This window comes from Sphaerodactylus townsendi, linkage group LG05 (assembly GCF_021028975.2).
Source record: "Sphaerodactylus townsendi isolate TG3544 linkage group LG05, MPM_Stown_v2.3, whole genome shotgun sequence".
Classification (NCBI taxonomy): Eukaryota; Metazoa; Chordata; class Lepidosauria; order Squamata; family Sphaerodactylidae; genus Sphaerodactylus; species Sphaerodactylus townsendi.
Window position 1 is genome coordinate 20,544,164 of NC_059429.1, and position 142,015 is coordinate 20,686,178.

Below are 142,015 nucleotides of genomic sequence, written 5' to 3' on the forward strand. Positions count from 1 at the left end.
TCATTGGTCTTTAAAAGATCAATTACTTAAGCTGCGTCTATACTTTTTAATTGGGTGAACACATAAACCCATGAATCTGCCTGAAATCGCATCAGACCCAATTAATAAAAAAAAAGACTGGCAGCAGGACTCCAGGGTCTTGGGCAGAGATCTTTCACCTGAACCTTTTAACTTCACATGACAGGTATCCAACCTGTCACCTTCTGCATGCCAAGCAGATGCTCTATCATTGAGCCACAGCCCCTCCCCACTGCTTTTAATGTTTCACACTTTGCTTTTCACCGATCTCATTTTATGTCGATCCTACTTGGTGTATCCGTTGTGGTGGTGATGGTGGTCATCCACTCTGAGAGGCCTGATTACACTTTTGACAGGACATTGTTTTAAATTATTCTATCCTTGTAGTATCTCTCCACCCCCCTTTGTAGCTTTTAGTATAAATGGATCTGCCTAATGGATTTTGAACTTCACCACATCTGATGAAGGTGAACTCAGACCCTCGAATGTGCATGCTATGCTGCTAGTGTTTAAAATGCCTTCTGTTTTATTTAGTCCAAAATTATCCTATTTCACATTCAGGGAGGAAAGGGGAGAGGTTTGAGGCCGATTCTGCACATGCAGAATAATGCCCTTTCAATCAACTTTCACAATTGTTTGAAAGTGGATTTTGCTATTCTGCACAGCTGCAAAGTGCACTGAAAGTGCATTATTCTGCATATATGAAAGGGGGCTCAGAGATCTTACTGAAAAAGGAACCAAAGAGGTTTGCAACAACTCTGAGAGCATTTCTATACTGGAGATAATGTGGATACTATGAGATAACCCTGCAACAGAACCTCCATAGGGAAGCACAGTCAAACTTATTGCAAATTCGTGTGAGGAGCCTGAAAGAGTTTATATTTGACCTTACCACACGGTTAACATCGCATTGCAGAGGGTGGAAGAGGGGGGCGCTGACCGATTAATAGCAAACCTCCATTGCAGTCTACTGTTAACAGGCACAATGTGTTTGGCGGGAAAATAGCCTGAAAGAGAAAACGACCCACGAGAGCTCTGCAAGGTAGGTCTCTGGTTTGCTCCTATTGCTAACGAGAGGCATTCGGGACCCTGACGTACTGTCCCGAAGCCGCTTTACCCTTTATTATTTTTAACACGGCCCACCAAACAACACCGGTATTCAAAGGACGTTTGTTCCGCCAGGCGCTTTTTCTACCTCTTTGGTGGAGTCCCCACTTCCGGTTTTTGCCGGAAGTCTCTCTCCAAGTCCGGTCCCCTGCGAAAGGCTCCCCGCTGCGCATACTCCACTCGCACGCTGGCTGGGTCGGGACCAGAATGGCGGCCGGAGCGGGAGATTTCGGGTCGGGGGCCCGGCTGGATCCGGGAGCACTAATGGAGCAGGTCAAGGTGCAGATTGCCGTGGCCAACGCGCAGGAGCTGCTGCAGGTGCGAGGAAGGGGGAAGGCCTCTGTTCACTGCCCGCCGGTCGAGCCTCCTGAATCAGGAGTAGTTTACCTATTGGGTGTCAGAAAGGGACTGTCTACCTAGCTGGGGTGGGTCACAGCTGGTTGGACCTTACGTCAAATTCACGGTTCATTAGTGGGTTTTTAACATTGAGGGGTGAATGATACATAATGTTTATCTATCCCTGAAAGCCAGATTGGGGGGCGAGGGGACTCAAACGAGATAAATCGTGGGGGAAATTGCTATGGCATTCCAGGTCTCTGGGGAGGAGTATTTTTTCCGTCTTTTACAGGAAAAGAAGCAGAGAGAGTTGGCCACTGACAGGTGTTAGGTACGATGCCAAGTTATCCATATGCAAGAAGCCCTTCAGAACTTGCTTTTGGACTTTCCTTCGAAACCACTGTAGCATACTCATCCAGAAAGTACAAAGTTAGGGTTCAAAACCTCCACATTGCTGCAGACACTCAGTCCCTCTCAGCCTAGCCTACTTCACAGGGTTGTTGTGGGGTGGGGATAAAATGGAGGAGAGGAGAAGAATGCATGCTGCTCTGAGGAAGGAAGGACAAGACTACTAAATAAATCAGGTCTCTTGGACATCCCTTGAGAACAGAATACTGGGCAAGATGGCCCTGCCTGGGTCTGATCCAGCAGCTCAACTTCCAAGGTTTTGTGAAAGCAAGGTCTGGCGTGTTAAAAGAGTGGTGTTGCCTGCCCGGCTTTCTGGTCCTCCCACAAACATCTACCTGGCTGGGCTGGGCCTCAGCTGGACCTTTGGCCTGCTTCAGCTAGACAATTCTGTTCTTAAAAGGAATGTCATGGAGAGGGAAGAGGCCTGCTCCATCTGCCTCATAATGGGCAGAGATGGCTCCTTCCAGGGTAAGATAAGGTGTTGTGTTGCCCTCCTGGGTGCAGCCTGGGGGAGTGGCAGTACACCTATCTAGGAGTAAGTGCCTCAGTTCCACTTATGGGACGAATACTGAGAGGGGTCTGTGTTTTGTAACAGCGATTCTCAGGCCCCTTCCACGCATGCAGAATAATGTGCTTTCAATCCACTTTCAATGCACTTTGCAGCTGGATTTTACTGTGCAGAATAGCAAATTCCACTTTCAAACAGTTGTGAAAGTGGACTGAAAGTGCGGAAGGGGCCTTAGGGATCCGTGCCAACTCTTATCACCATTCAGCATCCTAAAGAGGACAAACTTTTTGGGAGGGGAATCAAGCAACACTTTTAGAACCAGAGCTTTAACATGGCACGACAAACAAGTTGTTAGAACAGGCCTGCCTTTCAGAGTAGCATCTTTTAGGGTAGCCTTTTGATGCTGACATTGGAGTAGCTAGTGACACAGCCAGCTCCATACCTGGAGTCCGCTACTGTCTACACAGCAAGTGGGCAAGAAAGCAGCGATGCTGATTTAGCAGACCTTCAAAAGATCAAATATATCAAAATCAGCTTCCTCTTCACATGTTGGACTCCTTCCTTGAGCTTGTCTGGGCTGCACAGAGGCTCTTGCTGTGGTTGTTCTCCGGAACGATGAATTCACTTCATAAAGCAGCCACCAAAATGTAGCAATTTTGTCTCTGGGTCTTCTGTCTCCTTTGCCCCAGTCTTTCCCTTTTCTCCTTGCAGAGGATGACGGACAAGTGTTTCCGAAAATGTATTGGGAAACCTGGAAGTTCACTTGACAACTCTGAGCAGGTGAGCCCTTGTAAAAACAGCCCTGTGGTGTTGACTTCGTTGCTTTGCCTGCTGCTTTCTGCTCAGTGAGGTGTTCTGTCCTCTGTCTGGCATGAGGCTTTTTACTTCCTCAAATGGGCCCTAGCTCAGTGCTGAAGGATTTTGCAGAAAGTCCCAGGTTCAATTCCTGACATCTCTAGTAAGGAATCTCAGGGCAAAGGTGTTGGGAAAGGTCTGTTTTCTGCCTGTGACTCTGGAGAACTCTCTCCAGTTAGAGAGATGGTATCGGACTGGATGGACCAATGGCTTGCCTAGGTAACAGGTATGAATGTTCACAGCTACTCCAATAGCTGAGGTTAAGGCTGTAAGGAACTTTGTTTTCCTCCCCTTTCCCCCACCCTTGGGCCCTCTCCTTGCTGTTCCTTAGCACATCCCTATATTTTGTGACTTGACCTTGCTTCTGTTCACAGAAATGTATTGCTATGTGCATGGACCGGTATATGGACGCTTGGAACACCGTCTCACGGGCATACAACTCTCGATTGCAGAGGGAGCGAGCCAACATGTGAGGGGCGATTGTGAGGTTACAGAGCCCCCAGCCTGGACTGATCGTGGGGTTTCTATGCTCAGGGAAAGGGTATTGGTCGGAAACCTGAACCGTGCGGTTAACTAGGATGGAAGTGGACAGGACTCTGGCTCTGAAGATGGGGCTACCTATGTATGGCGAGAATTAAATGGAAGTTTGGTGTCATCTTTCTTCTCTTGTCTTAGTTTTCCCTGCTGGAGCAGCAGTGGTGTAGTGGTTAAAAGCAGGTGCAGTCTAATCTGGAGGAACCAAGTTTGATTCCCTGCTCTGCCGCTTGAGCTATGGAGGCTTGTCTGGGGAATTCAGATTAGTCTGTGCACTCCAGCACACGCCAGCTGGGTGACCTTGGGCTAGTCACAGCTTCTCGGAGCTCTCTCAGCCCCACCCACCTCACAGGGTGTTTGTTGTGAGGGGGGAAGGGCAAGGAGATTGTCAGCTGCTTTGAGTCTCCTTACAAGACAGAAAGGGGGGGATATAAATCCAAATTCTTCTTCTTCAAAGTGCTGTTTTGCACCAGAGTCCAGGTTGCTGTGGGCCTCCAATAAATTTAGAGGGAAGATGGCTAGTTGTAGCACCCAGAGGGTTCCACAAAGCAACCTTCGTAAGCTCAAGACACACACTGGGGCAGCTAAGGGCTGGGAAGGGAAAAAAGAAATAATTCCTAGCTATTAACATTCTTTTTGCCAGGGCTGCTTTTTTAGATGCTCTGGCATTCCTTGCAAGAGGGTAGATTCTCTGTAGTCCCAAATCATCTTTTAGGGCAGAGGTGCAGTGAAAATCACCTATACCTCTGACATAACTTGGATCCTATAAATACGATTTAAGGCCTGTTCCCTCTTTGGGGGTGGGGAGGAAAATAACCCTCTTTTTCCATTCTGCTGGAAGGACAGAACTTTGTCTGTGACGCCTTGGAAGGACTTTGCCACATTTGTTAATCTTTCACGAATGCCTACCAAGGTGTAGACGATAACACTGACTAATGCCTCAGAACTCCCAAGTGGCTGCGATCAGATAACATTTAAATTCAATGTAACATGGACCCGTTTCTCTCTGAAATGGTCTTCTAGGGGCAGGGTCTAGACCAGGGGTCTGCAACCTGCGGCTCTCCAGATGTTCATGGACTACAATTCCCATCAGCCCCTGCCAACGTGGCCAATTTGTAGTCCATGAACATCTGGAGAGCCGCAGGTTGCAGACCCCTGGTCTAGACATGCAAGATCGAATGCTCTTCCATACAGAAATCTCCCTGCACATAGAAACACGCAGGAGACAGGATCCTTTCCCCTTTCATACTAGTTTCTATACATGGGCTTTCTTTTTTTATATATATAGAAAAGCATTCCGGGATAAAATGCCTTCATGTGCAGAGTAAAATAGTACAGGACAGGTGTGGGTCTATCACTCCAGGGAGGACTTTGTGTGATGATTTCAAGTCAGGGTTTCAAGCAACTTATTCTGGTGGGGAAAATTGTAAAAGAAGAACGTGGTGTGTGTGTGTTTTGAAATCCCGTCTTTCCTAAAAACCATGAATTCGAGAAACTTGGATTTTTCTTTTAATGAAACATGAGTTTTGCAAGATGGCAAATTCCGTGGCGGACGATGACTCTCTTACACAGCAAGGCTGGCACATAATCCCCTCCCACCCCCACCCCGCATACAACTCCACAGGCAGCAATTTCACGTGTCTTCCTCTGATAGGAAAAGATTTTGCAGCCCAAAAGTGTCCTCCCTCCCACTGGCTCCCCGTGGTAGAGTTGCGAGGCCTGAGGCTATCTCAAATGCAGCCCTCTGTTCAAGGAGTACTGCCCCAAAGAGCTGTAAGTGACCAGAGCACGAGTTACAGCAGGAAGCAAAATAAGCCAACTTGGGGGAAAAGTCTTTCCCTGACCCCATCTGGATTAGGGCACAGGCCCTTCTAGCATAAGATGGCAAGCACTCGGAGATCTCACCTGACCCTGCCACCTCGCACGGTGTTGAATTGAGACAGGAGGCCCTCTTTTATTGAAAGTATTTTCTAAATCTGCTCCGTTGTCAAATGCAGGGGGAGTTCTCTCCGCGGCTACCGATCAGTCACCGACGGCCCGTGCAACACAATTCCTGTGGCTCCAGCACAGGTTTGTTGTGTCCCGGGACATCCCATCTTTTCTCCCTGAGAGGCACAGAGGCTTACATCTTGAGATTCTGCCCAATCCAACCCCGCACCGCAGTCACTTTTGTGTAAACGCCCGGGAAGAAAGGCCTTGCGCAGCCGTAGCCCCAGCTGGTGACGCCTGCCAGGAACCACCTCCCTGAAGGCTCTCTGCAGGCTAAGGGCCCGCCCGCGTCGCCCTGCGAAACAGAGAAGCAAATTTAGAGCGCTGGACGGACTCCGCTGTGTTGACCTCAGGGTGAAACTCTGGTCCAGCTGAGTTGTTCTCTTAGCTGAACAACGTTTCCTTGCCTTAGCTGAATCTGAATCTAGAGAAGCCCAATTAACACAGACTAGAACAAGCCAGCTGTAAGAGCTGTGCCTGCAGCATTAGTTTAGTGCTTGACTGCATTCTTCCGTGAGGAGAGATGGCTGGCGGCTGGCAGCAGCTGGCACTGGGACGGCCGCCTGGCTACGAAGAAGAGGCGAGAGTGTTTGTCGGACTCACCGAGCAGCTGTCGACTGTGCCCTGCAGGAAGCCGGCGCACATCATCCTGCCGCTGATCTGGATGGGGTAGAACTTCTTGCAGTCTTGCTCTCTGATCAGGCTCACCGCTGCCTTTTGCAAGTGCTTGGACATCAGGCCTAGGCAGGAGAGGTGGGACAGTGCTTGTAAAAACAGAGGAAGTTGTTCGCTTTGCCAAACAAAAGCCGACGTGACAGGACGGCTAAGAGGGCAGGCTGCAATCTTGGAGGTCCCCAATTGAAAGACTGCATCCACAAGAAATTTAGCTTCAATTGATCTGCCCTATTAGTCAGAGAGCACGCCTGCCTACCTTAGAAGGCTGTTTGTAAGAATTTCTTTTTACCGTCAAGTCACAGTAGAGTTTTCTAGGCAAGAGATGCTCAGAGCTCGTTTGCCATCACCTGCCACCATGCCATGACTCTGGTCTCCCAACAAAATACTTGTCAGGATTGAGGCTGAGAGTATTTGACTGGGCCAGGGTCACCCAGCAAGTTTTCTTGGCAGAGTGGGGATTTGAACCTTGGATTTCCAGATCCTTGTCTTTCATCTTAACCCGGGGGATTGTATCTAGTTGGTTGAGATGCGTTCCTAACTCAATGTAATTGCTACAAGATATATGTAACCAGTCTGCTATATGTTATCACAGCCGTTCTGGGACATTCTTTCTTTGATCTTTGCTTTATGGCTTCACATGCCAAGTAGATAACTAGGCATTCCCCTGACACTCATGGGAAATGGGATTGTTTCCGTTGTCCTGTGGGGGCAGGATGCCAGGTGGCTCTCTCTCTCTATCACCAACCTTGGGGCACCTTAGCTCCAAACTAACTCTTTCTCACATCTCCTGGGAAAATGGGATTAACATCGGCATAAAGGGGGTAGCAAAAGTTAGGTTTGCCAAAACTGGCTTTGCCAAGTTGGGTGCTATGATGCCTATCAATAAACGCTCCTGATCAATAATACAGAGTCCGTTTGTTGCTTCAAGGTTCGAGACCTAACACACCACCCTGGATCTCTTGTAAAGATTACTAGAAGATCATGGAAGCGAAGTGTTTGGAAAAGTGAAAAGTGTCACAGCGGGATGCATCCCACCATCCTCTGAGGAGCATGACTTAACTGTAGTGGTTCGTCCTTCAATAGAAGAGCCACTTAAGTTGGGGGAAGGCTTGGAAAATGTTGATTCCTTAGGCTGGGATTTTACTGTTAGGTTTTAATGTTAAGTCTGTTTTCTGTTATCGATATGGTGATTTTAATCTTACTGTAAACTGCCCTGAGCCGGGCCTTGACCAGGAATGAGTGGGGTATAAGTACAATAAAATAAATGCATAAGTAAAATTGCTGAGCAGAGTGGGAGTATAGGTTTAGGAACCACCCTTTATAAAATATTGCTGCTAGACCAGTGACGGCGAACCTTTTTGAGACCGAGGGCCCAAACGGCAACCCAAAACCCACTTATTTATCGCAAAGTGCCAACACGGCAATTTAACCTGAATACTGAGGTTTTAGTTTAGAAAAAATGGTTGGCTCTGAGGCGCGCGTTACTCAAGAGTAAGCTTGGTGGTAGTCGGTGGCTTTGTTTTGAAGCAACCATGCAACTCTTCCAACGGGTGAATCACGACCCTAGGAGGGTTTAATCAGAAGCAAGCCACATCGCCAGCAACCGAGCTTACTCCCAGGTAAAGGATCACGCTTTAGTTCTTTGCATGAAAATCAGTGGCATTTAACAGCGCTTAACAGGGTTACCTATATTGCTTCCCCAAAACTAGGTCTTAGGTTTAATGCTAATAATCGAGCCCAGCGGCCCAGTGTGAGGGGGGCAATTTCCCCCCCACATGATGAACTGTGTTGTGCGTGCCCACAGAGAGGGCTCTGAGTGCCACCTCTGGCACCCATGCTAAACTGTGAACTTTCCCCAAAGAGGTTCAGCCTTTGTGAAAGTTTTATCAAAAAACTCCAACCCCTAAACACTTGGTTGCCAAGTCTTCCCAAGTGGTGCCTCCCTCCGCCCCATGTAAATTCCTTAATTTGGGATGCCTAAAACTGGCGTCTTTTTCAGTGGTTTGTTTTTTAGCCTTTCCTGCGTGTTAAATAGATTCGCTTCTTGGCAGTGAATTTGCTCATGATCCCCAGGTTCTTACCTCCCTCCTTAGTGGAACCCCATCCGGTGATAAAGCACCGTGCCCCTTCGCTGAAGACGTGGGAATTGTCCGGCATGCAGATGGGCCTTATGGTGCTGGTGTAACTCAGGGGGAAAGCCAGCTCCAGGAGAGCCACATCGTAGTCCAGCGTGTAGACGTTGTAAAACGGGTGTCTGTGAATGTGGTAGATTTTCTGCACTCTCCCGTCAAATCCGCTCAAGAAGGTGGTTCCCAGGATAGCAAGCCACATCTTGGGATCGCTGTAACTGTAAGAGAGGGCCTCCTTTAACACAGAAAGGGCTGAAAACAGATGGTGCTGCTTCATGGGGGGGGGGGGCAGTGATGGGATCCAAAAATTTTAGTAACAGGTTCCCATGGTGGTGGGATTCAAACAGTGGCGTAGTGCCAATGGGGCTGGGCGGGGTACGACGGGGGCGTGGCCAGGCATTCCGGGGGCGTGGCATTAATAATTTCTCAGTTACTGTAATAAACTCTAACTGTAAAAAAAAAGTTCCTAATTTCCAGCTGGTATCTTTCTGTCCATAATTTAAACTCATTATAGCAAGTCCTATCGTCTACTGCCAACAGAAACAACTACTTCTCCTCTAATTGACTGCCTGTCAAATACTTAATACTTTCAAATACTTAATTTTGTTTCTAGAAATCAAAAGAAATATACTTTCCTTAAACAAGGAACTTTACCATATTTCTAAAACATGTTTTTAAAACAGGCCAACAGGGAGAATTATCCCGTTTTCTACCTTCGCTAACCAGCCACATAGGAAACAACAGGACTTTATGATTTTTGGACCTAATGGAATTTCTAATGGAAAAGCAGACCCAATTAGTAACCCCCTCTTGGCACACACAAATAATTAGTAACCCACTCTCGGGAACTGGTGAGAACCTGCTGGATCCCACCTCGGGGGGGGGGGGGGATATAGCAGAAATTTAATTCTTGGCCTAACTGCCAGCCCCCTGTGTACTATGAACAGGAGAAGAAGAGTTCGGATTTATTGGCCATGCTGGCAGGGGCTGATGGGAATTGTAGTCCATGAACATCCAGAGTGCCATAGGTTGGGGAGATGTTTTCCATGAACATCCATGAACATCCATGAATTGTAGTCCATGAACATCCAGAGTGCCTAGATGTTTTGGGGAGAAGAAAGGGAGGATTCCCCAGGTTGCACCGACCAACAGGAGTTGTGCATTCCTAACTGGGGTGTGTGTGTGTGTGTAAGTTTTGTGTGCCTGGAAAGAAGGAGGCGTTCCACCTGGCTAAGGCCACAGAGAGCACATTCCAGCCACAGCTATCAGCTCCCCAGCCCAGCCCCAACTCACATGTCAAAGCAATGAGCCGCTGAAAGTAGCCACCGCTCGCCGATCACGACAGCCCCGCACTTGTGCTCCTTCCGCCGCAGCCACAGGCTCACCTGCCACGGCCACTCCCCACGGGCTGCTCCACTGCCCCCCACTATCTTGTTGAAAGCCATCTTGGAGATCAAGCCGCAAGCTGCAAGGGAGAGGTCTTGCTGGGAGGCTTTGTCACACACAGGACTGATACACAGGTAATGGGGCAGGAGGACGGGGAGGGACAGAACCCAGCTTTTCATTTAAATTCTGGCTTTTTAATGCTATTACCAAATTCTATCTCTGCAGAAAAGAAGCTTCTTGAAGGGCACAGTTGATAAGGGCAGGGGGTTGGTTGCACCCCCCCACCCACAGCTTTCATGTACCTTATATACTCGTGTATAAGTCTACATTTTCAGCACATTTTTTGTGCTGAAAAAGCCCCCCCTAGACTTATATGCAAGTGAGGGTCCCACTTAATTCTTGTGTGGCGTTCCCCCTCTCCCGTTTTCGCTCTCTTCTGCCTTCTTCTCTGCCTCCTCCCTTTCAGCCACTTTCTCTGCCTCTACTTTTCTCTCCTCTGCCTTCTTTTCTGCCTCCCCCCTTTCAGCTGCTTTCTCAGCCTCCTTCTCTGCTTCGCTCTCCTCTGCCGCCTTCTCTGCCTTCCCCCTTTCAGCCACTTTCTCTGCCTCTGCCTTCTTCTTGGCGGCGGTCGGCCCCTGGCTCTTGACGGGTGACAGCCAGTCGACCTGGGTGAGCTGGACAAGCTGCGGGATGGAGAGGTCGGTGGCAGAGACCTTGGGATTGGTGAGATGGGGGTCAATGGCAGAGACCCCCAAATAGCGCCTGACTGTATCTATTTTTATTTTTGAAATTTACCAGTAGCTGCTGCATTTCCCACCCTAGACTTATACTCGAGTCAGTAAGTTTTCCCAGTTTTTTGTGGTAAAATTAGGTGCCTCGACTTATATTTGGGTCGACATATACAGGAGTATATAGGGTACATACTTTTAATGGATTGGTACAATGTGAAAACCAAAGGGCCTGGCTGGATCAGTAGGGCCCGCCTATCCACCTTCAGCATCCTATTTCTGGCAGCAGCGTAGCAAGAAGCTTATTAACAAGATATGAAAGCAACAGCCTTCCTCTACTGTTAGGTAAACTGTCTCTGAACGTGGAGGTTCCATTGAGCAGTTGTGGTTAACAGTCCTCTTTCACAACCAGTGTAGAGATAGGGCCTTGGATCCTGCAGATGCAGATCTGTTCGATCAGTGGTGGAGCTTACAATTTCTAGCACAAAAGCCTTTCCCAATTCAAAAGAGTCGGAAATGCAGAAAAGCACTACTGCTAACAGAACCAGACCTGTAGGATCCAACCCCCATGGCTAGGGAGGGTGTTTGATGGCTTAGCAAAGAGACCAACAATTATAAATATTGCCCTATTAGATCCCTCCGTTCATTGGAGGGCAATTTACTGGAGATCTCTGGCCCGAAGGATCTCCGTCTGGCTTCTGTAAGGTCCAGGGTTTTTTCAACTCCGGCCCCTACCTGGTGGAATAAGCTCCCCAGTGAGATCAGGGCCCTGCAGGACTTGAATGAGTTCTATCACTGGCCTCCCCCAGGTGCTGTAAGGGGGGGGGGATTTTCCACTATCTATGGTTGGTTTACTGTTTTAATTACTATATTGTTGGTATTTTATTATTGTACTGGATTCTGTGTTGTTGCCGCCCAGATTAGATTAGATTAGATAGATAGATGGATAGATGGATACCCCGTTTCCCCGAAAATAAGACATCCCCTGAAAATAAGACGTAGTAGAGGTTTTGCTGAAGTGCTAAATATAAAGCATCCCCCGAAAGTAAGACATAGCAAAGTTTTTGTCTAGAAGCACGCCCGTCAACCAGAGCATGCAGCTGTGGAGCAGAAAAATAAGACATCCCCTGAAAATAAGACATAGTGCATCTTTGGGAGCAAAAATTAATATAAGACACTGTCTTATTTTCGGGGAAACACAGTAGATGGATAGATGGATAGTTGATAGATGATAGATGGAAGATAGATGATAGATGGAAGATAGATGATAGATGGAAGATAGATGGAAGATAGATAGATAGATGGAAGGTAGATAGATGATGGAAGGTAGATAGATGATGGATGGATAGATGAATAGGGCTTACACACGGGCTGTTGGTCAGACCAGAGGCTCTAGGAACTGATCTGAGGCCAGAGAAAAAAGCCAGTGGGAACGATAGGGGAATGATAGGGTGGCAGGGGCGGGGGGGGGGCTTACTGCAGTTCCACTCATCCCGGCCGTTGCTGCAGTCCACGATGTCGTCACACTCAGGGTTCAGTTTCCCAATGCAGACTTTGCTGGAGCATTTGAAAGTGGTTGGCGTGCACGGCACAGCTGAGGGAGCAGTTTGCAAAGCGAGTTAACGCGAGCAACAAATCGTCACCTTCTTCTTACCAAAGAACAAGATTCGTAAACTGCTGGTCACTGCTGATTATTGGGACCTCTTGGGATACGAAGCGGCCCTGAACTTCCCACACATGACTGAGACCGGGGGGAGGGGGGGATGTCCTCATTCCCAAACCTAAGTCTTGGACTAGAGTAGCTTTAAGCCACAGCAAAAGCTCTGGGGAGAGTCATCATCCTAATGCTCTGAGAGGTCAGAAAAGATTTTTCAGAACTACATCTTGTCTCTCATCTCTGCAGGGCAGTTGCTCTCTGCATGTGGCACTCTGCAAGGCAGCTGCTCTCTGCATGTGGCATTCCGGATAGTCTTATGTGGAAGGGATCAAGGATGTGGGATCCTGCCCAATGGCAGCTGGTGGGTTTCCAGATTCATTTTGCACCACAAATGTGCAAACCCCTCTATTAGCGAGGATAAGAGGCACACATTCCATGCAGAAACACTCACCCATGCAGGACTAACATGCCACTAAGAGTCTTTGCTTGTACCCTCACCTGGAAACTGTGTCATCTTTGCCGGGCTAGTTAATGGTGTAGATATGGTGCCAGTATTGGTGCTTGGATCTGGGGTTGTCTGGCCAGTCATTTGGGTAGTGCCGGGCAAGCTTGAAGTGGTGGCAGCCACGGTCTTGGCAGTGGACGTGAGGGTGGTGCTGGGCCGGATTGAGATGGTGTCCAGGATCCAGCCTTTGAGCTTGGTGATCCGGGCGTACACCCCTGGCTTCCTGGGCTGTGCGCAGCCAGCCCCCCAGCTCACCACCCCTGCCAAGTAGAACACACCAGGCGTCTCCTCGCATGTCAGGGGTCCGCCAGAGTCACCCTGGAGAGAAGGAAGCATTCAGAAACTGTGCTTGGGGCTGCTTCACAGGATCCTTGTTACATTCACCTGTTGGGAACTAGAATCGCTCAGCTTATGGGATGTGAAACGAGCACTAGTGCAGAGCCTTCTAAGAATTCCATGGGCAGCTTATTAGGCTGAGAATTTATTTTTGATGTTGCATGAAGCACTTATGTCAGTGATGGCGAACCTTTTTGAGACCGAGTGCCCAAATTGCAACCCAAAACCCACTTGTTTATCGCAAAGTGCCAACACGGCAATTTAACCTGAATAGTGAGGTTTTAGTTTAGAAAAAACGGTGGGGCTCCGAGGCATGCGTTCCCCCCGGCCCCCGCCCCCCCCGCCCTCCTCCCCCCCCCCCCCCCTCCCCCCCCCACCCCCCCCCCCACAACCCCCCCCACCCCCAGCCCGCCCCCCCCCCCCACCCCCCCCGCCCCCCCCCCCCCCCCCCCCCCCCCCCGCCCCCGCCGCACCCCCCCCCCCCCCCCCCCCCCCCCCGCCGCTCTAAAACAAGAGCCCCACCGCCCCCCCCCCCCCACCCCCCCCCCCCCCCACCCCCCCCCCCCCCCACCCCCCCCCCCCCCCACCCCCCCCCCCCCCCACCCCCCCCCCCCCCCACCCCCCCCCCCCCCCACCCCCCCCCCCCCCCACCCCCCCCCCCCCCCACCCCCCCCCCCCCCCACCCCCCCCCCCCCCCACCCCCCCCCCCCCCCACCCCCCCCCCCCCCCACCCCCCCCCCCCCCCACCCCCCCCCCCCCCCACCCCCCCCCCCCCCCACCCCCCCCCCCCCCCACCCCCCCCCCCCCCCACCCCCCCCCCCCCCCACCCCCCCCCCCCCCCACCCCCCCCCCCCCCCACCCCCCCCCCCCCCCACCCCCCCCCCCCCCCACCCCCCCCCCCCCCCACCCCCCCCCCCCCCCACCCCCCCCCCCCCCCACCCCCCCCCCCCCCCACCCCCCCCCCCCCCCACCCCCCCCCCCCCCCACCCCCCCCCCCCCCCACCCCCCCCCCCCCCCACCCCCCCCCCCCCCCACCCCCCCCCCCCCCCACCCCCCCCCCCCCCCACCCCCCCCCCCCCCCACCCCCCCCCCCCCCCACCCCCCCCCCCCCCCACCCCCCCCCCCCCCCACCCCCCCCCCCCCCCACCCCCCCCCCCCCCCACCCCCCCCCCCCCCCACCCCCCCCCCCCCCCACCCCCCCCCCCCCCCACCCCCCCCCCCCCCCACCCCCCCCCCCCCCCACCCCCCCCCCCCCCCACCCCCCCCCCCCCCCACCCCCCCCCCCCCCCACCCCCCCCCCCCCCCACCCCCCCCCCCCCCCACCCCCCCCCCCCCCCACCCCCCCCCCCCCCCACCCCCCCCCCCCCCCACCCCCCCCCCCCCCCACCCCCCCCCCCCCCCACCCCCCCCCCCCCCCACCCCCCCCCCCCCCCACCCCCCCCCCCCCCCACCCCCCCCCCCCCCCACCCCCCCCCCCCCCCACCCCCCCCCCCCCCCACCCCCCCCCCCCCCCACCCCCCCCCCCCCCCACCCCCCCCCCCCCCCACCCCCCCCCCCCCCCACCCCCCCCCCCCCCCACCCCCCCCCCCCCCCACCCCCCCCCCCCCCCACCCCCCCCCCCCCCCACCCCCCCCCCCCCCCACCCCCCCCCCCCCCCACCCCCCCCCCCCCCCACCCCCCCCCCCCCCCACCCCCCCCCCCCCCCACCCCCCCCCCCCCCCACCCCCCCCCCCCCCCACCCCCCCCCCCCCCCACCCCCCCCCCCCCCCACCCCCCCCCCCCCCCACCCCCCCCCCCCCCCACCCCCCCCCCCCCCCACCCCCCCCCCCCCCCACCCCCCCCCCCCCCCACCCCCCCCCCCCCCCACCCCCCCCCCCCCCCACCCCCCCCCCCCCCCACCCCCCCCCCCCCCCACCCCCCCCCCCCCCCACCCCCCCCCCCCCCCACCCCCCCCCCCCCCCACCCCCCCCCCCCCCCACCCCCCCCCCCCCCCACCCCCCCCCCCCCCCACCCCCCCCCCCCCCCACCCCCCCCCCCCCCCACCCCCCCCCCCCCCCACCCCCCCCCCCCCCCACCCCCCCCCCCCCCCACCCCCCCCCCCCCCCACCCCCCCCCCCCCCCACCCCCCCCCCCCCCCACCCCCCCCCCCCCCCACCCCCCCCCCCCCCCACCCCCCCCCCCCCCCACCCCCCCCCCCCCCCACCCCCCCCCCCCCCCACCCCCCCCCCCCCCCACCCCCCCCCCCCCCCACCCCCCCCCCCCCCCACCCCCCCCCCCCCCCACCCCCCCCCCCCCCCACCCCCCCCCCCCCCCACCCCCCCCCCCCCCCACCCCCCCCCCCCCCCACCCCCCCCCCCCCCCACCCCCCCCCCCCCCCACCCCCCCCCCCCCCCACCCCCCCCCCCCCCCACCCCCCCCCCCCCCCACCCCCCCCCCCCCCCACCCCCCCCCCCCCCCACCCCCCCCCCCCCCCACCCCCCCCCCCCCCCACCCCCCCCCCCCCCCACCCCCCCCCCCCCCCACCCCCCCCCCCCCCCACCCCCCCCCCCCCCCACCCCCCCCCCCCCCCACCCCCCCCCCCCCCCACCCCCCCCCCCCCCCACCCCCCCCCCCCCCCACCCCCCCCCCCCCCCACCCCCCCCCCCCCCCACCCCCCCCCCCCCCCACCCCCCCCCCCCCCCACCCCCCCCCCCCCCCACCCCCCCCCCCCCCCACCCCCCCCCCCCCCCACCCCCCCCCCCCCCCACCCCCCCCCCCCCCCACCCCCCCCCCCCCCCACCCCCCCCCCCCCCCACCCCCCCCCCCCCCCACCCCCCCCCCCCCCCACCCCCCCCCCCCCCCACCCCCCCCCCCCCCCACCCCCCCCCCCCCCCACCCCCCCCCCCCCCCACCCCCCCCCCCCCCCACCCCCCCCCCCCCCCACCCCCCCCCCCCCCCACCCCCCCCCCCCCCCACCCCCCCCCCCCCCCACCCCCCCCCCCCCCCACCCCCCCCCCCCCCCACCCCCCCCCCCCCCCACCCCCCCCCCCCCCCACCCCCCCCTCCCCCCCCACCCCCCCCCCCCCCCACCCCCCCCCCCCCCCACCCCCCCCCCCCCCCACACTCAAGCCCCCCCCCCCCCCCCCCCCCCCCCCCCCACCCCCCCCCCCCCCCCCCCCCCCCCCCCCCCACCCCCCCCCCCCCCCACCCCCCCCCCCCCCAACGCCCCCTCCCCCACACGCCCCCTCCCCCCCAAAAGCCCCCCCCCCCAAAAACCCCCCCCCCCCCCCCCCAGCCCCCCCCCCCCCCCCCTTCCCCTCCCCCCCCCCCCCCCCTTTCCTCCCCCCCCCCCCCCCCCCCCCCCCTCCACCCCCCCCCCCGTGCAACGCTTCAAATGAATGACTCATGACCCTAGGAGGGTTTACTCAGTAGCAAGCCCCATTGCCAGCAACCGAGCTTACTCCCAGGCCAGCCTAGATGTGTGTGTGGGGGGGGGGTGATTTTCCGCCCCTCCACATGACAGACTCTGTGTACGTGTGCCCACAGAAAGGGCTCTGAGTGCCACTTCTGGCACCCATGCCATAGGTTCGCCACCGCTGCTTTAGGTGCACTAAAAATGCCCTTTTATCAAAGTAGCAGTCCTAGTTCACAGAGGACAGGTTTTTAACAGAAGTGGCGCTTAAAATACCTTTTTCAATGCAACCAGAGAATCAGGACTTGGGGGCTGGGGGCAGAACTGGTCAGACACTAGGACCACAGCGGAGCCTTCCTCTGCAACCAAGGTCCAGGAAGTCGCTGCGGATTGATTCCACTTTGCAGTTCTTTCTTTTGTTGAGACAGAGTATAGTCCATATTGATACAGCAAGAAAAAGGGTTAGAAAATCTTGCTAAGTTTTCCAGATTGAGGTTCTTGATGCTCCTCATACCCCTCAAATACTCGTAGTCTCTTTTGCGGTGTGAAGGAGGGAACACCAGCCATTACCTCCAAAATTAATTCTGCGAAGAATTTAACCTTTTGGAAATCATCGCCACAGGATGTAGCAAAGGGCCACTGTATTACCACTGTCTTTATTACTTGGCAATGGCGGGGTGGGGGGAAGTCCCCCACCCTTTTCCTCCAACCTGAACAGACCTTCTTTGCCCCACTGGGAAGACTTAATATGTAGCCACCAGTATTTGTAAGTTCCCCTGTCACCCCTCCAGGGCCATTTTAGGTTGCAAAAATAGTGTGGGGAAGTTGAATCCACTTCTTCCTCAGTCTGGATCTGGCCCCTCATGTACTCAAGAATTAATTTAAAGAATAAATGGGCGCTTCAAACCAAAATGTTTGGTTTTGATATCCTGGACCTGGGGGCTGACCTGGGAACTCCATAACAAATCAACCATACCTGTCTCCTCTGCCTTCATTAACCATGAAGAATGTGGCTTTAATTAGCACAAGAGTGGCTAACACGGGCCCTAATTGAGGGTCTTTCCCCACTTACCTTAAGCCCCGCGCTACTTGAGGGGTCCCCCGGCACTCCCCATGAGAGGGGCGGCGACAGCGCAGCTACCCCGACGCTGCTGCTGTCACGCCCCCTCAGCGCGCGGCATCCCTGGCGCTCTTGCAAAGGGCACCTTTTGATGACCCCGCGCAGAACGCGGGGTCGTGGGGATGCCCGGGCACGCGCCAGGGATGCCACGCGCTGGGAATTGCACGCAGTGACGGCGGCTGAGGGAAAAGTGGGGAAAGGCCCCGAAACACTTTCTCTCAGCAGCATATTTCAAATGCGTCTACTTTCTCTCTGCCAGCTTTCTTCATTGTCCAGTTTTTACATCTATACATAGCAATAGGGAATACTATGGCATTAATTCACTTGACCTTGGTTGCCAATAACACATCTCTTAAGAATCTTTTCTAGCTGCTTAGGGCGGGATCATGCTGAGTGGGGAAACCCCCCGAGAGTGAGATTTGTTGGAGTTGCTGGTGTGGACTGAGGCCTGCTGGTCATTGTCCCTTTCCGCACAATATTCCTAAAACATTTGTAAAACATTTTCGGTCCTCCCCTTTTGTTCGCACTCAGCCCCTTCTAATGATTTCTGGCTGCCCTTTTCTGTTTGTTTTCCCCCAGTGTGAGGAGAAATCAGTGTTTCACGCTTCACAGCCTCACGCTGCAGTTCCCCGAGTCTTCGGTAGTTGATGCTGTGAAGATTAAGCTCCCTCAAAATATCAAAAAGGCTCTGAAATGCTCCAGAAACAGAGCAACGGGCTTCTGCAGACCAGGAGTTAAACTCGCAAAACGGTGTCTTAGACAGCACACAAATGAAGCCTTTTAAAAAATGTTTCAGTCCAAAGAACCTCTAGAAAAGGGGATGCTGTGCCACCCCAAAATGCTTTTTTTTCAGTCTTGAAAATGTTTTATTTGTGCTGTGCAGAAATAACCACTTTCTCTTCCCCTGCCCCCACCCCCCAGTGGTGAAACCAGAGCTCCTGCAGAAGGCCACGGTGGAGCTTCTAGACCAGACCCTTTGTGCTAGTTTGTACATCAACGCTCTCACCGACAGGATGCTTTGTGCTGGCTACTTGGAGGGAAAAATTGACTCCTGCCAGGTATTATTGGGGTTGTGTGGGCCCTTCCTACCATTCACAGGGAGCTGAGGACACAGAGAGCTGAGAGCCAGCATGGTGTAGTGGTAAAGAGCAGGTGCACTCTAATCTGGAGAACCGTGTTTGATTCCCCGCTCTGCCACTTGAACTGTGGAGGCTTATCTGGTGAACCAGATTAGCTTGTGCACTCCAACACATGCCAACTGGGTGACCTTGGGCTAGTCACAGCTCTTTGGAGCTCTCTCAGCCCCATTCACCTCACAGGGTGTTTGTTGAAGGGAAAGGAGATTGTAAACCTCTTTGAATCTCCTTACAGGAGAGAAAGGGGGATTATAAATCCAAACTCTTCTTCTTCATCATCCTCTAATGAATCAAAATGTCTCCAGAGGTCTTCCTCTTCCCCACCTCTTTTGTAGGGAGATTCTGGGGGTCCGTTGGTCTGCAAAGAACACTCTGGACGCTTCTTTTTAGCGGGCATTGTGAGCTGGGGGATCGGCTGTGCGGAGGCCAAACGCCCAGGGGTCTATTCCCGGGTAACCAAACTCCGGGACTGGATCCAACACACCATCGCCACGTTCACGCCCCCCACGACCGTCCCGACCACTGTTTACACGATGCTGCACAATGCTTCCCTTCCCGAGGGGTCCAGTACCGTGAGCGAGCAACACTCCATCTCCAGCACTGCCCCAGGGGCCACAGCCACAAGCAGTCCGGTGACGGCGCCACGCCCCCAAGGTACAAGCCGCTGTATCGAGCAAAGCGTTTAGATTGGCCCGTTTCTGGGACCTGGATTGACGCCTGGGTTTTGTCGCCGTGCAGAGTGTGGCCGGAGACCAGCCTTTTCCAAGCCCGTCAAAATTGTGGGCGGACTGGATGCAACCCGAGGGGAAGTGCCTTGGCAGATCAGCCTGAAGGAGGGGCTGCGGCACTTCTGCGGGGCCACCGTCATCGGAGACCGCTGGCTGCTCTCGGCCGCACACTGCTTTAACCAGTAAGTACCGCCTGTCGGAGTCACTGTGGGTAAAAGGATCAGGAAGCAGGGGATATGAAAGTCCTCTGCCTGAGACCCAGGAGAACTGCTGCCAGTCGTAGTGGTGGCGAACCTTTGGCACTCCAGATGTTATGGGCTACAATTCCCATCAGCCCCTTCCAGCATGGCCAATTGGCCATGCTAGCAGGGGCTGATGGGAATTGTAGTCCATAACATCTGGAGTGCCAAAGGTGCGCCACCACCGGCTCAGTAGGCAATACTGACCTTGATAGACAACGTGTCTGACTCAGCGTAGGGCGGTTTCATTGGTTCACTGGCAGCCTCCACTGAATCGCCAGGGCACAGCCCTTGTTTGTGAGGATTGCCTCCTGGGAAAATCCTGCATCCGGCCACAATGGCCCTTGTCCTGTTGGTAGAAGCCTTCCTCCAAAGCTTCTTCACGTGGATTGAAGCACCAGAGTGGAGGAGAGGGTAGTACCCAAGCGTGGTGAGTGGTTAAGAGCAGGTTCACTCCTAATCTGGAGAACCGGGTTTGATTGCCCGCTCTTCCACTTGAGCTGTGGAGGTTTATCTGGGGAGCCATATCATCTTGTGCACTCCAACACAAGCCAACTGGGTGACCTTGGGCTAGTCACAGTTCTTTGGAGCTCTCTCAACCCTACCCACTTCTCAGGGTGTTTGTTGTGAGGGGGGGAAGGGAAAGGATATTGTAAGCTTCTTTGAGTCTTCTTATAGGACACCTCTTGCCTGAGATCCAAATTCTTCTTCTTCTTCAAGCGCGTCCCCTCAAGAACCACACCCCAAACTGGGTGACATTTGCGTGGCTTGTGCAAACTCTGCCTTCGAGTGGCCTTATTCCCACTAATGGAAAATGTGTGCTTGTGGTTTTTATGTCCACGTGCTGGTAGCACCAAGCCAGAGTACATCATCGCCTATGCGGGCGCCACTTTGCTGTCGGCGGCGGAGAGCAGTTCCGTGAAGGTCAGCGTCAAGCGGGTGGTGCTCCATCCGTCCTACAACCCTCTGCTGCTGGATTTCGACGTGGCCGTCCTGGAGCTGGCAAGGCCCCTCCTCTTCGGCAAATACATCCAGCCCATCTGTCTCCCGCTCACCATCCACAAGTTTCCCGTGGGCAAGAGGTGCTCCATCTCCGGCTGGGGCAGCGTCCGTGAAGGCAACAGTAGGTGACTGCTGGTTACCCCACCGGGTCCCCACCGGAACCATTCAAGTAGGGGTGGGTCAGAATTGTTGCTGTAGGTGGGAGACTGGGCTGGGTTGCACCTCTGAAGGGTGGGCGTATCTAGGGAAAATGTAGCCCAGTTTAAGGGAGGGGAAGGAGTGGGGGGTGGCATGCAAGGGAAGGGAGGGAAGGGGACCTGGTATCTAGACCTGGCCCACCCACCCTAGTGGAGGGAGGGGAGAGAGGGGTGGCATGCAAGGGAGGGGAGGGAGGGGTGGCATGCAAGGGAAGGGAGGGAGGGTGGCATGCAAGGGAAGGGTAGGAAGGGGCCCCGGTATCTGGACCTGGCCCACCCACCCTAGTGGAGGGAGGGGAGGGAGGGGTGGCATGCAAGGGAGGGGAGGGAGGGGGTGGCATGCAAGGGAAGGGAGGGAAGTGGGCCCGGCACCTGGACCTGGCCCACCCACCCTAGTGGAGGGAGGGGGAGGGGAGTACACTTGCAACCCAGCCCAATCTCCCTTCCCTCCCTTTTCTGCCCCCTGCCCCCTGCATGGGTTGCCTCCCTCCTGCACCACAACCAAACAACTTTTTTTGCACCAGGTCATAAAGTCAATGTATGGACCAGGGGAGGAGGAGGGGTGTGGGGGTGATTTTCCATCCCCCCCCCCGTGACTAAATGGCTGCAGCCCCGGGACATTTGACCCCATATGTCCCCCTGAGCGGTACACCCCTGGTATTCCCTATTGGGTTTGTTTTTAAGTCTCTAGTCCTCTTTTGAAGAGATAATGAGGTGGAATTGTACCCAGACGCTCAGTTAGAACCTTCCAGTGTTCTGGCTGGTGAGCCTAAAGGGCACCAGGATAACATAGACATGCTTAAGGGGTTGCTATGAATCCAGCGCAGTTCTTCCGAAGGCATCTGTGTAGTACAACATTCTTCGATTCCCCCTTCCTATATCAGACAGAGTGCCCTAGTCTAGATAGCCCAGCCTAGCTGAGCTCATCCAATCTCAGAAGCTAAGCAGGGTCGATCCAGGCAAGTATTTGGATGGCAGAACACCAGGGCCACAACACAGAGACCTCTGAACATCTCTTGCCTTGAAGCCCCCACCAGGGGTCGCCAGAACACAGCTGTGACTTGAAGGCAAGAAAAATGTCAGCCAAAAGTGTCCCGCCTCCCCTGCCCCACTCCAAATCATGCCCCTGGGGTCCCCAAACCACCAGGAAAAAATTCAAGGGCATTTGGGGTTGTCACAAGAGAGGGTAGCAAAGATGGTCTCATAAGAACATAAGAACTAGCCTGCTGGATCAGACCAGAGTCCATCTAGTCCAGCACTCTGCTACTCGCAGTGGCCCACCAGGTGCCTTTGGGAGCTCACGTGCAGGATGTGAAACGGCACGGTTAATGGCCTGTCGCCGCTGCTGCTGCTGCTGCCGCAACGCCACAGCCGCTTTACCGCTGCCAGCCAAGCACCTGAGCCTGTTTCAGGCCTTTGCAATCTCAGATCAAGGAGGGTCAAGATTGGTAACCATAGATCGACTTCTCCTCCATAAATCTGTCCAAGCCCTTTAAAAACCGGGATAGCTTTAAAAGAGGCTTGGACAGATTTATGGAGGAGAAGTCGATTTATGGCTACCAATCTGGATCCTCTTTGCTCTGAGATTGCAAATGCCTTTAACAGACCAGGTGCTGGGAGCAACAGAAATGCTAGAAGGCCATTGCTTTCACATCCTGCATGTGAGCTCCCAAAGGCACCTGGTGGGCCACTGCGAGTAGCAGAGAGCTGGACTAGATGGACTCTGGTCTGATCCAGCGGGCTTGTTCTTATGTTCTTATGTTCTTAAAGCTATCCAGGTTAGTGGCCATCACCACCTCCTGTGGCAGCATATTCCAAACACCAATCACACGTTGTGTGAAGAAGTGTCTCACTCTATGGACAGATGTCCATGTCTCACAGAACCACTGGGCAGGATCTAACTCCTTTTGGTTGCAATTTCTTATCAAATGTAATGTATTTTATTAATAATATCATTTAAGTAGCCTGCTTTATATTAAGATGCCTGCGCCGAAGTTCTTTTCCTCCTTGCCTAACTTTCCCCTTTAATTCCGACAAAAGTAACTGGATTTCAGATAGGAGGACGTTATGAATAGGAACATAAAGGTTGCGTTGCAGATCAAAGTTAAGCCTCTCATAAACCAGGCAACGATTTTAGGAAGCTATTTCTCTAAAGAGCCAGCATGGTGTAGTAGTGGTTAAGAGCAGGCCTACTTTAATCTGGCGAACTGGATTTGATTCCCTGTTCTGTCACTTGAGCTGTGGAGGCTTATCTGATGAACCAGATTAGCTTGTGCACTCCAACACATGCCAGCCGGGTGACCTTGGGTTAGTCACAGTTCTTCGGAGCTCTCTCAGCCTCACCCACCTCACAGGGTGTTTGTTGGGTGGGGGAGGCAGGGAAAGGAGATTGTAAGCCCCTTTGAGTCTCCTTGCAAGAGAGAAAGGGGGGGATATAAATCCAAACTCTACTCCTCCTCCTCTTCTTCTAAAACCGTTTGAATGAAAACACCTACAGGATTTGTGTCTTTGTAAGATGAAAGGTCTGGGGTGGGGTGGCGTGCGTGCCCCCCTTTTCCCCTGCAGGTGTATGCATTTTGCCCCCCCTCTGTGGCCTGCAGCCACCAAGCCCGTGAACCTGCAGAGAGCCTCCGTAAACATCATCGACCAGAAGATTTGCAACATTCTGTACAACTTCTCTCTTACGGAGCAGATGATTTGTGCCGGGTTCCTGGAAGGAAGGGTGGATTCCTGCCAGGTAAGAAAGCAACCTCATCCTTTCCTGGATCATTGGGAGCCCCCTTCAGGGTTGAGGGGGGGAGGCGTTAAAGCCACAACCACTGGGCAAAAGGACTTGGCTTGTTTTTATTTTACTGACTTCATTTATACTCTACCTTTCTCGCTGAGACTCAAGGCGGATTGCAAATTATCAGTCCGGACAGTAAAGACAATGCAGGAAGACTAGGATCACGGAACTGGAAAACGAGGCAAACAAAAAAACTGTCTCGGGCAATAAAATCTGTCTGAAGGTGTGGCATACTATAATGCAGGAAGTGGATTATAAAGGCAGAAACAAATTGGTAGTACATTAAATGCTGCAGTAGACTACAATCCTATTCCTTTTGATTCCCCACTCCTTCACCTGAGTGGCAGAGGCTTATCTGGTGAACCAGATGTGTTTCCGCACTCCTGCATTCCTACTGGATGACCTTGGGGTAGTCATAGTTCTCTGGGAACTCTCTCAGCCCCACCTGCCTCACAAGGTGTCTGTTGTGGGGAGAGGAAGGGAAAGGAGCTTGTAAGCCACCTTGAGTCTCCTTACAGGAGAGAAAGGTGGGATATAAATCCAAACTCTTCTTATTCTTTTTGGGAAAAAAGACCTTAAGAGCTGTTGTTCCATTACACTACCAGTCCAATCCAGCAACTAAAATTAAGGGGGGGTGCATAAGAACATAAGAACAAGCCAGCTGGATCAGATCAGAGTCCATCTAGTCCAGCTCTCTGCTACTCGCAGTGTCCCACCAGGTGCCTTTGGGAGCTCACATGCAGGATGTGAAAGCAATGGCCTTCTGCAGCTGTTGCTCCCGATCACCTGGTCTGTTAAGGCATTTGTAATCTCAGATCAAAAAGGATCAAGATTGGTAGCCATAAATCGACTTCTCCTCCATAAATCTGTCCAAGCCCCTTTTAAAGCTATCCAGGTTAGTGGCCATCACCACCTCCTGTGGCAGCATATTTCAAACACCAATCACACGTTGCGTGAAGAAATGTTTCCTTTTATTAGTCCTAATTCTTCCCCCCAGCATTTTCAATGAATGCCCCCTGGTTCTAGTATTGTGAGAAAGAGAGAAAAATCTCTCTCTGTCAACATTTTCTACCCCGTGCATAATTTTATAGACTTCAATCATATCCCCCCTCAGACGTCTCCTCTCCAAACTAAAGAGTCCCAAATGCTGCAGCCTCTCCTCATAGGGAAGGTGCTCCAGTCCCTCAATCATCCTTGTTGCATGTTCTGCCTCCTCTCTTATCTCTACAATGTCCAAGTGCCCATCTTTAAAGACTCATTAAACACACCTCTTTATTCTCCCTGTGCTTGTAAACGAACGTTCAGAAAAATACTCTGGGAGTTTTATTTGGAATGCATTGCAGTTAACAGAACTGCAACAAAGAGCACATAAGTCAGTGGTGGCGAACCTATGGCACGGGTGCCAGAGGTGGCACTCGAAGCCCTCTCTGTGGGCACGCACAAACAAGAGTGCCTGGGCTGCTGGGCTCGATTATTAGCATTAAACCGAAGACCCAGTTTTGGGGAAGCAGTGTAGGTAACCCTGTTAAGCGCTGTTAAACTCCACTGATTTTCATGTGAAGAACTAAAGCATGATCCTTTACCTGGGAGTAAGCTCAGTTGCTGGCAATGGGGCTCGCTTCTGAGAAAACCCTCCTAGGATCATGATTCACCCATTGGAAGAGTTGCACAGTTGCTTCGAAGCAAAGCCACCGACTACCACCAAGCCTACTCCTGAGTAACGCATGCCTCGGAGCCCCACCGTTTTTCCTCCCCCCCACCCCCCCCCCCTTCCCCCCCCCCACCCCCCCACCTCCCACAACACACTCCCCCCCACCCCCACCCCCCCACCCCCCCACCCCCCCCCCCCCTCCCCCTCCTCTCTCCTCCCCCCCCTCCTCCCCCCCCCCCCCTCCCCCCTTCTCCTCCCCCCCCCCCCCCCCCCCCCCCCCCCCCCCCCCCCCCCCCCCTACCCCCCCCCCCCCACCCCCCCCCCCCCCCACCCCCCCCCCCCCCCACCCCCCCCCCCCCCCACCCCCCCCCCCCCCCCCCCCCCCCCCCCCCCACCCCCCCCCCCCCCCACCCCCCCCCCCCCCCACCCCCCCCCCCCCCCACCCCCCCCCCCCCCCACCCCCCCCCCCCCCCACCCCCCCCCCCCCCCACCCCCCCCCCCCCCCACCCCCCCCCCCCCCCACCCCCCCCCCCCCCCACCCCCCCCCCCCCCCACCCCCCCCCCCCCCCACCCCCCCCCCCCCCCACCCCCCCCCCCCCCCACCCCCCCCCCCCCCCACCCCCCCCCCCCCCCACCCCCCCCCCCCCCCACCCCCCCCCCCCCCCACCCCCCCCCCCCCCCACCCCCCCCCCCCCCCACCCCCCCCCCCCCCCACCCCCCCCCCCCCCCACCCCCCCCCCCCCCCACCCCCCCCCCCCCCCACCCCCCCCCCCCCCCACCCCCCCCCCCCCCCACCCCCCCCCCCCCCCACCCCCCCCCCCCCCCACCCCCCCCCCCCCCCACCCCCCCCCCCCCCCACCCCCCCCCCCCCCCACCCCCCCCCCCCCCCACCCCCCCCCCCCCCCACCCCCCCCCCCCCCCACCCCCCCCCCCCCCCACCCCCCCCCCCCCCCACCCCCCCCCCCCCCCACCCCCCCCCCCCCCCACCCCCCCCCCCCCCCACCCCCCCCCCCCCCCACCCCCCCCCCCCCCCACCCCCCCCCCCCCCCACCCCCCCCCCCCCCCACCCCCCCCCCCCCCCACCCCCCCCCCCCCCCACCCCCCCCCCCCCCCACCCCCCCCCCCCCCCACCCCCCCCCCCCCCCACCCCCCCCCCCCCCCACCCCCCCCCCCCCCCACCCCCCCCCCCCCCCACCCCCCCCCCCCCCCACCCCCCCCCCCCCCCACCCCCCCCCCCCCCCACCCCCCCCCCCCCCCACCCCCCCCCCCCCCCACCCCCCCCCCCCCCCACCCCCCCCCCCCCCCACCCCCCCCCCCCCCCACCCCCCCCCCCCCCCACCCCCCCCCCCCCCCACCCCCCCCCCCCCCCACCCCCCCCCCCCCCCACCCCCCCCCCCCCCCACCCCCCCCCCCCCCCACCCCCCCCCCCCCCCACCCCCCCCCCCCCCCACCCCCCCCCCCCCCCACCCCCCCCCCCCCCCACCCCCCCCCCCCCCCACCCCCCCCCCCCCCCACCCCCCCCCCCCCCCACCCCCCCCCCCCCCCACCCCCCCCCCCCCCCACCCCCCCCCCCCCCCACCCCCCCCCCCCCCCACCCCCCCCCCCCCCCACCCCCCCCCCCCCCCACCCCCCCCCCCCCCCACCCCCCCCCCCCCCCACCCCCCCCCCCCCCCACCCCCCCCCCCCCCCACCCCCCCCCCCCCCCACCCCCCCCCCCCCCCACCCCCCCCCCCCCCCACCCCCCCCCCCCCCCACCCCCCCCCCCCCCCACCCCCCCCCCCCCCCACCCCCCCCCCCCCCCACCCCCCCCCCCCCCCACCCCCCCCCCCCCCCACCCCCCCCCCCCCCCACCCCCCCCCCCCCCCACCCCCCCCCCCCCCCACCCCCCCCCCCCCCCACCCCCCCCCCCCCCCACCCCCCCCCCCCCCCACCCCCCCCCCCCCCCACCCCCCCCCCCCCCCACCCCCCCCCCCCCCCACCCCCCCCCCCCCCCACCCCCCCCCCCCCCCACCCCCCCCCCCCCCCACCCCCCCCCCCCCCCACCCCCCCCCCCCCCCACCCCCCCCCCCCCCCACCCCCCCCCCCCCCCACCCCCCCCCCCCCCCACCCCCCCCCCCCCCCACCCCCCCCCCCCCCCACCCCCCCCCCCCCCCACCCCCCCCCCCCCCCACCCCCCCCCCCCCCCACCCCCCCCCCCCCCCACCCCCCCCCCCCCCCACCCCCCCCCCCCCCCACCCCCCCCCCCCCCCACCCCCCCCCCCCCCCACCCCCCCCCCCCCCCACCCCCCCCCCCCCCCACCCCCCCCCCCCCCCACCCCCCCCCCCCCCCACCCCCCCCCCCCCCCACCCCCCCCCCCCCCCACCCCCCCCCCCCCCCACCCCCCCCCCCCCCCACCCCCCCCCCCCCCCACCCCCCCCCCCCCCCACCCCCCCCCCCCCCCACCCCCCCCCCCCCCCACCCCCCCCCCCCCCCACCCCCCCCCCCCCCCACCCCCCCCCCCCCCCACCCCCCCCCCCCCCCACCCCCCCCCCCCCCCACCCCCCCCCCCCCCCACCCCCCCCCCCCCCCACCCCCCCCCCCCCCCACCCCCCCCCCCCCCCACCCCCCCCCCCCCCCACCCCCCCCCCCCCCCACCCCCCCCCCCCCCCACCCCCCCCCCCCCCCACCCCCCCCCCCCCCCACCCCCCCCCCCCCCCACCCCCCCCCCCCCCCACCCCCCCCCCCCCCCACCCCCCCCCCCCCCCACCCCCCCCCCCCCCCACCCCCCCCCCCCCCCACCCCCCCCCCCCCCCACCCCCCCCCCCCCCCACCCCCCCCCCCCCCCACCCCCCCCCCCCCCCACCCCCCCCCCCCCCCACCCCCCCCCCCCCCCACCCCCCCCCCCCCCCACCCCCCCCCCCCCCCACCCCCCCCCCCCCCCACCCCCCCCCCCCCCCACCCCCCCCCCCCCCCACCCCCCCCCCCCCCCACCCCCCCCCCCCCCCACCCCCCCCCCCCCCCACCCCCCCCCCCCCCCACCCCCCCCCCCCCCCACCCCCCCCCCCCCCCACCCCCCCCCCCCCCCACCCCCCCCCCCCCCCACCCCCCCCCCCCCCCACCCCCCCCCCCCACATGGACTACAATTCCCATCAGCCCCAGCCAGTATGGCCAATTGGCTGATGGGATTTGTGGTCCATGAACATCTGGAGAGCCGCAGGTTGCAGACCCCTGGACTAGCCCAAGGTCACCCCACAGGGTTCTTGTGGAGGAGTGGGGAATCAGACCTGGTTCTCTAGATAAGAGTCCACCTGCTCTTAACCACTATGCCGCTTTGGCTCACGGCCATGGCCCTCAGTTTGCAAGAGCAAGGCTGTTAATGATAGGACGTTTTGGAGGACATTGAATGGAAGGTGACTTGGCAACTCTTAACACACACAGTCTCCCAAGGTTCTTGGGAGTCTGTCTCAGATGATTACCAAGAGTTCAATAGTCATAGTGTCTGTCTCAGATGATTACCAAGCACTGGCGTAATGCCCATTGGGCAAGGTGGACAGCTGCCCAGGGCATCACCTTGTGGGGGCATCAAAATGCTGGGTTCATTTTTGGGTATTTTAGTGGTTTTCCATTTTTGGCCTGAAGGGGGCGCAGTTTTTAGGCTAGCGGCACCAAAATTTTAGCATATCATCAGGAAACTGTCCTTATGCTACCCCCCCAAGTTTGGTGAGGTTTGGTTCAGGGAGTCCAAAGTTATGGACTCCCAAAGGGGGTGCCCCTATCCCCCATTGTTTCCAATGGGAGATAATAGGAGATGGGGGCTACAATTTTGAGGGTCCATAACTTTGGCCCCCCTGAACCAAACTGCACCAAACCTGGGGGGTATCATTAGGGAAGTCTCCTGATGAGACCCTGAAATTTTTTGAGGACTGTGTCTTCTGGGTGAAATGTGCCCCCCAGCCTTCCGCAACCCCATTGACAGCAAATGCAGAAAACTCAATGCAGAACAAAGATTCTTGGGCAAATTTTGGGATGTTCTTGCAGGGAGGGCATTCTTGGACGTATCAGCACCAAAATTTCAGGGTATCATCTGGAGACTGTCATGATGGCATCCCCAAGGTTTGGTGCAGTTTGGTTCAGGGGGTCCAAAGTTATGGATGCACCCCCTGCAGGCACCAATGTCCTGGTGCAAAAAAAAATTTGGTCGTGGTGGAGTGGCCCCCATGCGGGGTGGCATCCAACTCAGGTTTTGCCCAGGGCTACAGTTTGCCCAGGGCTGCCTCGTTACACCCCTGTTACCAAGAGTTCAATAGTCAGAAATAGTCAAAGAGCTGAAAATAGCCAAGAATATAAAGTAAAGTTTCCCCTTCAGTCATGTCCGACCCTGGGGTACCACTGCAAGCAGTGATTTCATAGGCAAGCCGTTTCTGTGGGGTAGTTTGTCATTGCTTTCCCCAGCTATTCTCTACCCCCTAGCTATGTGCTAGGTACTCATTTACCGACCAAGGAAGGGATGGATGGCTGAGTTGGCCATTAGCCAGCTGCCAGGATATCTGACCCACAGGGGGCTCGAACTCCTGACCATGTGAGTGGCAGTGCAAGCACTTAACCACTATGCCATGCGGCTCCTGCCAAGAATATAGATTAAAGCAAATAGCTGAAAATAGCCAAGAATATAGATTAAAGCAGGATACTGTCAGGAGCTCCAGCAAATTGCTGTCTCTGCCCTCCAGCCGTGGCTCAAACTGAGAAGGACGGAGGCAAAAATCGAGAGGCAAAGGACCAAGCATTGAGTGTGGGACATCCAGTTTAGCACCCCAAGAAGGACATCACCTGGTCTTACTCGTTAAAGCAGTGAGCCGCAGATACCAGCCACCTCGCTGTCAGAATGGTCGCCCCGCAGAAGTGTTCGCCGCTCTCCCGCAGACTGACCTGCCAGGGGAATTCCCCCCGTAAGGCCTCCGAGCCCCCAACAATCCGGTTGGCCACCTGCAGGGCCGGTCTAATGCCACAGTCTGAAAGAGAGTTGTTGGGGGAGGGGGGATGAAAGGTGTGCTGGGAACACTGCTCGCCCCAGAAATAAAAGGACCTTGCTGTGAAAATCTGGGATCCATTCACGAACACTCAGATCCAACATTTTCTCTTATTGGAGGTCTCAAAGGGGTCAGCTGCAAGCTTTTAAATCCCCAAGGTTCCCAACTTTGATGTTTGAGTGTTGCCATCTTGGGACTGCCAATAACTCAACTTCTTGCCAAACTAGGCAAGAAGGAACACACCCCTACATCATATAAAAGAAACTCCAAAATTTAGACACGGAGTTTCCTGTCATTTGAAATTTGAGATAGAACAAGGATTGTTTCTTTGACATCCTATCCTCGCTTGTCCCCAATACATATTTATTTCAGCCATGTAAGCTACTCAGGATTGGCTCGTTGCTTGCTCTTCAGCAACCAGATCAAACTGATGAAATTGCCCTAGGCAGAGTCAGATGCTTTATTTCGTTGCCTCTAGCTCACTTGTATTATCTTCGTACAAGTAGTGGTCTCTGGAGTCTCAGGCACTGAGAGACCTTCCCCAACCTAGCTTCCTCAAATCATCTAACTGAAGCAGAGGGGTGTGTGTGTGGGGGTGCCCGAGGCAAAACCTGCTCCAGGTGCCCCCTCCACTCCCCCTGTGCCCCATTTACCTGGTTGGGTCGCTGTTGGGCATCCCTTGGCCCCACCCTGCAAGGCTCCCCTTCCCTCCCCTTCCTGCCAGGCTCCCCTTCCCTCCCTCCCCTCCCTTGCATGCTACCCCTCCCTCCCCTGTCTCCCTCCACTAGGGTGGGGGGCCATGTCCAGATGCCAACCCCCTTCCCTTCCCTCCCTTGCATGCCACCCCTCCCTCCCTCCACTAGGGTGGGGGGCCATGTCCAGATGCCAGCCCCCTTCCCTTCCCTCCCTTGCATGCCACCCCTCCCTCCCTCCACTAGGGTGGGGAGCCATGTCCAGATGCCGGGGCCCCTCTCCTTCCCTCCCCTCCCTTGCATGCCACCCCTCCCTCTCCTCTCCCTCCCTCCCCTAGGGTGGGTGGGCCAGGTCCAGATGCCAGGCTCCCTCCTTTGCATGCCACCCCTCCCTCCCCTCTCTCTCCCTCCCCTAGGGTGGGCCAGGTCCAGAAGCCAGGCTCCCTCCCCTCCTTGGAATGCCACCCCTCCCTCCCCTCTCTCTCCCTCCGCTAGGGTGCGTGGGTCAGGTCCAGATGCTGGGGCCCCTCCCCTTCTCTCCCCTCCCTTGCATGCCACCCCTCCCTCCACTAGCCGGTGAAGGAGCAGCCGATGAATGAGCAGCCTGGTGGGGCCAAGGGGAGGGATGTCACCAGCTGGCATGCGCCTGGGGACATGTGACCCCACATGTCCCCTTGAGCCCTCCACCTTTAAACTGAAGATGCCAGGGATCAAACCTGGGACCTTCTGCACACAAAGCAGGTGGTCCACTGTTGAGTTGCAGCCCCCCTCCAAAAATCCTGTTCCTTCTGAACTTGTGATACTATACAAAACAACACACATGTCCACCACTCTGACTCCTCACCAGAGCTCCAAAACCCCAGAAGCCTAATGAAACAAACAAAAAAAAAACGCACCACATTCAGCCTCATCGGAACCGTCCCCACAGTCCTTGTGGTTGTCGCATTCCACATTTTGCATGGCCACACACTGGCCATCGTGGCAGGCAAAAGCGTTCCCGGCACAGCTGCCTAGAAGCACAGAAATGGCAAACATGACCCGCAATGTTCTCGGCCTTCCCATCCTCTATCAATAAACAAGTCAAACTGTTCATTACGTTAGAGCCAGAGTGGTGCCGAGGTTAGATTATTAGACTAGGATCTGAAAAACCCGGGTTCTCGCTTGTCCAGGGAAGTTTACTGCGTGATCTTGAGCCAGTCGCTCTGTCAGCCTAATCCACTTCACCGAGTTGCTGTGAAGACGAAAAGGCAGAAGAGGAGAATGATGTTGTCTGATTGGGTTCGCATTGATGGAAAAGGTGGGGTGTAAATGGAGTAGAGTTTTGAGGCTAGGACCTTGTGGGAGCTCTTCAGATAAATTATGGGACTGGCATAATCCCATCAGCCCCTGCCATTTTGGCCATGCTGGCAGGGGCTGAGGGATTTGTAGTCCATGAACATCTGGAGAGCCACAGGTTGCAAACCCTTGGAGTAGGATCCAGGAGGACTTTTGATTAGACATGCATCACAAGTTTCACTTTCCATGTGTGTGGAGGCCCCATTCAGATCAGCACTGGGGCATGAAGCTACAGTTCCCCCTCCCCCCCACGCCCTGCCCTGAGGCATGATTGTTCTGACCTAGAAGAGCCCCAGACTAGTTCTTGCTCTAGCAGCGAAAACTTAAGTGTAGCTATCAGTACACAAACATTTTCCAATATGACATCTAGATATCTTTTCAGGTTGGGAAAACAGCGTGGGAGAGGGAGAAGGAGAAGAATTGGTTTTTATACCACACTTTCCTCCACCGTAAGGAGTCTCAAAGAGCCTTACAAACTCCTTTCCCCTTCCTCTCCCCACCAACAAGACACCTGAGGCATGGCTGAGAGATGGCCTAGTAGGCATTGGCTGAGAGAGTTCTGAGATAAATGTGACTAGCCCAAGGTTACCCAGCAGCCTTTGTGCACAGGCGTGGGAACACAAAACCAAGTTCACCAGACTGGAATCTGCTGCTGATGCGGGGGTGGGGGTGGGGTCAAACTCGGTTCTTCAGACTAGAGTCCACCGCTCTTCACCAGGAGACCACGGTGAAGTCCCCTGTCTTCATGATCCCAGTCAGACATCTATGGGCCTAGGAACTCACAAGTCTTCCTGATGAACGAGGGAGGATGTGAGAATAAAGTAAAATGCATAGTGGTGGGATCCAAAAATTTTAGTAACAGGTTCCCTCGCCAGCCCCCCCTCAGCAAAGGGGGCAGAGGCGTACCTAGGCAAACCTGAGCCCTGGGCAAAACCTGAGTTTGGTGCCACCCCCATGGGCGGCCACCCTCCCCCACCATGACCAAACAATGATTTTCCCACCAGGTCATTTCTAAATCATTATAGAAAATGCCCCAACTCACAAATCAGAACATAGCAATAGTCCATGCCACTCAGCAGAAATCAAAAATTTTGACAACATTCTCAAAATGCTTTTAAAATGTTTTTTACCGTGAAAAGTGCTTTAGAAAATAACAATAACTCAGAAAACTTAATCTTACAATAACAATAAGTCTTTAGAAATAACTTAATAACTTAGAAAACACCTGTATTAAACATTTGACAAACATATCAGAAACCTGCTACATCAGGGGCACCTCCCTAGCCTTTGCCACTCAAATGTGTGAATGAGGTCCTCAGAGTTTGCCTTCTCAGTCTCTTCTCTTTCCACACTTAGCACAGCAAGATCACTGAGTCTTTCTTGCCCCATGCGGGAAAGAGGAATAGTAACTTAAATGCTGAAAAGTTCAACTTCTAACCCCCGCCCTTCCTCTGCTGCATTTCATTCCTGCAGTACATCTCGGATGTCATCAGTGATCCTGCAAACAGCCCTTGCTACAACTCGGATGCAAAAGTGATTGGGCAGGGAGGTTGCTTTAGTAACCCCTTCTCGGCACTCAGAAAAAAATAGTAACCACTTCTAGGGAAGTGGTGGGAACCGGCTGGATCCCACCTCTGGTTAGGTCCAGTGTGTTGGGGGGCTGGCATTTCCATCTTAAAAAGAAGACTCAGTTGGCGGGTTTCAATTATGTTTAGTGTGTGTGCAGGAGCATAGCAATATGCTACAAAGCAAAGTTGTGAAATTCTGGCAGTGCTGAAATGAGCCACTCACTAAACCTTTTCTTTAAAAGCCTATAAAAGCCAGCAGGGGTTAAATGATTTTTTACCAAGTTAGATAGAACTCGTAAGTTTTATCAACATATTGGAATTTATAGAATTTATGCGTAGTTTTCAATTTATAGATTTTATTATATAGATTATGTTTTTATTATATTTATTATTGGATTTATATTATGTATATGTTTTGCTGGAAACCACCCCAAGCCCAAAAGGGGAGGGGGTATAGAAATTTAATCAAATAAATACTCAAAATTCCAGAGGAACGGTCGCTCATTTTGGTTGCAACAGAAACAACAAATGTCTTTTTTTTGGCACTTTAGAGACCAAAAGAGTCTTTGAAAGCTTGTACCAAATAAATCTGTTGGTCTTTAAAATGTCACAAAATTCAAGATATATAAAAGTTGAAAAATCAGGTTGTCTGGAGAAAGAATCTGGCAATGCGTTAAAAGCCCCAATCCACAGGAAATTAGTGAAATGCTGCATACCTGATTTTAGAACAATCCCAGCAGGAGAGATACTGCGTGGTCCTGCAAGAGACAAAGAGGAGGGCAGGCATGAGATCAGCAACATAGAACCTGAGCATTTTCTTGCTTCAGGGACAAGTCCAGAGCCAGAAAGCTCTAGAACAGTGGTTCTCAACCTTCCTAATGCCACGACCCTTTAATACAGTTCCTCATGTTGTGGTGACCCCCAACCCTAACATTTATCCATTTTGCAGATGGAGAACACTGATGCAGAGAGTCTTAGGTGACCCCTGTGAAAGGGCCGTTTGACCCCCAAAGGGGTTGCGACCCACAGGTTGAGAACCACTGCTCTAGAAGATCAGTGGGAGCTTAGTGAAGACTCTCTAGACCAGGGGTAGGGAACCTTTAACACTCAAAGAGCCATTTGGACCCGTTTTCCACGGGAAAAGAAAACACTTGGAACCGCAAATAATTTTTGACATTTAAAATAAAGATAACACTATATATATCGGGGGTTTTTTACCTTTTACTCCGCTCATTCTGAGAAGCACATGGATGCGCCCACCCTGCTGCCTGCAGGGCGGGCAAGGATGAAGCCGGTGGCTCGGCCTTGCCGGCCGCCAGGAAAGCACCCACCCCGCTCCAACGGGGCGGGCGAGAGGGGAAGCCCGCAGCGTGGCCCAGCCGACCATGGGCAGTTGGTGCGCCCGCCCTGCTGCCTGCAGGGCGGGCAAGGATAGGGCCGGCAGCTTAGCTCGTGGAGCCACAGTGCAAAGGCAGAAGAGCTGCATGCGGCTCTAGAGCCTCAGGTTACCTACCCCTGCTCTAGACCAGAGGTCCTCAAAAACTTTTTAAACAGGAGGCCAGTTCACTGTCCCTCAGACCGTTGGAGGGCCGGACTATAGTTAAAAAACCCCCTATGAACAAATTCCTATCCCCACACTTCCCCCCGCTCCCTCCCGCAAGCAAAGGGCCGCAGGCGGTGCCGGTGTGCTGCTCCAGGCCGCTTCCAAGCTGGTCTTCTCACTCACATCCCCGCTCGCCTTAGCCAGCGACTCGCGCCAGCCTTCCTCGCTGAGTCTGCTGCACTCGCACGGGTGTAGCCCTGCCTCCCGCCCACCTGTTGGCCTCACCACTCCCCCAGGGAACACCTGCCCCATCCTGAACTGGCCAGGGGCTTTCTGCTGCCTGCCCCTTCCTGTTATTCCCAGGAAAGTACCAAATTTCTCTCCGCATAGTAACAGCTGCCCCTAGTAAACCTGAGAGTACATCCTAAATGTTTCTGCACATCAAGCGCATCTATGTTGCTGCTTGGAAGCTCTGCCTAGTTGCCGCTCCTGCATTGCTCACATTAGTTAACTTGGGGATGATCTATCACACCTTTGCAATTTTGAGCTATCCTGGTCCAGGGATGTTAAGCTCACCTGCTGCCTCTCCCCTTTACCACTCTTTAGATAGCAAGACGGATCAGGTGTGGTTTGTTTACAGAGATCAAGCATTCAAAATATAAGAAAATTCAATAAACAGTTTAAAAAGTACAACGGTCTAATCAAGCATCAGGCTGACAAGGATACTAGGAAAAGGTAAAAATACACATTCCTCTCATACTAAACACTGTGCAATCTCCTTTCTGGCCGAATTCCCACTGAAAATGTAATCTAGATACAACCAAGTTTCAAAAGAATCGGCACCTTTTCATCCAGGCTCCAACATCCTCACTGCAGCATGTTTCTAGTGAAGACATCTAGCCCTGCCCCTTGTGTGGGGGGGTGCCTGCTGTCAGGGGTGCAATTGTTAAGCTAGCAGCACCAAAATTTAAGAGTATCTTTAGGAGACCCTCCTGATGATACCACCCAGGTTTGGTGAAGTTTGGTTCATGGGGGCCAAAGTTATGGACCCTCAAATGTGTAGCCCCCATCTCCTATTAGCTCCCAATGGAGTGTTTTTTTTAAAAAAGGTGCATATACAAGCAGGTCCAGGAAATTCCTGTGATAAGGGGGCGGGAGGAGTGCCAGAAACAGGACTGATCTGTGTTCCACAGTTCGGCTGTGAGGAGATCTCGAGGGAACCTGGATATTTCAGGTGACTATCCCAGGATTAATCGCCAGTGAGGAAATCACCTCTGTTGGAATAAGCTATTTCTGCATGCCTGGACAATGGGGGGTGCTATGTATCTCTAAGCTGTTCTATTGTTTGCTCTCCATGTCTAGGCTCCGCCCACCAACTCCTCCTTCTTCACCTCCTTCTTCTTTCTTCTTCTCCTTTGTACCGAGAACAATGGAATGGCTACCTGCTCCTGTTGGGGCTTTCCCACAGAAGCAAATCACACTCGCACATACGTGATGGCATGTTACCGTGTTTCCCCGAATATAAGACAGTATCTTATATTAATTTTTGCTCCCAAAGATGTGCTATGTCTTATTTTCAGGGGATGTCTTATTTTTCTGTGTTCTGTTTGTCGGGCGTGCTTCCAAACAAAAACTTTGCTATGTCTTACTTTCGGGGGATGCCTTATATTTCGCACTTCAGCAAAACCTCTACTATGTCTTATTTTTAGGGGATGTCTTATATTCGGGGAAACAGGGTAGAATGCCCACTTGTGATAGAGAAAGTTATCTCTTTAGTTTAAGTTTCCATCTATCTACTTTTTACCTGGATCAAGGCTTGGATCTGTGGTTACTTGAAACAAATGTAAGTCTTCCTTTTTTGCATATATTTCTTTGGAAGAGCTTCTTTTACTGCACTCACACACAGGGTTGGGTTGATCCATATTCAACCAAATCCCAACACTTTCGCCCCCCACTTTATATGCTGCATGCCACACCTGTCAGGATAGCTGAAGAAATGATACCATAGGAAGCCAGAGGAACCCCCTGCTTGTCTAGGGTGGCTGCCAGTCCTCGCCTGAGCACCTCTTCTTCTAAGCCTGGGCTGACCAGCTCCTTGGAGAACCAGAGGCGAAAGTGGACAATCACGCTGGAATTACCTTTCCTGTAAGTGGAAAAAGAATTTCTTCAAAGCTAGGAACTTCTGGGAAGGAGGAACGACATCACGCTATGTTCCTGTGCATGTGTGGGAAGGAAATAATGGTCTTCCAAACTGGTAAACAACTACAGAGTAAGAGAGTGTTATGGCTCAGTCTGATCAGGCTGGGGACTCTGGGAGGAAGACTCAGGTGGAGAGGAGGGGATAGTTTTGGTTCCAGTTTCTCAGGTGTTGTCTGTAAACGAAGAGCCTGAGCAGTCAGTAGTTCCAGAGGATCAGGTCCAGAGGCTCAGGCAAAGCACTCAGGCTGGGATCCACAGCCAGGTCCAAGCTCTGAGATTCCCCAGCCAGGGGACTCTTCAGCCTCTTGACACTAAACCAGAGGGGACCCTGCCAGCTCCATCATCCCCCGCCCTCGTTTCCAGAGCCCCAGGAGCAACGCAGGAGGAGACTGCGTGCTAGTTCACACCAAAGGAGATGCAGCAGCAGGTTAGCAACTATGGGACGAGCTGGATTGGATGCAAAGTCTTTGCAGGAGCCAGACTAAAGTAACCCAGCTGCAAGAGGTTATTGCACTAGTGAATGGGAGGCTGGCTATAAAAGAGAGGTTGCAGTGGAGCTAGCCTGTGGCAGCAACGTTGTGGTTCAGTTTGTAGGCCACTGTTTCTAGACTTGTCTTGGTTCTAGGCTCTGTGTACGCATTAAACAAATGAACCCGCTAAGACCTGTGTCTAGTCTATCTCTGGTTCCTGAGCACTAGCGTAACGTCCATTGGGCAGGATGGGCGGCTGCCCAGGGCATGAGACCGTTTAGTCACGTGGGGGGCATGCGAGGGATGTAGTCACGTGCAGAGGTGGGATGCAGCCGGCTCCCGAGAGGTGGTTACTCATTTTTTTTCAGTGCCGTGAAGGTTGTTAAGGGATAGCTCGGCCCCTCCCCTTTTCCTCACTCTCACTGGCCGCTCGCATCCCTGCCTCCCCTGCCAGGCAAACAGACTTGCAGCCAGCAGCACCTTCAGAGTTCAGGCTGTGAAGGAAGTAGCTGCAACAAAAGGAGGGGGTGGGGCGGCCAGTCAGCAGTCGACTCTCAGCAGTCGACTTTCAGCCTTCCACCCTCCCTTCACAGCACAGAGACTCCCTGGAGCCAGGAGGCGAGGCCAGCTGCATTCAACACGTCCGTCTGAGTCTGGAAAGAAGCGATTAAAAAAAAGGGAAGAGACAAGGCAATTCAGCTTCAAGACTCCAGTGGGTCAGAGGCAGCCAGGGACCTTTCCTCAGCTAAAGCTTGCTCTCCCTGGATGCAAGAACTCTCTTTCCTTCTTCCCTCTTCTGTCTGCAAAACGGGCTTTGCATTTTAAGCAGGACGAAAAGGAGGAGCAGCAGGTCTGAACTCAGTGGTTGGCAAACACAGGGCAGGCATTCTCCCAGTGACCTGCACACACTAGCTCCTGCAAGTTTCCTGAAAATTGCAGCATTAGTCTTCTTGAAAAGATCCTCCCTTCCTGCTTTGTTTATCAGATAGACTCTGTCTTTGAGTCAGAAAGGATTAATGACATCAACCCTCTGATTTTGCAGGATCCATCATCCTTGGGATTCTGGGTTCCATTCAATTCCCACTGGCTCTACAACCTGTACACAATCATTGAATTGCTTACCTTGTACTAAAACAAATTTTTAAAAAATATCCATTTCATTTATTAATTGTAGCATCCCCTTGAGTTCCCAAAAAATGGAAAGGAGGTTAAGAAACATTTTAAAATGTAACAAGTAAAATTAATAAAGAGCTTCCCTTTGGACATTCTAAAACTTTATGTTGCCATTCATTTTCCATTGGCTATCTGTTTACAGGAAGGAGAGGCCTACACCTCTGATTGGGTGGGGACTCTGCTGCCAGAGCCTTGCCAATGGCTTAGGGCAAGGGGTGGGATGCTGGGCATTTTGCTTTTGTTCAGAGCCCTTGCAGCCCCTAGGGTGGGCGGAGCTGCCAGGCATGAGTTCTGGCAGGTTGGAGTCCAGCATCTTTGACTGGATGGTGTTTTGGGGAGTCTGGAGGATGGTGGGAGGGGGGGCTGCATGATTTCTCCCGCTCCTGGAGACTTAGAGCCCTTTCATGGTTTCTGGTGGTGAGGAAAATATCAGTTCATTTGCGGGACTTTCGTACCCTTATTTCTGTTAATGTAATGTACCACTTTAATTGTTGTCCTTGCAGTGGGTATATTCACAAGGCGATGGCCTCACCTAAACATTCCCCTACTTCTGGTTGTGGCGGGTTTTCCAGACTGCGTGGCCTTTGGTCTGGTAGATCTTGTTCCTAATCGCCACCAGCATCTGTGGCTGGCATCTTCAGAGTGTATCCCAGGAGAAACTGGTTGTTGTGGGTTTTCTGGGCTGTGGCCGGTCTGGCAGATCTTGTTCACTGCTCGCATCTGTGGCTGGCATCTTCAGAGGCAGTATCACAGAGAAACTGGTTGTAGGCTCTTCCAGGCCGTGTACGCGGGTCTGCAGATCTGAAGAATTTGCTCTATAATTGTTATGGAAAGTGAATAGCCCAACACTGCCACCCTTTATGTATCAGCTCAGTCGCGCTCGCCGCGTCGCCGCCATCATTGTTTGTTTGTTGGTGTTATTGAACAATTGTAAACAGCTTTTGGTTTTCCTCTCTGTTTTACAACATAAGAATAGCTCGTTGGATAGATCATCCATCTAGTTCAGCATATCAAGTAGTGGGAAAGCCCACCAGTGCCTTTGGGAGTTCGCCATGCAGGAGGTGAAAGCAATGGCCTTCCGCGGGCAAAAGCGTTCTACACCTGAAATTAAGTTAAGGCATTTGCAATTCGACAAGGAGATCAAAGACAGGAAGTTATAAACCCACTCTCCTCCATGCCCTGTTCCGGCCTAAAGTTATTCACAGGGTTATCATCATTCTTTCCGTGGTATACATTTTAAACACAGCCACCACACGCTGTATTTATTATAGCCTTTTATTAGTCCTGGTGTTCTTTCAGCATTAATGAATGCTCCCTAGTTCTAGTATTGTATGTTATATAAAAATTTCTCCGTCAACATTTTCACCCTACGCATAAATTTTATAGACTTCATCATATCCTTCAGCCGCCTCTCCAAAATAAAAGAGTTCCGAACGCTGCAGTTCTCGATAAGGAAAGGCCGCCTTTCCGCACTTTTCTGTCTTTTCGATATTCTTTTGAGGGTGAACAGAACAGTAGCCTGGCGCGTTCGTTCACGGCGTTTTTTTAAGTAAGCATGACACTCTTTAAGTTTTATTATCAACTCTTTTCTCAATTATTCGCGATAGAGTTTGCCTGTGCCAAACATGTATTGTTGATATCTGCTGAACTATCAACTGGCGACGCTTCAGTCCCTCTTCTGGTTCAGACTGATAAAATATGTATGTGAAGTTTGATGCTGTTCTATGCGCAGTCACTTCGCATTTCTCCTTTGCCACGGAATTGCATTTCGTTATTTTGCCTGACTACCTCACTGTCCGCTTTGGCTGGCATCTCTCAGGGAAACTCACCACCTCTGTTATGCTTCCATCATGCCCAAACTTGGCCACCACACTACCACCTCTACTTCCAGGTGTCATTTATGAATAGTTGAAAGAGCACTGAAGTCCAACGATTCTGAGACACTCACTCCCTATCTCTTCACACAGAGAACTTCCATTTATACCCACCCCTTTGTTTCCTGTTCCTCAACCAGTTTTTTAATCCATAGGAGTGATTTCCTCTTATTCCTTCATTGCTGAGTTTTCTAACAGTCTCTCATGAGGAACTTTGTCAAAGCCTTTTGGAAATCCAAGTAGACAATGTCCACTATTCCCCATTATCCACATGCCTGCTCATACCCTCAAAGCACTCTAGTAAGTTTGTAAGACAGGACTTGCTCTCTGCAGTGCTGATTTTCCCCTCAGCAGGTCTTGCTTTTCTACATGTTTAATACAATTTTATCTGTAATGATAGATTCTACTTCACTTACTTCACAGGAACAGATGTCAAACTTGACTGGCCTGTACTCTGGGTCCCTCCCCTAGCCCTTTTCTTAAAGATTGGTGACATCGGCCATCTTCCAGTCTTATTTATTTTATTTATTTATTGTTTAAATTTACATCCCCAAGGGCTTGGCCCTCAGGGATGGAGGCTGATTTCAGGATGCTGTATTAAAGTGAGAAGATCAGCAATTTCATGCTTGAGCTCTTAAGAACTCTTTGATGAATGCAATCTGGGCCAGGGATTTGCAGTATTTAGTTTATCGTACGCTGCCAGAACTTCTTCCTTGTCTACTCACTATCTTCGCTTAGTTCCCTCGGATTCCCTCCCACAGCTTGGTTCAGGTGCAGGAATTTTCCTCACTCCTTCTTGGGTGAAGACAGATGCAAAGAATTTGTTCAGCTCTGCAATCTCCTGTCATCTTTTAGCACACCTTTTATTCCTTTGTCATCTAACGGCCTACTGCTTCCTAGCTGGCTTCCTGCTTGATGTACTTAGTTGAACTGTTTGTTACTGGTCTTGATGTTCGCAGCCATGCCTCATAATTTTTTTTTTTGTCTCCCTTACAGCTAACTCTTGCTTCTCTTTTGCCACCATTTGTGTTCTCCTCTCTGGTATTCTTCATCAGTTAAGTTGGACTTCCATTTCTTAAAAGACATCTTTTTTCCCCACAATTTCCTCAACCTCCCTTGTTAACCATGGTGGCTTTCTTTGACTGTGCGCTGCCTTTCCAAACCTAAGGAACACATTCCAGCTTTGAGCCTTTGAAGACTGTATTTTTAAATAACCTCCAAGCATCTTGGATAGTTTCTTGATTCTTTTGATTTTCCCCTTTTCAGCTTCCTCAAGCACTATCCTCATCTTTTAGAGAAATTTCCTTCTGAAGGCAAATAACTACATTATTAGTAGTTGTCACTTGTTCACATGCAGATACTGAATTCGATGCATTGTGGTCGCTGTTCCCTATCGCTCAACAACACTGACTTCCCGCATCAGGTCCTGGGTACCACATCAATTAGATCTAGGGATCACCTCTCCCCTGGGTTGGTTCCATGCAACCATCTGCTCTAAAGTCACAGACACATTTAGCATATCAAGGAATGTTCTCTCCTTACTACACCTGAGGATGCATTTTCCTGTTTATATGGGGATAGTTAAACGCCCCATTACCACTCACATATATATTTTGCTTTTATTGGCCTCTCTGATTTCTTTTTTCCATCTCAGAATCCTCTTGTGTACCCCTACGGGGACTTATATAATATATTCCTAATGTTAAACCATGCTTCCTACCCCTGATATTGATATCCACAGTGCTTCTGTAGAGAAACCAGCCCCCCCGTATTGTCTATTTTGTATGCACACTATGCTCTCTTTGGATGTAGAGGGCCACCCCACCCCAATAATGCCTGTCCTATCCTTCCCAGAGCCTGTAACCTGGGATAACAGCATCCCACTGGTTCTCCTCATTCCACCACATGTCTCTCGTGATGCCCACTTCATATCAATGTCCTCCTTCAAAACTCTGTACTCCAGCTCCCCCCCATTTTAGGTCGGCTTCTACTATTAGCATAGAGACACTTTGTATTCTGTTCCCTGTCCCTAACCTGGGATTTATGTGTTTTTTCCCCTGGCCTTTTGTGGTGACATCTATCACTTCATCACATTGCTATGCTCCTGCTTGTATGTGGCTGGATTTCTATTAGAAAAACCTCTCTCTGTCTGCATCCCCATAGATACTGTATTCTGAACCTAAGTCACCTCTGCTCCTGTCGGCTTTCCCCAGGAATTTAAAAAGCTGTTCTTGCCACCTTTAATGTTGAGCTACCAGCAGCCTGGTTCCTCTTTGGTTAAGATGAAGTCTCATTCCTTTGTACAGGCCTGCCTTGTCCCTAAAAGGTTCCCCAGTTCCCATTGCAAATCTGAAACCCTCTGCCTTACACCACCTTCCTCATCCACAATATTGAGACCCTTCTGTATCTCCTGCTCTAGCTCTCATCTGCTGGAACAGGTGCAGTATCGAGAATGCCACCTTGGGGGGTCCTGGATTTTAACCTGTTTCCTAGCAGCCTAAATTTAGCTTCCAGAACCTCCCCCGGGCTGCATTTCCTTAAATGTCATTGATGCCTATGTGGGACTACAACTGAAGTTGACTCCCCAGCACTGTCTAACAGCCTATCTAGACTAAGCGCGGATATCCAACTCCGCACCAGGCAGGCAAGTCACCATGTCATCATGCCTCACAACCCAACTCTCTATATTCCTCCTAATGATCAAATCACCCACTACAAGGAGCCCCCCCACCTCGAGGGAAATCCTCAATGCAGAGGATATCTGACTACCAGCTAAGGAAGGTCCCATCTAAGGGAGCTTCTTCCACCACCTCAGACTGGCACCCTTCCAACTTCACAGAACTCTATTCCAAAGACTAAGTTATTGTTGTTGTATTTCTGTTATTTTCTTAAAGCACTTTCACAGTAAAAATTTTTTTTTTAAAGCATTTTTTTGCTGTAGTTGCATGGCCCATTGCTGTGCCTTTTCAGATTTTGTGGAGTTAGCACATTCTATAATGTGATGTGATTTTAGAAATGACCTGGTGCAAAAAAAAAAAATTGGTCGTGGTGGGGTGGCCGCCAGTATACAACCTGTGGTTTTGCCCAGGGCTACGAAGTTTGGTTCTTCAAGCACTTCCAGCCTCCTGAGGGCCTGTCTATGACAGAGAAGTCCAGGTTTGGCTAAGGCACAGATGATGCCGACATCAAATACTTTACACTAGTTTAAGGGCTCCTTAACTGTCGTAGGGTGATTCCACGGCGGGGTTGTTCTCTGCAATCAAGATATTATAGCTGTATGTGGAATTATAGCGAAGGATCCACACATCTGAGGATATTGCATTTTTGAAGTCGTTGACCTTTTCCCATCTGCAGGGGATTCAGTTGTGGCGGGATCACGGAACTGTTTCCTATTCTGTTTACTGATGTCTGCAGAAGTATTTCTCTGCATTTTTTTCTACTTTAAGCTGATTTGCACAAATAAGTCATGACCCAAAGAATATCACCTAGTGGTTGAGATGCCACTGTGACAATTTCATTTTTGTTAAGAAAAAAAAAAGGAGACGACAGCAAACAATCCAAAGTTTGATATTTGGAACGACATTCTTCCACATGTCAAAACCCATGCAGTCCCAAGAACTCGGAAAAATAGTAGTTCAGGACATCCGTGCACCACAGTGATTCTATTCCACATAAAAGCAAACAAAAACAAAAAACCCTCAACAAATCAGCTTACTTTTACTGTTGTGTAGAAAGTGTAACAAAACTCTGGAACTCTCTCTCCAGGGAGAATTTTTTGTCACCCTCTATTGGTGTCTTTTACCAGCCGGCGAAGACCTTTTCGTTTTAACTGGCATACTCCCAATAATAGTACTGGCTCAGATTAGGGAGACCCCATCGTTCTACGGGCCACCATGCTGGTAGGGCTGGATGGGAATTGTGAAGTTCCTGAACATCTGGAGAGCCAGAGGTCTCACCTCCTTCTACAGCAATGTTTTTATGAGGTTTTTAAAATTGATTTTTTTTTAAAGTTGACTGTATTTTAATTGTTTGAATGATTTGATGTTCTTATATTTGCTGCCTTGTAGACTCTGATTAGGTGGACAGGGCAGCATAAAAATGTTTTAAATCAAATGAATAACTAAAGAAGGATTCCACAAATTAATCAAATGAAAAAATCAAATGAATAACTACGTAAGGATTCCACAAATTCATTTACTCTCTACAACTTTGCCAGATGTAATTTATTAAGTATTACTATGACATAATTTCTCATTTCCCAGCCAACTTCAGCACATTGGTTATTCAGTCTTGAAGGAAGGAACGATCCAGTCTTGAAGGAAGGAACGGTCAGAGGCTGTGGCTGTATTTGGACTATGGCTTACATTTCCCATTATTTATAAGAATTTCTATTCCAATTGTTCATGACAAAGACAGGCATTATTAATGCAAATGAATCTTCTGGCCAAAGTACTTCTTTGCAGTCATATTATGCACCCTAACTAAAGTACCTACCTAATAGATGGTTTAAGCTTGTTGTGTTAGAATGCCCTGACTCCATTTGATATGAAGGCCTCAGGAGACTCATCCAATTTGACCCATAGCCATGGGGGGACAGGGCCCCAGTGTGACCTACCTGTACTGCAAGATGGAACATCTCAAACAACTTCCTTCCAGCGTTGAGTTCTGAAAGCTGCTTTTAAACTAAAAGATAAAAAAGAAGGTTCAAATAATGAACTCCTAGACCGGAAGAAGAAGAAGAAGAGTTTGGATTTATATTCCATCTTTCTCTCCTGTAAGGAGACTCAAGGTGGCTTACAAGCTCCTTTCTCTTCCTCTCCCCACAACAGACACCTTGTGAGGTAAGTGGAGCTGAGAGAGTTCCAAAGAACTGTGACTAGCCCAAGGAATGTAAGAGTGGAGAAACACATTTGTTTCACCAGATAAGAAGAAGAAGAGTTTGGATTTATATCCCCCCTTTCTCTCCTGCAGGAGACGCAAGGGGGCTTACAAACTCCTTGCCCTTCCCCCTTCACAATAAACACCCTGTGAGGTGGGTGGGGCTGAGAGAGCTGCGAAAAGCTGTGACTAGCCCAAGGTCACCCAGCTGGCATGTGTGGGAGTGCACAGGCTAATCTGAATTCCCCAGATAAGCCTCCACAGCTCAAGCAGCAGAGGGGGGAATCAAACCCGGTTCCTCCAGATTAGAATGCACCTGCTCTTAACCACTACGCCACTCCTCCACCACTCTGGTGGAGGAGTGGGGAATCAAACCCGGTTCTCCAGATTAGAATCCACCTGCTCTTAACCACTACCCCACGCTGCAAGCATCAGAGGGAACCTTTTGAGAAGACCAGAAAAGGAAAGATTCCTCACACATATTTCAGAGTCATCCCCAAACATGCCATTTTAGGAGAAAAAAGGCATGAAACTTCTCTTCTAGAGGGACCAACGTACCAGCCACTCCAAGATGGGGGTCAACGTGCGGTGATATTCTGAGTTCTCACACTGCAAGCTGCTGTCGTAACGGATCCCTCGCAGCTCCACCAGATGCTCAGAGAGGAACTCTTGCTTGGAATGGAAGGCTGTGAAGAGAGAAAAGCGGGAAGGAGAGCCACGCTCCTGACTGAGGGGCAACAGACAGGTCATCCAAACCATCATCAACATTTGGAGGCCAATGAGACAGCACACGTGCAAATTCTCCATGGGCTTCAAGACATTAAAATATGCCTCTGATAAGAGATCCCACAAAAGCACAAAATCAAAGAAGAGGTTGGATTTATATCCTGCTTTTCTCAACCGTAAGGAGTCTCAAAGCGGCCAATAAACTCCTTTCCTTCCTGCATCAACAGCCTCAAACCTTAAACCGGAAAACTATACTTAAGTATTTCTATCCCTCTTTTTCATGTCGTACCAATATGGACTATACTCTGTTGCAACAACAGAAAGAACCGCAATGTGGAATCAAGCCTCAGCCATTTCTTTGACTTCCTCTCCCCTCAGCAGACACCTTATGAGGCTGGCGGGGCAGAGAAAGACTGGCCCAAGGTCACCCAGCGGGCTTCTTGTGGAGGAGTGGGGGAACAAACCTGGTTCACCAGATTAGAGTCCGCTGCTTATGGGGAGAAGTGATTAATCAAACCCGGTTCTCCAGATCAGAGTCCACCACTCTTAACCATTGCTTTGCTGCAGAAAGGAGAACCTGTCTTCCATCCACTCCTCGCCATTGACGCTGCAGATTTTGTCCAGGGTTAGTCTTAGCCAATGACCTTTCCTTTATAAAAATGCTGAATGAACACTTGGGTTTCTATCTTGTTTTACTAATACAGTGGGACAGTGGTGGGATTCAAATAATGTAACAACTGGTTTACAAGCACCCTTTTAACAACCGGTTCTGCCGAAGTGGTGCGAACCGGCTGAATCCCACCACCGCAGTGGGAGTGGTCAACTATCCCAAAATTATAGACCCTTGAGCAATCCCTTACTCACTCATGGTCAAAATTCCCCTCCTGTAAATCAGAGCTGTGCTTCTGAAGCGGATTGTTGTTAAATGAAGCCCAAAGCAGGTTATGGCCTCTACCCAAGATGAAATAAAACCACTGGGATGGAAAGGAAGGTGCAGACTGGTGCCCTGTCTACACAAGCCCCCTGAAAACATTTTGCAAACATTGTCAAAGTATTTTCACTCCCCCCTCTCCATTTGTCCACACTCATCCCTTTAAAAATGCTTCCAGGCCAGCATTTTGTGGTGATTCCGTTTTTTTTAAGAGCTGTGAATTTGAAACTTCAAAGTCTCATGCTGCAATTCTTTAGGGGTTGTGTCTATGTAACTGCATAGATACAACACACTCAAAATAAAATTAAAAAACCCTGATGTAAATACAGCGCACAGAAAGCCAGCACAAGCTCAGAAAATGGTGCTAATGTGGAAGTCCTGGGACTGCAGAGCTGTGCGGAAAACATTTTACAGAGATCCACGCAAGTGAAAACGTTTCCACAAAAGAATGACTTTTGGGAAACTATTTTTAAAAAAGAAACACTTGGGAACATCATGCAAATAAAACATTTTCAGGCAGGAAATAAAACGTTTTTGGGGTAAAAACCATGCGGCGCTCCATGGAGGAAACATTTGATTTCCTTCCTGAAAATGTTTTATTTGTGTTGTGCGGAAAGGGGCCATCTCTGCTCCCTGTACCTAGCAAGGTCAGAGGCCTCCAACCAATTCTCCATTTGTAGCCAAGGCAGAGATGCTACTTGTGACAAATTCCAAAACTTAGATGCTTTCAGGCAGATGGAATGCAGAGCCTAAAGCAGTGATGGTGAACCTTTTCGAGAACGAGTGCCCAAACTGCAACCCAAAACCCACTTATTTATCGCAAAGTGCCAACATGGCAATTTAACCTGAATACTGAGGTTTTAGTATAGAAAAAACAGTTGGCTCCAAGGCATGCAATACTCAGGAGTAAGTTTGGTGGTAGCTGGTGGCTTTGCTTTGAAGCAACTGTGCAACGCTTCGAACAGGTGAATCACGACCCTAGGAGGGTTTACTCAGAAACAAGCCCCATTGCCAGCAACCGAGCTTACTCCCAGGTAAAGGATCACACTTTCCAGTCTCTGGAACCAGCAGAGGAGAAGCAGTGGTGGAGAAGACTGGGCCAGAAGAGCAGAGTCAGCTCTGGTGTTCATTTTGAAGGGCTTTTCTCATAGCCACATCTTTTAAAACAGTGTACTTTAACAGGGGTTTGCAGGGGTTATCTCTTTTTCTCCTTAAGGCTACTAGGAGCTGAGACTGCTGGAAGGTGGGGCTTAACAGGGGTTATCAGAGGTTCCTCTTTGTCCTGGGCTGCTCAGAGGTGGGGCTCCTGAGGTGAGTCACTCTTTAGTTCAGTCTCTGAAACCAGAGTCCAGAGTTCAGTCTCTGGAACCAGCAGAGGAGAAGCAGTGGTGGAGAAGACTGGGCCAGAAGAGCAGAGTCAGCTCTGGTGTTCATTTTGAAGGGCTTTTCTCATAGCCACATCTTTTAAAACAGTGTACTTTAACAGGGGTTTGCAGGGGTTATCTCTTTTTCTCCTTAAGGCTACTAGGAGCTGAGACTTCTGGAAGGTGGGGCTTAACAGGAGTTAACAGAGGTTCCTCTTTGTCCTGGGCTGCTCAGAGGTGGGGCTCCTGAGGTGAGTCACTCTTTAGTTCAGTCTCTGAAACCAATTTCATTTTTCCCCCTGTTTTTCTTTTTTTTAATTAAAAAGGGCATTTCTTGAGGGATAGTACGTACAGATAGCTCCAAGTTTCAGATTTGTCAGGAACTGGGGAACCTTTTGGGACAAGGCAGGCCTGTACAAAAGGGACGGGCTTCATCTGAACCAAAGAGGAACCAGGCTGCTGGCGCTCAACATTAAAAAGGTGGCAGAACAGCTTTTAAACTGAGCCCTGGGGGAAAGCCGACAGGAGCTGAGGTGACTTCGGTTCGGAATACAGTATCTATGGGGATGCAGACAGAGAGGGAGGTTTTTCTAAATCAACCACATGCAAGCGAGGAACATAGCAATGTGCATGTGATAAGGGATAGTGTCTTACAAAAAAGACTTGAGGCAGCCACACAAATCCGGTGGGTCAAGGACACAAAGACAGGGTATACAGGTGTCTCTCATGCTAATAGCAGAAGCCTTCAACCTAAAATGGGGGAGCTTGGAGTATTGTGAGTTTTGAAGGAGTACCTTTGATATAGTGGGCAATATGAGATTATTGGTGGAATGAGGAGAACTTCAGGTGGGATGCTGTTATACCAGGCTGGGCAGGCTCTATAGGAAGGATAGGACAGGGCTTATTGGGGGTGGAGTTGCCCTTTACATCAAAGAGATATAGTGTCACATAAAATAGACAATGAAAAGGGGAGCTGGTTCCCCTACAGAATCACTACGTGGACATCAATACCAGGTGTGAAGGACAGCTTAATATTAGGAATATATTATCGTCCCCCTGACCAAAGTGCACAAGAGGATCTCTTGAGATAGAAAAAAGAAATTAGAGAGGCCAACAAAAAACAAAATGTAGTGGTAATGGGTGATTTTAACTATCCCCATATAAAATCCTCGGAAAACGCATGTTCAGGTCATAGTAAGGAGAGAGCATTCCTGGATATGCTAAATGACTGTGGCTTAGAGCAGATGGTTGTGGAACCAACTAGGGGAGAGGTCATCCTAGATCTAATTCTATGTGGGACCCAGGACCTGGTATGGGAAGTCAGTGTTGTTGAGCTTCATAGGGAACAGCTACCACAATGCTGTCAGATTCAGTATCTCTGCATATGAACAAGTGACAACTACTAATGTAGTTACATTCACTTCAGAAAGGGTAGAAATTCTCAAAGATGAGGGGAGAAAGTGCGCAGGAAGCTGAAAGGGAAAATCAAGAGAGTCCAAAATGTCCAGGATGCTTTGAGGTTATTTTCAAAACATGAAATAATAAAAGCTCAGCTGGAATGTGTGTTCCACAGGTTAGGAAAGGCAGCGCTCAGTCCAAAAAGAAAGCCACCTTCATGGTTAACAAGAGAGGCTGGAGGGAAATTATCAGAAAAAAAGAAAAATCGTTCCTTTGTGAAAAATGGAAGTCTGAATTATGGATTCATTGATGGCGAATATGAGAGGGAACACAAATGGTGGCAAAAGAGAAGCAAGCGGGCTATAAGGGAGTGGATTATGAGGAACTTATGGCTCAAAACATCAAAACTGCAGTCAAATGAAAGTTCTTCAAGTACATCAAAAGCAGGAAGCCAGCAAGGGAAGCGGTAGCCCAAGTAGGGGATGACAAAGCAAACAAAAGGTGTGCTAAAAGATGACAGGGAGATTTGCAGAGAAGCTGAATGAATTCTTTGACCTTTGTCTTCACCCAAGAGGAGGTGGAGGAAAATTCCTGCACCTTTGAACCAAGCTTCTTAGGGAAGAGGCGATTCTGAGGAACTAGCGATGATAGTGGTATGTATGAAGAAGTTCCCGGCAGCCATTGATAAACTAAATGCTAACAAATCCTCTTACCCAGATCGCATTCCAATTCAAGAGTTCTTAAAGAGCCTCAAGCTAATGAAATTGCTGATCTTCTCACTTTAATATGCAACTTATCCCTGAAATCGAAGCTCCATCCCCTGAAGACTGGAAGATGGCCAATGTCACACCAATCTTTTAAGAAAGGATCTAGGGGGGACCCGGGAAATTACAGGCCAGTCAGTTTGACATCATCTGGTTCCTGGCAAATTAGTAGAATCTATCATTAAAGGATAAAATTATTAAACATGTAGAAGTGCCAGCACCTGCTTGAGAAGAAGCCAGTATGGCTTTTGCAGAGGCAAATCCCTGTCTTACAAACTTACTAGAGTTCTCGTAAACAGCAATGTGGACATGTCCAGCGACATTGTCTGCTTGGATTTCCACTGACGTTTTGACAAAGTTCCTCACCAGAGACTATTGGGAAAACTCAGCAATGAAGGAATAAGAGGGGAAGTCCTCCTCATGGATTAAAAACCGGTTGGAGAAACAGCCAAAGAGTGGGTGTAAATGGGAAATTCTCACAATGGAGAGATGTGGGCGAGTGGTGTCCCTTAAGCGATCCGCTTTGGGACCAGTGCTCTTTAACCTATTCATAAAATGACCTGGAAGTAGGGGTGGGTAGCGCAGTGGGCTAAGTTTGCAGGATGATACCAAATTATATAGTGTGGTGAGAACCGCAAAGGATTGCGATGAGCACCTGCCGACCTTTTACAATTAGGTGGAGTGGGCTAAGAAATGGCAAACGCAGTTCAACGAAAGTAAAATGTAAAGTGATGCACCAAATATAGGGGCAAAAAATCCAAACTTCATATATCGCTACAGGGGTCAGTGCTATCAGTCACAGACCAGGAAAGGGATTTGGGCGTCTTAGTTGATAGTTCCATGGGAATGCTCAAACTCAGTGCATGGCAGCTTTTCGTGAAAAGGGCAAACCCTATGTTGGGGATAATTAGGAAAGGAATTGAGAATAAAACTGCAAAGATTACTGGTGCCCTTATATATAGCACGGAAAGCGACCGGGCGACTTGGAGTACTGTGTTCAGTTCTGGTCGCTACATCTCTCAAAAAAGGATATTGAAGAGATAGAAAAAGTGCAGTATGAAGGGCAACCAGGATGATTGAGGGACTGGAGCACCTTCCTTATGAGGAGAGGCCGCAGCCGCTTTGGGACTCTTTTTTTTAGTCGAGGAGACGTCTGAGGGGGGATATGGCATTGAAGCCCACAAAATTATGCACATGGGGAATAAAATGCCGACAGAGTATTGTTCTCTCTTTCTGCCAATACTAGAACCAGGGGGCATAAGCATTGAAAATGCTGGGGGGAAGAATTAGGACTAATAAAAGGAAACACTTCTTCACGCAACGTGTGATTGGTGTTTGGAATATGCTGCCACAGGAGGTGGTGATGGCCACTAACCTGGATAGCTTTAAAAGGGGCTTGGACAGATTTATGGAGGAGAAGTCGATTTATGGCTACCAATCTTGATCCTCTTGATCTGAGATTGCAAATGCCTTAACAGTCCAGGTGATTGGGAGCAACAGCTGCAGAAGGCCATTGCGTTCACATCCTGCATGTGAGCTCCCAAAGGCACCTGGTGGGCCACTGCGAGTAGCAGAAAGCTGGACTAGATGGACTCTGGTCTGATCCAGCTGGCTTGTTCTTATGTTCTTATGTTCTTATGTTTAGTTCTTTCCATGAATATCAGTAGGATTTAACAGCGCTTAACAGGGTTACCTACACTGCTTCCCCAAAACTAGGTCTTAGGTTTAGTGCTAATAATCTCCCTGAAATAATTGCACTATTATCACATGACGAACTCTGTGCACGCGTGTCCACAGAGAGGGCTCTGAGTGCCACCTCTGGCACCCGTGCCATAGGTTCGCCACCACTGGCCTAAAGGAATTAAAGTACAACTCCATGTAACTGGCTGTCTGGTTCTGCGGCAAGTTCTTTAGCCACAACACTGGAATATTGGAAGGAGGTTTTCAAAGGAGTTTTTGCTCAGAGAGAGTTCTGAGTGGTCTATGAAGTGAGATCTCTATTAAATTATTTAAGTCTTGTCAGAGCAAGGTGAACAGATGTGCCTGCAGAGAACTCCATTGTCTGGTAATGTCCAGAAAGCTCTGTGAAAGTGGGCCTGGAGGGTCAGATAAAGGAAATCTGTACTAACTCCCTGGTACAAACAAACAAAAGCTCACAAAAGCTGACACAGGGATTCTCTCAGGGAAATATTGACTCTAGAGAATGTTAGGTTACTTATCAGAGTGGTGATCTAGTTTTTTTATTTTTTATTTTTATTTTTTTTTACAAGCCTTTATTGGCATAAAATAAACATACAAAATCAGCATACAAAATTTGCCCATTATTGCTCACAATTATAGACACTGGTACTAAAATACTAAATACTAAAATATATACATGGTCCTTCTGTAACTATAGGACATTCCTTCAGCTAAGTTAACTCACTTAAACGTCAATCGGATACCGACAGAAGCCAGAGAAATTACTGCTGGCTATATGTAATCGGCACACATAGACATTGGTTGGTATTCATTCAGACTTCACGCCTATTATTGTTAGCAGAAATTTTGCTACATTCTCACACACTGTGGGATCCATGTTGTTCAAAAGCATAGGTATCTTATATCAGTTAGATTGTTATACAGAAATGGTATAAGTGCAGATTGTGACATTCTGATTTTTGCAAACCTTACACAATGAAAGAGGGTATGATCAAGTGTCTCCACCTGACCCATATTGCATGGACATAGCCTCCTCTGTTTATCAATTTGTTGATATCTGCCATAGAGCAGCATAGAAGGCATTAGATTGAATCTGGCCAGTGTTAAAGCTCTTCTTAATTTAGGGCTGGTGATCCACTGTAAATAATTGGCCATGTGTCCTTGTTCAATTGGAATAAGCAGGGTCAGGGGGGAACACGCTTTCCTCGCAGCTGTTATCATCCCCGATACTCTTTGTTCTATTAGCTTAGTTTTCAAGCAGCTATATGCTTCTGATAGGGAAAGAGGGATCAATGACTCTAATGAAAAGCCAAGAGTGTTGATTTTTCCCTCAACTAGTTTCAGCCACCTAGAATTTGCATAGTCGGAAAGCATGAGGAGATGTAACAAACTGGAGTGATCCTGCAAATAGTGGATACGTGAGCCTGCATCTCGACAGTTCTCAGCCAGGCCATCGTGGCATATGATATTTGCCCGAGTTCTAAACATAGGGCTGCATATGGAGCACAATTTGGTAAGCCCATAATTTTGTGGAAGAAACGGGACTGGGCTGTGTTTATATTTTTGTTTATAGCTCCGATCCAAATAGGTGCTCCATAGAGGAGCTGAGAGCCGCATTTAGCATTGGAACACCTTCAACGCGGATGGTATATACTGGTGGCCCACAGTGAAAAAGAAATGCTTTGAATTTGCTAGGGCACTGTTGTTAGCTGCAGCGAAAGTGCCAGTTTCCCATGTACCGCCCAATTAAGGCTGCTAGTAAGAGTTATGCCCAACAACATTTGAACTGGTTAACTTGTTCTATGGGTCTGTTATTGATGGTCCATGTATGACTCAGGGGTCTTCTAGCGGCGACTCATTATTTTGGTTTTTTTCATAGTTACTCACCTGTTCGTACCTCTTAAGCAATATTCAGCACAGCAATTCTACAGAGAACAGTGAGACCAACTTTAGTGTGGGAAAGAAGAACGGTGTCACAGCATACAGTAACGCTGGCATCGTTTAGTGCTTAGTTTGGGAACATGCCCATTGGCTCTCTTGGAGGAGCTGGCACTAGATCACCAAGGAATATATTGAATGAAGTGGGGGCCAATGTACAGCCTTTGTTTGACCCCTCTGGTTGTGATGATATTTTCTGTGAGCGGTCCTTTTGTTGCGGCTCTTATTCTGCAGCTAGTGCAAGTGTGTAGCTGTTTTATAAGAAAACAGTAGTTCGGGGTCCATGTGTAACGCCGCCACTCTTTCTCCACAGTAGGGCTCTAGATATGGAGTCAAATGTCTCCTTTAAATCCAGGAAGGCTGCAAACAGTTTACGGTTATTATGAGTTATATACTTTTGTTAGCTAAGTGTGCTAAAACTGTTACATGATCCAGTGTTGATTTATTTTTTAGTGAATCCAATTTGCTCCGGGTCCTATTACTTCTGCTTGCTTGACCCAATCTTCCACTCTGCTAAGGAGTAGCGTTTTGCATATAGTTTGCCAATTGGCAGATAATAGGCTTTATAGGATCTATAGCTCTGAAGGATTAGTACTATCACCCTTTTTGTAGATTGGGACAACTATAGACTCTAGCCATTATCTTTGGGATGCGGCCCGGTGCTATTTACATGGGTAAATAAGGAAGCCAGAGTTGTAGCCCACCACTCGGGTAAGGATTTAAGCATTTCTGGTATTGCTGCATCAGGACCTTTGGGCTCACCGCTTTTCAAACCACTGATTAGTTTACTCCACTTCTTGAGGATTAACCCCCAGGCCAATCTGGTAGCTCCTCTGGTATTGAAGTGGAATCAGGGTATTCAGTTAGGCTAGCATTGAACAGATTAGAAAAATAACTGAACCATCGGTCTAGTGAAATATGGGGCAACTGGATACTGCACGTTTGGGCCCTTCTATTTATGATCTGCCAGAATTGCTTAATGTTATTTGTTAAAGTGGCTTGATATAGTTGTTCCCACTGCTGTTCGAATGGATTTTTTCGAGTGGTGATCTAGTTATAGAGAACAAAAGAGGATTTTTATTTTTATGAAGAATAGACAGAAATTGAAGGAAAATCCTTTGGACAGGTGAGCCCCTCCCTCAGAAGTGTCTTTGAGTGTGTATAAACTGAAATCAGACTGAAAGTTAACAGAAAGCCTTCTTAAGGAAAAGTAGCAAAACTGTTTTATTCGTTTGGAAGCATCTTTATTTATGTATCTACCATATTTGCAAGCCTGTAATTTGTATCCACGTTGTAACAAACACCACAGTGAGCTGCAGCCAGAATTGAACTTAAAATATCTTCATAACTTACCTGCTTCAGTTGTGTATATTTTCCCTTCCCAAACCTTTATTGTTTATGTAAATAAAACTTGTTTTTGTCTGTTTATCTTTGAAAGTACAAAAAGCCTCTTGTGCCTTAATTTTGAGTTTCTGACAGCCAAGGAAAGGGTTTTTGTGTTTTTACGTACAAAACCTAGTCCCCTGTCTACACTGAGCAAAACGTTTTTCCTTTTTTTCCCACAATGATTTTTATTACGTGGGAAAAACACACTAGCACTACATCATCAGCATAAAAATCAGTTGGTAGCTGTTCAGTAAACCCTGAAAGGGACCATTACAATTTTGGCGGGAAAATCACCTGAGGGCACCTTGAGAGGGCAGAGTGTGACATCGATTTGTAATGCTGCTACATGAATGGGACTCACCCATTAGGATCCCGGCAGACACAGCCGTGATAGTGCTCACAAGGACGGTGGCCACCGTAACCTTGCAGCATTTCCCGCTAACCACTGCTGCTTGCCCTTTATCTTCGCCTACCACCGCCTTCGCAGCTTCGGCTTGCAAGTCCATGCCTGCCCCAGAATTTCTGAAGGAAGAGAAAAAGATGAAGGTTAAAATGAATTTGTCGAGGGGGAAAAAAATCTCTTTCAAAGGTGTAAGGATGAATTTACACTCCGAGGCCAGATTCGCAAGGCAGCAGAGGCGTAGCTAGGGGAAATGGAGCCCGGTGCAAAATCTGAGTTTTGCTGCCCCCCCTCCCCCCATGTTCGTTTGTGTTTTTTGTATTTTTAGTGTTTTTTCCATTTTGGCCTGTAGGGGGCATGGTTTTTAGGCTAGCAGCATCAAAATTTCAGGGTATCTTTAGGAGACTATCCTGATGATACCAACCAGGTTTGGTGAGTTATGGACTCTGAAATGTGTACCCCATCTCCTATTAGCTCCCATTAGAAACAATGCGGGATGGGGCACATCCTTTGGGAGTCCACAACTTTGGACTCCCTGAACCAAACCTCACCTAATTTGGGTGGTATCATCAGGAGCATCCCCCAAAAACTCCCTGAAATTTTGGTGCTGCTAGTCTAAAAACTGTGCCCCCTGCAGGCCACATACACCTCTGAAGATGCCAGCCACAGATGCAGGCGAAACGTTAAGAACAAAATCCACCAGACCACGGCCACACAGCCCGGAAAACCCACCAGAACCAGTTGAATCCGGCCATGAAAGTCTTTGACAATAAAAATACAAGCACACAATAATCAAAGCAGCAGAATATACACGCAGTCCTAGAATCTAAGCAGTGTTAAGGGGAAAGATTTGGAACAGGTGAAGGGAATTGGGGAATTCTTAGGGATAATAGATCCTAAGTGGCTTTGGGACCATGAAGCAGTGTCCAGCAATATGCACTGGGCTTCAAGGAAGCAGGCTTCCTGGCTTCCTGCCGCATGAGACAATGAAAACAACATTGTTCCCATGGGACAAGAGGGCCAGAGGAAGCCTAGTTATCTACAAACATGTGAAGCCATAAAGCAAAGGTGGCACACAGGAGCAACTGGACCCAAAAGCAGGCTCAGAAGTACTGGGGGCTGACAATTGGGGGAGGGGTTATTTTATAGACGAAGAAGAAGAAGAAGGAGAAGGAGAAGGAGAAGGAGAGGAGGAGGTGGTGTTTGGATCTATATCCCACATTTCTCTCCTATAAGGAGTTAGGTGAAACAACTAGCATGGTCCTGTTGCATCAGGCAGGGCACTTAAGGACGCCTATTTCTGTCTATTTCTGAAGGATATTTCTGTTTGCAAAACAGTCCTTAGAGCAAAGGGAAGAATAAATAAAACTGGAATGAAAGAGGAAGGGAGAACAATGTCCTGTAATCAGCGACTCTGTAATCTCTGCTTGCCAAACACACAGCTCCATAATCAAGAGGACACCAGTTTAGAGAGCCCCTTTGCTGAGTCAGTAACCCCAGTCTGGGGACAACATGAATGCTAAAAATAGGCTCTAGGGATAATTTGTTCATTCGCTTAGAAAACTTCCATGCTGCCTCTCCAAATATCAGCTCAAGGTAGCTCCTCAGGTTTTTTTTAAAAAAACTATACAATCTTCAAAAACAACCACAATTTAAAACATACCAATATTAAAACAAACCCAGAGCCTGCCTGGGGCCTAAAAACAACACAAAATGTCCTGTAGCTGTCTGAAATTATATCCATAAAACAGCCAGGTTAGAAACATAAAATCAACTAAAAAGACATAGAAACTTTCATTCAAAAGCCTGATTAAAAAGACTCTTTGGGCCTGGCACAGTTAAGAAGGCAAAACATACAAAAGACTATACCCAGGCTTCATGCGATACTAAATGTGCTGAAAGAGAATTTAGAATGAGTACCATAAGTGTAGAAATGTCTAAACGGACAACAAAACCAGCCAAAATGTCTCAGGCCCTTTCCCCACTTACCTTAAGCCCCGCGCTACTCTCCTAAAGTAGCGCGGGGTCCAGCTGCACTCCCCACTTCAGGGGTGGCGAGAACGCAGCTGCCCCGACGCTGCCTCTCTCTCACCCCCTCAGCGCGTGTAATTCCTGGCGCCTTTTCAAATGGTGCCTTTTGATGGGGAGCCTAAGCGCACGTTTGTGGAAAATCTCGGCGTATACTGGGAATTGCTATGAGCAACCCTCCGACAAGGGTAAGTGGGGAAAGGGTCTAAGAGAATTATAAAGTCCACAATGATGCAAAATATCCAAACTTGGGACGAGCTTGAAGACACTGCCTGTTTTGTGGCAAAATTATTCCACTTCCTTAGCAATAGATTTTAATCTCACCCACATATTCTGAAGTCACTATCATGGGATATGCTGTGCATACTAATAAATTCATAGAAATGACATTTTTCCATTAGGCTAAGACATATCAAGCACAATACGTTTGATTGATAGCGCGCTATACCTGCTTTCATTATATGTGTAGCGAAGTAGGCACCGGGCATGCATCAAAGGGGAGTACATTGCAAAGCCCATAAGACCCTACCTACAGTTGGCACCCATCTTAACTTATAGGTGGGAGCACAGAAAGAAGGGCTTAGCAAAGTATTTTAACTGATGGGCTGGACAGTAAAGGAGGGAGAAGTCTTTCAAGTGCCAACAAACTCACTCTGAGGTATTGATCAGAAGCGTTTGTTGAGCAGGCACTGAAATACTATATCAGTAAAGCCAGTTCTGACAAAGTTGGCATTCACAGTCTTTTTTATCCCCCAAGCAAGTTCCCCTCCTGTTTTCCCAAGAATTTGAGAAACACAGCTTTTGGAGCTAAGGTGTCCCAAGGTCGCCAGCAGATAGCAAGAGAAAGCCACCTGGCTTCCTGCTGCATGAGATAATGAAAACAACATTGTTCCCATGGGACAAGAGGGCCAGAGGAAGCCTAGTTAACTACAAGCGTGTGAAGCCATAAAGCAAAGATCAAGGGAAGAATGTGCAGATGGCAGAATTACCAACATGGATTAAGCTAGTGCGGGCCTGTAGTATATTATAAAAAGGCCCTCATTTTTTTTAATGCACACAAATATTACAGAAGCTATTTGCTTGCATAGTAAAGTAATTCAATTTTTTTCATTTGTTATACAGCTAGATAACACAACAAATGAATGACACTTCAATAATGCGACTACTTACATGTAGGAATCCATTTCAAATGTCGAAAGTAAGAAAATTACATTGTAAAAGTTACATTTTCAACAGTCTTGCCAGATTGTGAGAATGCAGTGAGATGCCCGTTTCACCAGACAGCTTGCAAACATTTAGTGTGTGGCCCTCCAAAATGTGGAGCCCAGAATGTGCTACTTTTGCTACTGGGTTAAGCCAGCCCCGACCAAGTCAGTAAGGCACCTGCCTCCAGGTGAGATTGGCCAAGATCTTGGAGGTTTTTTGCCTTCCTCTGGGCATACAACCTGGGTTACTTGGGGAGTGCTGGAGGTAGTTGCGCATTTCCTGCATTGTGCAGAGGGTTGGTCTAGATGACCCCTAAGGTCCCTTCCAGATCTATGTTACTATGTTGCCCCAAACCAATCTCCAGTAGACCCAGCACATGGTGAACCACAAGAGCTTATGGTTGATGCAGCCACCCCTTTCTCCACCCATTCTCTGCCTATGAGAATTGGAATATATAATGTTGAATGGTTTAGTCACTGTTGAGTATTTAGGGTAGTTGTTAATTGGGATTGCTGATTGGGATTGTCGTTGATTGGGATTGTGGGTTTTAATTTTTGTTTTTACTATATTATTGTATTCTTGGATGGTTGGAAGCCATCCTAAGCCCATAAGGAGAAGGGCAGGCTATAAATGGAATAAATGGGATGAAATCTGAAGTTGCCTACTGTGACAAGAAGAAGAGAAAGAGGAAGAGAAAGAAGAAGAAGAAGAAGAAGAGGAGGAGGAGGAGGAGTTTGGATTTATATCCCCTTTTCTCTTTTGTAAGGAGACTCAAAGGAGCTTACAATCTCCTTTCCTTTCCCCCTCACAACAAACACCCTGTGAGGTGGGTGGGGCTGAGAGAGCTCCGAAGAACTGTGATGAACCCAAGGTCACCCAGCTGGCATGTGTTGGAGTGCACAGGCTAATTTAGTTCACCAGATAAGCCTCCACAGCTCAAGTGGCAGAGCAGGGAATCAAACCTGGTCCTCCAGATTAGAGTGCACCTGCTCTTAACCTCTACACCATGCTGGCTCTCAGCTGGAAACAACACAAGTCAGTGGATCAGCCGTCTTCTCACTGCAGCATCCAGTATGCTGACTGGGTGGCTTGGAGGAAAAACCAGACCTGGGTCTAACCCATCGCTCAGAGTAACCATTTTCTTTGCTCTTACAGGTAGAAGATGGCTCTGGCTGGCTCTCTATCAGCCTGACCAAGGGAAATGATCGCTGTTGTTTTTTGGTCTTGCTCTGAGGTCCGAAGCAGTATTCTGTTCAATTCAAAAGCTTTTATCTGGTCTCTAAAAAGTATCTTTCTGTCAAAAAGAGAGGCCATCTTGTCTCTTTAAGGCTTCTCATTCTGCAGTATAGTCTAAAATGTCACACGTGTCAAACTCATGGCCCTCCAGATGTTATGGATGTTAAGGCATCATGCTGGCAGGGGATGATGGGAACTGTAGTCCAGAACATCTGGAGGGCCGCGAGTTTGACGCCTATTGGTCACTCTAAATGCTAAGGCTTAGCAGCAGTCATCTGCCTTCCATCAAAGCCGTCACATTGGACTGCTTGATCTCTGCTGGATGCTAGGCGAAGGAGAGAGAAGTACTGGGGGGCTGGCTTCCAAATATAGTAACAAACCAGGGGTAAAGAGGACCTCCCACATCCATCAGCAGTGGCGTAGGAGGTTAAGAGCTCGTGTATCTAATCTGGAGGAACCGGGTTTGATTCCCAGCTCTGCCGCCTGAGCTGTGGAGGCTTATCTGGGGAATTCAGATTAGCCTGTACCCACTCTCCCACACTGCATGGCTGGGTGACCTTGGGCTGATCTGGCTTCTCGGAGCTCTCTCAGCCCCACCTACCTCACAGGGTGTTTGTTGTGAGGGGGGAAGGGCAAGGAGATTGTCAGCCCCTTTGAGTCTCCTGCAGGAGAGAAAGGGGGGATATAAATCCAAACAACTCCTCCTCCTCCTCCTCCTCCTCCTTCTTCTAGCACATGATGAAGGCACCTCTCAAGTAGGCTGATGTTTCCTTTCCTGCAAGCAAATACGTTAAAGCCCTTCCCACACACTTTGGCAAAGGCCTTTCTGTCTTGTCATGCCAAAGAAAGCATCTTTGAATGTAGCTGAAAACTGAGAACGATGGGGGAAATTGGACAGGGGATCCAGTGCTGCAGAGCTGACTCCAGAGGGACCGTGTCTCGGCAGCCTTTCCAGGAGACAGCAAAGGCTCTTCAAAGCAACGGCCCCTGATAAGGGAGAGTGGGAAAGGTCAGCCTCCGAGGGAGGGGCTCACCTGTCCAAAGGCAGCTTTGAGGAGCCTCGGCGTCCACTTTCAGCCCGCGCAGGAGCGATAGCAGCCGGATGGTTCAGCTAACAATGGAGTGACTTGACATGAGCAATTCTATTCCTCGGCGGAATCTGTAATGACCTGGTTACATTTCAATGAGAGAATTCTGGCTCCCCTGTTTTGTTACAGAGTTACTCCACTCCCTGAGTCCCACCAAACCATCAGCCCTTTCCAGAATGAGTAGCCACAAAATGCAGAACAACCTGAGCTTGCTGGGCAGGAAATAGAAGTGAGCAACACAATGTTGGCACTCACCTGCCGACTGCTGCTCTGTGTCTCTTTCAAAATGGCTGCCCTGTCAGTCCATCCTTCCAGGCAAATCTCTGTCTTTGTACTTGCTGGGCCTATCGTTGCCTGTAGGAACTAAATGAACTGTAAGAGGCCAAGATTCTGGCATAGCAAAAGTTCATCCTAATGCAAAAACCGCCTTGCGGGCTCAGCGGCTAATGATTTACCCAGGATTGCAATACACTAACGAAAACATACTTACAAAATGCTGGGTGCCCCCCCCCTCACCCCCAAAAAAAGAATATATGTGTTTTTGAAAATTGAAGTCAAAAATTTTGCAAGTTGCATCGGATGGAGTGGGCTCCAATCTGACTGACACAGTAAATGTGATGGACTGGGGGGGAAAGTCTCGAAGTCCCTTGAAAATGAGTCCTTTCCTTACAACATTACTCAGATATGATTATTGTGGGAATGCTTGCAAGTGTAACCATGCTCAGAATGGGTTGACCCAGAAAGGGGTGGAGACTCAAAGCTGCAGAGCTCATGTAGTTTGGAGGAGACAAGGCTACCAGACTCGGACCTTGATTGGTATAAGCCCTTAACACCTTGTTAAGGTAACTGCAATGTTGTTGGGAACTACTGGGAAGGTAGTTGTTTATTTTTGCTATGTTGTAAATGTTGGAGTTTATTGTTTCAGGGTTCTTTTTTATGTTTGCAATGGGTGAGAGTTTTCCAGGAAACCTTCATCATGTTGAATCCTGTTCATCAAGCCCTTGTAGTCTTCAGGAGCCAACCCACTTGCAAAGAAGAATTGGACTTGGCAGTATCAGTAGACTGTAAATATAAGGACTTTAAAATGCAACCTGAATAGGACCATGAAGTGTGATGTTAAATGTTGATGTTATATGTTATATGTTAAGAAAGTAAACCATTTTGTTTTTAAAATTTGTTGTTGCAAACGCATTCCAAGTTCTGCCCCACAGAACCCACAGATAGGAGGTTACACAAGCATGGCATGATAATTCTAGTTAACACTTTTGTTTATCACCAGGATTTGGTCACTGGAGGTAGACCAAAGATCTGTCTTTGTGCTGCTCCAAGAGGGTTCAGGCAGTGGTGGGTTCCAAAAATTTTAATAACAGGTTCCGATGGTGGTGGGATTCAAACAGTGGCACCGCCGCACACACGCACCCCCAGTCCCTATTGGGCAGGGAGGTTGCTTTAGTAACCCCTTCTCGGCACTCAGAAAAAATTAGTAACCACTTCTAGAGAAGTGGTGAGAACTGGTTGGATCCCACCTCTGGGTTCAGGTATTTTAGTTAGGTAATGTACATTAGGTAATGTACATTAGGTAATTAGAAATAGACTTAGGTAAGGAGATTCTGTCCCTCTAAGATACTACATGATGAGATATGTAGTTGTGCTTTGTAATTGAACAGATTAGCTTGTTTTCAGGCATATCTTCTCAGCAGTGGTGGGATCCAAAAATTTTAATAACAGGTTCCGATGGTGGTGGGATTCAAACAGTGGCACCGCCGCACACACGCCCCTCCAGTCCCTATTGGGCAGGGAGGTTGCTTTAGTAACCCCTTCTCAGCACTCAGAAAAAAATTGTAACCACTTCTAGAGAAGTGGTGAGAACTGGTTGGATCCCACCTCTGCTTCTCAGTCTGCAAAGAGTTTTTATGACTCTTTTTGAGCTTACAAATGTATGGACATGCCAAACCATCCTCTTATTTCACAATAAGAAGCAGCAAGACACAAGACTAAGATTCCACCCTGCATAAACCTTCTAGCTCAGAGAGCCAATAGACCAAATACAAGTTGCCAATTGCATGGACAAGCACATCATGGAAGGGAATAAATTCCAAAGTCCCAGAGAGGCACCACAACCACGGTTGGAACAGCAACCTTTTTCAAATTAAAGTATTCAGAGAAGTCAGGCAGTTCTTAAGTTGTTCAGCTCAAATGTGCAGGAGATGAAGATGCTACAGTAATGCAGGCAGGCACAGAAGATGAACGTTTGCAGAATGAAGATATGAGACAAATTCCAATACTGACATCCAAGATGAGGGAGCATCTAACTGAGGAGAAGGTGAGGCTGGAACAGAAAGCAAAGAGCCATTGGAAGAAACTGCAGGCGGACTTCCTAGAAAGCGATGAAACAGCAGCTTTGGAAGACCTGTGCTCCGGCCAGTCTTGATTGCGAAAGCATGCCATATCGTGGCTCTGTTACGAGGATTGTGTTTTAAAATGATGAGGCGTCTGGACCCAAATGAATGCTTGGAGACAGGCTGAATTTCACGAGGAAAAAGTCACGAGGAAAAAGAACTCAAGGCGATGGAGGTCGCCAAGGACCTGGATGCTCACATCAAGAAGCAAGAGATGACGCCTCTTACCGTGTTGCCCCGAAAATAAAGACAGTGTCTTATATTAATTTTTGCTCCCAAAGATGTGCTATGTCTTATTTTCAGGGGATGTCTTATTTTTCCGCTCCATGCTCTGGTGTTCTGTTCGATGGGCATGCTTCCAAACAAAAACTTTGCTACGTCTTACTTACTTTTATATTTAGCACTTCAGCAAAACCTCTACTACGGATTATTTTCAGGGGATGTCTTATTTTCGGGGAAACAGGGTATGTTGGTCCAACAGTGTTCACAAGGCAGGGTGAGCAAGAAAGTTTCCCGTTCTTCAAAGACATCAACTTTACACAGTACCTGCAGTTCAAAATCCTCCTCACATGCCAGCAACCTAAGAACATAAGAACAAGCCAGCTGGATCAGACCAGAGTCCATCTAGTCCAGCTCTCTGCTACTCGCAGTGGCCCACCAGGTGCCTTTGGGAGCTCACCTGTCGGATCACTCCAGAGCATCCTTGTCATTGTTATGGTTGTTGCTGTTGTTGCTATTGATATTGCTAGGTCCGATATGTCAAATCGCCATCGTTAAATCTAAACTTGATTGTGTTTATCATTATATCTATTTTATTAATGTCTAAATCAGTTATTGCTTATAGTAGATCACTGTGATGCATTATTATGCTGTTGATATTGTTGTATTACGATTTATTATTGTTGCTGTTTGCGCTATACTTTATTGTTTGTTCACTACTGTTGTTCGCTGCCCTGAGCCCTCCGGGGGAGGGATATAAATTAAATGTGAAATGAAATGAAAGTGAAATGGTTATCTCTTTTCCTCATACCAAAAGACAATGCTGGCCTCCATGAGTTGAGGAGTGATCTGGGGTCAGGCAGACTTATTTATTTAAAATGTTTTTATCCTACATTCTCCATTTAAAAAGAACCCCACAACCCTTCAAAGCTAATTTCGGCTTCTTTTCAAAAACTCTTCACTTGTTCCAGAGACAACCAATGCAATGCATGAAGAGCTGAACAGATGCCTTGCCAGCAATTTCCAGTCATTTTCAGAAATTACCCCCCACTGAAGTTCTTGGAAAATGAGAAGAGCAGTATTTATTTTATTTTTATTTTTCATTCGGTTTATACTCCAAGCTTCACCACAGAAACCCAGAAGCAGCCAAGAATAAAACGTTTGTTGAATCTAAATTTAAGAAGAGCATTCACCAGCTTAAGATTTCATACTTTTCCATCAAACAATCTCTATGGTAGATTCAACAAGAGTCCTAAGAAACAACGTATTTGTGATTGTGGCTCAAACCAGATAGAAGATGTAAAGCACTACGGCCGAATCCCCACTTGAAAATTGCAAGCGGATCCAAACCTGTTCCTTGCGAATCTGTGTCCTCTTCATCGCAGTTTCTCCCTCCCCACCGCAGCAAGCAGACACACCCGGTTACAGAAATTGTAGCAATCCCCACAGCCATGTGATCGCGCTTCATGGGCCTAACCTGATTGGCCAGAGTCCATTTGATTGGGCAGGACCTTTTAGCCAATGCGGAAATTTTACCCATTTTTACCCGTCAAAAAATCCGTGTGAACGATAAAATGCTACCTCTATGAATGTCTGTGTCACTTAAACTGTAACATCTAATTTCTGAACGTTTTACCATTAAATCATTATATCATTGAATTGGTGAATGGGAACCCGTTTTCTTCTTTTGTGCATGAGCGAAAACGCGAGCATTCCGTAAACCCAGAAGGAGACTGCGCACGCGTCACTGTAAGGGCGGTTGCAGAAAAGCGAAATCGAAACCGACCGAACGATGCGCGCGCACCGCAACAGCGCCGGGAGCACTGATTGGCTGCGCGAAATGTGCGTCATGTTCTGGGGCGGGAAACGAGTCCAAGTTTCAAACCTTGTCCCTCCCCTTGGAACAGCTCTAAACCGTGCTAATGGGATCCGAACCACTTGCAACCAGGTTCTGCCGGGACACGTGTTAATGGGGGAAACAAGCATCAGAAACAGTTTCTGCCACAGAAGCAATGGGGAGGACGTCAATGAAACCAGGTTAGTAAGTGACCTGAAACCTGGCTAAGAAAGTAGTGGGAATTCGACCTACATTTTGCACTGTCCTATGTATGACCATATTAGGAATATATATCTTAAAAATATTCTCAATAAACTATCTGATACTGAGGAGAATAAAAGGTGTTTCATGATGGCCGATGTTTTTGAGGAAGTCACACATAGGGTAGCTACATTTATGTTTCTTTCTACCAAACTTAGAACACAGAAAGGTTGTCGTTTAAAGAACAAATTATAAGATGTAAGTTCTGAAAACTTGTAAATTCCTTAAGGTCACGTTTTACCATTCGTGTTTATAATGTGGTTTTAAATGGATTGTGTCTTCAACTGTAGATTTACTATGTAATTTGAAAGGCCTATGGCTAACAAATAAAGACTCTTGACTGACTGTCTTGTTGAATCTGGGAGGCAGATATTTGCCAAAATACTGTGGAATAGGGTCACTGGCAGGGGAGAGAAATTACCAGGTTTGAGGGAATAATGCAACCCAGCTTGGCAGGAGAAGAGGCGGCGAAGAGGCTTGGCACGGACATGACCAGGCAAAGAGTGGCCAGAACTGTGCTGGGAGATCTGGTTGCATATCGCTCATCCTTGGCAGGGAGAGCAGAACTAGATTTCCAGAGGCAGAGAAAGTGGCGTTTCCACATGCTGCCTAATTTGCTGATTGCAGCCGGCAGGAGCAAAATCATTTATTAGGCTCCTCCAAGTGGGGCTTGGTAGTCAAATACTGTTTGCTGGCTAGCACCCTTCAAAAACCTGACTGCAGTGCAACCCCCTGTGTATATCAAGGTCCTTGACACACATTCCAGACCTCAAAAGATGCATCTGTTTGGACTGTGGCACCCTGTAAGGTACAGGACCCTCGGAAAGCCAGAACCCTTTCAGCCTATTATGCAAGGTAGTGCTGCGAAACCAAAGATCAACCTGACCCCAAAGAAAAGAAAAGCCCACCGACACAACACTACTTTTCTTTCTGCTTGCAGGGTGGGAACAAAGGAAGTAGCTGACCCATACTGCAGGCTCCAGAGATCGCCAGTGTTAAAAAGTCAGTTGCTGGCAGCAACCATGTTAGTGGACCCAAGGGAATTATGCAACGTTTGCAGTTTTGATCACGCAATCTGGATTTCCCTCAGCGTTAAACAAATACGACCCGCTGGCTTCTCTCAGCCTCAGTCATCCCACCTCTAAAACGGGATTATTAACTTCATATATTATTGTAAGCAGCCATCTTTGCATGTTTGAAAAAAGTATTCACAATGGAAATCTCCCCAAATAAACAGTGAAAAAAGGTCAAACCCAACTCAAAGCTGAATTGGATATATGTATTTTAAATATTGGAGTTATTAACTGGAACCACCACTGATCTATTGTTAACTTTTCAGGCAACTACACGACTCCACATGGCTTACAACCAACGTTCCTGTAAACTGCGCAGGTGCGTAGCCACGCAGTCACCATGCCACACAGATAAGAGACCAATCGGCAGGGGAATTCTTCCAGGCAGCTCAGTTCTGCACAGCAACTGGGAAGATCTGCACAGCACTGGGGAATGATGAGACTATTGCTTACTGCATTCTTTAATCCTTCATCTAGTATGTATGCAGAGGCGTAGCTAGGGAAAATGGAGCCCCGTGCAAAATCTGAGTTTTGTCCCCACCCCCCCCATGGGCAGCCACTGTGATGCTGGAATCCACCCCCAAACAGCATCACTTTCAATGGTGTTTGAACTAGAGAGCCCAAATTCTCCTTTTAAATCCACCTTAAAGGGAGAATCTGGGGTCCCCAGTTAAAACAACATTGAAAGTGATGCTGTTTGGGGGTGGATTCTCCCCCACCTGAAACAGCATCACTTTCAATGTTTAAACTGGGACCTCAGATTCTCTCTTTAAATCCATGCCAAAGGGGTGGATTTAAAATGAAAATCTGGGGAAATTTGGGGGGTGCCTGCTGTCAGGTGTGCAAATATTAAGATAGCAGCACCAAAATTTCAGAGTATCTTCAGGAGACCCTCCTAATGATACTACCCAGGTTTTGTACAGTTGGGTTCAGGGGGTCCAAAGTTATGGACCCTCAAAGGTGTAGCCCCCATCTCCTATTCGCTCCCATTGAAAACAATGGGGGATGGGGCACCCACTTTGGGAGTCCATAACTTTGGACCCCCTGAACCAAACCTCACCAAACCTGGGTGATATCATCAGGAGAGTCTCCCGAAAAATCCCTGAAATGTTGGTGCTGCTAGCCTAAAACTGCGCCCCCTGCAGGCCAAAAACGAAAAAACAAAAAATACAAAACCACAAATGGACCTGCATTTCTTGCGCCCCCCCCCCCACAAGGGGGCGCCCAGGAACATTTGACTCCTCATGTCTCCTTTGCAGGTATGCCACTGTAATAAGATTATTACAACAAAAAGCAATGCCATTAAAAACGACACCCCCCTCCCTGATTTTGCACTGAGAATAAACGTTCCTCAGTACTAGGGCAGCCAACTTCCAGGTATGGCCTGGTGATCTCCCCAAATTTCAATTCATCTCCAGATTACTGAGGTCAGGTCCTCTAAAGAAAAATATATATTAATTCCTTATTATAATGTTACCCTCAACTTCTTAGGCTTCCAATTCAGTTTCAAGTTGGACTTGCCCCTTTTTTGCTGATTTTTTAAAAAGTGTCAGATAGCACAGCCACAACTTTTCCCAAGCCTTCCACTAGATTTGCAGATTCAAGACCTCTGCATTTCCCATTTCTAGGAGTGAAGCATTCTGCCCATAAATAAATCAGTGCAAAAACCTTGAGTTAAAAATCACTCAAGAGAGCGATTTATCCAAGGTCTCTTCTGTGCTGCCGTTCTTCCACTCCCAACACACTGAAAATCCTACTTCAGAGGAACCCAGATGGCCGGAGCTACAGCCAAACCCGATCCGTTTTCACAGTGGGAGAGAAAACAGAGAGACAAAACCAGCCCTCTCTGGGGGACCAGCCCTGCATGCATTTGAGCAAAAAAAGACTACTTTCCTTTCTGAGTTGTTGTTGATCAGTTCCCATTGTGGTGGATGCAAACTGTGAGGAAATGAACACAGCATCACACACCTTTGGCGGTGCTCCATTTTGCAAAACACAGAAAATAACTGATAGCTTTGCAGAAGGGGGGATTGATTTCCCTTCTGGCCTTTCTCTGCTCAGCTGAGTTTTTCACAAAAGTTTTGAGCTGCAGCTCCTCAGCCCTTTGTTCCCGCAACCTGCAAAACACAGACTTCCTAATATGTAACTCTACCTTGCAACCAAACTACAAGGGAGATGAGAAAATACTTCTGGGATCCAGAGATGAGAAAGGCTGAGTGCCATTAATGGGAATTTCAGAACCTGCAATATTTTTGGCTGCAAGTCCGTAGATACGCCATTCTCCTACCAACCCTGCTGTGACAGTACGAGGCAGATATCCAAACTCCTTGAAATCATCTCAGAAGCAACTACAGTTTTATAAATTTCTGGCACATTCGAGGAGAAGATGGACCTCAGCAGGGTGGTTTTGGGGGAGCAGAACCTCAGCAGGTTGTAACATCAAAGAGTCCATCCTAAACACTTGAGGAAGGGCCTTCTCTGTTGTGGCACCAAAACTTTAGCACTCTGTCTCCATCTATTGTTTAACTGTTGCCAGCAGGTGAAGTCTTTTTTGTTTTGTTTGGAATGCCCTCAGCAATTGTCATTAGTAGCCCTCCTTGTACTCTGTCTCACCAAAAAACAAAACAAAACCGGAATTGTAACTACATTCACCACACGCTGGACTGTTTTTGTTTTAGAGTGCTTTGTTTGGGTCCTAGTGCCTACGTAGTTCTGATGGCAAATGTGGTATGTGTTTATGTTTCAGTCAGAATGTTATATATACTTTATTCTGTTCACAGTGGCATAGTGGTTAAGAGCAGGTGCACTCTAACCTGGAGAACTGAGTTTGATTCCCCACTGTGCCACTTGAGATGTGGAGGCTTATCTGGGGAACTAAATTAGTCTATGCACTCCAACACACACCAGCTGGGTGACTTTGGGCTAGTCACAGGTCTACGGAATTCTCTCAGCCCCACCCACCTCACAGGGTGTTTGTTGGGGGGTGGGTGGGTGGAAGGGAAAGGAGATTGTAAGCCCCTTTGAGTCTCCTACAGGAGAGAAAGGGGGGGATATAAATCCAAACTCATTCTTCTCTTCTAATGCTGTTTCATTGTTGTGATGTTTTAACGCTTTTGATGTTTGATACCTTGGGGATCCTATTTGAATGGAAAGGCAGCGTACACATGTTTAAAGTTAAGATAATCAGAGCAGTCACTTCCTCCAAGGGAAATGACCTCAGTAGTCAGGAGATCAGATGTAGTTCTGGGAGGCCACCACACTCCTCTTGGGAGTTGGCCACCTGACCACCACCTCTCTTGTTCTTCTGATCACAGCCACTTGTTAAATCCCTACACTGGCTTCCTGTCTCTTTCCAAATCTGATGCACAAATACATCTTTCTGACCTGCAAAGCCAAGTCTTCCCCTGTCCTGGCATCACTCTGCTCTTACAGCCAATCCATGATTCAGCTGCTACCGTCAGAAAGCTTCCTGCTCCCACAAACACTTCTTTCCCATCTTCCTTATTGTCCTTGGATCCTGGAAACACCCTGTGTGACGCCACCTCTCTCACTTCCATCAAATCTCTCCTCAAATCTCTTGCTTGTCTCTTAAAGTCATCAGTGCAACTCGATTCACAATACTAAAACCAGGGGGCATACACTGAAAATGCTGGGGGGAAGAATTAGGATTAATAAAAGGAAACATTTCTTCACACAACGCATGATTGGTGTTTGGAATATGCTGCCAGAGGAGGTGGTGATGGCCACTAACCTGGATAGCTTTAAAAGGGGCTTGGACAGATTTATGGAGGAGAAGTCGATCTATGGCTACCAATCTTGATCCTCCTTGATCTGAGATTGCAAATGCCTTAGCAGACCAGGTGCTCGGGAGCAGCAGCAGCAGAAGGCCATTGCTTTCACAGTCTGCATGTGAGCTCTTAAAGGCACCTGGTGGGCCACTGCAAGTAGCAGAGTGCTGGACTAGTTGGACTCTGGTCTGATCTAGCAGGCATGTTCTTATGTTCTTAATCCCAGAACTGTCCCTTCCATCCTGGTATTAAGCCTAACTAAGTGGAACTGGAATGAACGCATATTCTTCCCTCATGGAACTCCACCACTCTTGCCTCCTTTGTGTCAAACAGTAGATTTCTTGGAGGTAGACATCTTTGTGAAGCACAGTGCTCTCTAAGGAAGCCATGCATGTAAATAAATGGATGGTTATCATTTACAAGAATAAAAATCCTGTTCTAATCTGTGGGCTTCCATCGCTATGTTTATTGACTTCTTGAATGGTGTTGTGATTCAAGTGTTGGGCAAGGATCTGGGAAATTCACCTTCAAATCCCCACTCTGGCCCTGGATCAGCTACTCTCTTTTAGGTCTATTATGCATGCAGTGCTTACTCCATGGCACTCTCCTTCACAATGGGGTTTTCCTGCGGTTTTCTATCCTCACTAGGTTATCCTGCTGAGAAGTGTCCTTATCTGAGTCACCATTTTGCCTACCAACCACTTCTTTGCTTGTTTCCTTGCAATCCCTTTTTGGTTCCCCCCCCCCCCCCATCCTTTGGTCTAGATATTCCACAGGCTTTAAAGAGTCCATTGCTCCAAAAATAGAATTTTGCTGTTAAATTTTTTTAAAGCCCTGCTGATCACTCTTTAATGTGATGGTAGAGCTACTGAACACACGCCGCTTTTGGTTGGCTGTTTTTTCTCCTGTGTTTCTCCCCCAAGCAGGATTCATTGCTCTATCGCTAGACCTTTAGCATTTTTTTAAAAAAAATTAAGCCCTTCTGATCAATCTCAAGTAGGACTAGGATGGAGACTAGGTGGGACTAGGATGGAGAAAAGTGAGGAGCAGCGAGAAAATCCAAAGAGCGGTTAACTCATGGTCATCTCCTTCACTTTCCCTGCGAAGTCAGGGGGAAAGTCACATTTTACCTACTACTGGAAACCACAGAGGATACTCTGATATGTGGCGCAGTGAGGTTCAGACCAGGGAAAATGTGTGGGCATTCGAAAATCTGACCCTAAGGGAATGAACCAGTGGTGGGATCCAAAAATTTTAGTAACAGGTTCCCATGGTGGTGGGATTCAAACTGTGGCGTAGCACCAATGTGGCTGGGCGGGGCATGATGGGGGTGTGGCCAGGCATTCCGGGGGTGGGGCATTCCTGGGCCGGGCTGTGGCAAGGATGCAGCCACTGCGCCAGTCCTTGGGCAGGAAAAAATGCACACAGGCGCAGGCTGCCACGCACACCGGTGCACCTCCTGCTAGACTGCTTCAAGTTCTGCGTGCTACTGCTGAGAGGAGGGGCGTAACTAAGGCAAAAATCCTGTGGCAAAATCACCAATTAATAACCCCCTCTCAACACACACAAATAATTAGTAACCTACTCTCGGGAACCTGTGAGAACCTGCTGGATCCCACCTCTGGAATGAACGCTCAATGTGAGGCAGACCACAAGTGTATAAATGACCTTAGCCTAACCTACTATATACAGAGATGTATATAATGGAGTATATAATGGAGAAGAGAATTATGTAAGCTGATTTGGGTACCCACCAACAGTCCCTCCGGTCGTTCCCCACAACTGTGCCAAACTTCCTAAACACTGAGTGGAACTGAGCTGCCTGGAAGAGCTCCCCCTGTGAAGCAGCCTCTTATCTGCATGGCACCAATATGGTGACTGTGTGGCCACGCAGCTCACAGGGAACGTTGGTCCTCACTGGGGAGAAAGGTGGAGTATAAATGAGAACATGCTTTACACAAAAGTCAATTGAGATGTGTACAGAGTTATACTTTCAGAAGTCATGTTCAGAACAGCCAATTATGATGTCTAAAAAGCGAACTCTAGAGCAAATTCAAGATCATAGTGACCAAGGACACCTAAGCCTCCATTCAAATCTCTGACCTCCCTCACCACCTAGTATGTGTAACTGCTAATTTGGTAGATTTATGAAGAGTCTCACACCTCACCTTACATTAAGATTTACACTTGAAAGACTCATGGCACTATTATCAGTTAAGTTTCTACTCTCTCTCTCTCTCCACCTTCCCAATAAGACTTTCTAGTACTGTTTGTTTTCACGTATCTATCTGATAGAATGGACTGTGACTCATTAAAACTGATATTAAAATAAATTCTGTTAGTCTATAACCGTGGTGGCGAACCTTTGGCACTCCAGATGTTATGGACTACAATTCCCATCAGCCTCTTCCAGCATGGCCAATTAGCCATGCTGGCAGGGGCTGATGGGAATTGTAGTCCATAACATATGGAGTGCCAAAGGTTCACCACCACTGGTCTATAAGGTGCCACTGGGCCTTTATTTTATAAAGAACAGTCTCCAAAGCTGTGATGTACAGTGACCTAAAGCTTATATATAGAGTCCCCTTCCCAGTTCTTGTTCTTAAGTGTCGACCTACAGCAGGGATCCCCAACCTTTTTGGGCTTGTGGGCACTTTTGGAATTCTGACAAAGCATGGTAGGTGCAGCCACAAAATGGCTGCCATAAAATGGTTGCTGCAAGAGGTGGAGCCAGCTACAAAATGGCTGCCCCAACTTCAGTTGCACAATGAAGGTTCTTTGTGCTGTGGTTGCAGCTGGTGCCAAAGCAACATTTTACAAAACCTGAACAGCCAATTGGCAGCCTTGTTAGCCCCATCTGACCCCACCCACTTTCTAAAAACACTGGGTGTCTGAAAAGATGTTAGCAAACACCATGGCATTCACGGTCACCGTGTTCCCCAGCCGCAGTATTTATAGGTTCCCCTGACATACAGGTTTTATTATCAAAATGTGCCAGAAAAAAATATTTGGATTCAGCATCAATTTCTGTTGACGAAAGGATTTCCATTACTGGAACAGAAATTGCTCTCCTCCCCTGTTCTGCTGCAGCCCATAATACCCTCTGAAATACTGCTCCTGGGGAACCCCAGGAACAGCATGAGGGATGCATTAGAGCAGTGGTTCTCAACCTTCCTAATTACGCGACCCTTTAATACAGCTCCTCATGTTGTGGTGACCCCCAACCCTAACATTTATCCATTTTACAGATGGAGAACACTGATGCAGAGAGTCTTAGGCGACCCCTGTGAAAGGGTCATTCGACCCCCAAAGGGGTCACGACCCCCAGGTTGAGAACCGCTGCAGAGGTCTGCGGTGAAAGGGCAGAATACTTGTTTTGGGGTTTAGAGGTGCCCTTTGAATCTTTAAGGAGATCTTTTTAAACAAGAAACTGGGAACCAAGAGATGCCCGTTTCAATTTCCTCTGGGACAAAGCTTTGGCTCACAAGTGTGTGGGGCCAGCTCAGGACCCAGTTTAAATGTTTCCAGTCAAATAAAAATAAAATAGAGGAAACCTTTAGAAGGTGGCCCACGGCCCCACCAGAAAGACCCACCTATTTTGTGGGGTTTTGCTAGAACAGAAACTAAACATCCCACAGAACAGCTTAAATGGAAAACAGAAGATTTGTGTGCAAAGTTTCCCCCCTGGATTCATTCTAATGCTAGTAACATTACTGGTGTGTTCAATTCAATCTTCCTACCATCCTCAAGAAGAAATGTGAGAAACCCATTTTTCTGAGGATCATACAAAGTCAAACACAGCAAAATTTCAGCAAGGGGGCTGAAATTGACATCTTGGACTCACGCAGTTCCCCTCCAAGCCCCCCCCCCCCAAACAACTCAACCCTCTTGACCTAAATCTACCAAACAAAAACCCTAGAATCCTAATTTTGAATGTCAGAGGATTTTGGAGATGATGCTGGCCCAAAATCTGAGAAAGTGAAGCCTCAAACGATTTGGCTTCAGGTTGACTCCTTTCCGTTCTCTCTCCCAGGAGGGGGCCATGGGTACATTTTTTAGGGACAATCTCACCCTTGCTTGTCAGGCAGTTGCTTTGGCAAATGCCCCTGTTTGCTGGCTTCATTGGCTAGCCCAAGTTGAGCACCATAGTCATTCGGCACAGTGAAAGGCAGGTGGGACGAGCATCACCTCCCCGGAGGACTCCTCAACCCCCCTGACCCAGAATGGACGGCTCTCACCCTGTCATCTCCATCTGGAACTCACCTGTCTGCTCCACAGAAGTGACTGCCTGTGTCTTTTAGAAAAGCCCTTTCATGGCACCCTGGAACGTCCCCATCAGTTCCCCTCTGTGACTGTGCTCAGCTATGCGAGCTGAGGGAATGTTTTGTTGAGCCGAGAGGGTGGGAGGAGGCATGTGGAGAAGCTTAAAGGTACAGGGAAGGCAGGACAAAACGCACCTGGAAAAACTCCTGCTTCTATCCATGAAGATCGGGGGGGGGGGGGGGGGGAAGCCGGAGACAGGAAGCAGCCCTCTTCCCTGGAAAAACCTAAGTTGGCAGCAAGTGCTGGTTAGGCCAGGTAAAGCTTTTCTAGCAAGCCGTTTGGGTCGACCTTTGAAACACACCTGACATGCATGTTCTCCCATGCTCACTTCCGTGGATAGGCCAAACTGAAAAGGCCTGTAGCAGGAGGGCGAAACGTGACCCAAAAACACATCTGGCACGCTGGAACTCCAGGGATCGGGATGTTTCTACTGCTCCGTCTGGAGGCCTTTTGGAAGTATCCAGATTACTACCCCTCCTCCTCCTCCTCCTCCTGGCTCTGCTGGAAAGAGGCCCGGTTCTTCTCGCACTCCTATCAAAAGAGCAAACGAGAGTCAAAAATCTCACCGGCTGCCATGGAAATCTTGTGTATGCTTTCTTGGGAGCAAGAGCCATCAAATGTATGCTTTCTTGGGAGCAGCAGTGGCGTACTGGCTAAAAGCAGTGGGTAAGAGCAGGTGCACTCTGATCTGGAGGAACCGGGTTTGATTCCCAGCTCTGCCGCTTGAGTTGTGGAGGCTTATCTGGGGAGTTCAGATTAGCCTGTGCACTCCCACACACGCCAGCTGGGTGACCTTGGGCCAGTCACAGCTTTTCGGAGCTCTCTCAGCCCCACCTACCTCACAGGGTGTTTGTTGTGAGGGGGGAAGGGCAAGGAGATTGTAAGCCCCTTTGAATCTCCTATAGGAGAGAAAGGGTGGATATAAATCCAAAGTCCTCGTCCTCGTCCTCGTCCTCCTCCTTCTTCTAATGCGATTTACTTTGAATAAATATGCACCGAATTAGGCAGTGTACTGCTCTTCTTTCCCTAGGCTACAAAATTCTCCATGCTGCAGGTTAGGGAATTTGTGTTTATCTGCCAACATTTCACAGACAGGACACAGTCTGGGGGTGGGACCTGATGCTAATCCAGTTCTACTAAGGTCCAAAAGCAGGATCCAAACCAAACCTATATTTATGTGCCAGGAGCAGCTTTATTTAGCTAGTACTACCCTGCTTTCCTACCCATTGGGGACCCAAAGTAGCTTTCCTCTCTATTTTATCATTTCAATCACCTTGTAAGGTAACATTTGAGTCTGGTAGTACCTTAAGGACCAACAAGATTTCTCAGGGAAAAAGCTTTGGGTCAGATACAAAGTACAAAGGTAAGTACATAGGCCTGCCAACCTCCAGGTGGTGGCTGGAGAGATCTCCTGTTATTACAACTGATCTCCAGGGGACAGAGATCAGTTCACCTGGAGAAAATGGATGCTCTGGAAGGTGGGCTTTATGGCATTGTAACCCACTGAAGTCTCTCCCTTTCGCAAACCCTGTCATTCTCAGGCTCCACTCCCAAAATCTCCAGGTATTTCCCAACCCAGATCTAGTAACCCTACCCTAGGAACATACCGATGAGGTAAGTTCAACTGAAAGAGAAAGAAACAGGCCTAAGCTCACCTGGTGAATTTTCATGGCAGAATACAGAGGGAGGATTTGAACAGGGTCACGTTGAACATCCTGTGAGAGTGACAGTGTAACCCCCATGCTCAGAATGGGTTGAGCCAGAAAGGGGTGGAGACTCAAAGCAGCAAGAGGCTGCAGAGCTCATGTAGTTTGGAGGAGACAAGGCTGCCAGACTCGGACCTTGGTTTGTATAAGCCCTTAACACCTTGTTAAGGGTTTTTTATGTTTATAATGGGTGAAAGTTCTCCTGGAAACCTTCATCGTGTTGAATCCTGTTCATCAAGCCCTTGGAGTCTTCAGGAGCCAACCCACTTGCAAAGAAGAATTGGACTTGGCAATATCAGAAGACTGTAACGAGAAGGACTTGAAAATGCAACCTGAACAGGACCTTGAAGTGTGATGTTAAATGTTGATGTTATATGTTCAGAAAGTAAACCATTTTGTTTTTAAAATTTGTTGTTGCAAACTCATTCCAAGTTCTGCCCCACAGAACCCACAAGTAGAGGTTACAACAGCATAACATGAGGATGGGAAGTAGGGTGGAGGAGGTTTCCTGGCTCTCCAAAAAAGACACACCCTGGGAAACATATTCCAGGATGCTCAAGATCAGTGGTTCTCAACCTTCCTAATGCCGCAACCCTTTAATACAGCTCCTCATGTTGTGGTGACCCCCAACCATAATATTATTTGTGTCTCGGTTCCTAAGACCATCAGAAATATGTGTTTTCCGATGGTCTTAGGCGACCCCTGTGAAAGGTCATTCGACCCCCAAAGAGGTCACGACCCACAGGTTGAGAACCGCTGCTCAAGATCCATACCCCTTTGGTTTTCTCCTAACATGAGAGATCCCTTGCTAGATCAGACCAAAGGCCCATCTAGAGGCGTATCTAGGGAAAATGGAGCCCAGGGAAAAATCTTCCGCCCCCAGGGCTCTCTCCACGCATCTCACAGAGGAGCACCCAGGTCTACCACCTGAAGTCAGCGAGGTGCCCAGGTCTACCACGTGGAGCCGACGAGCACGGCCTGGGCCTGGTACCCTCCCCCCACGTGATTAGATGGCATGCGCCCAGGGACATGTGACACCCATGTCCCTCTAGCAGATACATTCCTGGCTGTCCATGCAGTTCAGCATTTTGTTTCACCCAGTGGTAAGCCAGTTGCCCACAAGGCCTAACAAGCAGGGCACAGAGGCTGAGATCTTCCTCTGGTGATGTCTTCTAGCACTGGTATGGAGGTTCCTGTCACCACAGCTAGTAAACATCAACAGGCCTATTCCTAACTCTCGCCTCCATCATGTCACACTCACATTTCAGTGTCTAGAATTTTTGTCAGCTCTCCTTTCTTTGTTCGTGCGACGTTGAATGATAATGCTGTTCCCAAAAGGTATAACAAGCAAATCTGCTGGCACCTTCCAGGCTACTAGATTTTTAATTTATTGCTGCATAAGTTTTAATGAATGATGGCTCACTTTGACAGAGACAAACCGGCTGCCGGCCACAGATAAATCTGGCAGCCTTTTATGGTGTCACCAGGCTTCGGTTTTTCACACTGCAGAGAACTCTAGGAAATGACAGGCCAAAACTGCTAATGGGGTATAGTTCCTTCTCCCCCCACGTACTGGACAGATTTCTTCAAAGGGAAGGTAGGCCTTTTAATAGCTGCAGTGTCCCAGGACATGCTTCCCCTGGAGAGATGATTATTTTTTTTTAATTTAAAATCATTTAAATTAATTAAATTAAAATTATTTCCCACTAAATCCAGGAGGACTGATTCCATGATTGGATATGGGTCTTCCGGGATGTCCTAAAGAGGTTTTATGATGGATGTAAATCTCACGCACACACGCACAATCAGATGTACCTTCTTGCAGGACATGAGGCAATTTTGGCACAAGATCTATGGTTCTATCAGCTGCCTATCTGAAAGTTTTGCAATGTTTCTTGTTTGGCAATGGAAGCCTCACATAAAGTAGCAAAATATCCCTTTTTAAAACTCTACCTGCTTCCTTCCAGGCTCAGGTATGGCCAAATAATAAGGTGTTCGTTGGACTTGGCATTCTTCAGGGATTATACATGATCTTCAGACTACTGAGATCAGTTTCCTTGAAGGAAATGGCAGTTTTGTGGGAACACTCTATTGCTGTGGTGGTGGACCTATGGCACTCCAGATGTTCATGGACTACAATTCCCATCAGCCCCTGCCAGCAGGGGTTGATGGGAATTGTAGTCCACGAACAGCTGGAGTGCCATAGGTTCACCACCACTGCTCTATTGTATATGTGTAAAGTACCATTGAATCACAGCTGATGTATGGCAATCCAGTAGGGTTTTCAAGGCAAGAGACTAACAGAGGTGGTTTGCCATTGCCTTTCTCGGCATAGCGATCCTGTTATTTTTTTGGGTGGTCTCCCATCCAAGTACTAGCCAGGACTGACCCTGCTTAGCTTCTGAGATCTACCAAGATCAGGCCTGCTTGGGTCATTCAAGTCAAGGCAGACTCTACAGTACACCACAATATCTAGGAGAAACTGAAGTTCTATATTCTGTCCCGCAGAAAGATGATAGTAGATTGTTTATATTTATTTGTTCAACTTGTTATACCGCCCGCCCCTGAAGGGCTCTGGGCCAGAGGTGGGATCCAGCAGGTTCTCACCAGTTCCTGAGAGTGGGTTACTAATTATTTGTGTGTGCCGAGAGGGGGTTACTATTTGGGTCCGCTTTTCCGTCTCCACACCCTCGCCTCCCCCTCTCTTCTTCTTTCTTGTAGCCCAGAGCTTGCGGCTAGTAAGAGGAGGGACCCTTTAACTACTGTTGGGTCCAGGGGACTCTTTAGTTGTTTCTGTTGGCAGTAGACAATAGTTCTTGCTATAATGAGTTTAAATTATGGACAGAAAGATACCAACTGGAAATTAGGAACTTTTTTTTTACAGTAAGAGTTTTTTACAGTAACAGAGAAATTATTAATGCCCCGCCCCTGGAATGCCTGGCCACACCCCCATCATGCCATGCCCAGCCCCATTGGCGCTACGCCACTGTTTGAATCGCACCACCATGGGGACCTGTTACTAAAATTTTTGGATCCCACCACTGCTCTGGGTGGTGTACAGAAGATAACAATAGCAGTTAAAACACAATCTAATGATTAAAACAGACTCATTTTAATATAGCCTCAACAAAACAGGAAAAAACCTAACTTTAGATGGTGGCCTGAAAGAAACCTCCTACCCTCCTGGGAGGAGACAGGCAAAGCACATGGCAGCCAATTATGTTGGTTTGTGGGGGAAATGGCATGGGACTGGCCCTCACAAAAGCCCAGTGGAACAGCTCCATTTTAAAGGCCATATGGAACTGTCCAAGGTCCTGCAGGGCCCTGATGGCTGGAGGGAGAGCATTCCACCAGGCAGGGGCCAAGGCAGTAAAGGCCCTGGCCCGGGTAGAGGCCAATTGCATAATTGAGAGGCCGGGGACCACCAGCAGATTTGCCTCCGCGAATCACATAGGCCAAGTCGAGACACATGGGGACATATTGTGTATTCCTCTGCCACATAGCAAAGCATGCTGGACCTTCTTAGTTGTAGAAAGTTCCACCTGTGTCCTAGTGCCTACCTAGCTGCCCCCTCCCCAATCCGTTTGAAAGTTTAAAAGTAAAAATACATTTTGGCATAAATATTCTTGTATCAAAGTACCATGTTCAATAATGCACAAAATACTGGTTTTCACAAAGGCGTAAAAATGAATAATTCCCATATTCATTTGGGATTATATTCTGATATGGAGGCATACAATTTTCTCAGCCGCTGCGCCTCAACTAGCCTACCATCTTTCTGTGGAACAGAGTATAGAACAGGGGTAGGGAACCTGCGGCTCTCCAGATGTTCAGGAACTACAATTCCCATCAGCCCCTACCAGCATGGCCAATTGGCCATGCTGACAGAGGCTGATGGGAATTGTAGTTCCTGAACATCTGGAGAGCCGCAGGTTCCCTACCCCTGGTATAGAATGATATCTCCACTGAGCTGCCTCCCTTCTTCAAACTCCGCCTGCCCCAGGTACTGCCCCGCAAATTTCCAGGATTTTCCCAAGATGACATTAGCAACTCTAACCAAATGGTGCGCAGCCAGCTAGTTGCTGACAATTGCAAAGACTAACCTGTGCAGCTGGAATTAATGCCTTTGCAAATGCATACATGGGTTCTCAGGCACCTTAGTGGTTTCCTTCTGTATGCCCGGGCTCAAGTGTAGGGGTGAGCCCGCGAACCCAGCAGAACCGTAGAAGGAGCGCCAGGCATGCCGGTGCCGGCTACGGCCTTCCGGGCGCACACGCTCCCCCAACCCCCGCTCCCCCATGACTCACGGGTCATGAACTGCCTGACTCGCGGTCACCAGGTGTCCCATACAAAGGGACAAAAGGGCCCCTGCCCTCAGGTGAAGATTAGACCCAGACACGGATGCTTCCTCCCGCACGTAGCAGCCCGAAGGAGATCATGCATCACATGATGATCTCCGCCTCTCCCGGCCTGATCTCTCGACCTCCCCGCTCTCCCGCCAGTCCGACCCCTTTACACGCCTTCATTGAAACCCTAATAAAAGGTGTTAGGGGCGAAGTGCACGGCAGAGTTGTTATGGATCAATGGATCCCGTGACTTCCTGCAGCTGGCTCTCTCCACCAGATGAAATCTCCGCGTCTCGTCTCTTCATTGGGGCCTCGTGGGCAAGACTACAAGCTGGTGCCGAAACCCGGGATTCCTCGAATCTCCGCCACAGACTTACCGGGCTGCCTGGGAAAGGGCTTCTCGGCACCGATCAACGCTGGATCGGCGCATCCAGGGACCCACCCCCTCGGGTATCGACTCATCCGGCTGGATCGGTGCATCCAGGGATTCGCGTTCTAGGACACTCTCTCTCGCCTGACTAACCACTCAGTAAGCAAGCATGGGTGCTTGTAAAAGCACGGGCTTTGGACAAGCACGCATGAGCTGAAAGCGCCAGCGAAACGCTGCAGGGTCTCCTCAGAAGAGAGGGGAGCTGCGCGAACTGGTTGAGGAGGACTTGATAGGCAATGTCCATGGTACCCAGAAAGGGGGACATTCAATCTTAAGGACTGGGAAAACATCGGGCGCACTCTGCACAGAGAGCCTCACGCGCCGATGTCGCTGCTACTGATGTGGAGACAGTGTTATGTCGCCATCAGCTCCGTGGTGGTCCATGGTGTCTCTGCTATGGATCTCCCTCCTTTTGATCTTTCACCTACAATTCCCCAAGCCCGGAACTTTCTCTATCCACTAAGCAGGACGCTTCGTCCTTCTCCCATTTCAAACTTCTCCCCGCTCAGGCTCTCGCGGCCCTGCTGCTCTCCCTCCTTCTGCTCCGCCTTCTGCTCCGGGCTTTCCGCCTGCTTCTGAAGCCACCGCGACCTCGGCCAATGCCACGTAATGGCGCTGAAGTTTCAGAAACTTCAGCAGAGCGTGATACTCCACGATCTGCAGAGGGAAGGAAACTCCTGACTGAAGTTGATGCTGATCTCCTCGCCAGCTCGCTCCAGCCCACTACACTGACCACGTGGGGGAGGACGGCGGCGCCCCAGCGAAGTCGCTGAGTATCGCCCCATAGGCTATAACGCTTCTCACTGAGCTCCGGCATAACACGGGACGTGGGGATCACCAGCCCCTATGTGTGAGAGGCATGCTGGAAGCAGTCATATCGGAATCACGTGAATGGTTCCGGAGGACTGGAAAACCACTTTTCACATGCTCCTGAACCCTGCGCAATATGTTACTTGGGGAAAGCCGACACCGCTTTCAACAATGCATAAGCAGAGGGGCAGCTCTCTGGCGGTGCTCTATACTGCCGCTGCGAGAGCTTCCTATGGCTGCAAAGGCTTCGCCTCTTCCCCGCTAATGCGCGCAGGTCGTTCTGCCGGAGGCCACCCTTAAGGTCGCCTTCTGACTGGGCGCCTTACAAGGCGCTTTTGGTGGGTAGAGTGCCTGCTTGCCGGACAGCAGCCAACCCCAGAGTTTTTTTCCCAACGGGCTCTCGGCAGAAGCCCCTCAGGAGCCTTTGGCGCTTTGAATTCCTGAACAGGCTCCAGGAGGCCCCAAGGTGAGACAAGTTGGACAACGACGAGCCTGCTAACATGAGCTCCTCATGCGCCTCGGGCCAAAAGAGAACGGCCTCCGCTGAGTGCCGCAGGGCTATCATCACGGGCTTAGGGAAGAACCTCGAACTGGCTTCGACATGCTTACGGGCTTGCCAGGGCATATCGGATCTTCCGGCCCCATCAGGCCAGGCTCCTCCTAGCCGCCGCAGTACCACTCTCCACCACCCGGGGCAGCCCCCCAAGACGAGTGCAGGTTTCAATCTATGCGGCAAGCTGGGGACACTCTCTCCTCGAGGAATCTGTAGGGTCAGCCTCGGGTGGGCTTACAATCCCGACGGGAGGGGGGGGTTCTCCCTGGGAGACGAAGCGTCCCTAGGAAAGCCTCTGACCAAATGCCCCGGCGATGCCGGGAGGGTTTTCACCTGGAGAAGTGAGTGCCCGCTGGGAAACTCCTTGACCCGGCCTCTCCCCAGCCCAGGACTCAAGGAGGAGAATACTAAACCAGCCCCGCAGGAACCAAGGCCCTAACTCCAAACCACTCCCAATTCTCCCTCCCAGCTGTATCTCTTTTCTCCTGCACTCCAACCTCTTTCCCCTCAAGTTCCCATGAGATCCCTTTCGCTGTCTCCGACTCCTTTAAGTACAGCGAATCCCATCCCCCCAGAGGCCGGGCCGGGTTAATCTTTGCCCAAAAGCCTCGCCGCTGAGCAGGGACTGTTTGTCGCTCCATTGGACTCCGCACACCAAGCGGGAGCCGCTCCACATTCAGGTGTGGACAAACATCCTGCAGGAGTTGCCCAGCGGAACCAGCTGCGCACAGCTGATCCTCCTCCTGCCCCACACGCTGCCTGCCGCCGATTCAATAAAGAAGCCACGAGCCCAACGCCATCGGGCACAGCGCTGCACCACCGTGGCAGCGTAGAAACGTCTCCATCGGGTAGCCTTCCCGCCCGCATTCCTGGAGCTCACTTCATAGAAGGGTGTCCATTCAAGGGACTTTGTGTATTAACCTCGGGCGCTCGACGAATCGCCATCACTGTGAGTAGCCGGTGGCCTGGGATCAGTGGCCGCACCGAAGTCTCTTGCCCGCTGCGATCTGGGTGTGGGGGGAAGCAGACCGCGAGACAGAGCACCCGGGCCACACACGGGTCCATACAGTCCAGGGCTTTCTGAGCCGCATGTGCTCACAGTCCTTACTTGCATCATTTTGACATTATCCTATGTTAACTTCTTCTGTGGGGAAGGGCTCTCATGTGAGTCAGGGTCAAGACGACTCCTCTAGTCTGGGATGGATAAATCCAACTCCCACCATGGGCGGCCGCCACCCAGAAAGAAGAACAGATAGCAGCGGGCCACGCTTGAGATCCCTCACCCCCCAGCTCTGGACTGTGTTTCTACCCTCCACCCCAGAGCCCCACTCTAGGAACACCCTCTTTCTCTCTCACTTTGTCTCCCATATTTTTTCAATCAGCAAAGGCGTGGAGGGCCAACCTGGCTGACTGGCCCTCCCTGGATGCTAGCACCTGGGCTCCATCCTGGTACCGGGCAGCACTGCCAGGATAGGCCCTGTTATAGGGGAGGCCGCCGCCATCTGCACGCACTGGCCACAACCTGTTTGGGCTGTGGTCGCCTCGGGTGCATGGCGCCTTATTCAGCGCCTGGCAACTCTACCAATACCATGTCCAAGTGCTGAAAGACTTAGCCTAAAACCGCCTCTTATGAGAGTGGTTTCAGCAAGCAGCATTTCCCCAAGATACTCAAATTCGACCCCAAATTCTGAACGCCATGTCTGCCTCAACCCCTGCGATCACGGTAAGTATATTTGCCCCAGGGTGGAACCTCCCCCAGTCCTTTGTCCCAGAGACCAACTCCCGAGTGGGTGATTGTCTTGCTCTCCTGATGCATCCCCTTCTCTGAAGGCACCCCCAAAGTCCCTTTGTCCTGCAAATTAGATATGCATGTACCTTGGCCAACTCCCTTGACGGTCCACTTCTCTCTTTGGGGCTCGGGACATCATCGCCTCCGACAGCATTCTTATGACGCTCTTTGAAGCCAACTCCACATAGTGGAGTCAGCCTTCGTCGCTTCGTGGCCCCCACTCCAATGTCCAAACAAATTAGAGAAAGGGGAGTAGGCGGGGCCTCGGAGGCCTCCCATGGCCTGCTCCCCCCTGCAGAATTGAAATTCTCTCGAAATTGCTGACGAATTCCGAGACCCGGGACTCCTCAGGCCCACCTCCCACCTGGAGCCAAGACCAAGCGCTTGGTGCAGGGCCCGGCCCCCTCATAACCTGGGGAAGGGGGTATGCTTCCAATCCTCTCCCTACAGGTCCCCAGTGGATTCCCAGCTCTTGCGCCATGTCCAGCCAACCCATGGAATGGCACCCAGAAGGAAATCTCAACCCGATCCCAGAGATGGGAGCTGTGGATCTCCCTGGAAGATCTCGGGTCCCAGCGGCCCCGACGGAACCGTCGCCAGCGCCAGAACGGCTTGAGGACCCAGGATGACTTGGGGAGACGTCAAGGCAACGACCCGTGGCCAAGCTCGAGAGCTGCTGCAACAGCAAGGCTGCCCTCGGAGACACCCGAGGGTCTCTGCGCTGCACATCTTTGCAATCATCATCACCGCCAAACTCCTCGCGAGAGTCACTCATCATCTGCCTGCTCTGCTGCCTCTTTGCCGGGTGACGCCGGGGTCACCCCCTTTTGGAGATCCAAACCAGAGTCCAACATCTGGGGAGCGGTTCACTGTCCGCTGCCAACATCTCATCCTTCTGCCTGGGCCAGTATCCTCGGAGTGGGAAGCTTGCTTTAAGCCCTCCTGCCTACTCCTCTGTCTGCAAAGCCCCCTGGGAGATTTCCTGGAAGGAGTCCGGCCTGAGCCCTTCTTGCCAATGAACCGCCTGCTGCCTATCCATAGTACTCCATGGAGCCAACTGGGGACTCCGCTTGTCCAAAACCTCCTCCTCGCCCGCGCCTCTTCTCTACTCATCATCAATACCCGAACCGTCGCTTAAATCCAATGCGAAGTCCAACACTCTGCGCTCGCATTGCTGATGTGGCGGGACAGGAAGCAATGGCCCGAGCTCCAGCCACCGGCTTCGGCCAACTGGAAACTGCACACATATTGAGTGAGGACCATTCCCCCTATATATGTGGAACATCCTCCTCCCCAAGGGCTGGTTCTTGGACTTGCGGGGAAAGAATCCTTCAACTATATCCCTGCTCGGGCCTTCTCCGCCCGGGACTCCTTTTGTTGCTCTTAGCCATGCCTTAGTACCATCGTCTCTGCCCCAGGCTCCGCCCCGGGAGCCCAAACGCCGCTTCGCCCGCCAGCTTCGCTCAGCTCTTTCCCTCGAATCGCTTCTTGCCGGAGCTTAACGCTGCTGCCCTTTCCAAAGCCGGTAGCACGTCTCCCTCAAGCGACTTCTCCCTGGTGGGAGAGTCCCAGGACTCCGCCAATTCCTATAACGCTAAGACTATTGGCCGGCTGGCCTGTTGCCCTTCTATGCGAAGTCCATTAATCTCCACCGGCCATCATCTGGATGCTCTGGCCTCCGAGCAACAAGAACTTCGTCAAGCGACTTTAGATAATCGTGCTGCTATTGATTACTTGTTATTACTGCATCACCAAAGTTGTGAGAATGTACATAATATGTGTTGTTTTAATCTCTCTGATTTATGATGTATTACCTCACTGGTGGTCAGCCCTTTGGAGCTGGCTGCCGGGGGGATGGTTAAGTACTATTGTACAATTCTTCATTGGTTTGATTGTATGCCTTGTTGTCGGCTTTCTTCCCGTCTTTGTTCAATGTGTATCTGCTTTTGCTTGCCCCAACATTTGTAAGAAACAGCTTTGACTTTCCCCTCACGCCGCAACTACAAGGTCCCTACATGCTGCAACAAACAATCTTCCAGCCAGCTTGAGCAAGTTCCAGGGGAGGCAATCATCCCCCTAAATAGTCCAACTAATTCAGCTTCCTTCATAAAATATAAGGCAAGAAACGGGAGATGTAGGGTGAGCCCGCCAACCTGGCAGCAGAAACGTTAGAAGGAGGGCTCAGGCATGCTGGTGCCGCTTACGGCTCTCCGAGCGCACACCGCGGCTTCAACCCAACCCGCTTCCCCATGAGTCCACGGGTCATGAACGCTGCCTTGACTCGGCGGTCACTCTCAGGTGGTGTCCCCATACAAAGGGGACAAAAGGGCCCATGCCTCCTCAGGTAAAGATTAGGACTCCAGACACGGGATGCTTCCCTTCCCCAAGCGACGTAGCAGCCCGATGAGATCATGCATCACATGATGATCTCCTGCTCTCCCGATCTCCCGACCTCCCGTTCTCCCACCTGCCCGACCCCCTTACACGCCCCCATTGAAACCCTAATAAAAGGTGTTAGGGGCGAGTGCACGACAGAGTTGCCAGGATCACGGGATCCCGCACTTCCTGCAGCTGGCTCTCTCCACCAGATGAAATCTCCGCGTCTCGTCTCTTCATTGGGGCCTCGTGGGCAAGACTACACTCAAGAAATGTTCACATTGCAAACCAGAAGAGGTTCTGCTGTTGCCGTATTTTTTAGCAAGAGCTCCAAGCCAAGCTGCTGACAGAGGTGCTCCTTGTCTGGCTGCAGCACAAATAGATAATGGGAACGTAGACGCTGCATTCACCAGGGGAGAGATTATTGTCACAGAACTCTGAACGTGATTGTGGTTTTGCCAGATCAGATGAATCTGTAGAAAGCGACACGTCTGCCATCCAACAGGGCTTAATGGCGCTTCCACGTTCAGAAGCACGCTATCTGTACCAGTGGCTGGGAGAGGGCAGAAGAGAATGATAAGAATGCTGACACTTCCCTATGAAAACATCTACCTGAAGAAACTGGCTCTCACACGGTCAGATTATTATTCAGTGCTTGCCAGACTTCATGCTAATATATCAAGATCTTATCATTGCTCCGGGCAGCAATTTTGCACCATTAAATCATTCAGCACAGAATGCAAACTAGGACAGTGATGGCAAACCTATGGCACGGGTGCCAGAGGTGGCACTCAGAGCCCTCTCTGTGGGGACTCGCGCACAGAGTTCATCATGTGGGAGGGGGGTGGAAAATCACCCCCCCCACACACACACACACATTTAGGCTGGTCTGGGCATGATCCTTTACCTGGGAGTAAGCTCAGTTTCTGGCAGTGGGGCTTGCTTCTGAGTAAACCCTCCTAGGATCGTGATTCACCCATTTGAAGTGTTGCACGGTTGCTTCACTAAGCTTACTCCTGAGTAACACGTGCCTTGGAGCCAACCGTTTTTTTCTAAACTGAAAACTCAGAATTCAAGTTAAATTGCCCGGTTGGCACTTTGCGATAAATAAGTGGGTTTTGGGTTGCAATTTGGGCACTCAGTCTCAAAAAAGTTCGCCATCACTGAACTAGGATATGCTCCAACTGTCCTTATTTACTAGCTCCTGGCCCATTAAGTCCTTGTTTTGTTCTCTTTAGGAATTAGATAGCCCCTGACCCAGATAGCCCCAGGCTAGCCTGATCTTGTCAGATCTTAGAAGCTAAGCAGGGTTGGCCCTGGTTAGAATTTGGATGGGAGACTTGCCAGGAAAAGAGAACCTTTCCTTCCTTGAAAACCTTACAGGTCACCACAGAGTCAGCTGCAATTTGATGGCGCACACACAAGACTTAGGACAGGGAGTGGGAGGTGCCTATCTAAAGCAAGCTCGCATGAGAATGCCAGCTGCTCCTGACGGGTCTCACTCAGCACACTTCAGTTCGCTCCTCAGAACCTCTTACATTTAAATCTCTGAGTTGGGTTGATGGATGCATCTTCTCTCTAAGTGCATACACAGGAATATACATGCCTGCACTCTAATGCACTATGCAGCGTACCACCTGCCACTTCTGTATGTTGCAGGGGCATATCAGCCCTGGAACATTATCGTTAACATGGGGCATGTATGCAGTGCTTAGTATTTCACATGTTATGCTGTAAGCCTCACAACAACTCTGTGAGGTAGGTTACAAAGAGAGAGAGAGAGAGACTGGCCTAAGTTTACCCATCAAGTTTTATGGCTGAGTGGGGCTTTGAACCTGGGTCTTCCAAATGCTAACCGGGCATTCTAACCACTACACTGTACTACCTCTACAGGATGCATCCAGTTTGCTAAAGGTAAGCATGCTGGAGTCTAGTTGGTGTTTTCCTCCAGAAGAAAGACACTTTTCAATGTTGTAGGTGGAGCAGATTCTATGTTAGTTCATTGTACTTTAGTCTTGTAGTTGTGCGACACTATGATTATTTGTGATGCTATGATTATTGATCTTTTGCTGCTTTTGCTACTGTGATGTTTTGATTATTTGTGATGCTATATTGATGTTTTGCTGCTTTTGCTGCTGTGATGCTATGATTATTTGTGATGCTGTGGTTATTGATGCTTTGCTGTTCATGCTGTTGTTGTTTGCCGCCTTGAGCCCTACGAGGGAGGGCAGGATATAAATACATAAATAAATAAATACATAATATAAACACATTTGTAACCAAAAGAAAAACCATGATTTTTTAAATCAACAGAGGACAGCTGGTTGAAGAAGTTCCATATTCAGCATACTGCAGGGAGCCGTGTGGGTTTTTTAAAAAAAGTATATTAAATATTAATATTAATTATTAATTATTAAAATATTAAATATTTAAAAAGGTATATTTTAAAAAGGTATATCTTGTCCTTGGCCAGTACAGGCTGACAAGGGAGCTTCCAAGGTGACTCATCTGCAATTAAAAACATAAAATACCCCAACATAATTCAACAGCTGTTAAAAAAAATCAGTAATACTCCACAGCTGAGCACAAATGAGTGTCTCAGCAGGCTGCTAAAAAAACAGGAGCAACTACAAAACCATATAAACACCAGCAAACTAATTAAAGATGGCAGCCATGGCCAGAACGCTATGGGACCAGATTCTATGAGGAGTTGTGAACATGTCCTGATTTTCACAGGTGACATATCAGGTGGTGCTATGGTTGCCAGTTCCAAGTTGGGAAATACCTGGAGGTGGCTGGAACCCGAGGAGGGTGGGGTCACCTTCCAAAGTGACCATTTTCTCCAGGTGAACTACTCTATATTGCCTGGAGATCAGTTGTAATCCCAGAAGATCTCCAGCCATCACCTGGGGTTTGGCAACTGGCATGCAACTGTCAATGGCATGCAACACTGCTCTAGCCTTACAGAAAAGGAGGCCACTGGTTTTAGGAACAAAGGAGCAGAAAAAGCAAGAACAAAAAGAGGAAGGCGAGGAAATGGAGCAACTGGAAAGAATGAAGGGAAATTAGAGAGATCAAAGGCCTGATATGGTTCTCCAGCCAATCCACACAAGTAGCTGTTTGGGCAACAATATGAAGAAATCAGTGGCGTATCTGCAAGAGGAACATGGGAGGGGGGGGGTTAATTGACCCCGGGCGCCACCCATCAGGTCATGTGGGGGATGCAAAATCACTCCCGCACCCCTCCTGCAGAGGGGCGCCCCCACCCAGGCTGGGAGCCTGCCGCAGACCTGCTAGGCCTCCCAGGACTGCCATGGCTCTCCTCCTCCGGGGCGGCAGGCTCCCGGCCAGGCTGCTGCTCCTCCCCCGGGCTGGCTGCTCCTTCGCAGGCTGAGGTAAGTGAGGCGCTTGGGCAGGTGTTTCTTTCACGACACATCTGGCTGAAGTACTGCAGAGGAAAAGAACGGCACCGTCCTCTCAGTCCATAGTTGTCACAAGAGCTTGACTTAGACCAGGCCCGCAGCATCACAGGCCAAGGCAAGTGGTGGAAGTACTGTGCTCCAGGTGATAAATAACTATACTTGTTTCCACTAATAGATCTAAGTGCAGTCATGCATTCTTCGACAGCAGTTAAATGTGCATATTTCCGCATTTAAAAGAAGTCCAGGCTCTCTTTTACCAATAAAGAATCTTATTCAAGTGCTGGCTTCATCAAAACCGTTATTTTCTGCACTGTTAAACACAGAACTTTGATAAAAGAGCATTTATATTGCCTCGGCTATTAGCAAGACCTTTTTCGGCAGTTGTGCCCACCATAATGTGAGCCATTATATTCAAACTGGAGCGGAGATAAGAGAAAGCAGCAGAAACAGCAGCCTGGGAAAGACGCACACATGCTGCAATACCAGGGATTTGCATATATGGACTTACACCCCAGGAAAAGAATAAGCTTTATAAAGCCTGGGTGAAATAACAACTAATCCAGAAGTGTTAATGCCCACTGTGTATTTTCTTTGTAAAGGCAGTTGTCCTAATACACATTTTTCTTGTATAGATTTGATTATTGTGAAGGCATCTGTCTTCGCCCGATATTTTGTACCCTATACAAGTGAGTAAAAGGAAGAAGTCTTGAAATTTACTTTTTGGAATTTGTAGAGTGTTTTCATCCTTTAACTTTCAGGTGCAGAGCGGTGTGATTATTACTACCTGGAGGCTGACAGGTCTGCCCGTTTGCTCTTCCTAACCGGCATACAAAATTCTCCTTGTGTTTCTAGCCCACCTGATTCCTAAAGCTAGGGCTCAGGGCAGCTGTAACAAATAGCAGTTAATATACACCAAACCTTTGCTGATTAATCTCCTCTTTAAAAAGATTAGCGCGGGCAGCAGGTGCCGCCGGGAGCCAAGAGGGACCAGGGAGGCGGCTGCTGCCAAAGGCCAGACAGAGCCGAGCTGTGTTAGGCAGCCCCTCTTATCGTGAGGGATGAGCACAAGAGATCATTGTAATTATCCAAGCCTTTGATTCCCTTCTGCGATGAGTCATAATCAGGTTACCCAACTGGAGCCTTTGAACTGACTGGGAAAAAGAGAGCTGGCCACCTGTTCTCAGCCAGCGGGCATCCGGCCAGCCCGGCTATTACCCACCTGTCCATCTCTATTTTTCCACCCACGTCCTGAAAAGTCCTCTCAGGGAAGAAGCCTCCTCGGACCTAGTAACGAGTCTTCTAACGGACAGCTGGAAAGAAGCAGACGGGCTCTCTTCCTTATTTCCTGCCTCAGGACATTAGGGGAACTGCAGTTAGCAAAAGGAAAGGCTACTTTGGCCCCGCGTAGAAGTCTAATGAGGACAGCTTCAGCTCGCCCAAAAGATAAAGGCCTTAAGGAAAGACCAAAAAAATTACCGATAAAAAAAAGAACAAAATGTACATACATGTTGCCTACTGGTTAGAATATTGGGCAAGTATCTTGAGGTCTAGGTTCAAATCCTCATTCTGCCACTGAAGATCAGTGTGGTGACCTTGGGCTTGTCATATTCTCTCAGACTGACCTACCTGACAGGGTTGTTGTTCTTCCAAAAGCATCCATTTGCTCTAAGGCAAGGGTGGCCAAACTGCAGCTCATGAGCCATATGTGGCTCTTTTCCACAAACACGTGGGCCTCCAGATGTTATGGACTACAGTTCCCATCATCCCCTGCCAGCTGACAGGGGATGATGGGAACTGTAGTCCATAACATCTGGAGGCCCGCGAGTTTGACACCTGGGAGAGGCTGACTGATGGAGCAGGTCTCCCCTCTCCTGGCCTGTCTCCTGCCGTGCATGTCGTTGCCCCTGGCTGTGCTGCCACGCTTTGCTATGGGGCAGGAAGAGTGGAAGGGGTAGCAACAGCCCGGGTCAGAGGAAGAAGTAGCAAAGGCAGCTTGGAATATCAGCCAGATTTTGAATTACTCACAGTGAACCGTCACAATACTTCTAACAGTAATACCCAGTAACAATCTCTAATATACATGTTTTTCTCCACGTTTTGACACGGAGGATAAAACAGGTCAAAAGAAGCATCATTAGCAGCATCTGGTGTTATCCTTTTAGTCAAAGAAATATCATTAGCAAATTTAGTCAAAGAAGTATCATTCGTAACATCTGGCCAAAGAAACGTTTAGCCAAAGCATCATTAGCAATAACTGGTTTTATCCTTTTTGTTTTTATTTTTGGCAATCTCACTTTCTGTTAATAAAACTAATAAAATTACATACATTAATAATTATTTTTTTTACTTACTATATTATTTAGTATTTATATAAAAGGTTTGCTACAAAATGTCAGGGGCATAGCTTTGTAAAACAGCGTGGGGGCTAACCCCTGGGCATGTGCTCCCCCAGCTGTTTCTCATCCCCAAATTATACATGGAGCTATACAGGGAGTTCGGGGCCAGGGCACGAGCAAGGGGGGGGGGCCACAACCCTGCGATGTATTCTGAAGGAAGTGGCGCCTGGGGCTCCAGTCCTCCTGTGCCCCTTGCTATGCCTCTGCAAAATGCATGTGCAATAATCAAAATATTTGTAATATTTGTTCATGCGGCTCTCAAACATCTGAAGTTTATTCTAGGTGGCTCTTAACGGCAACGTTAAGCAAGTTTGGCCACCCCTCTCTAGAGGAACGGATCTCTGTTGTCTGGAAATCAGTTGTAATTCCAGGAGATCTTCAGGCCCCTAGTCAGATGTTGGCAACCCTATGTTGTAGTGAAGATAAAACAGAGGGGAGAACGATATTGGTACTGGAAGCTGCTTTGGGGAGAAACGGAGGGTATAAATATCGAAAATAAAATAATTTGTTTTCAGACATGCAAATGGACACAATTACTACCGTGTTTCCCCGAAAATAAGACAGTGTCTTATATTAATTTTTGCCCCCAATGATGCGCTATGTCTTATTTTCAGGGGATGTCTTATTTTTCCGCTCCACAGCTGCATGCTCTGGTGTTGTGTTCGACGGGCATGCTTCCAAACAAAAACTTTGCTTCGTCTGACTTTCGGGGGATGCTTTATATTTAGCACTTCAGCAAAACCTCTACTATGTCTTATTTTCAGGGGATGTCTTATTTTCGGGGAAACAGGGTACCTTTTAAACAGAAATACAACTTGGACTCAAGCAGTAGCTCGGCCTCCTCCGGAATCCGGCTTCCTTACCTTTTTGCCAACAGTAGTGAGTTCTTGTGACTCCTGTAGCTCCTTCAGAATCCAGCCTCCAAGACATTTCAATTGGACATTTCAGAGGACTGGCCTAAACCCCCCCCCCCCCAAAAGATAACTGACCTTTGAAAAAGGGGGCTTCTAGCTACCCTACTAGACAGAAGGCAAACTGCCTTACCTTCACCCACAACAAGACAGTTAACAAACACTAGCTTGGCCACCTGGGTATCCTGCCAAATGGATCTCCTTCTTACAACAGGAGCAGCAGTGGCGTAGGAGGTTAAGAGCTCGTGCATCTAATCTGGAGGAACCGGGTTTGATTCCCAGCTCTGCTGCCTGAGCTGTGGAGGCTTATCTGGGGAATTCAGATTAGCCTGTGTACTCCCACACACGCCAGCTGGGTGACCTTGGGCTAGTCACAGCTTCTCGGAGCTCTCTCAGCCCCATCCACCTCACAGAGTGTTTGTTGTGAGGGGGGAAGGGCAAGGAGATTGTAAGCCCCTTTGAGTCTCCTGCAGGAGAGAAAGGGGGGATATAAATCCAAACTCCTCCTCCTCCTCCATCATGTGCCATTGCTGACTTTGGAAGGCCTTATGTTATGTTCGGTGCCTGGCGCCAGGAACAGAAGCTGCTGGGTGTGGGGGCATCTCCCCCCACCCAAAAAGGGAACCCAAATGTCCACAGTGACTGAAAAATTTAGAAAGGGCCTGGGCCCTAGGGTTGCCAACCTCCAGGCTCAGCCTGGAATCCCCCCGAAATTACAAGTGACCTCTAGACTAGAGGTCAGTTCCCCTTGAGGAAATGGCAGCTTTGGAGAGTTGACTGCATAACATTACATTCCCACTGAGCTCCTTCCTCAAACTGTGCCCTCCACACCTCAGAAATCTCCAAGGATTTCCAAACTGGGAGTTAGCAACCCGACAGCCGTTGGGGGAGGGACCTGTGGGGAGACAGGGCCCCAATCTCCTCAGCAGGAGTTCCTTTGCCCGTTGCAGCAAATCAGACCACCCTTTAAACACTGTCCTTTCCATCCCCCCTGGTTCCCCTCAGCGGCCTTGCACCCCTCACAGCCGCAGGGTCAGCAAAGCCTCCTTTTCTAAAGCGTGTAACCCAAGAACATTCCTCCGTGGCTGCTTTTTTTTCCGCACGGCCTTTGTGAGGAGAAAGCACAGAGTGTACCGCTGCACCGAAGGGGAGTGCGGCGGCACGTAAAAAGCCACTCCCAAAATGGTCGCACGAGATTACAGGAAGAGCCTTCAGCCAGACTTCTGAAGAACGGCCAGCTCACGTTATCGTGAGATCCCTTCATTGTAGGCCTGCCAGGTCTCCGCTGGTTGCCTGTGAGGGATGCAGGGTTGCCATCTCCAGGTCTGGGAACTCCTGGAGATTTGGGGATGGAGCCTGGGGAGGGCAGGTTGCTCATTGGGGTACAATGAGGCAGAGTCCAGCCGCCAAAGCATCCATTTTCCAATCTCTGTAGCCTGTAATTCCAGGGGATCCCCAGGTCTCCCCTGAAGCCTGGCATTCCCTATGGAATGGGAAACTAGTCAGGACTAAGGAAACAGCTGCTGCTATACTTGCAAAGCCAAAAGCAACCTGAGAGGAAGGGGGGCGCCATTGGAAGGGGCCACTCTGCAATGCCACGCCAAAAAGACCAAGTGGCACATTTTGCAACCACTAAAAGAAAACAACCAATATTTCAAAGCTGGAGCAAACTATGCAGAGCAGTGGCCGTGAGGCTGCTATGTTCTAGTGTTATTTCTCTAGTGGCATCCAGAACCCAAAGAACTGTTCAGAGTAGTAGTAGCAGTAGTAGTAGTAGAAGAAGAAGGAGTAGTAGTAGTAGTAGTAGTAGTAGTAGTTTGGATTTATATCCCCCCTTTCTCTCCTGTAGGAGACTCAAAGGGGCTTACAATCTCCTTGCCCTTCCCCCCTCACAACAAACACCCTGTGAGGTGGGTGGGGCTGAGAGAGCTCCGAGAAGCTGTGACTAGCCCAAGGTCACCCAGCTGGCGTGTGTGGGAGTGCACAGGCTAATCTGAATTCCCCAGAGAAGCCTCCACAGCTCAGGTGGCAGAGCTGGGAATCAAACCCGGTTCCTCCAGATTCGATACACGAGCTCTTAACCTCCTACGCCACTGCTGCTCCTTTTCCCTTATGCCAGTTAGCAGGAGGCATCTGACAGATCTAGTGTTGCCAACCTCCTCATGGGCTCTCGAAATCTCTTGGAATTACAACTGATTTCCAGGCTGTAGAGGTCAGTTCCCTCCGAGAAAATGGCTGCCTTGGCGGGTAGACTCTATGGCAGGGTGTCCAATTCTGGCACTTCAGATGTTCATGGACTACAATTCCCATCAGCCCCAGGCCATGTCAGCAGGGGCTGATGGGAATTGTAGTCCATGAACATCTGAAGCACCAGAGTTGGACACCCCTGCTCTATGGAATTTTATCCCACTAAGGTTCTCTTGTCCCTAAACCCTGCCCTCCACAGGAAGCTTCTCTCCCAAACAATCAGGAACTGCCCAAATTGGAGTTGATAATTCTAGTCTCTGCCCTGAGGAGTCAACAAAAGGGGTGGGTGGGGAATGGGAAGAATCAACATACTGTCCTGTTGAATGTACTATGAGGTTTATTTTAAGTATGGGAGTAGGATTAGGTTTCTCTTGGTCCTAGCTACTATAACATACCTGGCTCTACCTTCAGTACTAATCCCTTCTGCAACAATGGTTTTCTTACCTATATGTCTTTCACCCTAGTATATTCCCTGCCCCAATTTCATACATGTTAATTTTGCATACCCATCTAATATGGAATGCAGTCCTTCTAGGCTACTAGGTTTTGCATTCTGTGCAGAACCTAGCGGACAATCATTAGATGAACAAATATCTTACTGAATTTTTAGCATCCTCTCCTTTGGGCTGCAGTTTGGCAAACCTCCCAAAAGAGGCATACTTTACAGATATAGCGTCAGGTGTCCACTGAGCAGATTCTATGGGATTTTGAAACTAGAACGGCTCACTTCTCACCTTTTAAAAAGCATTTTTATTAAGCATATTATGTGTTTAAACTTGTACATTGTATAAACTGGAACGGGTTAGAAAACTAAAATCTGGTGTTTTAAAAATACCCCCTCCACTCCCCCCCGCCCCCGGCCAAATGTTATGGGGGCAAAAGGGGTGGTCGGAGAGAGAACTAGAGAACTTTAAATAAGATCTCTCTGTTTTTTCAAATAGAAAAACTGGAATTTTGGGGGAACCTGTTGTGATGTATCCATCTTTTGAAATGCTTTTAATATAAGGTTTTACTTAACACTAAATATATGTGACTACTGCTACATAAGAATCTTTGGCATGAGAAAATAATCACTCCCATGGAGAGGCACTTAGGATTTTAAGGATATATTTGTTTAAACGAGGACAATTTTGTCCACAATTAATGTGTATAATACACTATTAAAGAGTGCAGGGTTTTCAGTGTTCTAAAGTTTAATTCAGTATCCACACACCAGTATTGTATGGAAATATTGCCCAAATAATATACTTTCTTTTGTCTGCATACAATTTGTGCTTTTTGTTTACATTATCCCCCACCCCTACCCCTCCATCTAAGATGGCAAAAAGGTATATGTGCTAAGGTGCAGTAGCTTGTATCTCTCTCTATTATTTGGGTATATTGCCAATTCTGAGTGTAGAAAACCAATGCATTTATAATTTGAAATGTAATAAACATGCCAAATGGTACAAGAATATATGCTAAGCTCTAAATGATGTGTTTTAAATTGTTGAAGTAGTAACATAAACTTAGGCTTGATAAGAAAGTGTTCTTTATATTTCAGTTTCCCCCAAAATGTGTGTCCCTTTCTTCTACCCTACCCAATCGTCTATACACAATTTGACTGAGCTTGTGCGAGGATCAATTTAGAGAGAGTATGTGGGAGCTGGCCCCGGCTAGTCCAATCTCCTTAGATCTTGGGAAACCAAGCAGGGCAAGAACGACGAGCACATTGAATTTGGGCCAAGCAGCCAACGTAGCCAGCTATGTCAAAACTCATGCAGCATTTGGTTGCGCTCTTGGAGTTCTTGCTGGCCTGAAGTTTCTTGGAGTTGTAAACATTTGGCTTCCTTGCTGGCGGGAAACCCAAGGTGACCTTGGGAACATAAAAGCAGATTGCTCTCAAAAGACAAGGATAGATCACTACTGGGGGCAGGGACATAGAACCAACCTTCAAATGACACAAATCATAGTGCTGTGATTTCTGAAGCATACGGCACCAGAACTGTATTTTCTGTCCTCCTGGCCACTGTGCAGGAAATCCCAAAGTACCCAGCCCAAAGGAGTTAAGTTATTCAACAGTGAAGTTAGGATATTATATCAACTGAAAGGCTTGACACTGCTGGCGTCAAAGCTGCTTTTTCCTTCCCACGTGTGGTGTTTTGTAGCCACATTTGGAAAAAGGAAGAATGAAGCCCACAAGGTTTGATTAGCAGTGCTCCCTTATTCTAGGATGTCCAACACACACCTTCAACTGCCTAGAACAGTGGTCCTCAACCTTCCTAATGCCGCGACCCTTTAATGCAGTTCCTCATGTTGTGGTGACCCCCAACCCTAACATTTATCCATTTTACAAATGGAGAACACTGATGCAGAGAGTCTCAGGCGACCCCGTGAAAGGGTCATTCAACCCCCAAAGGGGTCCCGACCCCCAGGTCGAGAACCTCTGGCCTAGAACAACTTGCACTGATCCCCACCCCCACTCCAGAAGTCTGAGATTTGAGGCCCCAAATAGAAAAAAAGATTCCAGGGGGGGGGAAAAAAAAAACAGAACAAAGATAAAACGACCAATTTCAAAACCACATTCTGGCCTCACAGTCTGAGTAACCTGTGTCTTTTTTTGGTCAAGTTTATTGTTTAACCTGTTTTTGTAAAATGAAAGTTTCATATACAGTATTTATAAAATGGCTTAAATTAAGGCATAAATCCTGTAGTGTCTAAGACAAGCGTCCGTCATTCTGCTCAAGCGACAGCTGGTTCCGTTTACCATCCACCATGTTCCGCCCAAGAGCGAGGCCGGGCCCGAAAAAAGGGTTCGCTTTCTCTTCTGGGCTGAGGCCTAGGAAAAACACCTCCCAGGGCAAGCTCTCTAGTTTGGCTCTTGAGCCAAGGCAACCCGGCAGACGGGAGTTGGTAGCGTCACCAGACAAAGTCGGCGGCAGCTGGTGAACCTTTATACACAGATTACAGTGCTACAGTCTGGAAAAGAAAAACGAGAGTACGTGGACACACAACACAATGATGTAGAGGGATGCACAAAGACCCACAGTGGCGGCAGACTCGGGAAGACCTGTACTATAGAGGTCTAGGGAAACTCACATGCCCCGCTCCGCCCCACTCCTACTTGAGATGGGTCACTTGCCTGACATCGACGGTCAAACCACATGCGATGGCTTCCGTGGGTCGGATCTGTGGATGCCTGCACCATGGTAAAGTAATTTTAAAATGCCATGAGGGGCAGCAGCATGGCAGGTCAAAGCATTCCCAGTTCTTCACCTTTTCCAATCCCACAGAGGCGGCCTTAACCCGTCTCTTTTAAGGGTGGGTACGAACTGAACGGAAAAACCCTTCCCTGCCCCCACACCGCACCATGTTCAAGATCAGCCCCTTTTAAAATAAACCACCGTCAAAATGTCCACTTCAAGGTCTCAAGCTGCTGTTTGGCTGTTTTTCCAAGTGACTCGGAAAAAAAAGAACTCCAATCAAAATGTCCTGAATCTCAGCAGACATCAATGCAAGACATTTGGTCCAGGCTTACCAAGCGACCAGGAAAGAGGGTTAAATTCAAAGCAACTTGTCCCGTGGTGAAATAGACATAGACTTGCAAGGAAGAGCCCGGATGGTGGAGATGTGATACAAAAACCTCCCCCCCGCCCCCCCACCGCTTAAGTTAACAGTGGCTCCCCCAAGAAATCTTGGTTGAGAACTCAGGAACTTGCCCGGTTTTCAAGGGATCTGACTGCCGCATGTCTCCCCTTGAAGAGGCTGCAAAGGTCGACTTCACTCACAACAGCAGCCGCTGCCATCACTCCTGCCTGTCTTGCTTGCTAAGAAGAGGCGCAGCAGCTCATGGAGCCAAGTTGGGCACAGGAAGCAAACCTCTCTCCTGCTGAACAAGCCTATTGCCCAGTTCGAAAACAAGAGGATCATAAAAATATCACCAGAGAAAGGACTCCTGCAAACGTTACCACCATCAACTTTCTAAGTCAGTGAAGGGGAGGAGAGGAGGGAAGCTGGCCTTCTAAAGTAGAACAGATCTGTCTATTAAATGCCATGATAACGAACGGGCCCTTCCCGTAACAGCGTACGATCTGACCTCACTACTTGTGTATCTCCGGCATCCGATCCCGGCACAGATACAACTGGGCACGGAACCCCTTTGCCTTGGTCAAATTCTTTCCAGAAGCCGGCTCATCCTCCAACCCATTTGTGCTTAAACTGCAGAAAAAAGGGGGCACTCAAGACACATGAAACTAAACCTCCCCAGAAGAAGGGGGGGAAAGAGTGATTTTTAAAGAACAGGAAACACCTACGGGTCAGGAGGATTTACGCCCAACATCTCTTTCTTCTTGCTCGCCCTAACTCTACGGCTTAAAGCAATAATATCACAGCCAACGCCTAAGCGAAAATAATAACTGCTCTACGTTTTGTTTAAAAAAGTATGTTATAATGCTACCCCAGCGTTATGAAACAGGGAAGGGAAAACAAAGGCATCCGCTAACTGGCGTGTTCTAAGCGACGGCTGAAGTCCTACCAGAACCTTCTTCGTTAAGCACCATATTCGGGGGGGAGGAGCGGGGGGGGGGGGGAGTTGTGAGAGATAATCTGTGTCTTGAACTCCGAAACAGAGATTTCCTGGCACCGGGTGATCAGATTGGAGGCGACGTGCTTCTGTGCTAAATGCCAGTGTGACCAAACCAGTCCTTGGTTTTCGTCTGAGTTAGTCCGTGATGGAGGGAGAGGGAAAAACAGGTGGAAGAGATTGGGCGGGGAGGAACCGGCATTCCTAGTCAGACTGACTTGGTTCAGACTGACTTGGTTCTGCCGGGAGGTTCTTGCTTTTGGGAGTACCGTCCTCCTGAGCAGTCTGTTCTTCTATACATGGCGTGGGGGGGACCGGCTGATCCGCCTGTTCATTGGACTCCGTCTGCTCCTTCGTCCCTGGGGAGGAGGCCGACGGCTCGCCACTGCACGACGGGGCGTTGTCTGGCTCTTCGGCGTGGAGGGTGGGGTTGGTCATTTTCCCGTCTGCTTCGGGCTGAGACACCAACGGATTCCCCTCCTTCGAGGGCTTGGGGCAGCTGACGGGGGAGATCACCAAGGGAGGATGAGGTAGCTCTTTCTGCATGCGTAAGAACAAACCGCGTTAGGAGAAAGGCGGCTGCAGTTGCTTTGGACGCACGCTACTGTTCAAGTTCTACCTCAGGGGCGTCAAATCCAAATACACCCTGGACCAGAAGGGGGCAAAGGGAGGGAAGGCGTTTTTTATCCGTAGCAACTGTAAAACCAACTGTGCTGTGCAATTTCAATACTCAGTGGACTGCAGACCACACCCTGATCCTAGATCAGTGGTGGCGAACCTTTGGCACTCCAGATGTTATGGACTACAATTCCCATCAGCCCCTGCTAGAATGGCCAATTGGCCATGCTGGCAGGGGCTGATGGGAATTGTAGTCCGTAACATCTGGAGTGCCAAAGGTTCGCCGACACAGTCCTAGATGCTGCACACACACCCACTTCCACTAGAGTAGAGGTCCCCAACGTAGTGCTCATGGGTGCCATAGCACCCACTGACCCCTTTTCTGGCCCCCATGAAGTGTTTTGGGGAAGTGGATGAAGCCAGGTAAGGCTTTTGCCCAGCAAGGCTTCTTATTGGCTGTGCAGATTTTTTTAAAAGACAACGATCCACACCGTGTTATGAAGCTGCAGCAATCATTTTGTGACTGCTCCTAGGGCAGACATTTAGTGGCAGCCATTTTGCTGTGGATATTTGTGTGTGTGTGTGTGTGCCAATCAACTCACAATTGTCTTAAGGCGATCCTGTAGGGTTTTCAGGGAAAAGTGGTGTACCAGTTCCCCAGATTAGAGTCCGCCACTCTTAACCAGTTCACCACATTGTCTGTCTGCTACCAAATGCTGTGTCCGAATTCCAAATGCGCCCACCAGCTCAAGAAGGTTTGGAACCCTTGCCCTAGAGCAGGGGCGGCCAACCTGTGGCACTCCAGATGTTCATGGACCGCAATTCCCATCAGCCCCTGCCAGCAGTCCATGGGAATTGCAGTCCATGAACCTCTGGAGTGCCATAAGTTGGCCACCCCTGCCTAGAGAAATGCTGGACCTCCCTTGCTGGCAGCAGCATGCCTTCCACACACACTCTCCACCCTGGCCCAAGGCCTGAATAATCTTTCCTGGCAGCCAACAATACTGCAGTCCCCAGGTTAGGGAAATACAACACAGTGTATGAAGGGCAACTGGCAATCCACACACGCCTTCCAGCCCCCTGACAACCCAAGAGAGAGGCCAAGGAAGGACTCTATTTGCCCAGGCCAGAGAATACACTCCGCAGTACAGTGGCTACAGAATGTGTCCCTTAGATGCTTGCCGCAGCTGATGTTCAACCCACAGAGAATGCAAGACAGACCAAGTCCCAACGCTGTGTTCGTCTGTCTACTCCCCCACCCAACCCATTTCATCTATTTGGCCCCTTCTGCACGTGCAGAATAACGCACTTTCAATCCACTTTCACAATTGTTTGCAGGTGGATTTTGCTCTTCCGCACAGCTACAAAGCGCACTAAAGTGGACTGGAAGTGTGCTATTCCGCCCGCGCGGAAGGGGCCTTTGTTGGGCAAGGTAACTATTTCCTTCCCTCCGGTATATTTTTCACATTAAGGGAGCAGCGATTCGTGATTTGAAATTTCACAGGCCATAAATGCAAAATCCCGAAGGGAGGGGATAGCTGGTTCCTCCAAAGACTGAGCAAATGAGCCCTGTGGGGGTCGGGGGCTAAAGAAAAGGCAGCATAGAAGCTTCCTTTTTTTCTTTTTTTACAAAAAATAATAATGCTAACAATAGTGTTACTCAACTGTAATTCTAGTTACGGGGTTTCTAAAATTAGCATTTCTCGAAGACACTCATAGCAAACTGGTATTCACCGCAAAGCCACTGCCCGTCCAGAACATGCCCAGCTCCCTGCGCCACAGGGCCACGACGAGGCTAGTGAGGAGGGTGCACGGCACGAGGTAGAGGAGGGCCGGCTGGCCTTTCTGCATCAGCGCCAGGGCCACGAAGGTCACCAGGAGGCCGATGCCGTAGGCTGCAGCAGAGAAAAAGAGACACGGTGAGTCTTTCTCTGGATCGGGGGCGTATCCTGTCCCACCAACCGCGCTTCTTTCAGACGGCTGGAAGGATGCTTTCCAGAGGCGTACCAGGGGTAAATGGCGCCCAGAGACAAATTGTCTCCAGGACGCCCCCCAGGCTCTGCCCCTGCCCTGCCCACCTCGGCTCTGCCCACACTGCCCTCGACCCAGCTGGCAGGGGGGGAGGAAGGGAGGGAGGAGTCCAGGGCGGGGTTGAGGGGGCTTGGAGGCAGCAGGAAGTCCTGCTGTTTCGTCATTTTTGCGTGCCTCGGACAGGGTCGAGGCGCGCGAAAACGACGAGACAGCAGGACTTCCTGGTCACGTGGGGGGCCAATTTTGCGCCCCCCACGTGACCAGAAGAGTGGCGCCCGGGGACAAGGGGTACCCCTTGTCCCTAGGCAGATACGCCACTGATGCTTTCACACACGGTGTATGTTCCTGAACATTAGAGCTGCAAAATCACATCCAAGAAGCTGCTTGTCAGTGTGTGCTTAATGTGCGTGGGGGCCTCTCCCTGGGTTGATGAATCTCCCCTTTCATGCTTCCTTTCTCACTGTGCTTGCAACGCAGATAATAGTGGCATCTCTGGGCCTCTCTGTGAAGGGAGTGGAGCCAGATGGCTCTTTATCTTTCCAAAGGCCTTGGGAAGGAACTGTCATTTTCCAACTCTTCTTTTTCCGCAGTTACTTTACGTCGGTTGGGCAAGGGGAGGAGTGATCAACAGAAGTAATAAAGCTATGGGCAGCAAGTGTGTGATTTAGAACTGACTTTGCAAAAGCCAGGGGTTCAGTGTTCTTTCCAATAAAGACTACTTCCTGATAAATCCCAGTGTCTGTCACTGAATGAATCCTAGACCTGACACTGCTGTGGCGGGCAAAAGAAGAACCTGGCCTTCAGATGCGCAAGCTGAGCAGCTGTTTCCAAAAGGCCGCGAATGCACAAGGGCTGCCTTTGAAGTAATTAATTCCTTGCCCAATGTCAAAAGGAGGAGGGGGAAGCACACAGAGAATTGCCTCCAAGGGCACTCCCCTCTCCAACATGGTTCTTACCCTGCCTGTCTCATTTTTGTCTCGTCTTTTTACCGAATAACACCGAGGACAGCGTACAGCTTCCTCCCCCTCCCACATTAACCCTCTGAGGTAGGGCTAAGCCCAGGGTCTGCAACCTGCGGCTCTCCAGATGTTTATGGACTACAATGATGGGAGTTGTAGTCCATGAACATCTGGAGAGCCGCAGGTTGCAGACCCCCTGGGCTAAGCCAACCGATTGGCCTAAGGCCGTGGTGGCGAACCTTTGGCACTCCAGATGGTATGGACTACAATTCCCATCAGCCCCAGCCAGCACGGCCAATCGGCCATGGTGGCAGGGGCTGATGGGAATTGTAGTCCATGAATAACTGTAGAGTCGCAGGTTGCAGACCCCTGCCCTATTTTCTCTCCCTTTCCCCCAGACAGTGTCTGGGGCCCCTCCCTTTCCTTCACTCCCGTCCACCAACCTTTTTCTGTTTCTTCCTCTGCCCTCTCGTACTCACTTACCTTTTTTGGTTCCTCCGCTTAACTTTTTTACTCCTCTCCCTGTCAGTTCTACCTTCCTTTCTTCCTCTCTTTTACCTTTTAAAATCTGTTTCTTCCTTTCCCGTCGCTTCCCCTGTGCTGATACTGAGGCTTGGAATCCTCTACAAAGTTGATTTCAACCCCCCAAAACAGTCGCTCAGTTCTCAGTTTTCTTAAAAGAAGCAGTTATTGCTTCTGTAATTGGGGCGGGGTTAAACAGAAAGCATATTTTTTTAATTTTCATATTGACATGCAAACTGTGGTTCTCCCGTAGTCTTGTAGAAACCCCCCCCATCCCCGGCCTGTCTTTGGCCTCAATATGAGGATTTTTTGATCTACGTTCCAGTGGCCAGTTCAGAATTAGATATGACATTAATAAAAAAGGCCCCGCGCACCTATGACTGTGCCAATACAAGTTTGCTGTAATTCAATCTGTGTTCAAAGAACTTTCATTTTTTGGCTCAGAGAAGCAAGGAGCTTGGCTAAGCATGACACAATAGGCAGGGAAAGGAGAGGGAGAGAAATCGCTTTTAATTGTGTGATGGCCGAAAAGGAGCAACGAGCCAAAAGAAAATTGATGTGATAGGAACGGATCACTGCTTTTAGAAAGCTGGCAGTGTGCCAGGAGGAACAAAACTTACCTGTTGTGCAGGCAACAAAGTACACTCTGGATGATTGGACTTGGATGTCGAACCGGTGGCAGTATGCTACCAAGAGTCCTAAGGGAGGAAAGAGACCACAGATAGCACACGGAAATTGTTAAAGCACACAGAGATCACCCCAAGTTCTACCTGATAGCGACCCAAAGTCCAAGCTGTGAACCATTCTGCTAGAAGGCTGTCCCTGTATACCGCTCAAGTCTTGCGCACACGAAGCTGCTTTCTACACACTATGACCCCTGGTCTATCTTGCTCAGCCTGATTTCCTTATATCATCAAATACAAAAAGTGTTCCTCCCAATTGATTACTAAAACATAGATTAATTGTACTGTATATACGTTAGATTACTTAGATTATCTGAAGATTATTATAGATTAAGATAATTAAGGAATTTAGTTGAAACAAGATAACAGGGACTGGAGATAAGTTTCAGTTGATCAAGAACAGTTAGTGCTACCTCTGTTAATGATGAAGTTAATTTTCAGTTAGCAGAGTTGTAAGAGAGGTCATACAAACAGTAATATAGTTGGACAAGGAGAAAGAATGGAGGTTGGTTTTATTCTTTAGTTTAATTAACAACTGTTAAAATATGGGAAGCAAAATGTTTGTAACCTGATTTATAAAGTGAGATGTGAAGAGAACCAACCTTGCTCCTCTCTTTCTCTCCTTTTCTCTCTCTTTTTTAATTTTGTAACTTCTATCTTTTTAAACAATAAAGACATTTCAAAAAAACACAAAAAGTGTATTGGGGGAAGGTTGCGCAGCTAAATCTGGAACAGTAAACGCGATCGCACAAATGCGGCTAGCAGTTCAATTGACTGAATACTCTTGCACATTTGCCAAACTACTATTATTTGCAAAATGTGCAATAGGGCTCAACATATGAGCTTCATGCAAAATTCTAAAATCAACAATTCTCTTAAGACTGGTAATGGATTCCAAGAACCAGTTCTATAGATAAATATAACGTCTGAATTGTTCAGCTTAATGTAACAAAGAGGCTCTGATATAATACAGAAAATCCACAAGCACAAGTTCCCGGTATTATTACTGGCTTCCAACAAACCTTTGGAGGTTTGTGGTGTTTTCAAGGGGACTCGAATGTCCTCACAGTAAACTACTTCCATCAGTCAGCAGGGACAGCGCTTCTCACACTCAGTCTTTTTCAGTCTGTTTTGCATTCAGTCCCTGCTGAATGGTGGGAGTAGTTTACTGTGTGGATGTTTGAGTCCCACTGAAAACACCACAAGCCTCCAAAGATTTTGTTTGAAGCCAGTGATAACAACGGAAAGTGACCAGCTTGTGGATTTTCTACATTATATTACAGACTCTATGCCTCTAATCCAGATTGTAAACATCTACAGACCTAGTTCTTGGCATTTATTTCATTTGACTGGCAGCTGCGCTCCAAGACTTCAGGCAGAGATGAGTCTTTCCGGCAGCGTGAACTGAGATGCCTGAACTGAACAGGGAACACTTTGCAAGCCTCCAAAAGACAGCTCTAAAAGCCAAAAAGTATCACTGAAAATTTTTGCACACATGAAGCTGCTGGATGTAGATCAGGGGTCTGCAACCTGCGGCTCTCCAGATGTTCATGGACTACAAATCCCATCAGCCCCTGCCAGCATGGCCAATTGTTAATAAGTTAAAATCTCAGCAGCTCTGAGAAACAGCAGGAAACAGAAGCCAAGAACGGGCACCAGATGCAAGTAACCAGAGATGAGGCAGGAATCCCAACGGCAACCAAGTCCAGAAGCGAAGTCAAAAGAAGAGAATGTACCTGGAACTAGAATGTCCCCGAATCCGAGAAGGGAGAACGGCCTGTCACAGAGCGCCAGTGGCGAGAAATTAAGCCTCGGGACCTTCAGCACCATTGGGAGCTTTGGAAGATAAAGATAAAACAAGCGGTTCCTAGTGAAGTCACATGCCTTCACAGTTTTTTACTCATTGTTATTTCCCAAGTTGACAATCAGTTGTCTCCAGGACATCCACAAGCAGAGTGTGAAGGTAATGAGTTGGATCCATAGGATCCACCACAAAAACACTCTCTGTTTCACCCTGTCTCCTTAGCAAATGGCATTCAGAGTCAGGCAACTCCTGAACATGGAGATTCCATTGAGCTACTATGTAGATGGAAAGGCCCTGGCTAGCCCAATCTCATCAGAGGCTCAGCAGGGTTGGCCCTAGTTAGTTCTTGGATGGGAGACCATCAAGGAAATCCAGGGCTGCTACACAGAGTCAGACAGTGGCTAACCATCTCTGCTCATCTCTAGCCACGAAAACTCTACAGCAGGGGTGTCCAACTCTGGCGCTTCAGATGTTCATGGACTACAATTCCCATCAGCCCCCGCTCAGCAGAAGGTGATGGGAACTGTAGTCCATGAACATCTGACACGCCAGAGTTGGACACTTCTGCTCTACAGGGTCACTATAAGATGGCTGCGACTTGATGGCCTTTTCCAACACCACTACGTAGACCTCTTCTCCTCCTTTCCTTCAAGAACAAGTTTAATCTTGTTCAGATCAGAATGTAAGATACCTGCTGGATCAGACCTGGGGGTAGGGGGTCCAGACCTGGGGATAGGGGATCCAGCTGTGCCCACATTCTGTTGCCTATACTGGCTGCCCAGATGTCTCCAGGAAGCCCCCAAGCAAGGCACAAAGCCCTGCCCTGCTACTACCCTGCTCCAGAGACAGAATATTGAGGTTCCACATAGCTATCATGTTCAGTAGCTGTAGACAGGTGACCCAGTAAGAAAGATGTCTAATCCCCCAGTGCCTGACAGTCATCTCTAAGATTTAATGCTTCTGGGTTTGGGAAGGCTACTAGAAGACTGTCCAGGCTCTGTCGACACAGCTGCGCAAGCACATGCCAAGGCAGCACCAGTTCCAAGCAGGCCCAGGTATGCCACAGAGCACCTCAGTAGAGCTGCCGTAGCAGGTACGGAACAAAAGCCCAGCTATAGCTTCTGAAAATGGGGATGTGGTACAGCAGCTGATATAGCTCCTGCATACTAGCTGCAAACCTGCCCGATGGGTTGCAAAACTCCACCTGCCCAGGACTGACAACAACACTGCCAGGTGTCGGCTGCCGCTTCTGCAACTTTACTTCACCTCACCCCCCACAGCTATGCAACTGACTTCCCAGCACTCCTCAGGAGGCGCCTGGTAATGCAGCCGTCTTCTCTGCCACTGCCTGCAGCGGCACAGCCCAGAACAGCGGGTCTGTTGCTGTGGTTAGAGTATCAAACTAGAATCGGGGAGCCCCAGGCGTGAATCTCCACTCTGTCGTGGAAGATCACTGGGTGACCTCAGGCAAGATCCACAATTCCCAGCCTTGCCTACCTCACAGGTTTGCCATGAGGATAAAATGGAGGAGAAGAGAAAGGTTCAAGCCGTGTTGGGAGAATACAAAGAATTAAAAAGAAAGTTCCCCATCTGAGCGAGAGAGCAGTCTGCCCTGCTCTTTGATGGAAGGTGTGGTTAGAAGAAGAGTTTGGATTTATATCCCACCTTTCTCTCCTGTAAGGAGACTCAAGGTGGCTTTCAAGCTCCTTTCCCTTCCTCTCCCCACAACAGACACCTTGTGAGGTAGGTGGGGCTGAGAGAGTTCTGAAGAACTGTGGCTAGCCCAAGGTCACCCAGCAGGAATGTAGGAGTGTGGAAATGCATCTGGTTCACCAGATAAACCTCCGCCGCCCAGGTGGAGGAGTGGGGAACTAAACCCGGTTCTCCAGATTAGAATCCACCTGCTCTTAACCACTACACCACACTGGTTTAGGAAGTGAGCGGAATTGCTTTGAACCCCTGATGGAGACCAGTAACCTGCCCCACCTCTACCCCACCTGGCCTGGGACCATTATTTGAAAACCGCCAAGCCCCACCTTCTCGTGAGTGGCCGAGTCGGTCGGGCCAGCTGCCACCTCCACCATGATGCTCTCCCCAGTCTGAAAGAAATGGAAAGGTGTCACCAGTCAGTTCATTTTTTAAAGAAAATATAATTTCAGCCTCGTAGCCTTTATAGGACCAGGGACGAGCAGGAGGAGGGTGAAGCAAGCAGGGGCTCCTTTCCTGTAAGCTGCAGAAATGAAATCGACAAGAGAGCCTTGGGGAAAGACTCAGAAGATGCCAGGACCATCAGTCTTGGAAAAGAGACTCTCAGGCCCCTTCCACACATGCAGAATAATGCACTTTCCATCCTCTTTCAATGCACTTGGCAGCTGGATTTTACTGTGCGGAAGAGCCAAATCCACTTGCAAACAATTGTGGAAGTGGATTGAAAGTGCATTATGCAGAGGGGGCCATACAAACCCCTCGCATGCAACTTTCTACAGCAAGGGTGTCCAACTCTGGCACCCCAGATGTTCATGGACTACGATTCCCATCGGCCCCTGCCAGCACGGCCAACTGGAACATCTGGAATGTCAGATTTGGACACCCCTGGTCTAGTGTCAAGAATCCCTCCTGGTTTGGAAGTCCATCCCTCCCCAGCACTTTCACCCCCCCCCCCCGTCATCCTCCTTTTCTTCCCTGAAGGACAAGCACAGCAATCCCCTACTTCCCTCAGGAGGGACAGCTATACAGTGCCAGGAAAAGATGGCTCTGTTTGTTTGCAGTGAAGCACCCTTCCCTTACACACACACACACACACACACACACACACACACACACACACACACACACACACACACACACACACACACACACACACACACACACACACACACACACACACACACACACACACACACACACACACACACACACACACACACACACACACACACACACACACACACACAGTATTCAACTTTGCAACGTCCTTACGTTAATAAAGATCACTTTGGGCAAAGTGAGCCTAATTGAAACTGGCATCAAAGAATCAAGGATAATGGGATAAAATGTGCAACTGGGCATGCACGGGGTATTTTTGGTGCCTGCCGCAGTTCAGGTCAACCAATGCAGTATCATAAGGGCTGGGGGCGCCGCCGGGCCAAACCTCAAAGGGGGAAGAATCAAAGCGTGACATTTCCTTTCCTTTGAGTCTGACCCGCTGCCCTCCTGCCTGCATTAGATTGCCTGAAGGTGCGTGCAAAGTACGTCACGGTAACGTTTGGATATTGATACAGAGTTTGCAGGGAGTGCAAGATCGTCTGGCCTTGCGTTGCCCTTGGGATCAGCATCCTGCTCAGCTCTCCCCTCTCAATAGCTACAAATATAGAGAAACCCAACAGTTTTGTCATACTCAGCCAGACCTGAGTATGCAACTGAGGGCTGAGGGCTGCTGCAAGAAATGAATTAAACACACTGCCAATTCCTGTGCGGGCAGGGAGAAAAAGAGAAACCTTAAGAACATAAGAAACAGCCTGCTGGATCAGACCAGAATCCATCTAGTCCAGCACTCTGCTACTCGCAGTGACCCACCAGGTGCCTTTGGGAGCTCACATGCAGGAGGTGAAAGCAATGGCCTTCTGCTGCTGCTGCTTCCGAGCACCTGGTCTGCTAAGGCATTTGCAATCTCAGATCAAGGAGGACCAAGATTGGTAGCCATAGATCGACTTCTCCATAAATCTGTCCAAGCCCCTTTTAAAGCTATCCAGGTTAGTGGCCATCACCACCTCCTGTGGCAACATATTCCAAACACCAATCACACGTTGCGTGAAGAAATGTTTCCTTTTATTAATCCTAATTCTTCCCCCCCAGCATTTTTAATGGATGCCCCCTGGTTTTAGTATTGTGAGAAAGAGAGAAAAATTTATCTCTGTCAACATTTTCTACCCCGTGCATAATTTTATGGACTTCAATCATATCCCCACTCAGACATCTCCTCTCCAAACTAAAGAGTCCCAAACGCTGCAGCCTCTCCTCATAAGGAAGAAGAAGAAGAGTTTGGATTTATATCCCCCCTTTCTCTCCTGTAGGAGACTCGAAGGGGCTTACAATCTCCTTGCCCTTCCCCCCTCACAACAAACACCCTGTGAGGTAGGTGGGGCTGAGAGAGCTCCGAGAAGCTGTGACTAGCCCAAGGTCACCCAGGTGGCATGTGTAGGAGTGTACAGGCTAATCTGAATTCCCCAGATAAGCCTCCACAGCTCAGGCGGCAGAGCGGAGAATCAAACCCGGTTCCTCCAGATTAGATGCACGAGCTTTTAACCTCCTACGCCACTGCTGCTCCAATCCCTCAATCATCCTCGTTGCCCTTCTCTGCACTTTTTCTATCTCTTCGATATCCTTTTTGAGATGTGGCGACCAGAACTGAACACAGTACTCCAAGTGCAGTCACACCACTGAATTATATAAGGGCATGACAATCTTTGCAGTTTCATGATCAATTCCTTTCCTAATTATCCCCAGCACAGAGCTTGCCTTTTTCACAGCTGCCATGCATTGAGTTGACATTCCCACGGAACTATCAACTAAGACGCCCAAAAAAACTTTTCCTCATTTTGACACGAACAACAACTCGCTGATCCCCGTCAGTCACTTTCAACGTACCTGCTGAAAACTGATAACACAAGGACATGGAACTGGAAAACCCTGCACAATCCAGAACATATGTCTAAAAAGTCAAGGGAACCCCAGGGCAAACACCACGTACCTCTGTGAAATATGGTGTAATGAACACGAAGAAGACATCATAAACAAACAGGACTAAGAGGAGCAATGTACAGCCCTAGAGGGAGAGAGACAAGAATCACATTGTGTTTCTTATTAAAAGGATACCCAAAAGCCATAGATCAATACTACTTCCCCATGTCGGATTCTGAACGAGTGTCAGAAAGTGATAATTTCTAGACTTGTGCCATTCAGAAACATAGAGCTGGGAGGGACCTCAGGGGTTATCCAACTCAATCCCCTGAAGAATGCAGGAAATTCACAGCTACCCCCCCCCCCCCGCCTCCCCCAGTGACCCCTGCTCTATGCCCAGAAGATGGGGGGGGGGGGGGGAATCTCCACGATCCCTGGCCGATGTGGCCAAGAGGAAAATTCCTTCCTGACCCCAAACTAGCAATTTACATTTCCCTGGGCATGTAAGAAAGGGCCACAAGAGCTGAGCACTAAGTCATCAGTTGAAAACCTTCAGATCAACTGGAAAAAAAGCACCCCCAATTAATCAGGCAGTGGACGTTTTATAAAGAGAGAAGTGTTTTCAACTCAGGCACTTGTTAAAAAAAGACTGCGGGTGGCAAATGACGCTTCAGGACAGAATAACTCTAAGAATAACTCTGGCTTCCATGGGAGACACCTTTCCCTGCTCATTCATACCAGAGGGAATGCTTCTTCCAAGAAGCGCCATAGTAACATAATGGGGTAGATGCAACGAAGAAACTAAATTAAAAAACTAACTGCAGCCAAATGCTTGCTAACCTACGTCTTAAAGTGGCACGTCCACATGGGTCGACCCGTATGGATGTGCCACTTTAAGACATAGGTTAGCAAGCGTTTGGCTGCAATTAGTTTTTTAATTTAGTTTCTTCCAAGAAGCAGCGTGCATTCTTCCATGTCACACACTTGAAAGACTTTTTTGTTATATATATGTGTGTGTGTATGTGTGTGTGTGTGTATGTAAATGTATATATATGTATGTATGTGTATGCATGTATATGTGTGTATATGTATGTATATATATGTATATACCGTGTTTCCCCGAATATAAGACAGTGTCTTATATTAATTTTTGCTCCCAAAGATACGCTGTCTTATTTTCAGGGGATGTCTAATTTTTCTGTGTTCTGTTTGTCGGGCATGCTTCCAAACAAAAACTTTGCTATGTCTTACTTCCGGGGGATGCCTTATATTTCACACTTCAGCAAAACCTCTACTATGTCTTATTTTTAAGGGATGTCTTATATTCGGGGAAACAGGGTACATATGTCTGTGTGTGTATATTTGTGTGTGTGCATATATATATATGTGTGTGTATATATATATGTATGTATATGTATATGTATATATGTGTGTGTGTGTGTGTGTGTATATATATATATATATACACACACACACACACACACACATACAGAGAGAGTGAGAGAGAGAGAGAGAGAGAGAGAGATAAGAAGAGACAGAAAAAGAAAACTGAATAAATTCATAGTTATAATTATCTCTAAAGATTAAGAGAGGAAACAGAATTACGCATATATTTTCTAAAAAATTTAAAATACCAATAATGGCTGTTATTTATGTAAATTCTAATAATCCAAAATAGGTTTAAAAAGCACTGATGAATGATTACTCTCATAAATTTCTAGAATATTTTCTCCCAAAACAAAAGTTCTATTGGCCATATTATTATCAGATGACATAGTGACTTTTCTAATATGCTGAGGGCTACAATTCACACACTTCCCATGAAAAGGAGAAAGGATGCCTCCTCTCAGGACTCCTGCTTCTATGCAGGAAAAGATTTATATTGGCCTCTCCAACTTGAACGCGATGCTGACTGTCAATTTTCGACAATGCCCACCCTGACATACCTTGAATGTTGGCAAGCGGATGGTTTTCAGCATGTAAAGGCAGAAGGCGATCCCCAGGGCATCTTGGAGGACCCAGGCCCACCTGGAATGAGAAGAGCTACGTTGAAGGGGAGGCAGAAGCTTTAGAGCCTCACTCTGAGACCAACTCCCTGGCCTGGAGCATCTCCCCCACCTGCCCTGCCTTGCAATGATCTCCAAGTGCGACCTGTTGACCTTTACAGGTCTTGCTCTCTGGCCCTGAGGGCATTTTAGTCTACATCCCCTTCTGCTCTTTGTGGTTTTACTCTCTGTGCCCACCTGCATGTGCCCTTTGTTGGTCAAGGTCCTTTCTACCCTTGTGTCCCCCGACCACCCACCTGCCATCATCACTCAAACATTCTGGGGACTCAGTTGCTGCTCCCTATCTCTCATCTTTGCAATTAGCATAATTTTAACCTACTTCTAAGCACAGGTGTGTAACATCTGCACTGATCAAATCTATTTTTAACATTGCTGCAAGGCAGGCCTGTCTTTTCACTCCTGTTCTTCAGACAGAGGGGGGGCAGGGAGGCTAAGAAAGGAGCCTCGCCCTTAGGAAGCCAGGGTGGTAGAGTGGTCAGATGAGAAACGAGGAAGCCTAACTTCCAGTCCCCACACAGCACATGACCCGGGGCAAGTCTCGCCCTAACCTGCCTTATAGGGTCACTGTGAAGATACAACCAAGGACTAGACAGAACTATATATGCTACCCCTGAGCATTTTGGAGGAAGGATAGGATAAAAATGGAGTCAGACATCATGAGACAGATGGATACATAAGGTCACCAAATGAGTTTGTGGCCAAGAAGAGACTTGGATCTTTTATAGCAGCTCCTTCGGTTTGCCACTAACCTACACTGGCTCACCATGATATACAGTGTAAATCCTATAACCTTTTTACCTAGGAAATATGGCCCATTGAATACAGCGAGGAAACTTGTACAGGATTGGTCTGACAGACTCTAAACACTCTGGACAAGACCATCCCCATGTTAGCCTTCTACAAACCACATCCCTAGTGATTAATACCATTTGTATCCTACTGCTTCCAAGATGATTTGCTCAGAAGGGCCGGCGATAAAGCAAAACTTCAAAATAACTGTTTCAAGATGACTTGAAAGACCCTCCTATGGCTCTGTCCCTTTAGTAGCGGAAGCCTCCTTCCAGCTCCTTGCAACAAAGGAAGCGTTTCTAACATAATATCGGCATGATAAAAACTCATGCCCAAACCTCCTTACCCACAGCAGAGGAAGAGGAGGAGGAGAGTTTTGGATCTGCACTCTCCTTTTCTCTCCAGTAAGGAAACTCAAAGGGGTTTTCAAATTCCTTTCCCTTCCTCTCCCCACAACAGGTAGGAATGGCTGAGAGAGTTCTGAGAGAACTGTGACTAGCCCAAGGTCACCCAGCAGGAATGTAGGAGTGTGAAAACACATCTGGTTCACCAGATAAGCCTTTGCCAAACGACAGTGGAGGTAGCCAAGCTCTCCTCTTTCGCTATGACGCTTTAAAGTCTCATATCAATAAAGGCTGTTGTTGTAACAATTGCCTTTAAGACACAACCAACTCATGGCAACTCCTCATGGGGTTTTCAAGGCCAGGACAGAGGAAATTTGTCAATATCTGCACAAGTGAAAGCAACCCTGGACTTCCTTGGTGGTCTCCCATCCAAGTCCTATTGCTGATTCTGCTTGGTTCCTGATCTTGGATGAGTTTGGGCTCGCCTGGACTATTCAGGCTGCCAGCATTTAACTCAGCCTTAATTGGAAGGATGGGAAAACCAGCTTCCTGGTTCTTATCACCCGCTTCGAAAGGGATACAGGCAAAAATCAGAGCATCAGTGTTTGAAGACTCGGACTTACTGATCTTCGTTTCGGAAGACTACCCAGACCACACTGACAGCGATGCAGAAGAGAGCCAAGAGCAACATTCGGACCTGGGGGCGCTTGTGAAAGTACGGCAGGTTGTTAACAGGAACCCTGGAAACAAAATGGAATGGGATCACAGGGCGCACAAAGCATTGTGCCTTGGGTGCATTTGGGAGGAGGCACACACAATAACAAACAAATTGGAACAGCTGCATACCTGCATTTCCCCCAAGGGAACCGCCGGACAAACGGAGAGAGGCAGCTGTAGAGGCCGACTGAAGCAGCCAGGCAGAAGATGCCGATGATGCCGTAAACTGAAAGAGGAAGCAGAAGCGACATCTCAGAAGAGAGGCAGAAGGAAGTCACCTCCTGGCCCCCACCACCACAAGCAATAAAAGTCACAACTGCTCCAAAGGAAAGCCAGCGTGTAGATAGTGTGTGCAGATGCACAGGAGAGAGATGGGGCAGCTTGAAATGAATCTACAGAATATGATGAGGCCTGCACATGCCCTAGATGAAGCCATATTTAGGAGAGGTAGGTGTTAATTTCTGAGCAGAAGAAAACCCAAAATGACTGGGGTGGGGGAAAGGAAAATGAGGGCTTTTGATATCTGCCCATGTAAGACTACTGAAACTGAACATGCAGATTTGCATTTTCACCACAAGGGGTCAGTGCTTGTCAGCAATACTTTTAACACAAGTCAACACTTTCCATAGAGGCCATTAAGGCTTCATAATGCTGAAAAAAGAACAGGCACATAGGCTAAACGCAGGACTCCGGGCAAAACACCTCTTCCACTATTACCTGGGACACTATTGGGGATGGTCAAAAATGCCCCAGTATTTTAATTGCACTTGTTTATATATACCGTATATACTCGTGTATAAACCGACTTTTTCAGCACATTTTTTATGCTGAAAAAGCCCCCCTTGGCTTATACTCAGGTCGGCTTATGCTCGAGTATATACGGGTCGGCTTACACTCGAGTGTATATTGGCAAAGTCTTCTCCAGTTACTTTGGCCGTTATTCCAGGTGGGCTTGCAGAGTTACTGTTTTTCTTTGAAATAAATATTCAAAAACATTTAACCTACTGATATCTCAATTAATGTAATTTTATTTGTATCAATTTTGATTTTTGAAATTTACCAGTAGCTGCTGCATTTCCCACCCTAGGATTATACTCAAGTAAATAAGTTTTCCCAGTTTTTTGTGGTAAAATTAGGTGCCTCGACTTATATTCGGGACGGCTGATTCTTGAGTATACACAGTAACAATAATTTAAATTGTTATATATAACAATACAGTAATTTTTTAAAAAATGCCCTGCTCAGCTTGCCTTCCTGGTCGTTTGAGGGGCCGTCTGTGAGTGCCGCTTCAGTCTCAACAGAAAGGAGGAGGAGAATATTAACATCCAGCTTCTCCCCACTAAGGGTGAGCAGATGACAAGCTGATTGCTTCTGGCCCTCTCTCCCCCTCCCAAAGCTCAGGGGGGAACAATGGACTGGCCTCTTATCTTCCTGCTGGCAAGCAGAGGGTTAAGATGCCGGTCAACGAATTGCTTCTCTCTGATTCTGCTGCAGGCTGGGGGGCAGGATGAGTTTTCTGATTTTTCGCTGAAGTTTTCCTGCAAGACTAGGACACAGGAAAGTGCTCAGGTAACCGAACCTGACTCCCAGATGTTCCCCCAATCAGCTGAGAGCCGGCTTCAGAGTTGCCAAAGACAAACACAACCTTGATCGGCTCGCTTGACTGAAGAACGCTGTGAAATTCACAACGTTACAGTCTGATTTTGAGTGGTATCATGCCTACTGCTGAAGTTGAGGAATGCTCTAGGGCCGGATGATCCTGCATTGAGCAGGGCGTTGGACTAGATGGCCGATATGGCCCTTTTCAACCATGCTCAAAATTCTATTCTATGCTTCCAGGTCTGTTATTTTTGGTACTCTGCAAACCGAGCCTTGCAAATAAGTTTGAATTACAGCTTGTGGAAGTACCTTGTGCTGGATTTATTTGGCTGGCTGTGGGACTCGCCTCCGGTTTTGGAAGCTTTCCCTTGACAGATGAGGCCTGTGTATTGGGGAAAGCTTTCCTGCATAAAACGGAACTGCTATCATAGCCCCAGCAACCTCTAAGCCAGTATCTACATGAAGGGCCAGGTTGCAGAACCACCAATCCATGCAACATTTCTTCCTTCCGCATGGCTTGGCGTGACACCCTTAGTTAACTAAGATGTCAGGGAGCACAGAATGTTACCATAGTTCTCTCTCGAATGAGGAGTGAAATTCCTGTTCAGCTAATCAAGGAAAACTGAGTTCAGTTACCAGTTTGCCATCCCCAAGTTTTAATGCTCGTCAATAATATGGGATGAGTCATAGCGTTAGGTAGAGCATTAAAACGAGCCAAAGCTCAACATGTACTATTGGAGTGTCCAATATACGAGTCTATACGCTCCATGTACATCTGTCCATTGGTAGAGAGCTCAAACGCTGTCAGGTTACCATCTGTGATGAACTTTCTACTCAATGGGTCCTGTGATCTTGTATGTGAGAATGTTGCAAGTTTTTTGAGGCACTATTTGGTCAGGCGCAATCATTGTCTACATAGTAGTAATGGTTAATTAATTTATATGTGTGCGGTTTACAAGGCGTGGTTGTGAACGTTTAACATTGTTTTAATGTATTTAATGTATTTAATGTTTTAATGCATTTTAATGTTTTAATGTCTCAGTTAGTAGATAAATGCCTCTTTTCTACTTTTCTACTAACTCTGTAGTTTATAATGCCAATAAAGGCTTTGGAATTGGATATGGGATGAATGAAAAAAAAAAGAATCTTGGTTCTTTCCGCCGTACAATCCCTGCGCAGGACTGCCATTTCAGCTTGATTTTGAACATGCAAATAGCAGCGAGCAGATACGAGTCTGATTTGGTCGCACAAGCCCCTTAAAATGTGGTGTGTGTCAAATATTCAACTCCGTAAGGCAATATGGGCAGACCGTTCCGTTCTGCAAGATTTTGGCTTGCCCAGTTACAGAATACTGGGTTTATGCTTTCTGTCATTCAAGCCACGGACTGTGGTGACTACCACTAAATACCTAGATCGTCGTAGAAGTAATACAGGAGGACGAGCATCGAGCAACACATGACCACGAACACGCAGATCATGACCGGGCTGACATCCACCGTCTCATCTTCATGCTTCTCAGCCCCGTCATCTCGCTTGTGCTTCATGTACCTCCTGGAAGAGCAGAAGCAACAGGTGTCAAGTCTTTTACAGCAACAGATCACAGGCAGGGTGCTAATCCCGGCCTATCAGTCTTGATGCCCACAGAGAGCCAGCGTGGTGTCGCGGTTAAGAGAGGGCACACTAATCTGGAGGAACCGGGTTTGATTCCCCGCTCTGCCACTTGAGCTGTGGAGGCTTATCGGGGAGCCAGATTAGCTTGTGCACTCCAACACGTGCCAGCTGGGTGACCTTGGGCTAGTCAGTTTTTCAGAGCTCTCTCAGCCTTACCCACTTCACAGGGTATTTGTTGTGGGGGGGGTGGGGTGGGGGAAGGAGATTGTAAGCCCCTTTGAGTCTCCTTACAGCAGAGAAAGGGGGGATATAAATCTAAACTCTTCTTCTTCACAGCCAAAAGGTCAAGGGACCATTAGCCAGGGGACTATGAAGTCAAACTCTGGAGAGGCTGGAGAGTTAACAGAAAAGCGGCAATGAGAGAATCCTCCCATCACTGCCTAACAATCACAACACAATGCTGGTTCCCTCAGCCGACCCAGGACGTGGACGTGGCCCAGGGATAGAGCAGAATGCTGAGGGTCCCTTGGGCCACTTCAAGGCAGTGGAAACCAGAGAAGGTTTCTCTCTGCCCGAGACTCTGGAGAGTCGCTGCCTGGATACAAAATACTGAACTAGACAGTCGATGCCACTCACATGAGGCAGCTTCGTACCTTCATGAGCAAAAATCCACAGCTCCAAGAGGCCATAACTCACTGGCCGAGCTTCCTCTCTGCATACAGAGCCCCCCCCCCAGTTCAATCCCTGGAAGCCTTTTCAGTTACAGGCTCTTAGTAAACAGTGATCGGAAAGACCTTTCTCTGCCTAGAGCACTGGAGGGCTGATTGCCAGTGACAGAAGACGGGACCAGGGCTTAAATGGAGCAGATGGTCTGGCTCAGTTTGAGGCGGCTTTGCACAGTCACCCGCCTCCGAGTCAGCCAGCTGGGGGCTGAACCAGCACAGGGATCCAACTCAATCACAAGTGCTACATGCTGTGACATGAATGAGGACAGAGCAGGAAAAGTCTCTGCCATCAGAGCGGCCCACCTCGGAAGTGAGGAGGTTCAGGTCACGGGGGAAACACAGGGGTAACTGGAGACGCCAAAGCAGAGAGAATGGCAGAGCGTTCTACAGCACGGGCCGGGTTCTGGCAAAACCGAGGCACAGAGCTGACAAAGGAGGCGGAGATCTGATCAACCAATCAGCGGCCTGCGAGCACGACTAGAATCAGCCCGGTCCGCTTGGCAAAATGGAAGGTCTGACACGTCAGGTGTCCAGACGACACCAAATTGGCTACGGAGAACACATCGTTAATGGCTGGAGTGTCCTGCTCCCGTCCCCTCGCCACTCACTTCTTCACGTCTCTGCTTCCAGCCCAGTAGCCGCCGACTGCCACCGTGCCCACCGCCATGATAAAGATGATCACCATGTTGTAATCCAAGACCGGCTCGCTGGGAGCGTACATGGCCACCTTCACGGAGCGGCCAAAACTCTGCAGAAGCATAGGGAGCGGGAAAGGAAGGAGACAAGACCAGGCAGACGCGTCAGCAGCAGCAGCAGCAGGCCGTCCTTTGCTCACACCTGCCGGGACCTCCAGCAAACTCCCCCAGGGTCACAAAGCATTTTATTTGAGAAGGGAGGTGTCAAATATAGCCTGTGATTATGTCAGTACGAATGCCAGAGCTCCCCAATGGGTAGTCCAGGGGCACCACTGTGCCTGCCAACACCTTTCCTGGTGCCCATCAAGTGTTTTTAGGAAGTGGGTGGGGCTAAATAGGGCTTTTGCCCAACAGGGCTTCTGATGGACTACTGGCAAGTTGATTGGCTGTGCAGATTTTAAAAAAACAACAACAACGTTGCTTTGGTAGCAGCACAAGGATGTGCTGTGTTCCTGAAGTTAAACTGGGGCAGCCATTTTGTGGTCCGCTCCTGCAGCGGCCATTTTGTGGCAGCCATTTTGATTGCTGCGGCCGAATTCCAAATGGGCCTGCAGCCTCAAAGAGATTGGGGACCCTTGATTTACACTGCAAAATTGGTCTCTGGCGCCATTTCAGTTTTGTTTTTTACAAGGGGAGGTGGGGCTGTAGAAACACAAACTGTAGGCTTACCCCCTCAGTGAGAATCTTGTCTGAACCATGACTCCCAGGTCAGATTTCCAGCATCAGGTGTCGACAACTAAGGCGGTGAAAGTCACACAGCCCAACACCATGCCAGACCCTTCCACTTTCCCCAAATTAGCTAACTAACAGTTCACAGTTCTCATATCTCTAGAAACACGATGAATCCCCCAAGACAAAATATGAAGGATTACTGGTCTGCGGCGTTACTAACTGAACAGGTAAACGTCAAACCCCTCCTGTGGCTCTCCAGACGGCAGGACTGTGTCTGTGCAGGAAGGGAAAGGCTGAAGGCTGAGCTCCCAGCCACAGAACGGAGCTCACACCATTTGCCTAATTCCCTTGCCAGGGAACCTCCCAATATACTCAAATCCCTCCCTAGCAACAGGAAGCCCCAAGGCCAACCCAAGCCTTTGGAGAGATGTCACCTCCACACCTTTTGTCACTGGCCCTTTCTGCACGGGCCGGAATCACTGATTCCTACCCGGTAAAACATTGTTGGGGGGGGGGGGGGGCGCTTCGCACAGGCGGTGCTGCGAAAACGATGCAGTGCCGCTCTTTCCCTCCCCAAACGATGTATTCCAACCTCGCTCAGGGAGCAAGGTTTTCAGAATATGCCGGCTTCCACCTGTTGCCAAGCGAACGGCAGTGGGAGGAAGCCGGCATATTTCCTGCGCCAGCCCCAAACGGCTTCTTACCTTGTCCGGGCTTCCATCGCTCTGAGGAGGCCAGGGGACACGCCTACTGGCCTCCGTCACGGCAGCCGTCGCTCTGGCCATGGGGGCGTGTCCCCCCGGCCTCCTCAGAGCGATGAAAGCCCGGACAAGATAGGAAGCCATTTGGGGGGCTGCATCGGCTGTGAATCATGCCGATGCAGCCCTGCAAATCTGGCCGTGCAGAAAAGGCCTACGTGAGAAAGGCAGGCTATAAACCAGGGGTCCCCAATGTGGTGCCCGCGGGCACTGTAATGACTGCAAACACCCTTTCTGGCACTCATCGTGTTTTTAGGAGGTGGGTGGGGCCAGATAGGGCTTTGGCCCAGGACAGCTTCTGATGAACCGCTGGAAAATTGATTGGCTGTGCAGATTTCATTTAATGTTGCTTCAGCAGCAGCACAAGGATCTGCGCTATGTTACTAAACTTAAACTGTGGCAATCATTCTGTGGCTGGCTCCACTTCCTGCAGCAGCCATTTTGTGGTAGCCATTTTGTTGCTGCGCCTACCATGCTGTGTCTGAATTCCAAATAGGCCTGCAGGCTCAAAAAGGCGAGGGCTTCTGCTAAAAACCAAATAAGAAAATAAATAAAAACTAGTTGCTGACTGGGGATATATATCTATCAAGGGTGTTCTCTATGGCTAGGTGAGTCTATGATGGAAGGGTCCCACCCAACCCGTCGCCCCGCAGATAGGCAGAAGGACTTTCAAGGCCCACTGAATGCTTGCTGATGACACAATGTGCAGCTAACTTCCAAAAGAACAGTGACATGAACCACGGAGTGGACCAATCTCTTACCTTGCCAATATCCAGCATGTCAGCATAGCTCAGAAGGGCCACGGGAATGTCAATCTCTTCATACTGACTCCGGTTGCCAGCAGGGGGGACCTGGAGGAACCAAAATTAAAAGGGTGAGGGCAGACTCAGAGGAAAGAACTGAATGGCTGCACAGACACAACATAGCTGTTTGCAGATCGCTCCAATCAGATCCAGGCCACATAACCTTTTCCGCCAACGATTTAATTAGCCTCTCTTCTCCAGCAGTAGCTGGTTAGATGTATTCCATTCTGAATGGAGTATTTCCAACTGTTCCAGAATTATCGGCGGGTTGAAGCATGTTCCCTGCAAGGAAATGCTTAAGAGTCTGGAGCCTTTTGAGTCATGAAAAAAACTTGGAGGGGGGGTATTGTGCAAGAAAAATTGACTCCTACTTGAATTAGAGGCTGCAGAGGGGCAGTGCATTCAAGATAGACAAATGAAAATGTTTCTTTAGGAGCAGCAGTGGCGTAGGAGGTTAAGAGCTCGTGTATCTAATCTGGAGGAACCGGGTTTGATTCCCAGCTCTGCCGCCTGAGCTGTGGAGGCTTATCTGGGGAATTCGGGATATTAGTCAGGTTGTACATTCCTTATCACACACGCCGGTTGAGATCTTGGGATCTAAGTCAGCTTCTCAGTTCATCCCCACTCACCTCACAGAGTGTTTGTTGTGAGGGGGGAAGGGAAAGGAGATTGTAAGCCCCTTTGAGTCTCCTGTAGGAGAGAAAGGGGGGATATAAATCCAAAACTCTTCTTCTTCTTCTTCTTCTTTAGACCATGTTTTACTAATTTGTGGAGCTCGTTCCACTGGCTCTTAAAAGGAGATTAAGGTTGGGAAGACAGAAGAAGAAGAGTTTGGATTTATGTCCCCCCTTTCTCTCTTGTAAGGAAACTCAAAGGGGCTGGCAATCTCATTTCCCTCCCCCTCGCCAAACAACATACACCCTGTGAGGTGGGTGGGGCTGAGAGAGCTCCGAAGAACTGTGACTAGCCCAAGGTCACCCAGCTGGCATGTGTTGGGAGTGCACAAGCCAATCTGCTTCACCAGATAAGCCTCCACAGCTCAAGTGACAAAGCAGGGAATCAAACCCGGTTCTCCAGATTAGAGTGCATCTGCTCTTAACCGCTACACCAAGCTGGCTCTCTCAGGACTATCAACGGCTGTTAGAGCCTGCATGCTCAGAAGCAGTGTGCTGAAGAGGCCACTGCTGAGGAAGGCTTCATGCTTTAGACTTGCTTGCTTCATCTGGCTGACCACGGAGGGAAACAGGAGGCTGGACTGGAGGAACACTGGGCCTGATCCAGCAGAGCTGCTCATCGTGTCCTTGCAGAAGGAGCATGTTGGATAAGCAGGGAGCTGGCTGGAGGCCTGGAGGGGGGCAGGGGGGGTGTCAAACTCGCGGCCCTCCAGATGTTATGGACTACAGTTCCCATCATCCCCTGCCAGCATCATGCTGGCAGGGGATGATGGGAACTGTAGTCTACAACATCTGGAGGGCTGCGAGTCCACAGAAGACTGCTTTCATGAGCTTTGGGAAGAGGAGTAAAGCAGCAAAGACAGAGCATAGAATCATTACCGCCAAGCTCATAGTTAAACATGCGGATCAGAGGGATGGATTATGTACATGACAGAAAAGGGGAGAGAGGGGAAACTGGTTTATTGAGCAGTTTGGCACTCACTGAAACCTTTCATGGTGCCCACCAAGTGTTTCTAAAAGTGACTGGGGTTTTTGCCCAGGGACCCATAGGGTTTGCAAGGCAAGAGACTAACAGAGATAGTTTGCCATTGCTTGCCTCTGCATAACAGCTGCAGACTTCCTCGATAATCTGTCATCCAAATACAAAAGAGGACTGACCCTGATAAGCTACTGAGATCTAACAAGATGGGGTTAACCTGGGCCATCCAGGTCAGGGCACATCCAGATCAGGTGTAATCGTGCATTCTTTGTCTAGAGCACCATGTGTGAAAGATGCAGGGATTGCACAGAAGACTCTGAAATTTTCCCTAGGCTAATTTGCATCACAGCAAATGGATAAGAGCTACACGAACCATATTGTGAACTCCTGATCCTGAATTGGGGTAAGTTCTTCTATGCCAGTGGTGGCGAACCTTTGGCACTCCAGATGTTGTGGACTACAATTCCCATCAGCCCCTGCCAGCATGGCCAATTGACCATGCTGGCAGGGGCTGATGGGAATTGTAGTCCATAACATCTGGAGTGCCAAAGGTTCGCCACCACAGTTCTATGCTGTAATATTATATTCTTCAAGAAGAGTCTTAGAAGTTCACGCCCTTTAATGCTTGATTACCGGTTTGTGCTCTCCCTGCACAACAGGGCCGCAAATCTCACGAGGAAGGACTCTGGCATGCAGAGAAAATATACCCTACACAAGCCAGTTAGGAAGCAACAGCAAACTGTGTCATGGAAATGCAAGACACACCATCTGCAATGAGAAGGGGTCACACAGGCCAGCTTCCGAGGCTTGCCTGGAAGGCAGACAACCATGCTAGTACGTCCCATTGTCTCAAACTGCAGGTGGGTGGTCAGGCTAAACTTCTTGCAGAGCCACCCCCAAAAAGGATCTTTTGACACTCGAATGGCAATCTGTTTGTCAACCTTTGAAAAGCCGAATGACTCGTTCTTTATGTACAGCCTTGGCAGGCAGCTCCCCCTTTGACTCAGGAGCCTCTTTTCCAAAATTTCATTTTTTCCCCCTCTGCTGGATACGCGTCCATATTTTAAGGTGCAACGCTCTGCAGCTCCATTCTTGCAATGTTTGAAATTAAACGTTATTACAATCAGTGTTTATTTTAAAAAGGCGCCAAAGCACCAGCTTGCAGGAGAGCTGCTTGGCACGCGTTGTAGACGCGTTCCAAAGCAGCGGTCAAAACACAAATTGTGCGCACATTTGTTTTCCACCAAATTCCTGTACAAGACTAAAAACAATGTGAAATGTATTGTCAAAGGCTTTCATGGCCGGAAACACTAGGGTGTTGTGGGTTTTCCGGTTTGTATGGCTGTGTGGCCAGCATCTTCAGAGGATCTGATGCTAGTAAAGCAAATGGAGTATAAATACCTGAAATTCCATGGAAGCTGTAGCTACCTTGACCATGTGCTATCCCAAGTTGGCACATCAGATCCTCTGAAGATGCCAGCCACAGATGCAGGTGAAATGTCAGGAGAAAATGCTAGTGGAACGCGGCCATACTACCCGGAAAACCCACAACACCCAAACAATATGAAACTTTTTTATTGCTTCAAAACATTTGCAAACGGTGGGATCTTAAAGGGAGTGTGTGTCAGGAATGGCAACATGGAAGTCAGAGGTGGTGGGGAACTACCGTGGCCCTGCAGACACACAACTCCCCCACCCCATGATAGTTTGAGAACGTTCCTTTACAACTCACCAGCCTCTCTCTGCTGACTATCAGAAGTCCCCGCGCACCATTAATCTGCGCCAGCCTCACTTTCTCATAGAAGGTGCAGTTGCCCCGCATCACCATGGGGATCGTGTTGCTAAACCCGCCCTCGGGCACGTCGGAAGGCGAGCATAACACCGACACCGTCTGGTTCTGCAGCTGCAGGAGGGACTGGAAGAGAAGGGCAAGGAGAAAGATGTTTTACCTGCTGCTCCCCACGCAGCACTTTACGGCCAGGACGAGCCACCAGAAGGGCCCACCTGCCGGGGAGGGTCAAATACACGTCGGTTGGAAGAAACTCACGGCTTTGCCCAAGTCGTGGGGCAGAGGAGCCCACAGGGAGTTGAAGAGGATGCAGTAATCCTTGCCTTTGGCACTCCCCTTCTCCGAGAAGGCGTGGACCATGCCATACTCACAGGATACCTGGAAAAAAATGGTGATCCTTTGACAACCAGGACGAAGGAAAACACAGGTGGGGCAATCTGAAGGAGGGCAGAAGGGGGGGTAATGGAAACAAGCCACCGTGGGCAATTCTGAAGCATAAGCAGGCAGCAGGTTGGCTTCCATGGATCTGATTGGCTAGTGCCAGTACAAGATCGACTCAGGCAGCAGGGAGAAATTCCTTACATTGGAAAGAGGTGTCATGGCTAATAAAAGGGATTCACAGGACCCAACTCATTGCAACTCTTTGTCCAGACCAGATTAGCAGCCTCTGACCCTTCCCAAGTGGGAAAATGGTAGAGAATATCAAAAGGGCCCTGCTGGATTATGCCGAGGCAGGTCCTTTGCGTTTAGGATCTGGCCAGTGGCCAGATCCCTACAGGAACCCCACGAGGGCATGGAGGCAACTAACAGCACTCAAAAGACTGTCCCTAAACAGGCAGATTTCCATTTAGCCATCATGGCCCAAAGTGCAGTTTAAATTTCTGCATGTAAAGTGCCAGCATTCAACTTACGGCGACCCAATCGGGTGTGCAAGGCAAGAGACTAACAGAGTATCAAACCCCAGATCTGGAACTCAAATCAGGCTCTGCAACGTGAAGGTTTAGATTAGAAGCCTTTATTGGCTCTGACAGCACTACGATTTCAATCGGTGCCAACAAATTATTTAGAAGTTAGATATGCTCAAATACCAGTTAAAAAAAGAATTTGTATTTGCAGACATGAAGTAGAGGATCTACCTCATTATGTACTGAACTGCCCCCTGTACGCAGAGCCTAAGGCTAAGTTTCTGCACAGTTTTATATCTCTGTCCCAGGTGTATTCTGAGTCAGATAAAATATACCTTCTCCTTGCAGATTTGGATCCTTACATATCCTATAGGGCAGTGGTGGTGAACCTATGGCACGGGTGCCAGAGGTGCCACTCAGAGCCCTCTCTGTGGGCACGCACAAACAGGGTTGCCCCCCACACATCTAGGCTGGCCTGGGCCGCTGGGCTTGATTATTAGAATTAAACCTAAGACCTAATTTTGGGCAAGCAGTGTAGGTAACCCTGTTAAGAGCTGTTAAACCCCACTGATTTTCATGCAAAGAACTAAAGCGCGATCCTTTACCTGGGAGTAAGATCGGTTGCTGGCAATGTGTCTTGCTTCTGAGTAAACCCTCTTAGGGTCGTGATTCACCCATTGGAAGAGTTGCATGGTTGCTTCAAAGCAAAGCCATCGACTATCACCAAGCTTACTTCCGAGTGATGCACACCTCAGAGCCAAACGTTTTTTCTAAACTAAAACCTCAGTATTCGGGTTAAATTGCCATGTTGGCACTTTGCGATAAATAAATGGGTTTTGGGTTGCAATTTGGGCACTCGGTCTCGAAAATCACTACTATAGGGTTGGCCTTTTCACTTTGGAAGCCTCAAAGATTAACAAGAATGCACGGGAGTAAACGATTGAACTAAAAACTGTATAGGATATGTCTGAATCCAATTTAGACACATTGGAAGGGGGATTGTGAGGAACTTAGTGTCCACATAATTGATTTTTAGTCGTAAATGTTTAATCTGTTCGTATATTAAGCTGGATTAGATGTTTTAATGTAGTAGTATTGTAATGGCTCTACAATGAAGTTGACTTGACTTGACTAGAAGCCTTTATTGGTAGACGGAAAAAGCTAGTTCTGCTGGCACATTCAAACAACCCCAATATATCTATCCCAGATCCTCCTCCCCCCTCCCTCACCCATAATACCATCCCACACAAGGCAAGAAAGACAGGAATGCGGGATGGACTCAAGGTCAGAAGGCTGAGATAAAGCTGCCTGGCCCTGGAAAGCAAAAGTATTTTGCTATCTGTTTGTTCATTCCCCATCCCCCCTGGTGCAACTCTGCTTGACGCCAGGCTCCCGCCTGACACAGAGGAAACAGGCCATTGCATTCATCTGCACGGGGACCTTGGTATTCCTTGGTGGTCTCCCATCCAAGTACCAGCCAGGATTGATCCTGCTTAGCTTCTTAGATCAGGCTAGTTTGGGTCATCCAGTCAAAGCTTGCTTCAACAATAGATCCCTTAAAATACAAACGCAATTGCCGTTCTCTCAAAACGTTTCAAAAGCGTTCTCGTTCGCTGCTATCGCAACAGGAACACTTGGAAACGACGGTTGCGAGACAGACAGCTCTTCAGAGGTCTGCTTCGGTCCTACGTGTGGACCCTGCCCAAGGAAAGTAGTACTGTGATGCAAGTCACGAAAGAGAGAGAGACGTGAATGCCGTCTGCACTTACGACGCCAGCCAGAAAACAGCAAACTGCGCCAGACACGTTTTGAATGCTTTGCCAGGACAATGGAATGTGTGGCACACGTGGGAGCAGATTTTTACCTATGGTGTCTACCGCCATCCTACAGGCATGGGGCTGGTTAAAATGGCTCAGAATGACAATGGCAAATGTTGGGGTTGGGTACAGTCTGCATCCAGGACCCCTATTCTAAACTTTGCCAAAAAATCATCCACCCCCACCTTGAGTTGAAAGAAGGGCTTGCCAGCTGGGAGCCTGACTTGAGAACAATGCTTCCTTCACCCTGACTGGTGCTACGTTCAAGCCTGCTAACCCCGCCACAACCACAAGTAGTGAGAGGAAGCGGAGCAAAAAGAATCAATGCTCCTGGAACGCTGCCCTTCGCACGAAGTTAAATGAGAGGAGATCCCACGTGATTCTGCAGAATTGGCTCCTGGCTGTCTTCTCATCAAGTACGAGGGGAAGCCCTTTGGCCTGGGGTAGATCCTCCCAGCCAATGTGACGGAGGGTAAGACAGGCTGTGGCTCAGCGGAACAGCGTCTGCTCGGCACGCAGAAGGCCCCAGGTTCGATCCCCAACGTCTCCAGTTAAAGAGGTCAGGCAGCAGGTGATGTGAAAGACCTCTGCCCGAGACCCTGGAGAGCAGCTGCCAGTCTGAGTAGGCAACACCAAAGGCAGTTTCACGCATTTTCAAGAAGCCGCACCGGGGAGGGGGGGTGATGGCAACAAGTGGCCTGGCTCCCAAACAGTTTACCCTATGACTAGCCCAAGGTCACCCAGAAGGCTTCATGCGGAGGAGCGGGGAATCAAACCTAGTTCGCCAGATTAGACTCCACAGCTCTTAACCACTATACCACGCTGTCCCTCTACAAGCAACAAGGCATGGGTGGGAAGAAAAAGAATGCATGTGCAGAGGGCTTGAGTTGACCAGACCCCTGGGGAGAGAAGGAGACCAGAATTGCAAAGCCCCTGCCTTTAGGGCAGTGATGGTGAACCTTTTCGACACCGAGTGCCCAAATTGCAACCCAAAACCCACTTATTTATCGCAAAGTGCCAATCCGGCAATTTAACTTGAATTCTGAGGTTTCAGTTTAGAAAAAAACGGTTGGCTCCAAGGCGTATGTTACTCAGGAGTAAGCTTAATGAAGAAACTGTGCAATGCTTCAAATGGGTGAATCACGATCCTAGGAGGGTTTACTCAGAAGCAAGCCCCACTGCCAGAAACTGAGCTTACTCCCAGGTAAAGGATCATGCCCAGGCCAGCCTAGATGTGTGTGTGTGATTTTCCACTCCCCTCCCACATGATGAACTCTGTGCGCGAGTGCACCCGTGTGCACTCTGGCACCGTGCCATAGGTTCACCATCACTGCTTTAGGGTCATCACTTTGCAGAGATAATCAGTGAGTCCTCTTCCCGCCTAGTATTTATTCAGATATTTATACACTGCTTTTCTCCCCAAAAAAGATTCGTCCATCATGCCCCTTCCTCAGCTTTACCCTCACAACAGCAGCAATGCTGTGAGGTAGGCCAGAGAGAGGGAACCAATTTTTCTCTCTTTCTCACAATACTAAAACCAGGGGGCATCCATTGAAAATTCTGGGGGGAAGAATTAGGACTAATCAAAGGAAACACTTCTTCACTCAACATGTGGTTGGTGTTTGGAATATGCTGCCACAGGAGGTGGTGATGGCCACTAACTTGGATAGCTTTAAAAGGGGCTTGGACAGATTGAAGGAGAAGTTGATCTATGGCTACCAATCTTGCTCCTCCTTGATCTGAGGTTGCAAATGCCTTAGCAGACCAGGTGCTTGGGAGCAGCAGAAGAAGGCCATTGCTTTCACCTCCTGCATGTGAGCTCCCAAAGGCACCTGGTGGGTCACTGTAAGTAGCAGAGTGCTGGACTAGATGGACTCTGGTCTGAACCAGTAAGCTTGTTCTTATGTTCGCAAGGTCAGTCAGTGAGTTCACGTGGGAGTGAGGATTGAAACTTTTCCTTTATCTTTCCCTTCCCTGTGTGCAGGTGGATTTTATTAGGGTATAAATCTTGTCTATCCCTCTGAAATTAATGGTGCCAGAGTACTGACTTATATCTTGCTGATTTTATTGCTATATTTTACAGTTGTAAGCCACCCTGATCTCACACAGGGAAGGGAGGCCTATAAATTGAATAAAAGAAATAACGAACGCCCCCACCCACCCCCAAACCTAGTTTATCATGCTCACCACTAAATCACACTGACTCTAGAATCAAGCTCAGTTCCAACTATCTTGCAAGGGGCTGATCCCCAGTGGGGCAAAGAAGAGCATGCTAATGGCACCTGTGCAGATGGCTGGGCAGCAGTGGAGAGCGAGAGCTATGAGCCAAGCAGCGTCGGGCCTCATCTCTACCATGAGCTTTCTCACTGGCTACACTTAAGGCCTTCTCGCTCCCTTTCTCAAGCCCAGTCCTGGCCCAGCTACAAAGGGATAAAGACTTGCCTGTAAAGATTACTGAGCTGCCATGTGCGAAGGACTTTGATCGCTTAAGCTAAACCCCACATAACCACTTGGCAGCAAACTCAGCAGCTATTAAGATACAATTAAAAGGGTAATCAAGGTAGGCCGCTGATGGCGGGATCTGGGCATGTACATTTCCCTCTCTTTGTTCTCTTTAATCGGTGTAGACAAAGCAAGCATTAGAACGTGCAGAAGATCGGTCACACAAAAAGCAAAATTAAGATTCCTTCCTAGTCGTTAACTTGTTATGGGTGATCCAGAGAGGTCACAATTAAAAGTAAAAAAATTGGGGGAGCAGGTACAAGAAGATTGGCTACTATTGAAAGAATTTTTCGAGACAGCATTTGACGTATTGTGAGATTAATGTTTACAAAGGTTTTTGGTTTACTTATCTGTTTCGGTTTTCCTATAAGGTATGTAGACTGAGTATAGTATGATAAGATTAGCTAAAAATTTTATGAGTTAAGAAGCTAGCCAATGATATTTGAGTTAATAATGAAGAATAATAGAGACGTTTGGTTGAAATCTTAACAACTTGAATGTATGTGTTATATATATGTATGTGTTATATATATACATACGTATGTGTTATATATGTGTTATATGTTATATATTATATATGTAAATGTATGTGTTACACATGTGTTATATGTATATATGTGTTATATATATGTGTATATATGTGTGTTATATGTATATATGTGTTATATATACGTGTGTATATATGTGTGTATATATATGTGTGTGTATATATATGTGTGTGTATGGGTGTGTATATATGTGTGTGTATATATGTGTGTGTGTGTATATGTGTATATATATGTGTGTGTATAGATAGATAAAGAGAGAGAGAGAGAGAGAGGGAGAGAGAGAGATACACACACACACTAGCGGGGCCCGGCCACACGTTGCTGTGGCAATTGTCCTTCTCATCACAGTCCGCAACCCACACAGATGTCCATGCAGGTCCAATGATCCGCAGCATAGCCTTTTGGGGTGGTCAAATGGAATCCCTCTTTCCCTTTTCAATTCACATTGTTATATGGTGGTGTCTTGTTTTTTTAGTATAATGTAACCCTTTCCATTCCACAACAGAACTGTCCAGAGTGCAAATCCCGCTGTCCATGAGGCTGGTTGACATGCACAGTCCTGGCTTGGGTAAGGCAGAACTGGGGCAAGGAGGCTATCCCAGTCAGGAAACAGAGGCAGGGTGGTGAGGCGCTCAGATAGAGGCCAGCTCTCTGGGTTCTTAAAGGGCCATGTGCAAAAGAAGCGGAGCCAGTAGTGTTGGTTCGCTGCGTTAGGGCGTGACTAACAAAGTCACTGTTAGCTTTATATATATATGCTGAGCTTCTTTTTCTGTCAAGGGACCACCACTGGTCCGAGGAGGTACAAGGCTGAATGGACCCACAGTCCAGCTGCGTATAAGACAGTGTCTTGTGTTTATGAGCAAAGGCCGCAGCTTTGCTCTTCTGCTTCTTGCCCAAAGGCCCCTAACTCAGAGATCAAGAACTTGCTTTGTTTGCCCAGCTCAGCTTCAGTCCCTGGCATCTTCAGGAAATGGCAGCAGGGCTCAGAAAGGACCCCTCTCTTCTCAAGACCCTGCTGCCCATCAGCACTAAATGAACCCAATGGTCTGGCTCAACGCAAGGCAGCTTCCCATGTTTGTGAAAGTGACTGCAAAACGGGCACTGTACACGTTTGTAGACTGAGAAACTGAGTCTGTGATATCAGGAGGAGCCAGAAACAGTAATTCTTATCAGCTGTTCCCTGTAGCTCGGCCCATAACAAACGCTCTTCAGCCTCATGCTGCCGACAAGTGTAATGGCATCAGCACCAGAAGCATCTCTTTCAAGGTGCAGCAGAAGACTTGGAAGGGACAGGTGTTCCCCCCTCCCCAGTCAACCACAAATCAATCAGAGCAGTCTGGTAAAAGGTCTGAGTTGAGATGTGTGAAGCATTCCTGTTCCATCTGTGAAATGAAAGGGACAGCTAACTAATCTACCTGAGCCGTTTGAAAGCTGGCATAGAGAAGGCAAAAAGGAGCCAGAATCCAAACCAGAAGATAGCTGACCAGAAACAAGAATGGAGAGAAACCCTTCCTTGCATCCTGACTTGTACCTTGTGAAAGTTCACACCCAGAAAACCTTGTTGGTCCCTAAGTTGCTACCAGACTTGAATCTATCTGTCAAATCCCTTTCTATTTCATTTGAAGGTGGGGAGAGGTTCAGGCTGGTCTTGGATTCAAGTTACCCCACCGCCCCAAAGTTGGCCAAGTTGTTTATTCAACCGCCTGCATTCTGCTCCTGATAAAATAATTTTGGATCGGGACCCCCAATTTGTGTCTAAGTTCTGGAAATCGTTCCTGGCTTTGTTGGGGGTGGATAGATGGGTTATGGTCCTCCAGCCATGCCATGCCCAGTATGATAGGGTGTCGTGCAATGGGGGCCAGGACGAAACTACGCCATTCCCAATGTTCAGCGCAGCGAAGGAGCACCAATTCAGTCTTAAATCGCACCGGTGCCCCTCCCAACAGACTGCCGTCCATTTGAATGAAGGGGATGGGTTTGAGTAAAGGTATAATCTGTAATCCCAGAAAGCCGAAATGACCAGCCGACTTGGAATCTGGCCTGGCCTGTTTCATTTCAGTTTTTTCTATGGTGCCTTTTCAACACAGTTATTTATTAGGTTTTCATTTTTCTAAAGCCAAAAACGCTCCCAAAGCAAGCACTACGAGTCACAGAAAAGACCAACCAGGAGTTCAAATACAACGATGACACAGATTCACCAACGTTCCTCAGAGAGCAGCTGAGAGAGGCAAAGCAGTGCCAAACCCATTTTACAGACAGGGAAATTGCAGTGGTGTCTCCAAGGATATCCAGATGAGTAGATGCCAGAGGCAGGATATGTTTTGCAGCCCAGCCTTCAGCTCAGCACTGCATGAGAACTGTGTACATTCAGAGTGGGGTGGAGATAACACTGCCTTAGTAAGTGCAGTAAAGGAACCACACACCCAGCCCTGAAGGAAAACAGGAACTGGGAACCTTCACTGTTTTCTACAGAAGGACGGCCGAAAATCCAGGTGTTTTCTTTCCCCAACAGCTTCCCCCCGCCCCTGCAACAGGCATCCAGAAATGAGCTCCCTTTGAACATGGAGGTCCTATTAAGCAAGTTATTTCCAGCAATCTCCTCTTCCAGGAATTTCTCAAATTGCCCTCCAACACAATCATGTAAATAGTTCTGCCAGATCAGACCAAAGGTCCCTCTTGTCCCACACCTTGTACTCAACAGCAATCATACCAGCAACAGTCCTCTGCCCGTTTACTCACTAGGAGAGCTAAAAGGAGCCTCCAGGTTTAGAGGCAATCTTCCCCTGTATACCAAGGAGACAAATGGGGGTGTGCATCACATTCATGCTCTGCTTGGAGGCTTCCCAACAGGGGTGCATAGCTTGCTGTCATGGGAAGAGGGGAATTTGTGTGGACAGAGCTGAGCCCTCAGGGTTCCTCTCTGGATTCTCCTAGTACTTACCCCACATTCGGAGAACTCAGCATACAAAGGAAGTCGGCCTTTGAGCGTGGAGGCTCCATTCCCCTTCTGCACCTACTACCCATTGATAACCTTGAATGAACTTGCCTGCTGGCATCTAGTCCAGCATCCTCTTTCCAACAGCGAGCAGGAACCAAATATTAAAACTTACAGGCAGTCTATGCAAATATCTCCCCTCTGATGTTGCTACCCAGCAGAGATCCACAGACTTTGGACAAAAACTGTTCAGATTTTGAACAAAAAATGTCCAGACTTTTCATGGCTAACCGACAACCCTTTCTTTGCCATGATTTTGCTGTGCACCACCAGACCAAAATGGACCCAGCCTCGCCCTACCAGAGCTGCCTTCGGAATTTCCCTGTATAGGCTGGGCACTGGGGTAGACTGCTCGTGAACATGGAAGCTCCACGTAGCTCTTCGCAGGCCTTCCACTCACTCCGCCCTCTCTGCCGCAGGATTCCCACCCAGACCCGAAATGGAACTGCAGCTGCCCAGCCGACTTTTAAGGGGCGGGGGATAGGACTCGCTCTCACCTGGTCGCCCCAGAACAGCATAAATAACAGCCAAAACCCGAGCAAAGCCGGCCCCCTCGGAGCCATCCTCGCCTCCTATTGTCTTGGCTGGTATTGCGGAGGGAACGGGGGGAGGGAACAAGGGCATCCCACTTCCGCTCCCAGCCGGAAGTCAGAAGGATGGTTACCCAGCAACCTAACCCAGAAAAGCCGCTCCCTCCTTCTCTATGGTCCTGGGAGACAGAAGGACTTTTCACACACAGGTGAAACCGGAAGTCGCGGTTGTGCCCGGCTTCGGATGTGTTCAAGGCAGGGGCGGGCCGGCGGGTCCAGGCCGTGGTGGTGATTGGAGGAAAGGGGTTGGCGGGAACGGAAGGGACGTGCGCGAACGGAGTCAGCGGGCGGAATGCCTGTGGAAAGCAAGATGGCGGTGAGTGGCCGGGGAAACAGGGAAAGGGAGGCAGATAGGATTGAAGGAGCCGTAGCGAAGAGTTATTTTAAATGGAGGGGGACATGCCCAGTTAGGTATATACAAATAAATTTATCTCGGCGTGGGCTCCACATTTGGCGTTCCTGTATGGCCAGTGGGCCCACCTTAGTCCCGTCCTTCAGCAGTAGTTGTCCCTAACCCAGTGGAACCTCCATGTTCAGAAGCAGTCTACCTCTAAGCACCAGATGGTGATCATTAACGGGGGGGGAGACATCCAGTCTTTATGGGTTTTGTAGAATATGCAGGAGAACAAAATGCCTTACACAGAGCAGGGTTTGTAGACAACCGTCTCCATGACTGCCCTCTGGCGAATAACAATCATTCTCCCTTTGAGCTCTGGAGGCCCTATTTGGCTCCACAGGGCTGACATGGCATAGGCTTTCATGGCCTTCTCGCCGTCCCCCTTGTCATTGTACTGGATCACAGTGTCCTACATGTCCCGGTCTTCATCTGAGGCAAGTATTCCTTCTAGTGGTGCTTCAGGGTCAGGATCAAGAGCACCAGCACTGCAGAGGGAAGCATGGAGAGAGGGGGGCATCAAGGGAGCAAGTGGCAGGAGACAGCCCTCTGGGCAGTACCACAGCCCCTGCCCTCCTCAGTGCCTGCAGTTTACCTCGGAGCCAGTAGGAGGGCTTCAGTGAGGGAAGAACCTTCCCTGCCTCAGAGGCAAGATGGGACAGATCCAGGCTGTAAGGCAGCATCATTGGGTCAGGCACTAATCAGCCATCTGAGTCCAGAAGTTTCTTCCCACTGAAAGTCCATAGGCTGTACGCAAAGAGTGGAAATCTCACACCCCTACATCACAATCTGCTGCCCCTCAGCATAGAGGCTCTTCTGAGCTTCTGTGACTTTTCTTTTGACAAGGGCGGGAATGGCTGCTGTGGCTCTTAACCAATTATAATAACCATAAATCTGACATATCTTTCTCTGCTATTGGCCAGCATCGTTTGTGGCAGTGAGTTCCAGAAGTCAGGCACTTGAGTGAAGTTGTACTATATTGTTTCAGTCTTTATTCTGATGCCTGTTGGTTTCATAGGACTAGATCATAGACTTATTATGGTGTTTCAATGAGACTCCATGTATGGGGACACTGTATTTCTGAGCACTGTCTCATCAGAAGCTTAACAGCAGGGGTAATCATTTTCTTCTTGATTTGCTTGTGGGCTTCTCATAGGCATCTGGTTGATCACTGTGGGAATAGGATGACAGATGAGATGGGTCCACATTGGTCTAATCCTTCATGGTGTGTCTCATACTGTTTCTGTCGTTTCCCTTTCTGACTTTAGGACAAAGAAAAGAAGAAGAAAGAGAGCATCTTGGACCTTTCCAAGTACATTGACAAAACCATCCGTGTCAAATTCCAAGGTGGTCGGGAAGGTAAGCTCCATTCTTGAGCTTGTTCTGCACAAAATATCTGGTATGAAATTGTGTCCATCGCATCTTGTAAGATCCAGAACTTGGGGATTTGTCCATAGTTCAGTGGAAGAAGACCTGGTTTGCATGCAGTCAGTTCCCAGATTTTCTGAAAATTGTCAGCTAAAAGAGATCTCAGGGAGAAATTGGTGGGAAAGACCTTTTTGTGCTCCAGAATCACAGCTAGTCAGAGGAGTGAAGACACTTTTAAGGTAAGGGGACTCTTAGCCTGCACCTGTATATAACCACTTTATATGCATTCAAGCAAAGTACGCACTTGTGCCATTAGTCAAAAGAGCCCATAATTCAGTGATCAAATCCATCCTTTGTATTCATTCATACTTTTGATGCCTAATAAAGGTCGAGTTTGAGTATTAATTCATACAATGGACCCGTTTGGAACTCAGGTAGGAGGTGATGGGAAAAGGCTTTCTATGAGTGAAGATTTGGAGAATTGTTGCCAGGTAAAGGAAGCACACTGAGCTAGAGAGACTCTAAGCTACACCATGTGATCTTATGGAACTCAAACACTATGCTGTAGTAAAGTAGTATAGACCTGCGTGAGTGCTGTCACACTCTGAAACGCAATGAGCAACCATGGAAAATGGACATATCTGAACATATGAGAGCCAGGGTGGTGTAGTGGTTAGATCAGGGTCTACAATCTGCGGCTCCGGAACCGCATGTGGCTCTTTCAGCCTTATATTGCAGCTCTGCGTGGCCTGGAGGTTGGAGGGTAGTGTGGTCATGTCCCTCCAGAGCAGCTGCCATCCACCCTCTGCCATCCATGCAGCCGGCTGCCTCCTCCGTCAGGCAGAGGAGTTTTCCCTGCCCGGTGCCACTGCCTCCCGCAACACGAGAGGCAGCAGCACCGGGCCGGCTGCGGCCACCATCCCACCTCTGCCACACAAAACAGGCAGCTGCCTTCTCCATCGGGCAGAGGGGGTTTCCTTTCCCGGCGCCGCTGCCTCCTGCATCACGAGAGGTGGTGGCACTGGGTAGGACACGGCCGCCATCCCCCCTCAGCCCCACGGAGCAGGCGGCCTGTTCTGTTGGGCAGAGAGTGTTTCCCTGCCCGGCGCCTCTGCCTCCCACCACTGGAAGGAAAGGTGAGTGGAGGGGCCGAACCGGAGGTGGCTCCGGCTCGTTAGACCTTTGGGGCCATGGAAAACAGGTCCAAATGGCTCTTTGGGTGGTAAAGGTTGCAGACCCCTGGGTTAGATTGTCAGACTAGGGTCTGGGAGACACGAGTTCCAGTACCCACTTTGCTATGGAAGCTCAGTGCCAGCCTTATCTATCTCACAGGACAGTTAAGCATAAAATGGAGCAGAGGAGAACAATGGCCCTTTCTGCACAACACAAAATGTTTTGAGGCAGGAAATAAAATGTTTCCTCCATGGAGTTCTGCACGGATTTTAGCCCAAAATGTTTTATTTCTAGCCTTGAAATGTTTTATTTGCATGGTGTTCCCTAGCAGTTTTTTATAACATCTTGAACTCTTTTTCACTTGCTGTGCAGTCTCTTTAAAACATTTCCCACGCTTCTCTGCAGTCCCCTGACTTCCTCGTCAGCACCATTCTCTGAGCTCACTCCAGCTGTCTCACACTGCGTTTCCGTCAGTTTTTAATTTGCGGGGGTTCGTGTCTATGTAAACACAACCCCTAGAGAATTGCAGCACGAGGCTTTGAAGCTTTGCACCTACAAATCTTGGAATAAGTTTTTTTTAAAAACCTGGAATGACCACAAAATGGTGGCCAGGAAGCATTTTCAAGGTGATGAGTGCGGACAAACGGGTTTGTTTGTTTTTTAAGTTTGCAAAATGTTTTCAGGGACTTGTGCAAAAAGGGCCGATGTTAGGCACTTTGGGTTCTCATGGAGAAGCACTTTAGGGTATAAATGAAAGAAAGAAATATGATACTGCCTCATAATGAGTCAGACTATTGGTGTAATCCCACTGATGGCAGCTCTCCCGGGAGCCATGCAGCCGTTCTCAATACATTCTGCCTGAGTTGCTCTTGCTTACATTGGGCCACGGCCTCTACCTGTAAGTTACATTCAGCTCTAGACGGTTACTGAAGTTTTTGGATCTTTTCTTTCTCCTTCTCCAACAGCTAGCGGTGTCTTGAAGGGATTTGACCCCCTTCTCAACCTCGTGTTGGATGGTACCATCGAGTACATGAGAGGTATGTACAAGGCCACATGAAGTGGAATATAGTTGTGGCAGTAGGGGGCAGTGGTCTCTGAGTTCCTGCCTCCAAACAGAAGGTTTCACTTCACCAGAGATGATCCTGTTATTTATTCTGGAACATCCTTCTCCAGCTGGGTGTATGTGGCCCCAAACTCCTTCTTTAAAAAATGCATGGACGAAGGGATTGGATTGATCGTCATAAATGATCCTCCACCTTTGGACTGGTGGTGAGAATCTGAATGCTTTCTGTTCTCTCTTGAGTCTGAAGTTAAGCATGCCGATAGCTAGGACTCAGCCTTATAACAGATTCTGGGCTTCCTTTTCAGATCCAGATGACCAATACAAACTCACGGAGGACACCCGTCAGCTGGGACTGGTAGTCTGCCGAGGCACATCTGTAGTTCTTATTTGTCCTCAGGATGGGATGGAAGCCATTCCAAACCCGTTTATCCAGCAGCAGGACGGCTAGCCTCTTCTTGAACCCTTGGGAGGACTGCCAAAGCTAACTCCCTCGCCCCAAGCCTCCTTGGAAGGGGAAACATTTGTATTTTTTTCATACAGAAGGACCTTGTTTGTGGTTTATTATTTTTTTTTATTTTTGTTTTGGCACTGACTCCAATTCACTCCAACTCACAAAAAAGTTCATTTGGAAGGAGTTCAACTCCCACATGAGGAAATTACCTCTCTGGTTTCTTCAGGCCAGCATCCATCACTTCAGTATTGACCGCAGTAACCTTCATCAGCTGCACAGCAGGAGGAGACTAAATATAATATTTTAGCAGCAGATGGTTGAGATTTTTTTTCTTTTCTTTCCTGGGCCAAGATGAGAGATCCTAAGCTACTGCCGGTACCTCACGTTCATTTAGGAACTGCCGGTGTCTGAGAATTTCATCCCTAGAACAGTGCAAGGACTAGGAGAATGGAACCGAAGTCCTATCCGCTTTCTTTGAGCTCCAGATAAAAGGGCAGCGCTAATGTTTGGATCATGTGTTCAAATGAATAGTTCCTTGGTGGAATTTTTCAGGGCGTTCTGTTGTTATTCCTGTTTGGAGGAGAATTCCTGGATTCTGAAATAAAAGTTAATTTCTGAACATATCTTTGTTTTCTAGATTGCTGCTTTGATATTTGAAAGTGTTTAGATGGTTCCCATTAAATTGTAGAAGTGATTTAGGATAGCATGATTATTTTTTTCAATTGCTCATTGTCCCCAATTGCCCATCCAGCCATCTTTCGACATTTATATAAATAATGTGAGAGTCCTCTGGTACAGCTGTAATTCAGATTTGAAAGTTTATCTAAAGAACAAATTAACCAACCAACATTTAAAGGACAGAACTTCATACTAATTTTGCTTGGCTCTGTATGGTTTGCAGTCAGGTTGCATTGCGAGG

General features: G+C 49.6%; 4 protein-coding genes across 5 annotated transcripts; 2 read left to right on the forward strand and 2 right to left on the reverse strand.

The window, feature by feature from the left end:
* Nucleotides 1–1,245: 1,245 nt before the first annotated feature.
* On the forward strand, nt 1,246–3,887 carry TIMM13 (translocase of inner mitochondrial membrane 13). The gene is made up of 3 exons (XM_048495844.1): nt 1,246–1,443; nt 3,089–3,157; nt 3,607–3,887. The coding sequence occupies exons 1-3, from the start codon at nt 1,333–1,335 to the stop codon at nt 3,703–3,705; spliced, it is 279 nt and encodes a 92-aa protein (XP_048351801.1). The 5' UTR covers nt 1,246–1,332; the 3' UTR covers nt 3,706–3,887.
* Nucleotides 3,888–5,261: 1,374 nt separating this feature from the next.
* Nucleotides 5,262–82,707, reverse strand: TMPRSS9 (transmembrane serine protease 9). Its single transcript, XM_048497804.1, has 20 exons — nt 82,655–82,707; nt 56,729–56,889; nt 46,718–46,845; nt 45,897–45,964; nt 37,542–37,708; nt 34,739–34,780; nt 32,016–32,129; nt 30,264–30,409; nt 30,089–30,139; nt 20,640–20,919; nt 19,576–19,751; nt 19,390–19,482; nt 19,143–19,233; nt 18,301–18,402; nt 12,829–13,164; nt 12,151–12,267; nt 9,853–10,024; nt 8,512–8,777; nt 6,359–6,495; nt 5,262–6,050 (listed from the first exon to the last, which is right to left on the reverse strand). The coding sequence occupies exons 1-20, from the start codon at nt 82,705–82,707 to the stop codon at nt 5,889–5,891; spliced, it is 2,862 nt and encodes a 953-aa protein (XP_048353761.1). The 3' UTR covers nt 5,262–5,888.
* A 17,054-nt stretch (nt 82,708–99,761) lies between these two features.
* On the reverse strand, nt 99,762–136,686 carry SPPL2B (signal peptide peptidase like 2B). 2 transcript variants are annotated; one of them, XM_048497411.1, is made up of 15 exons: nt 136,555–136,686; nt 127,549–127,668; nt 127,234–127,416; nt 123,807–123,896; nt 121,529–121,668; nt 119,993–120,135; nt 117,115–117,211; nt 116,892–117,008; nt 115,016–115,097; nt 113,140–113,214; nt 110,426–110,488; nt 108,322–108,421; nt 106,523–106,600; nt 104,125–104,285; nt 99,762–102,312 (listed from the first exon to the last, which is right to left on the reverse strand). In XM_048497411.1, exons 1-15 carry the CDS (start codon nt 136,618–136,620, stop codon nt 101,977–101,979), a joined length of 1,851 nt encoding a protein of 616 aa, XP_048353368.1. In that variant the 5' UTR covers nt 136,621–136,686; the 3' UTR covers nt 99,762–101,976. The 2 variants fall into 2 exon arrangements, with proteins under 2 accessions (XP_048353368.1, XP_048353370.1); XM_048497413.1 differs by having other exon boundaries at nt 102,174–102,312; nt 104,056–104,285.
* A 146-nt stretch (nt 136,687–136,832) lies between these two features.
* On the forward strand, nt 136,833–141,719 carry LSM7 (LSM7 homolog, U6 small nuclear RNA and mRNA degradation associated). The gene is made up of 4 exons (XM_048499086.1): nt 136,833–136,963; nt 138,310–138,400; nt 140,548–140,619; nt 140,951–141,719. The coding sequence occupies exons 1-4, from the start codon at nt 136,940–136,942 to the stop codon at nt 141,091–141,093; spliced, it is 330 nt and encodes a 109-aa protein (XP_048355043.1). The 5' UTR covers nt 136,833–136,939; the 3' UTR covers nt 141,094–141,719.
* The last annotated feature ends 296 nt before the right edge of the window (nt 141,720–142,015 follow it).

Bases quoted from the DNA above. Each gene is read 5' to 3' on its own strand.
- TIMM13 (XM_048495844.1), top strand. From the start codon at position 1,333: ATGGCGGCCGGAGCGGGAGATTTCGGGTCGGGGGCCCGGCTGGATCCG. The intron at 1,444-3,088 runs GTGCGAGGAAGG...TTCTCCTTGCAG, and splicing joins ACGCGCAGGAGCTGCTGCAG to AGGATGACGGACAAGTGTTT. The intron at 3,158-3,606 runs GTGAGCCCTTGT...TTCTGTTCACAG, and splicing joins CACTTGACAACTCTGAGCAG to AAATGTATTGCTATGTGCAT.
- TMPRSS9 (XM_048497804.1), bottom strand. From the start codon at position 82,707: ATGCGCCGATCCAGCGTTGATCGGTGCCGAGAAGCCCTTTCCCAGGCA. The intron at 30,410-32,015 runs GTGCGTTTTTTT...ACTCTCTTTCAG, and splicing joins TTCCGATGAGGCTGAATGTG to ACTGTGGCATTAGACCGGCC. The intron at 12,268-12,828 runs GTGAGGGTACAA...CTGCTCCCTCAG, and splicing joins AAAGATGACACAGTTTCCAG to CTGTGCCGTGCACGCCAACC.
- SPPL2B (XM_048497411.1), bottom strand. From the start codon at position 136,620: ATGGCTCCGAGGGGGCCGGCTTTGCTCGGGTTTTGGCTGTTATTTATG. The intron at 115,098-116,891 runs GTAAGTCCGAGT...TTCTCATTCCAG, and splicing joins GTCTTCCGAAACGAAGATCA to GTGGGCCTGGGTCCTCCAAG. The intron at 108,422-110,425 runs GTGGGGCTTGGC...TATCTTCCAAAG, and splicing joins ACTCGGCCACTCACGAGAAG to CTCCCAATGGTGCTGAAGGT.
- LSM7 (XM_048499086.1), top strand. From the start codon at position 136,940: ATGCCTGTGGAAAGCAAGATGGCG. The intron at 136,964-138,309 runs GTGAGTGGCCGG...TTCTGACTTTAG, and splicing joins CTGTGGAAAGCAAGATGGCG to GACAAAGAAAAGAAGAAGAA. The intron at 138,401-140,547 runs GTAAGCTCCATT...CTTCTCCAACAG, and splicing joins ATTCCAAGGTGGTCGGGAAG to CTAGCGGTGTCTTGAAGGGA.